Raw genomic sequence first — 144,179 nt, 5'->3', positions numbered from 1 at the left:
ATAAATTCCGGACAAAAGGCTGCTCCGGACAGCTCGTATTCAAATTAGGGGCGTTTCGGCGAGTGAGACCCGCCTCATTCCGGGTATTGCCCGGTAGTGGAAACAGCCCTATTATGAAGGACAGTAAAAAAAAAAAAAGGTCAAACAAGTGCATGTAATTGCTGGAAGTGAAGTTGGTGATGTAAAAACATTGTACAAATCACACAGAAACTGTGTTAATTTGATACAAAAGCTGTGTTGATGTTTGGTTTCAGCACAGATATGCAAATAAATATTAATAAAAATAAAATAAATAAAAAGTACTGTATGGTCACTATCAGTCAATTGTTGACCATTTAAATAGTTAAATTTCCATCAGTAGTATTTGTTCTGTAACAGTCAGCTGTTGACCATATAAATTATTATATATATATATATATATATATATATATTTTTTTTATCCAACCTTGTCTCAATCACCCCAAACATCAGTATCTGCATTTATGTTTATGCAATATATTTGGGATGATTTTATTTATTTTTATGTATTCGTGTGGTCAACAACTGACATACATAACATACCTTTGCGTCTGTGCAAAACCTGCATAGAAAAGTTTTATTTTATTTTATTCCATCTCAGAAATTCACTACATTGGCTGCCGATCAGTCAATAAGCATGGAGTTTTTTTGCCCTCTAGAGTCAGTAACGGTCTCAAAAATCCCATATTGTCCGAGCCGTAGCTGTGTGTTTTCCACCTTTAGACACAGTTCATGTTGAGCTATCAGAGATATTAACAGACCGGAGTCAGACGCAGCCGCAGCATCGAAGCAGTTAACCTGCAGAATGTCTATTCCAGCGTGCTGCACATCAAAGTGTTTGTTTTGGGCCGAAGCCACGAGTGTAACTGTGATATTCTGCTCTCCAAACCCAGGTGCCGCGGAGCTGAGCTGCAGGGAGCTGCGATCCACCCGTTACATCACCGACGGATCTTGCCGCAGCGCCAAACCGGTGAAGGAGCTGGTGTGCTCGGGCCAGTGCATGCCCGCACACCTCATGCCCAACTCCATCGGCCGCGGGAAGTGGTGGCGGGGCAGCGCCTCGGACTACCGCTGCATCCCGGCCCACTCCCGGACGAGGAGGGTGCAGCTGCAGTGTCCCAACGGCAACACTCGGACTTATAAAATCCGCGTGGTCACCTCCTGCAAGTGCAAACGCTTCAGGCCCCACCACAACCAGTCGGAGGCCAAGGAGGTCCCGAAGACGCCACGCAACAAGAAACGTTTGTCTCAAGACCGGAGCAAGAACAACACGCCGACAATGATGGGCAACTCGTACTGATGCTGCTCCTCAGCATCCAGAGGACAGACACCAAAGCACACACATACACACACACATTACACACCAGATTCTCCTCCAAATAGGGAGGAAAAGAAATTTCAAAGAAAGCGAATTCATAAGCTAATTGCTGGGCTGGTTTTTAAGTCATCAGTCTTTATTTTTCAGCATATTTGTGAACTCTGCTGCTTTTATTTGCATGACGATGAGACGAGTCAGTGGAGCTCAGGAGCTCGCCAGCACCACGTTGGATCATATAAAAAGTATCTGATCGCCCCAACAGCTCCGAGCTCGGTTCCTGTCCTCCACTCACACAGATTTCATTTAATGAGAAGTCCTCCTCCCCGAGGCTTCCCGTCCATCTGTACAAACATCCAGCGGATGCAGAGCTACGCCGCTCCACCAACGCGTCGGCCGCTGTTTAAAGCTGAAAAGGTGTATCTCCGCTCCAGAGTGGTTGTAATCCATCTCCTTTTGGCTGTGTGTGTGTGTGAGGGGGAGATGGTGGCAGCTCTGGGGGCTCTGGCGGTGAGATGTTGACAGGTTCTGAGAGGCCCTGGGCTGCGCGGCGGTCCAGGCAGCTCTCTAACAGCACCACTAAAGGCCTCACTCATCAGGACAGCCCCACGGCTCTCTCCCCGACCGGCCTGTCAGTTACAGCAGTTCCCACGACCAGAAACAAACCGAGCTTTTCACATTTCTCTACTTTGTGCCTCCTTGTCTCCTCGCTCCTGCAGGTTTTGACCCATAAATCAATCTCGACTCTCCACTTTGAAGGGCGTCCCAATTCTAAAATGGGAGGTTTGCTGGAGGAGCTATAAGCCAAGATACACTTATATGTCCTTTGAATACTTTTTGACACCCATCATAGTCTTTTTTTATACTTTACAAAGTTTAAAACACATCAGGGGGACTCCAGGTTGTCATAAAAACGATATAGAAGCAAATAAAAAGTCACATAAATATCTTAAAGCTTCCAGTTGTTGTAACAGCTGTTTGTTTGTGCAAATATATAGGTAATGTACTGTTTTTGAGATCAGCTTTGAAATGTTTTAATTCAGATTTTTGCATGTATCAAATAGAACTGCAAAAAAAAAGACACCTGTGAAGAGTGGCGTAATGGTTTGACAGCTGATGCAGCTTTTTTAAGGGACAATGTGTAAAATATGGACCAAAACAACAGGCAATAATTCATCTTGTGCAAGATTTAAATAGCTCACTAATTGCAGTGCGATTGCGTAACTGAACCTGATGTAGAACAAACCTTACAATGTCCTCCAAAATATGCAGAGTACTTTCCAAACAAAAATTATGTCTCCCTAAAGAGATTACTTGTTCAGCGGTGCAGGTTTGTGTGCAGCTTTTGACTCTGATATCACCCCAACACTGCTGTCCATGAGGTGTTTGGTAGGAGACCTTTTTCATTGCAGATATTGTGTAGAGAAATCACAGGAGCGATAACAATAGCTGCAGTCTGTTAAGTGTTCCAGCTCCATCAGCTGATTGGGACTCTTAATGTAATGAAGCCAATGTTAATATATACACCTGAGTTTATTACTACTTTTACAAGTCGAAATGTTAAAAAAGATGCTGGCTCTGGCAAGTTTTTACCGGGCCGCTTGTAGCCTCGCCGCCTCGCTTCTGCTTCCTCTTGCATCACCTTCGCTGTGCAAGTAATCCATGGCAGAACAAAACTAGATTCTAGATCTGTCCATTGCAACAGTCTGCTCCATGCAGGATATTATTTTGGATGTTTAAGTTTTACTGTAACGCTAATTGTAGTAGCTGCGTTTCCTTCTTCGTCCTCTCTGAGGACATTACAGTGACTCACTATCAGATAAGATAAGATAAGATAAGATAAGAAGCCTTTATTGTCATTGAACATACACCTATATAGGGCTGGGCGATATGGACCAAAAGTCATATCCCGATATATTTAGTCTGAATATCGATATACGATATATATCCCAATATTTTATCGCAAAGATGGAACAAATGTTCACAAGTAGTTTTATTGAAACAGTCTATTTAAGTGAACATAAATACTGTATAACAACAGGACTACCTTTTTAGTTTTTTAAATCAAAGCTCCATAAAGTGCACATTTAAATAAATAAAAAAATCTTAAATAAAATAGTCTTAAATAAAATAAGCCAATTTTTTTCTGAAATAAATATATTAATATGAGGAAAGAATAACGGACATTACAAAATAACAAAATCTGACAAACCCTAGTAAGGGCAGCATTTATATATAAAGCAGCTTGCCTGGAGCAAGGATCACAGAGCAAAATTGAACTATATCGATATATGTGATATGGTCTAATTCCATATCACATAAAAATATATCTATATTTTTTATATCGATATATTTTTAAAAATATTTTTCAATATATTTTTTATATCGATATATCGCCCAGCCCTACACCTTAACAACCAAAATTGGGAGTGCCACAACTGAAGATGTATTAGGGGTTAAATAAGAATAAAAACGAAGACACAACAAGTATGGCTGATAAAAATAAGGAGGATAAGGCAATAAGTATTAGAGGTGTGGAAAAAATCGATACAACATAGTATTGTGATATTTTGCGTGGCAATATTATATCGATTCATGGTCGCCAAGTATTGATATTTGGCGTTTTGGCCGGCCGTCAGTATTTTCGCTGGGTTTTTTTTTCTCCCAGAAGCCGTATCGGCTCACTTTTATGAATATCCTGTAGTTACTGGTATCATATGAAACTAGAAGATCTAAAGAATCTATAGGCACCATGTTGTTGAAATTGCGCTGCAGAGTTGGGCTATTTTTTGATGTTTCATTGTGATATTCAAAGTGGTCATGTGACGTCTGCCGTAGTGCTATCTAAATGAAAATAGGCTCTCTGGGTTCCCACAAGTCTCCTCTTTACATACATGGCTGCCTTCCCAATTCAGAACTGAGATTGTTTTCTTATTTGACAAAACAATTCTTGATTGAATTTAATTTTGTGGACACAAAATGCAGTTAAACAGTTGCAATATAATGTATCAATACTCACCATATCGCAAAATGCTTAAAATCACAGTACGCAGTAATATCGTATAGTGACTCAAGTAACGGGATAAAATCGTATCGTGAGGCCGATATGCTGATTCACACCTCTACTGGTTAGCAGGCAAATTTCAGTGAACATCTCTAGAGATCGACATATTGTCCAAACTGTTTTAAACTAAAAGCAATTTTTACGCATTGCATCTTTAAAATGAAAAGGACTTCTTCTCTGCAGGGATGTCTCATTTTTCTCTCCTCCTGTCGCCTCCTCGGCGGGGACGTAAGGAGAAGTGAAGGATGCACAAAGTGAGAAATGTGAAAGTCGGACAGGAGAGTCTGAGAGACGGAGGGAAGAGAAAGCAGCTCTGACACCACGGGGGCACTGGGCACTCCTCTTAATGACTAAATGAGCTCATTCCTGTGTTATTTGAGTCATAAAAAGCCATTTCCTTTAGCCAGTTCCTGTTTGCTGGAATCACACACACAGGAGAAGAAAAAAAAGAGAAAGAAGAGAAAAATGCACATGTGTGGAGGAGGCATCAGAAGACTGAGCGTGGTCGTGTTGTTACCTAAGGGTAGAGCCTTCTTCAGCTCGCCCACTCCAGAAGACAGCCAAACAGAGCCGCGATCCGCCGCCCGACAGCCAAGATCCATCCGCTCTCTGTAAATAGCTCAAACAGGAAAGATAGGGACAAAATGGAAACAATAATTCAGTTTGTATCCAGACAACACAACCTGCTTCCTCAGACTGAACCTCATGAAGAAAACTCACCATGTTTCCACTTATTGTCCGGTGTTTTCCGCTCATATTGCTTCCGTCTAAACTGTACTGACAATGTTTGCTTCTTTTCCTGATTGTATGTTTTGAAATAGCAACTGGAAAGGGTTTTTTTCTTGAGCTGTGATTGTACATATCATCATACCTGTGTGGTCCGGAGGAAGGGAGGGAGGGAGGGAGGCTGTTTTTACTACAGACACAAAAGAAGGACTGTTATAAAAGAATGAACTGCATATTTATTTTTTATTTCCACATTTAAATTATTTATGCAACCTTTTTTGTAGTTAAATGATAGCCATTATTGTCATATAGTATGATAGAGACTTTGGAAAGTGAAATACTGTACAGAACATGAATAAAGTAAAGGCAGATATATTTGAAAGAGCTTCTTCATTTGTTGTCATTGAGCTCGTTTGGGTTCGTTTGTCTGCAGGATTACGGAAAAACTACTGCGCAGATTTTCATGAAACTTGGTGGAAGGATGTAGCATGAGCTGAGGAAGAACCCATTACAATTTCACTAACACTGTGAGATTGGTGCTGCATTTATGTGGCGTTGTAGCCTCGAAACAAAACAAATCTGCCAAGCACATTTATACAGTCATGGAAAAAAATATTAGACCACCCTTGTTTTCTTCAATTTCTTGTTCATTTTAATGCCTGGTACAATTAAAGGCACATTTGTTTGGACAAATATAATGATAACAACAAACATAGCTGATAAGAGTTTAATCTAAGAGATGATATCTAGACATTTTGCATGGTTTTCTTGATCATGATTTTGGTTATTATCCAGAAGTTTTTAATGGATTTAGCCACCCAGCAATATTAGTATATAAGTAATTAAATTCGCTCCTCTTTATCAGCTGCAACATTTAAGTGACATACACAATGTTGCATCAGTAATAATCCAATAATATAAAATATATTGTGCTATAAAGGGCTAGTTTGCATAGTAAGTACTTTTCTTTTGGCACTTTTAATTGCAAATACTTTTGTACTTGAGTAACGCTTTGAGTATTTCTGTGGTGTCACTACTTTACTTTAAGATACGAGTATGTCTTCCACTACTGCATGACATTATACTTTAATAAAACAGTTGTAATAGCATAAAACGTGACTTCATAGGATAAGTTATAATAGAACTATATATTAGTAAGCCTATCTGCTGAAAGTACATGCTTTTAGATGTTTTTATGGTGCTTTTAAATGCTAAATATGGGCCTAAAATCAAGTGTAAACTTGTATTTGTATGTGCATTCTTGGTAAAACTGTTTGTTTGCACAGCTTTGCAGAAGAAGAAGAAGAATCTGCAGCATTTCTTTGTTTATGACGATGGATACGAGCCACAGTCATCATTCAGCATCGCTCCTCTCCGCCTCTCCTCCCTCACTGATCCGCCGCGAGTCTGAGGCTTCACAGCTCGATCGCTCTGTGGATGCTCCACCAAAAACTCTGCACTGACATTCATGCAGGAGTGATGCAATCCAGGCCCAGAAAAAGACCAAATGAGGTGTTTATGCATGAGTTTTATCTGCAAATGTTATTTTTTAATTACAGGGACACAAGCTCCCTCACAGCGCCACATAAACTCCCTAAACACAAAACAGAAGAATCACTTGTGGGGGACTGTGGCTCGTCTTTTGTCGTGCCAGCGGAGATATTACATTTCACTACATCATCCATATTGTGCAGTCATCATGTTATTTTCAGGCCAAGAGTGAACAGACATACTTAGAACAGAATGTAACTAAGTACATTTACTCAAGTACTGTACTTAAGTGCAATTTTGAGGTCTTTATACTTCGACTTAACTACATTTTGAGGCACATATTGAACTTTTAACTTACACTACATTTAGCTGACAGCTTTAGTTGTTTTTCAGGTCGAGATTTAACATAAAAAACATGATCAGTTTAAAGTGATTAGGCTCATCACAGCATATTAAGTAGTAGTGTTACGTCCCCTCTTAAAAATAATGAGGACAGCAACACAACAACCAAAAAGTGCAGGAGTCAAAGTGAGGTGTAAATTAAGTGAGTTTTATTCAACAGTTCTTCAACCAAAAAAGGTGCAAATAACGTTCACAAGAGGGAGGGAGGAATGGGACGAGGTGGTGGTGCCAAATATTATTGAAATTAGTAAAACAAAACCTGACTAAACTAGTATGAAACAAAACAATCTTCTAAAGAAAAAATACCTAACTGACTTATCTAAAAAATATTGTTTAGCAATAAATACATGTGTGGCACCAACCAATAACCCTGGTGTGTCTAACAGCAATGATGCAATGTAGGGTGACCAACTTACCTACGCCCCAATATTACCACCACAAAATTGCACCAACAAATCACATTCAAGTTTCACAGCACACAAAACACGAGTCTCACGGGTAGAGACAAAAATTCAAATGAGCCCTTAAAGCACTGTTTACACAAATGCATCAATAATAATAATAATAATAATAATAATAATACAATGATATATTTGGAATATATAAATAACAATCTGAGTGGGTCCATTCTGCACTAAACTACCTTTACTTTTGATACTGTAAGTACATTTTGATGCTGACACTTTTGTACTTTTACTTCAGTAAGTTTTGAATGCAGGACTTTTACTGAAGTAAAGGATCTGAATACTTCTTCCACCACTGTACATTTTAGTTACTTTGCCCATTATAAATTCTCACACAACTTCCTGTCCAGAAAATACCCAAATTCCCCTCCTTTTTAAGCTTTAATAAACTACTTGCATGCATTTTAACAGAACAGACATGCCATACTTTTCGGTTTCCCAAGAAAGTCAGGAACAAATAGAGAAGATCGGCGTGTGAACCAAACCGTAACATATCAATGCTGACTGAAGCATCTGCGTGCACACACACAGCGACCTGCAGGTGACCCGCACAGACCCGGGGAGGTGCACTGAGAAAGTCAGGCATGATCTATTCCCAACAAATGTAACAAGTCTACGACACTTTGCTCAGAGTGTCATCGGTGGAGGTTTGGAGTCCAGGTGCAGGCGTCCCCGCGGGTCCCGCACTGAAAGAAACACGACGCGATGAGGTACACAGCACGCCAAGAGCTCCCAAACACATCCCGCCTGACTCACGGCCTCTATAAGGAATATTTATAGAACTGACATACTGACCACTAAATGATGAAGTCCAAATGTGGGAGAAGAAATCATCAGGCTGCACTTTAGGAACAGAGACGTGCTGTTGATCCTGTGAACCAGGGCTGAAATTCAAGGTTCTTGTTCTTTACTTTCCGTTTTATGGAATGTAACTAAGTACATTTACTCAAGTATTGTACTTTAGTGCAATTTTGAGGACTTTATACTTCTACTTCACTACATTTTGAGGCACATATTGACCTTTTTGCTCCACTACATTTAGCTGACAGCTTTAGTTACTATTCAGGTCGAGATTTAACATAAAAAAACATGATAATTTTAAAGTGATTAGACTCAAAACAGTATCTTAAGTAGTTAAAATGAGCCCCTTAAATGCTGATTACCGAAAAATGCATCAATAATAATAATCCAATAATATATTTACAAAATATAAAACATTCTGCATAACGAGTAGTTTTACTTTTGATACTTAATGTACATTCTCTGATAACTTCTTGTCCAGAAAAAAAACAAATTCCCCTCCTTTTTAAGCTTTAATAAACTATTTGGAAATCCTCGAAAATGCATCAATGCCACAAAAGCTGAAAACAATTTACATGTTTGCACAATCTACAGGTGCATCCCCAAAAATTATACACGATCCCTTCAATAGAGACACAAAAATACGGCCACAACGATGTTTCCACATTGCATTTAAGAAGTGGGAGTGGAATGGAGTGGGGAATGGAAGGTGTTTTGTTGATGCAAACTTTTACTTAAGTTAGGTTTAAAATGCAGGACTTTTAATTCTCCTGCAGTAATTTCACCATTTAAAATGCAGGACTGCAGTTTGGTATTAGTACTTTTACTTTAGTACAGGATCTGAATACTTCTTCCACCACAGTGGCTGATAACACCATTATTAACTTAATCTTTCAGCAGACAGTTTCTGAACATAATCACTGTTTCCAGACACTTTATTGAGGAGAAGATTACTTTATTACTTTCCCATTTCAAGAAGAAAGGGAGAAAAATGTTTCTCACAAGTGCACGTTTCTGTTTCCTCCTTTGAATTCCCATAACGGAGCGGTGAAAATATCTAATTTCAGCTTTGTGCAGTGCGAAGCTCATTGTTTAGCGCGCAGCCTGAGAAATGCAGCCACTTGCCTGGCTCAGACTGAGTCAACACAGAGATCACTGTGATGTTCTGCCAGATGCAGAGGAGACAGTCGAATAAAATAGTTTGTATATCATCTGCAAATAAAGAGCTTGACTCGACTCGTGTGTGTTTGTGCCAGTGGTGTCTCTGTTGACGGTGAAAAACCACCAGTGGAAACTGACTGGAGGTGACATTCATAGCATGTGAAGCACTTTCCCCTTACAAGCCAAGAAACTAACCTCTATAAAAGTCTTTTAGAGTCTTGTGTTTCTGGTCCGGTTGCCTCACACTGTTGCAGTCTGTCCAGGACGTTTATTGAGATGGAATATATTTTCTGAACTTACAAGAACGCATAATTTCTCCAAACCTTCGTCAAAGATTACATAAATGCCTCTACACCCGGGCAGTTTCACCTCCGGGGGCCTCGAGTCAAACCTTTCCAGGAGCGGATATTATTGCTCAAGTCAAACACATGTGGACAATGACGGATGTAGTCGGAGACGGATGTTTGCGCTCCTCCAACCACTCCCTTATCAGGTCATGAGCGCTAATAGCCTAAAACAAATGGAAACCAGAAGAGATGTCTGGCTTGGCCCTGAAGGAGGGAGAAACACGGAAAAAGTTCAACTAATTTTGTGCTCTTCAAACGACACAGATCTTTTGGAAGGTGGATAGAGTTTCCTGTGAGCTGAGAGTGTAAGTCTCAGCAGGGGAAGGGAGAAGCCGGGGTCAGGAGACCAGAGATGTCTCTACGTGTTAAATCCAGCATCCAGACTGTGGTTTACATTCTGGGTGAATCTAAACGAGGCGGACTCTCTCTGCAACTGCATGAAGATCTAAAAGCAGGTGACACTTTCTCAGGAGGACAGTAGCTCCACACGGGTCACGGGGCTCCAACTGAGCCATGTAAGCCTCCGTCTCCCAGCCGAGGCCAGGCATGCGGAGCGGCGAGCCAACCACATGTGCTCGGGACAACAGGAGGTGCAGAGGATAGGAAACAGGGCTGTCAACAAACAATTCTAAACAACCACAGCCAGCCCCAAGGTTGTGGAGGCAGAGAGCATTTCCCCTCCGCTTAATCGTCCCCTTATGGACCTTGTGTCTCGCTGAAACATATAAGATATTTCACTTCTGGAATAAAACTTGTGTGTGCTTTTGCTTGTTGATATTCAGCGTACACCTCCCAACTTTTCCAGACCTTTAAAAGAGAAGATGAATGAGTGGAAGTGCTGCTCAGTGTGTGTGTAAAGTCAACAAGGTCTCCAACCTGAATGACAGAATAGACCATCAGTATCACCCATAACGACACATATGAGTGTTTCAGTGTTCTAAAAATAGCACACGTGTCATTATACATACACTTACGGTTCAGGGTTGTAAAAAATAAAAAGCTGCAGTTTCTGTGGATTTGGACAAACCACTGACCTAGGTTTAGGGCAAAAAGCTTCCCGGTTAGGCGTTATAAAAGACAGTTTAATTAGTAAATAAATGTATGTAAATGCCGGTGAAGTGAAGTAGTTACGAGGGTCACGTGAGCCACGGGAGTTACATGAAAAATCGTGATACACAACCTGCAAGAAATGTAAGTTTTTTGGGGTTTTTTAAACGTAAGTTATTGATAAAGAAAAATGTGATACACAAACCATGAGCAAAGGAAGGTACAGAAATAAAGCGTAAGTTACGGAAAAATAAAAAAAATATTGGATTCACAAACCCTGAGCCAAGGAAAGAAAAAATGTGATTCATAACCTGTGTGAAACATAATTTACGTAAAAAATTGTGTGTGTGTGTGTGTGTGTGAGAGAGAGAGAGAGATATGTGATTCACAAACCGTAAGCCGCGGAAGTTACTTTAATAAAAAAACATTATTCACAACCCATGAGCAAAGTTAGTTACGTTAAAAAAAGTAAATTACATTAAAAAAATCACAACCTGTGACAAGCGTAAGTTAAGTAAATAAAAACCTAAGTTATGTTAAAAAAAACAAAAAAATTGTGATACATAAAACATAAATATGAGTTGTATTTTGCTGTCTATACAAATGCCATATATTGTTAATTTTGAAGGGAGACCAGTCCCTCTCGTCCCTTCAGTCACACTCTAAGTGTGTGTGTGTGTGTGTGTGTGTGTGTGTGTGTGTGTGATCTAACACATGTAGCGTCCAGAGTTTACCCAACCTGTCAGTCAGTAATTACCCTGAGGTCGACTGAAGGAGCGCTGACATCAGCAGGTCAACTCCTGCACACACACAAGCAATTAAAACGTCTGTTTACATGCTGTAAAAACTATGAAACTGCAAATCCTCATTTTAAAAAGCACAAATAAGGTTATACAGCAAAGATATTTCCTCCTGCCAATGCACAGAGCCTTCTGGGTTCTGTTCCAGTAATAAGAAAACCTCATTCAAAAATCCCTTTGACGTCTATAACAACGCTAATAACTGAAAATCCAGAACTGGAGCGCAGCCTGTCCCAACATTATGTCATGTGGCTCGCTTTGTGTGTCTAGATAAGGCCGGTAGTTCTTTTTTTTATAGTAGTTTGTTTATTTAATATTGTATGTGTTTTAGGGGCTATTAACAGTATTTCCCATAAGCTCATAGGCTAAATGTTACAGCTTGAGGGAAAAAGAGGCGAGTCGAGGGGTCAGAGTTAGTTCAGATGTTTCTGTTATTACATCAGGACACAGAGGAGAGAAAAAGTTTTTAGATAGCACAGATTACAGCTAGAAAACTTTAGAAATGTCTGAGAATTTTGGCGATTTTTATGGATATTGACAAAAACATGCTGTAGTTTTTGTTTCACTGATCGCAGAAGCATCGATAACTTTGTTCTTTTATTGTTTTCTTTATGTACGAATTGTTTTTGGCCTTATGGCATCATTCTCCTTTATTATTAGCTGCTCTCTGTCAAAGCACTTTGAAAGCTGTTGTTTTTAAAAGGTGCAATATAAATAAAGTTACAATTTCTTGTACTTAAGTGGATGCAATTTTGTTTTATAATATTAAACTTAAACTAAAAAATGATGCTTAGTTTTCTATCTTTTAGAAAGAAAAATAATAGAAATACAGAATGAAAAACTGCATTAAACAGAAGCTTGTGCACACTGTTTTTGATTAAATGTTGCATGAGTACACAGTGATTTTATTGTCCAAATAGAAGAAACAAATGAAAAATGTGCAGCTAAAATTTTGTATATTTGCAGCTGCTAGACAATAGACATGAACGGCAAGAAGTCTGCGTAAGTAAGTAACTAAGGAAGGTACGTTGTAACTTAACGTAGCATGCAGAATACTCAGTTAATATTGGTTACTTTTTTGGTAACAAAATACTTTATTACATTCAAGAAACAAGAGTACATGGTTAGGCTCAGGAAAAGATACTTTGGAGCAAAATTAACTTATAAAAAAAAACGTGATTCACAAACTGTGAGCCAAGGAAGTAACGGGAAAAAAGCAAGTTACGTTTAAAAAAAAAAAGTGATTCACAACCCGTGACAAATGTAAGTTATTTTAAAAACACAACTTATGTATTTAAAAAAATGTGATACACAAACCATGACCCAAGGAGGTAAACGTGATTCACAGCCCGTAAGTTCTTTTATTGTTTTCTCTATGTAAGAATTGTTTTTGGCCTCATGGCATCATTCTCCTGTGATTAGCTGCTCTCTGTCAAATTTCATCACTTTGTAAGTTGTTGTTTTTAAAAAGTGCTATATAAATAAAGTTATTATTAAATTATTATTATTAAAATCACAAAAGTTCCAATTTCTAGTAGCAAGTACTTAAGTGGATGCAGTTTTGTCTTATAATATTAGACTTCCATACGTACACTTTTTTTCACCTACATATTTGATATTTTTAAGCAAACAGCCTTTATCAACAGAGAAAACAAGTCAAAGAAAATGCAGTGGACGCTGATATGATTGATAGAAAATATGCTCAACAACCCTAATCTGATTTACAGAAATAATTGGTTGACATGTGATTGAACACAGAGTGTTGACTACAGTGCTGCATGCAAACAAAGAGGAGATTAATCAGTTTGTGTTGATGATGAGCCGCTGGTCGCGCCCTAAAAGAAAAAGAAAAAGAAAAGGACTACCATGCATGCAAGTGAGGAAGAACAGACACGTGCAGACATCTGTGTTTATTTTAGCTCCACGACACACAAACATAACTTGAAAAATACTTCTAGAGCTGAATCTTTACTGACTTTGTCGCAGAGGAAAACTTGCAATGAGAAGTTAGAGCTGTAACATGCTATAAGTAAGGTGATTCTTGAATTTTTTATTTGAATTTTGAAAAGAAAGAAAATGTGAATTAGTGAGTTTCCATCAGCTGATTTAGAGCGAATAAACAAAGCTGCAGTAACGTACTTTGGTCAGCAGGTGGCAGTGTAATGTGTTGCTGTTAGCTAATTCGTCAGTAAACAGGAGAAGAAGAGAGAAAACAGCAACAAAAAGAGAGAAAATAGAGAGAAGTCTTTCAGAACGTCAAAAACGTCATTCAGAAAAAGTGTTTCCATCTCCTGTTTGGTGCAATTACTATTTTAGAAAAAAGACAAAAACACCTCAAGCTAGCGTAAAAACTAAAGACTCAACTGTGGTCGCCTTCGCTAACTTTGCACAACATCAGCAGCTGATCATAAACAAAGCAGCATGGCTAATTTACACATCATCTCCGCTGATCATAAACATAGTGATTGTGATTAACCGGCATCGCTAACTGCGCACAGAGTGTCCGGTGCTTGTTGTAAACAAACAGAGATCGCTAAGTGAACACCTCCTGCAGCAGCAGCACATACACACTGTACTGCTACAGAGCTAACTGTTAGCATGTTAGTAATTTGCAGACTGAACGCTAAGGGGTTAACATCCCCTCCGGCTCTGTGAGAGACTGCTGCAGCAGGACTGTGCCGCTTCCAGTCGTTGTTACTCTTCTTAACGAGACAACGGCCCCCGTGGCTCGTTAAGAAGAGTGAGAAGGAGCTTTCAAAAGTCTCCAATAACACCAGAAAAAGTCGCAGGAATTTGATGGTTTTTTGAAAAATAGCTAAGGGGGTCTGAAAAGTCACTAAATATAGCAACATAAAGTCGCTAAGTTGGCAACACTGCTTCGCCAGCTTTTACAAATGGCGCGTGTTGAGTACTACGTCACATCCTGCCTAGCGTTCTATCTGATCAGCAACCAGGCTTTTTTCAGGGGAGAAAAACGGCCCTAAACTCTAGGCACAACATATACAAATTGTTATAGCTATTTTTTGTTTGTTTTTTCCAAGCATTCTGTATATCTCCTATAAATTTCCCTTTTTATTTTATTTATTTATTTAGCATTATTATTATTTGTTTGGTTTTATGTGTATGTATATATATATATATATATTTTTTTTTTGTTTTTTATTATTGTTTATTTGGCTACTGTTCACCCCTCCTGTTTTTCTTTGAGGGGGAGAGAGTTGTATTTTCTCATTATTATTACTATTTATTGTTTTTTGCTTATTTTATGTGAATGTAACTCTCTGGTTCGGGGGGGCGGGGGGTTGTTCTAAAAGGGGGGAAAATGGGTGAATTGTATCTTTTCTGATTGAATATGTATTATGTCCTGACAACCCAATAAAGATATATATGAGAAAAAACAGCCCTGCTCTTTGACACGGCCAAAAAAAGTCCCGTCAAAAGATCGCTCATATTCAAATTAAGGGCATTTTGGCGAGTGAGACCCGCCTCATTCCGGGTATTGAGCTGTAGTGGAAACACCCTTATAATCGCACTTAAGTTAGTTTTACAATCAAAAGGAAGTCTCTTTTCGTCTTTTCAAAATAAAAGCATCCATTATCAAAACAAGCTTTTGCATAGTACTGTATATATATCTTTATCTCTATTTTGCCCATGTATGCATGATCGTTAACATTATAGACGCTACAGTTGGCAGGTTTCCTCCAAACAACCATCACCATCAGCAGCTGTTCAGAAAATAACATGACATTTGAAATTAAACTGCAATAAGCTGGTTTAAAAAAAAGGTTTTCAGATGAAGGCTGACAGAAGCAAACACAGCTCAAGAATTTTTAATAGTTCCGACAAATTCCCATCTTGCCGTTTTGACGTGCACACATGTAATCAGTTTGCTTAAATCCATAAGAAATGAGCTGACTCACTCCGCTCCTCCTGGCCGTCAGCTGGTCATTTTCCCACAAGACGGTGACCCCGGTCCTGACAGGCCCGGCCCGGCCAAGCCTCCCTCCCTCCCTCCCTCCCTCTCAGGGTGGAGCGCAAAAACGGCTCAGAAAAGTACCATAATTTGCTGCTTCTCATCATGTGTAAAATATGTCTGTTCCATTATGTGGCATTCAGGGGGTTCCTATCAGAGGCCAGATGGTGTTTTTCGAGCAAACCGGATCCATTTATTGAGTAATGGACGGAGATGTCTTTTCAATTTGGGCTGCATATTGTACATGCATGCATGCTGGCACACAGGCAGAAACACACCCATGGAAACTCACAGTCGCATGAAGCTGGTGGTCGTCCAAAGCACTTGAGCTGCAGCATGTTTTCAATAAGGCCAGTTAAAAAATGCATTTCTGAAAAATAAAAAACGGAGGAGGAGGAGGGAATCGTTAAAGCTCGCCTTCTCCTTTAAGAGCGCACAGCAACAATTAAATCTGCCGCGGATGATTTTTAAACAGGAGCAAAGTATTTGTGTGGGTGGTAGACATGGCAAGTCTACGGGATTATGAAGCCCATGAGAAACAGATTTATGACAGGCAGTAGTCAGCCTCAAACCAGAAACCTCCCCTGGCATTCTGAAAGCTACACAGAGAGTGAATCAAACCAATTTTCTTGATGTCATCGTTGCTAACCACAATGATGCTGATTGTATTAATGTGGCGGTGCCAGCCAGACCGTGACTGGTGATCCGTCCCCGCCTCTGCCCACCCTTCTCTTCCACTCGTAAATTTGTTTTATTCTCATCATGACAAAGCTCTCTGGACAGGGGAGAGCTGATGACAACAGCATCTTTGTTTGATTTAAGGCCCTGTCTACACTCAGTACACAGATATTTTTAAGAACAGATATTTTCCTCTAAATTACGACCTCTCGTCCACACGCACACGGAGCCTCAGCTCACAGAAAATGCGATTTTTGCATCTTTTTTTTTAAAGGAAAAGATGACGTCATCGGCTTAATCTGTGCATGCCTTTTTTGACATGTGTGATGAGCAGAAACAAGAACAAGTCTGATGCTGAGCAGAAACTCAACATTGTCAAGAACTGTAACACCTTGAGCCAGAAAGATGTTAAAGGAATAGGTCTACATATAAAGAAAGAATTAGCTGCTATTGTTTTACTTTGTAAACGCCACCAAATGAAAAATAAACTCCCTACGCAAAGTATTCTCATGATCTGCATGATGTCCTGTTTTAAACACTTGATAGATGTTGGTTCTCTTTTCTCCTTGGTTAGGTGTAGGCATTAAAATGCGAGTGGTTAATGTTAGGAAGACAGAACAAGGCGTGAGTCCGCATCAGGCAGCAACCTCTCGGTCTGAGCAGTGAGACAAACCCTGAAGTGCCTTCACTTTTCAGGTCGAGATTTAACATAAAAAAACATAACTTTTTTTAAATTAAACCTCATAACAGTATATTAAATAGTTCAAATGAGCCATTTCTTTACAGTATTAAAATGCTGCTTACATAAATGCATCAATAATAAAAATCTTATAATGTATTTAGGATATATAAAACAATCTGAGTGATGCCGATTATTTTAACTTTTGATACTTTAAGTACATTTTGATGCTGATACTTTTGTACTTTTGCTTAAGTAAGTTTTGAATTGACTTTTTACTTGTAGTGAAGTAATTCTGCAATACTTTTACTGCAGTAAAGGATCTGAATACTTCTTCCACTTCTGTACATTTTAATTACTTTGCCCATTATAAATTCAAGAAAAATCTCAATTCTGCTCTATTTAAACTTTAATAAACTACTTTGAAACCCTTGAAAATGCATAAATTCCACAAAGCTGAAAACATCTGACAAAAACAAACGATACCTGCTTCTCTTTACGTTTGATACTTCTACTACTACGTACTTTTGATACTCTAAGTACATTTTTGATGCTGATACTTTTGTACTTCAGTAAGTTTTGCATGCAGGCCTTTTACTTGTAGTGGAGTCATTCTGCAGTGTGGTGTTAGTACTTTTACTGCAGTAAGAGATCTTAATACTGATGTAGACGGGCCTAAATTAATTTTCCTCCATTTAATCACCTCTCTGCTCACTGGTTGGCTCAGCTGCTCCTCTCAGCTGGTGGCTCTGCCTCCCTGGAGGAGGATATCGTATCCAGTGTATCTAGAAGAAACCACAGACACCACGCTCAGTTCACTGGCATTGCAAAACTGACTGTGCAGGATGGAGAAGTAAACAGTGGCGTATTCTCCTTCCCAGAACAACAAACTGGAGTTTTTTCCCTGAGGGGTCATGGCTACTTCCACAGACAGCCCGGTGCCTTTGTGCTTGTTTGCATGTTTATGTCACAGTTCCTCAGCTGAGGTTATTTTAGGGCAGCAGCGTAGCGTTACAGAACAGCACATCACAATCTTTCACCCTGAACTTGATAATACTCTAATACATACACGGATATAAACAGCCAGTGAATTCAGATTTCTCCCCACATGGAAGCTGTTTTATTTCTGAGCCCCGCTGGTAATTAATCAGGCGTCAGGTTTTTTCTCCCTCTCTCTTTTTCATTCTGACCTTCTTGGACCAGCTCGGCGCAATCAGCTCCAAGTGCAGAGGAAATTGCTTCCTATCCGTGTGGCCGTGGGTGCTCGACCCAGGAGAGGCCGAGGCAGATATCTCCACAATCTCCCCCAGCTTAGGAGAGTTTAAGATCGGGATCAATTCAGCTCTGCAGCCCTTATCAGATGTCAAAGAGCCTCTGGAACTGAACGTGTCCCAGTCTTGACCCAGGCCTGTGAGAGTACATTTGTTTCCAGTGGTGGAGTGTAGCTAAGTACATTCACTTTAGTACTGTACTTAAGTACAATTTTGAGCTACTTGTATTTTACTTGAGTATTTCCATTTTATGTAACTTTATACTCCACCTCATTTTGAGGCAAATATTGTACTTTTTACACCACTACATTTAACCATGCGCACAGATGGCACTAGGGACGGGGGGGATATGTCCCCCTCAGATTCATAGTGATTCCGTCCCCCCCACTTTCCTTTCATAAGGCGACAAACATCGCTGGTAAAACAGAGGATTAATGCCCATTAGTTAGACTTATTTACATTGCAGCGCACATAGAGAGTCCAGCGTTTGTGAGCTACGGCTAATTATGCATTCAAGGTCTAAACAAATGTCAGATTTTTCAACGTTGTTCCGAGCAACAAGTTCCGACTTTCAGTGTAAATTAAACACACCATAAGGCGTTTTGAATGCAGGGCTTTTACTTGTAGTGGAGTAATTTTAAAGTGTGGTATTAGTACGTAGAGGATCTGAATACTTTTTCCACCACTGTTTGTTTCTGTGTGTTGTCATAAACAGAAAGTCTGTCGTTCTTTTTCTGTGAAACAGATGATTCTGGGAGGAGCCGTTAACCCCCTTATGCAAGAATAAAGTAATATTTTCCTAAGAAAGGATATAATTTGTGCTTGTCAGTGCTCACTCTGCTCGACAAACAACAGTATAATTGATTGCTGGGCACGACCGTCGAGCTGTATTCTTCTTTCTCAGGGAAATGTGTGGTGTGAGAGTCCGATTACTGGGGCGTGGGCAGGATATTAATGTTATGACAGCTACAAATAATTGTTCATAAAATACTTCTCTGAGAAAGTGTCTCTTTTTATGACTCACAGTCTGCCATGTGTCTATTTGTGGAAAACTTTTTCCATTTAAGTGTTTGCATCATCCATAAAAGACATAATAATAATGATGATATATAGCTCTCATCTATCGCTTTAAAAAGAAACACTGAGGGCGAAAGTTTCTTCCTCCGGTTTCCGAGTTTTGTTCAGCTGAGTTCACATGCCTGAGTTTCACTGCAGCTCGGAGAGGCCTCGCTCCGTTTCATGCCGTTATCACAGCGTCTTAGTCAGCACATCTGACCCAGCAGGAAGGAACGCGGGGCAAACATTATGTTTTCTACCTCCGACGAGCAGAGAGTTGATTCACGCAGCAGATGCCTCGGGGCTCTTCTGCGGACGAGGAAGAATATAGATAATTAAATGCATTACGAAACCGTCTCATGCTTCTGTGTGTGGTGCCTCAAATCACTGCATGTCAGTAAAACAACATTATAAAGGAAAACTCACAGCGTATCATTGACTTTGGAGGGAAACTTGCATGTCCGTGCACTATTTTGCTTACAGAAATCAAGCTTTTTTTCCATCAAATTTGAAGAACACACTGCTCAACGCCAAATGAAATACGAGTGCCAGGCAGCGAGGCCAAACACCTTCTTGAAAAATGGCTGCATCAATCGTGGATGAGGTTTTTATGACATGATCGATCAGGGTTTGGTGGGAACAAAGCACATTCAGAAATGCATACAATAAATAAAACCTGATTGCTGTTGTGTCAACAGTTAATCACCCGGCCAGACTCTGTGTTTTCCCTCCAATCTCTACGATATAAATGATGTGTTCAGTGTCTGCTTCTGACTCCGTCTGGACGCTGATGAAACGCTGATTCTGTTGAACTGAAGCTAAAAGAAAAAAAACACATAACCGAGTGCTGTAAAAATTCCTATGATACTTTTCTGAAGTGTTTTGTAATCCTGAACCCGACCAAGTAAAAAACAAAACTTGTTTTCCTGTGAGAGGAATTCCAGGAGTGGAGAGCCCACTTTAAAAAACGCAGACCCTCTTGTAAAGCGTCTCAAGAGTCCAGACCTCCATCAGACTCTGTGACCAGACTTCAGGTCTGAACTGGCTCAGGTCACAGTTTGAGGCACCGGCGGCCCACCCAGGACCAGCAGGCCCCACCCCATACATAAACTGCTTTAGCTGGATCCTTTAGCTCCAAATCTAGCGCACATTTCTATCAGCTCAGGATTGACAAAGTAGTTTCATCAGAAGTTGGAGGTCATTTTTAGAAGTGGGGCTGTGTGAGGTTCTTACCCACAGTCAGTAGATGATGGTCTGTGTGGTCCCAGTTTGGAGAACCAGACAAACGCTCCAGGCAGGAAACAGACAGCACACAGGGACACAAAACATACAATCATCGAAAAAGTTATCAGACCACACATTTTGTCTTCATTTTCTTGTTCATTCTAATACCTGGTACAACGAAAGGTACATTTGTTTGGACAAATATAACGATAACAACAAAAATAGCTCATAAGAGTTTAATTTAAGAGCTGATATCTAGATATTTTCCATAGTTTTCTTGATAATGATTTTGGTTATTATTGGGTGGTCTAATAATTTTTCCATGACTGTATTTTAACCACCTAAACAAATGTTTATGTGTACGCTAAATTAACGATATATCCATTGATTTTTGTTGCAATCCACAGCCGTTTCATTTGGCACTACTTTTTGTCAACTGTAGAACTTCCATGTTCCTACACATTCATAGGTCGGTTGCAGAAGGGATCAGAAGTTTAATGGCAAGAAAAATTTTATCACAGGAAGAGTGGTAATCTGTTCTCTTTCTTATCGTTTGTTTCAATGTCTCAATATGTGAATACCTGAGGGGGAAGAAGATAGTTTAGTCACTCATGCTACTCAGAGAACCAGGGTTACGGAAGTAACCTGAAGTTTTGAACATGTCGTGTTGTGCCAAAACCAATTACATGTTTAGATGCATTACATTATTATTTGATACATTTACATGTTTTATACTTGCCTATCCCTGAGTGACGAGTTGTTATAATATCAAGTATATAATATCATACATACATATATACATATACATATAATATATAATTGATAATATAATATAATATCAATCGCCAGTTTTCTTCGCGCACAGTTGTTCGTTGTTGTCGGTCCTGTTTGGCTGGCATGTGCACATGTGCAAATATTTGTAAACAAATAATTGTTCTATTGCCGCGTTTCCATTCAATTGTCAAGGGAGTTTTAAGCAAAGATTACGCAAAACGGAAGAGCGAATTCAGGCATGTTTCCATCAGCTTGGAACAGGTCCAAAACATCTGATTATTTTTGTTTCACAGAATGCAATACTTCTTCAGTTGCACAGCATTTTCAAAGAAAATTTTTAACATTTTAGTCAACTAAAATGTGCATTATAGCTCCCAAAAGTCTACCGCCCGATGCCTTAACCTCTAAATTTTACCAACTTATAGTCTCGTTTTCAGTTTCCCTAACTAGACGAGCTTTTGATTACAAATCTCCTGAGATTTCTTGTGTCCAGCCTCTCATTTGCACTTGGGTCCTCGTAGAATTCTGACAAAATTGTATGAAGAGATGCTCATTTAATCCTATTAGTAATGTTGGTAGGCTAATTTAGACATCAATTTAGAGTGTTTTATCTTCATTGTAAGGCTTAAAATAAAATGTGTGGCTCCATTCCACCAGTTTTTCTCTTTTTTGGCCAACAACAGCTCTTTTGTTAGCAGTGGCGGTTCTAGACCAATTTTACTGTGGGGGCCAAGGAGGGGCCAGTGTTTAACAGGGCTGCACATCTCTCATTGATAAACGATCCGATTCAAATCTAGATACACAGGTTACGATTTGATTCAAAAATGATATACTTTTATTACAAACTGATACATTTCGAATCAATACAGCGTGAGAACGATTCAATTTGATTTGATTCTACGGTTAATATTTGTTTTAGGTATTTTATAGTGTGTCACTCACAAGTTATATATTTTATTCATCTTCTGATTCGCCATGGAGTTAAAAATCTGTTTTATTGTTCGTATAAACACCAAAAAGACCACAAACATCTTCCTACATTTATAATAATATAAAGAAAAATCATTCTAGAAGCTTTTTTTCTTCTCATGATCTGTTATTTCCCCCATTGAGATTTATTATGGATACTATTAAACTGAAAAAAAAAAACAGTAGAGAGAGTCTGTCAGAAAGAAACACTTTTACATAGTTTACTTCCATTCAGTCTCACGTGAGGCTGATCATTCCTGAGTGTAGGTATGATCTGAGTGGCAACATTTACATTTTCCCTTAATAATCTTACCTAATAAAACATTGGCCAGTGTTCAGCGGACAACCGTATCATGTTCCGGGATATTAAATAATGAATTTATCACCAGGATAGTCTATATACAGATGCTAATAATAATAATAAAAAATAATAATAATATAAAGGCATTCCCGTGTCCCTGAGCAGGACACAGTTCACTGTATAAATACAGAATGCAGGTTGTTATTCATGCGCAGCTGTTTGTTAAACTGAGAAAACACTTATTATTATTAGTGCATGTCTACAGCTGTTAAAGTGACTGACAGCTGATCCAGCTGCCGCCGTCATTAGAAACGGATGCCGCTTCACGTGACGCTTTGGAGGAAAGGATTTCTCATGTCTCTTAAAATGTTTCACAAGTGACGCAAGTGAATGGCACAAGTGAGGGAAGCGGGGATGCAAAAACTGACGCAAACTGTAGGTGTGTGAAGCTGCTAACCAATTCCAAGTCTTGCGATACCTGATCCATGACTCTACAACCGATTATTCTAGGAACTCATGGCTGATTAGTATTGATTGGGGAGGCTGCTACCGATGCAGCCGAATCTCTCACTTGTTAAACCGTGAGATAAATATCCAGTCGCATCGGTTTATCGTTCACAACCCTAGTGTTTAATCAGATACATATTTGGAAGCTACAAATACATTGATTGAAACAATGAGACTTACCAACAATAACAATGACAATGACATTTCTAATTTTTGTGCACAATTACTTTTTTTTATTCAAAAGTGCAGAACAGTGAGAATGATCTTTTTATGTATATACACAAGCTTTTATTGCACAATTCAACTATTATACAATGTACACATTCTGGCCTTTTGTGTACAATGAGATATTGTTTGAACAAAAAATAGGTAAGAATTGTTCCATCGTTCAATGTTATAAATTGATCATTTTATTATTAATTAGACACAGGGGCCACAGCAGGGGCCAAGGGCTTCTTCACAGGGGCAGTGGATCTCTGTAGGCCCCTGTGTGGAACCGGCACTGTTTGTTAGTAAAGGTTGCCGACCCCTGGCTTAAACCAAGCAATTCTGATTAGTTAATTGTCACATACAGCACATACAGCAAAATCTATGACTAGGAGGAGAAAGATAGGAAGGGGAGCTGTCTGATCAGGGCAAAAGTTGTGCAAATATTTGCAAAATCACAACGTTGTGTAAAGGCTTTTAGTTCTGATTTCTGTTGTGCGCCCCCTCCAGTGAAAACCTCCAGAGAAGAATGTGAACAGTTGGGAGTACACGTACAGTAAAGGTCTTTCTCCGGCCTCAGTACCACTCTGCAGGTCGACAGCTCTTCCGGGGCTCTGGATCAGGAACCCGTGAACCAACAAACATGATTTGAACAGCAGACGGGCTCAGGATACTTCTGGTAGTCTGCCTCACTTCCACCTCTGGAATGCCCATATTACAAACTGCAATCACTTCCCATCTCCAGAAGAACTGTTACAAGGGTGTAGTTCATTTCAATGTCAGATGTCTTTTTTTTTTTCTTCCCTCCGCATTCACTGCTGCTCCGTGTGCGGACAGACGGGGAGAGAGCGCCTTCTGCTCCCATAAATTAGGCCGAGGTAGGCTCCGGCCTGTTTCATCCATCACAGGGCTGAAGCTGTGTTTGTAGAGCAGGAGGGAGCAAGGGGGGCAGGTTCATCCATGTTCCCAGCAGCCGTCCCCCCCTGTGGGAAACTCACGCAGCCATTAAACACCTCATGGCAGCCCGTGAGCTCTCGGGCCAGCTGAGCCGAGGAGAGAGCGGCGGTCCCACCAGCTCCCCGCGCGTCCCCGTGGACGTGTCAACAGGTTTTTCATTTAAAGTTTTAGTGCACATCTCGGCCACATAAGTCTGCTGATATAGGAGGATAATGGAGGCACATAGATCTTCGAGAGTCACAGAGAGTCACACGGGTGTTAATGTAGGACGTGAGATAAGGTCAGTGCACCTCTGATTCATTCGCAGTAACAGGAATAATTGTTGGCATGCTGCACATTTGATTCATTTTTAAGGGACAGTTATTACAGCTGAGAATCAGCCTGCAGCCTGGTGGAGTCGGACTAATCGGAAAAAATCTGATTTTGGCTGTAAAAGTTCACATTAATGCCCCCAATTGGCGTCGTATTACACAAAAACATGGAGGACAAAAGTACATTTTTGGGAAGATGGTCAGAAACTTTCTGTGCATTATTAATACTCGGTAAATTGATAGTTAAATAAACTTTAGTTAATAGGTGTTTCACTATAAAAAACAAAGAAATGATAATTAATAAAGTTTGTTGGTAATGTTATGGTTTATGTTGTTTAACGCACATTATCATATTTGATATATTATATAAAGTATTTGTTAATAGCTACCTAATTATTTGTTTTTAAGAAAAATTAATCTATAAACATTATAAAACAGGTATTTATAATGTTTACTTATTGGCTTTTAAAGCATCTATAAACATTATTTGGATGCTATTGTAAAAAAGCAATTATTATAAGCATAACTTAATGATTAATAGGTGGTTTTCGAAGCTTAAAGAAACATTAACATTACTTTGGCTTAACTTTTATTAGTTATCTAGAATTTGTTTAACTTATGATATCTATTTAATGCTTATAGATCCTCTACAAAGTGTTTATTTATCACTTAACAACGTATTTAAATCATCAGTTTAAAAAAATAAATGATCCAAATTATGGTGGTTTGTTAACAGTAAAATAACTGTAACTAAAGTTTCAATTATCAATTACTGATGGTTATTATAGGGTGTTACCAAACCTTTATGTATTCACATTTTGTGTACAGTAATTTTACTATGTTACGCAATTACGTAACAACATCATGATGTCTTTTCATGAACCTAACCAAGTAGTTTTCTTGCCTAACCATAACCAAGTACTTCCAAAAACCTGCGACTGTGCGACTGTTTCACATCGTTAAATTATCATTTATGTCGTTTTGAGAATATTCTGTTACTCTGCAGGTATGAAGGTGTGTTGTTTCTCACATTAACCCTGAAAACAAGCCACACAAACACTGGATACCACTCTCAACATGTTGTTAAAACCCTCAGAGCAATAAAATGTCTTTGTTGTTTTTATACTAAGACTTGAATAGTTGAAGAACAACTTCCCGCTCGGTTAATGGGCCCATCTGACCAACATGTGACTCCAGCACAGCTGATGTGACTTTGGTGATCAAAATTATCTTAAATCATCTCTGATGGCTGCTCAAACTTTATTATGCATTTAATGCGAATCGACAGCTTTTAACAAGATCAATGTGGAATCACTTTTGAGGCAATTTCAGACGATTTATCAAATTTAATCAAAATGTCCTTGATAAAGCTTTTACGTGAACTCCTTTTTTCTCCATCGGTAATCCCCGGGGTCATGTCAGGGTCCATGACGACAGCGATGCTGTGATAAACACAGATGACTTCTGGGACGTCAGCGGCCGGTGGAACCTGCAGAGGGAGTCTGAGGGGATTCCATATCGTCTGACGTGACCTGAAGTCACCCCCAGGAGAGAAACGAGGTAGTTTTTATGAGTGAGTGGAGCGCAGGTGTTGAAACTGACAGACTGTAGCGCTGCAGATTCCCAAGCTTTTTAAATGCATGCATCTGGACTAATAAATCCCTCTGTTTATTAAGAGAGGGTGTGTTTGGTTATCATCACTTATCACTTTACTAAATGAAAAACATAATCATAAGCACCAGAAACAAACATTTTCTGTCCCAACAACTGGTGGATTCCAGAGCTGGAGTGTTCCTCCCCGCCCTGCTGTGGGAGTGGTGCCGGCCGTTTGATCTCACCTCGCCCCCGATTAATTAAAGGAGAAACTCTCAGTGTCTCCATGGGTTTCACGCAGCCATCCCAGAAGAGTGGAGTCGGATCAGCCGGGGAGTCAACGGCATTGTGTTTGTTGAGTAAGACTGAAGAGGTGGCTGCTTCCAGCACTCCTTAAAACCACACTCCACATGCCAGGGATTCCTCCTGACCGCACCGCTGGGCAGAAGCAGATGCTTGATTGATGAATAGACTCTGTTAAGTGTGTTTTCTCCATCAAACGACGCGCAGTGTCTTTGAACTTTGTGACATTTATTATGTTGCTGATTTTACTTTTCAGCGTCGGGGCTCGTACAGTTTGTAAAAAAGAAGCTCAGATTTACGGCAGTGAGGAGTGAGTTTACCTCCACTGGTTTTTATCTTTGTCGATGTAAAATCTCTCTAGCTTTGGAGCCATAAATAAAGTGAGGTCAAATTTATTTGTAGAGCTTAACCTTCCACAGGAGTAATTCAAATGTCTTTACAGAGTGATGAAAGAGTAAAAACTAGTAAAGAAAATATAAGAAAATTAAAGTCAAGGATAGAGGGATTCTCTCTTTGAAACAAGTCAGATATAAATGTATAAAAAAAGGCTAATAAACATAGTAATAGGGTTGTGAATAACAAAAAATCTGCAGATAAAATGTTAAAAAGCCATTAATAAGTCTGTAAATAACAAGTCTGCAGTTATAAATGTAAATAAATAATAATTAAAATGATTAAGTCAGATATTAATGTTAATAAAGGCCAATAAACATCAAGTCTAAAGTCAGAAATGTTAGTAGTAACTCTGTAAATAACATCAATAAGTCCGTAAATAACAAGTCTGCAGTTATAAATGTCCCTTAGTCACTGATTAAGAGTAATAAACATCAAATATGCAGTTGTAAATATCAACAAGTAAATTATTTAAATTACTAAATCAGATATCAATCTTAATAAAGGCCAATAAACTTCAAGTCTGAAGTCAGAAATGCTAATAAGGCTTTAAATAACAACAAAAAAGCAGATGAAATGGTAAAAAGTCAAATATGTATGCAAATTGTTAAATCTGTAGTTGTAAATATCAGTGAGCAATTATTTAAAGTTAATACAACACAAGTTTGCAGTTATAAATGTTAGAAAGTCATTGATGAAGGGAAATAAACATGAAATCTGCATTCATATTATATTATGTTAATTCATCAAGAAAGGGTCATAATCATTAAGTCTGCTGTTATAAATGTCAATGAGTCAATAATACAGGGTAAAAGTCATTGCAGTTGTAAGTATAAATAAATTAAAAATACATGTTAATAAACAACAAGTCCGCTGTTATAAATGTTAATACATCAATAACATCACATCTGCAACTGTAACTATCAATTAGTAATTAAGAAAAAATTGAAAAACAGGTAAGTAAATCAATAATAAAGGGTTGATAAAAGGGAAATTAACATTGAGTCTGCATTTATTGATATTAATAACGCTTCTAATAAAGAGAATATAAAAAAAAAAAAAGAAATCCAGCAAAAAAAAATCATGAGATGGTAATAAGTTAATCAGATATTCAATATAATAATCCAAGTAACTAACAATAGTTCTTATCAAATTAATTTGTCCTTTAATGAACTAAAGAGCTCACAAACTATCTAACAAACTTATATTTTTCTTATCTTCTATCCCGCTCTGTATTTCCATCTTGTCTTCCTTTATAATCCTTCACTGAGGCAAAACTAAAAAACAACCCTCTGCCTGCTCTGTGAGGGAGTGTGCCTGTCTGTGGGATTATAAACCATCTCTCTGGGCTCCATCATGCAGCGTGACACTAAGGACGCGGCCCTGGACCGGTGACAGCGCCCATAAGTCTCCGTCGGGGCCCCTGTCAGCCCGTCTCATGACTCTGTGCAGGTGCCTCCTGTTCCGGAGTCGCCAGCCAGTCAAAAAAGCCCCTTAAATGGCTCTTCTCCTCCTCCGTCTCGTATCGTCTCTAAGCTCGGCTCCATCACGTCACTCAGTAAGATGTTCCACAGCCGCAGAGGGGGCTTAGCGTACGACGCCATGTTTAGTCATTAGTGAGCAGGAGATCCTGCAAGCCGGGCTGTGTGCCGTATCGGATGTCACATCTGACAGCGACTATAGAGAGGAGCAGCATGTGTGTGTGCAGGATCAAAGAGTCAGTGCAACATCAAGAGAACGTTGCTTAAATGGTCTCCAGTAAGATGCATCCACTTTTATTGTCATGAAACTAATCAAAGGAATAGTTTGTCATGTTGGGAAGTGAGTGTTTCAGCTTTGTCGGCCAGAGTGAGACGAGTAGATCGATGCCACGCATCCCACGCGTCTGAAAAGTAAAGTCTTAAACCTGCATTCTTTCCACTGGCCAGCAGGGGGCGACTACTGGCTTTAAAAAGAAGTCAGATTGCACACTTGATTTATTACCTCAGTGAACATTCTCATAATGAGTTCATGGTCTCAATCGTTAGTTTCAAGTCTTCTTTAACACAGCGCGATGATCATTTTGTAAATAATGGTCGAATTTAGAGTAAAATAAATGAATAAACCTGGTATTCAGGGACATAGCAATGCTGTGTCAGATACACCCGCTTTAATTATCATGAAACTAATTAAAGGAATAGTTTGTCATGTTGGAAGTTAGCTTTTTAGCTTTGTCGGGCAGAGTTAGACGAGAAGATCAATGCCACATATCCCACATGTCTGAAAAGTAAAGTCTTAAAACTTGCGTTCTTTTCACCGGCCAGCAGGACTCTACTGGCTGCAAAAAGAAGTCAGATTGTACAGAAGTCTATGAGGAAATGAGCCTACTCCCACTTGATTTGTTACCTCAGTAAACATTCTCATAATGAGTTTATGGTCTCAATCATTTGTTTCAAGTCTTCTTTTTGATACATCGGCTTTTAATATCATAAAATGAATTAAAGGAATAGTTTGTCATTTTGGGAAGTGAGTATTTTAGTTTTGCCGGCCTGAGTTAGACGAGAAGGTCGATGCCACACATCCCACTTGTCTAAAAAGTAAAGTCCTAAACCTGCATTCTTTCCACTGGGCAGCAGGGGGCGACTCTACTGGCTGCAAAAGAGTCGGATTACACAGAAGTCTATGACAAAATGAGTCGACTTCACACTTGAATGTAGGAATTCTCATAAGTTTATGGTCTCAATCGTTAGTTTCAAGTCGTCTTTAACACAGTGCGGTGATCATTTAGTAAATTATGGTCCCATTTAGAGTAAAAATGATGATAAAGCCTGTTATGCAGGGACATAGCAATGCTGTGCACAACCAAGATTCCTCCCAAATTTGGGACACTGTGTAAAACATAAATAGAATATGAATGCATCAAATTCAGAACACAAAATATATGTTCTTTACAGTACAGATTTCAATTGAATAAGCAAGCGTCTGTATTCTATACATCTTAGACAACGTCCCATCTTATTCAGAATTAGGAGTTTTTTACATTTAATGTCCCAATGAATGATTGAAGATTTCCATTTTCTATCTATTGTGATAGATTGATGACAGTAATTGCAGAAAGACATACAGGTGAGTTGAATCAGTTGAGTAAGCTCCGCCCTCTTTTCTGGTGGGAAACACCCACTAACTGTGAAAACACTGAACGGAATGATAATAATTCAAATGCACAGGCTTTTACCAGTGGCACATACCCTCGATTTACATTGTGTTTTAAATGAAAATCTTTGAGATTATTACATTAAACAGATGTTCAAGTGCTGACTGTGTTCTTGTCTTGGAGTATTGTTGTTCCACAGTGAGTTTTCAGTTCATCAAAGTTGATTATAACATATTTATTGCCTGAAGGCACTCTAAGGAGATGGCTGTTCACTTTTTCTGGTAAGTTCATTTTGCTTTTTTGCTAGCCAAATTAGCTTCCCAATTCCTTATGTTTACATGAAATACTGATGCATCTTGCTAACCAAAGTTTGCCAGCATTAGCCTCAGCAGATGACCTATCTTCACCCTTTCCTACAAATATGCTTACTCCTGGCTCCGAAAAACAGGATGGCAACGGCCAAAATGCCTTTAACTCAAGCCTTCAAAGCGTCCACAGACCAGTGGATGATGTTACGTTGGCTGCGTTCACTTCTTTTATACAGTCATGCATCTGAGATTCAGCAAGACACTTGTTTAGACTTATTTTGTTCCCTTAAAACCAAAACTATGATGGTGATACTGTTTTTAGAAACACTGACGCAAATAATGGCAATGAAAAAAAGATGCTTCTTCTAAGTATTTTTTCCTTCTCCCTTCATGCGTGTGGCCTGGGAGCCATCCGTCATCTCGCCCTCCATGATCTGATCGGTATTTGATCACCTGGCATGGACGAATCAGACTGATGAGGACTGGGTGTCCTCTTTCTTTATTGCAGTCAAGCTGCTGTCAACAGATAAATGATCTCTCTTTCACTTGATGCTCCCACAGCTGCGATTTGTCAAAAGCAGGAGGGTTGTGATCTGAAAGGAAATAACTTGACAAACAATTAGTTCATTTCATGGCTTTCCAAACATCAGATATACTTTTGTATAAACACACACACACACACACACACACACACACACACACACACACACACAGTTACACTTATAAAAGCACTGGCATGTGTCTGTGTGAGTCAGTTGGGCTCAGGTTGTAAAATTTGGTTTGTTAGGAAACAGCCCAAACACTCAAAAACACAAACGTCCCACTGAGTCTGTAAAGACCTGCTCAGAATGTTAACAGAAAGTCACAGCTTTTCCAAAAAATACTAAAAACACAAAGGGGGCCTGGGTGCATAAAACAGTGCAGAGAGCGAACACCGCTAATTACCATAACCTATAACCTTGACATCCTGACAGCGTGTTGATGTCCTGAGTGGCTGGAAATGCTTGACATTTTGGAGTTTGATAGGTCAGACTATCACAGGGCAGACACATAGAGACAGACAACCATGCACCTTCTCATTCACTCCTATGGGCAATTTAGAGACACCAATTAAACCTAAGCTACATGAATTTCGGAGAAAGCTGGAGGACCCAGAGAGAACCCACACTGACATGGGGAGAACATGCAACTCCACACAGAAGAGCCACAACCAGGATTCAAACCTGTGACTCTCTAACCAATTATAGTTTCATTCAGCAGACGCTCTTATCCAAGGTGACGTACATCTGGGAATTCATACAACACAAGCATAGATCTAGTCAGAAAACTACACATTAGTAAGTGCCATGGGGTTAAGTTTGAGTCCAGTCCGTCAGGTAGGTGCTGTCAGGCAGTGTACAATGATTTTTTTCTCCTTTTTTAGGGTGAAATTGTCGCTAGATGCAATCTTACTTGTAATACCCTCGTAAATGGCCCAGTTATGACATTAGTCCTCAGGTTTTCTTTGGACTGAATCTTCTGCTCAAATCGAGATCAGAGATCGTCCTGCATTGATGCATTGGCATTTACACTACAAAATATTTGTGGTCAAATACGTCCTAGACAATTGGTTTTAGCAATCTGATCACATTGCTTCTTGGACCCGTTTGTTGACTTGTTTTTAGTGCTCACCACTTGTGATCCAACCGCCCAAGATGCATTTCAAAACCAAGTGTAAACAGGGTCTTAAAGACTGAGAGGACGCAGTTTTGTAGGTTGTTCTGCCACCAGTGAAGAAGAGTCCAGCTTGTGACTTAGGGCCCTGTAGCAGTGGAAGAGCCAGACAACTTTCAGAGTCTGCAGAGGCCATGGCTGCAAGACGAGAGAAAAGCATTAATTCTCTTATGTTTTCTACAACCTAACATCTCTGGTCTTTCTTTCTTTATCTCCCCCACTCAATAGCATTTAACACTGTGTACATAATGCACTACTAAATATGCCCTGTAGATCTCGAGAGCTCGCACACAACACAACCACTTCAATGGGTCCTCAGAAACACACCCGCCAAGTGTGATTGAATGAACGATTGTCAAGAAAATCTAAGGACACACCGAGACAGAGACTCTTTCCACTTTACTTAGATGTAATGGGGTAAAGTTTACAGTATTTGCCCCTGAAAAATTACTCTACCTACAGCGAAAAGTGCAGTAAATCTATCTTCTCAGCCTCTTTGCACCACTGCCTAACATATTACTGTTGGTATAATATGTTATATATATGTGTGTGTGTTTGTGTTTTTGTGTGTGTGTGTGTGTGTGTGTGTGTGTGTGTAACCTATGTGCATGTTTTTATCCATGCATGTGGGTATACAGTATGTGTGTGTTGACAAGTAGAATGCATGCATATACTGTCTGTGTATATGTCCAACTACAGTTTATTTATCGTCTGGACTGTGCGGCTTGTTAATGTTTGTGTTGTTAGAATGATAAGCATGATATTGTAAATTAATCTGCTTTCAACTCCGATTTATTGTTTTGTGGCTGTGTAAAAATATCATGGAAACTTGTGTTTTCAGTCTTAATTATTTAACTGGAAGACCAAAAATAAAGAGTGATGTTGTTCACCAGTTATTCTTGAGCTCGCTCTGCATTTGAAATGTCTGATTCCGCTCTGTTGGGAGGATATTTTGCTTTCAGGCCAGCTGCAATCCAAATATTTTCTGAGAGATTTCATTGCCCCGAGGCATATTTCTGCTAAATCACAAACACCCAGGGGACTGAATTAGCACAATTTAACAAATCTTAGCTGTAATTGCACATTTTTTTGCATTACGTATTGCCCTGAATTGTACAAAAACCATAGATCTAGTTGAAAGAATACGTAAGATTGTATATATCTTACATATATACGGCAAACATTTGACTTCATGTTACAAGTTCAACAAGTGAGGAGAAGGAGGGGGGGAGAGTAAAATGCTGTACTGATGTTTGCGCCATTAAAAACATGCATCCTCTTGTGAATAACAACAGAACACCGTCCAAATTGGCTGTTGTGTCGAAACCTTAGATCACCAAAGGGAGAAAGAAAAGCTTTTTGCAAGTTAATGTCTTCCTTTTGGAACTACTATTACACTTGCATCTTGAGAAACACAGTGCCATCTGACTCCTCTTGTATCTACAGTGCAGGTTATAGAGTAGAGCCGGATGAACTCAGGATGGGTCAGAAAAGTGTGTAAAGAGTCCTTTTTTTTCTAACGATGATCATTGAAAGGTACTGCGATATCCATTAGGAGCAATGGTTCTGTGGACAGATAGAGCGGGGTGTCTCTGAGGTGCTGATTGAGCCGGCAGATGGAGTATAAATTATGATGAAAAGGCATCAGCAAGGTTGACCCCCCTCCATCTATGCTTAATCTGCAGCCAAGGAGAGATTTTATTTTCCTTGCAAGATCAGGGGAAAAAAACGGCCGGGGAATCATTCTGCTAAACCCTCGGTTGGCAGGCTTCGTCTCGGAGTGGTTCAGCATCTGTTGCTTTATTTTCCAATGGAACTCTCTGCTTTTTTTTTTGTTACCTAAATGATTTCTTGCACCATGTGAAGTTGATTAATCTTTCATTATAGCAGAACTAGCCTTAATTCTGATAAAGAAAAAAACATCTTGAGTCCAGTTTTGGTCTTTAAAAGCAAAAAGCACCATCAGTTTAATAGAGGTCGGCACCTATCAAATGGAATGAGTTGGTGTAAATAAACATGGATATAATAGCTGGTTCTGATCTGTTCCTGCCATGTTTTGGTAGTAAAGTTTAGTTTAGTATCATAGCAATTAAACACATGAGTCATAAAACAGAAAGTGATACAACCCAGTAATGAAATACCAACTGTAGAGACACTTTTACTGAGGGCATTAATATAATACAGCTGGCTGCAAGATCCAGCAAAAAGCAAATACTGCTACCAAGGCTGCGCAATCCTCTCAATGTGTTACTTTAATAACGCTTTTTTTCAATAACTGTTAGAAGATAAAAAGACTAAAAGGAAAAACACAACCTCCCAGGCCATGGTAACAGTATCTAAGTACATTTACTCAAGTTTTTTTCTTCCACCTATTCTACTTCACTACATTTCAGAAGGATTTATTGCACCTTTTACTCTAATATATTTATCTGACAGCCTCAGTTATTAGTTACTTTAAAATTAAGATGTTTGCATACAAAATATATGAAGTTGATATATTATGATGGTTTATGAAAAACAAATCCACCCAACATTATGTATGCCTACACAAACCAAGCGGCAGAATAAATGTTGGTATTGTCAGTTTCACAACATTTCTGAACCTCTGCAACCTGTTATAATTATTCGAGATGGTATTAAAGCTTTGGTCACATGTGGTTAACATTGTTTACAAAATCAAAATCTACTTGGTTTAGATTAGGCAACAAAACTACATTGTCAAAGTTTGGAAATAAATCAGGGTTTGGGTTAAAAAACATGCTTAGCTGACCAGGGTTTGAATCCAGCCCGAGGTCCCTTTTCTGCATGTCTCTCCCTGCTCTATCGCTATCAAATAAAGCCCCCAAACAACAATCTTTTAAAAAATAAACATATCAATTCTGGTCTAATCTGGCACTTTTCATGTAAAAAATAAACAGTTTGAGGATTTTTTTTCTACATTTAGTACTTTACAAACTTTACTTAATCTCATTATTGTGACAAATGTCATCAATGCGGGACTTTGACTTGTAACAGAGTATTGCCACAATGTGATTTTAGTACTTTTACTGAAGTAAAGAATCTGAATATTTCTTCCACCACTGTCGGTCAACTGGGGATGACATAATTCATTTCACTTCCACAACCTGACTCAGAAAAAAGAAAAGAAAAGGGAAAACCATTTCCAATCCTGCACAGTCAGTTGCAGTGAAGCCTGACCTCTTTCCCTGTGACTCCATCATGCACCTGTGCAGCCGAGGACCTCAGGGACAGTCCCTGTTCAAACCATGCATGGGGCCTCAGGCCTCCCTGTCGCGCCTGATGTATGTCGGCGTGTCCTGGGGTCCTCTCCCCGTAGGTGTGGGTCTCCCTCCAGAGGCCCGATTAAAACGGCCTGCTCTCTCAGCTGTGTTTGCCGCTTGTCAAACAGTCTGGTTTACGGGCTTCATTAGTGGAGGAGGTGGGTTACATATGGGGAGTGTGTTTTACTGCCACTGGCTGTCTGTAAAGTCCAGAGATCACGACTTGTCTGACACTCAGTAAATCAGCCGAGCTTTTGCACATTTCGGGACAGTCATGGAGCACAAACCGGATGAGAAAGAGAAAGAAAAGGAAGACTGTTTTCATTACAGTTTCAAGAATGCTTAAAAGTACTGCCAGTACAAAATGCAACACCACAAGATTTTATGATATGTAATCAATGTATAGACAGTTTTTATGGGAACCATCTTTTTTGTGTTTTCTGTGTGCATGCAGTCAATAATTAGTTCAGTCTGATTTTTCTCTTTCTGTAGCTCTGCAGCTGAGTCCTCAGGGTGTATGTCCTGTTGAATGTATGTGGCTTAGGTTAAGCTCTGTGTTGACATCATGCTATAACCGGACGTACGCAAATGTGTGACAACCAATTGGATGCTTTCACAGCAACATTGTTATATATATATAGTCATACAAGAAAAGTTGTGTCTGCACAATTCTGCAGACAGTTGCACAGAATACAAGAGGAGAATATAAAAGTAACAAATTAGTAAAAAGGAATCCAAATCAGCCCCTTCCTTATTCTGAATTGACTGAGGCAGTTGTTCACATTTTTCTTAAATATCCCATCCAGACATGTTTAAATAAAAATGAAAAAAATACTGTGTTTGGAATTAAAAATATGTGTTTAATATGGTTTTATGGTCTTAAAAATGAGACCAAATTTATGAATGAGTCAAAACTCCAATAATACTTGTAGAATAAAGAACTTTATTGTTAAACCATCACATATCAGCTCGAGGCCTTTGTTAGGATCACATATTAAGTAGTACATATTAAGATAGGTAGGGAATAAAGACAACCAACAATAAACATACAAAGAACCTGTGACTGTCTGCAAACACCAGTATATGTGTTTAACACATTAAATAAAAGTGATAATGGTTTTACAGGGTGTTTAGAGCACTGAGACATTACTGCTGACAATACTAATGATACTAAGAAACAAAGACAAAGTGCTGACATCTGTTAAGTTATGGCTGCAAAAGATATCAGCAGTATTTGCTCTAAAACCACGGCTACACACTAAAGAAACATTCGGATTAACACTGTACAAACTTGGGATACAGTTAAGGCTGGTGAGAGGAGGTAGTACTGTACATAAGTGCAATTTTGAGATACCTGTACTTTACTTGAGTATTTCCGCATATGCTACTTTATGCTTCTACTTCACTACATTTTAGAGGCGAATATTGTACTTTTTGCTCCACTACATTTTTCTGTGAGCTTAAGTTAATTTCAGGTGAAGATTTAACAAAAAAAACATGATCAATTAAAAAGTATTAAGCATGTTTATAAATTAGACTATATAATAGTTCATCAGGTAGGCTAGTTAAAATTAGTGCTGCCTATATAAAGGCATCAATAATAAGAATCCAATAATATATTTGGTGCTGACACTTTCACTTGTATGATTCTGCAGTGTGGTATGAGGACTTTTACTTAAGAATATTTATTTATAGAGTATTTTTACACTTTAAATAAAATATATTTGCCACCACTTTAAGGGACTAAAATGAATAGTTTTTTTTTTTTAAATATGTTAAATTTCAAATTAATATAACTTCAAGTTTTAAACAATTACAGATGTGACTCGTTAGGTATAGAAATAATAAGTAAAACAACAAAAACAAAATTTTCCCCTTATTTATGGTTGTGTTGGTCACTGTCAGTGGTCTGCTGTAACTTCCGGTGAAGAAAAGGAACAAAGATGGCGGAAGGTCTCTGAGTAGCCGTTAGCCGTTAGCGAAGGGAAATGCCGTTTAGTCATGTAAATCTCCCCACCTGATGTCAGTTAAGGTAGCAGCACTGTTGGATATTAATGGTTGTTTATTATTAATGCGTGTTTATTTGTTAGCTGTTAAGTGAGTTAGCTGAATTTAGCATGCTAATCGCGAAGCTACGATGCTAATCGAGTATATTGCTAATAATGGCTGGCGTTAGCTAGATAACCTCTCCAGTTTGCCAGTGCGGCTATTGAAGAAGTAAACCGCCGAGGAGTGTGAGCTTTGACCGGTGCAGACAGACTCTGCAGGGACCGGGTCCTCTCAGGAAGATGTTGGACTATGTAGAGGGTCTCAAACTCAAATTACATGGGGGCCGCTGGAGGCAGTATCAAAAATGACCAAGAAAAGACACACAATTACTAAAAAACGACACAAAATGACATTAAAAAAAACTAAATTACTTAAAAAAGACACAAAATGACCAAAAGAGACACAAAATGACAGAAAAAAAGACACTGAATTACCAAAAAAGCCACAAAATTATTTTAAAAAAGACGCATAATGACCCAAAAAAGACACAAAATTACTAAAAAAGACACAAAATTACCAAAAAAAGACACAGAATTTCCAAAAAAGACACAAAATTACTAAAAAAGACACAAAATTACCAAAAAAAGACACAGAATTTCCAAAAAAGACACAATTATTTAAAAAAAAAATAAAAAATTAAAGGGACCTTCATACAAGTTTGAGACCCATGATGTAGATACCACTGGTGGACAAACGTTTGTGTTCGTTTGTTGGAGATTTCAGCCTCCACGGCGACCTGATAAAGCCCTTTTTCCGACACCCAGCCGGTTCGTCCAGGACTGACAGAGAAATGTAAGTTGTACATTTTATTTATTTACTTTCTTTGAATGAAGAGGTATTTATTTTTAGTGTGTGCATGTGTGACAGAGACTGTGTCTGGGTATGTTTAGTATAAAGTAAACTGCAGTGAGATACTTTGTGTATGAATGTTTTGCCAAAGCAAGTAAATTGTTGTCTTTGACATACTATACTCTATTTATTTACAACGGTGGTATATTATTAAGTTACTGCACTTAAGTATGAATTTGAGGTACTTTTGCTTTACTAGAATATTTTATTTCCATGCCTTTTTATATTGCAAAGCCACAACAATTCAGAGAAGACTAAATGTAATTTTCAACATAACATCAACATGACAGCTATAGTTGCATTCAAAACATGTACAGAGCTTATAAAATATGATGAATTGTTATAGCTGAAACTATCGAACTGTATATAAAATGAAGTGGAAATGATTTGCAGCTTTTACTAAAACTGCCTTGATCATGGAAGTTGTTTTTAATGCAAAAATGCTGTTTCATACTTTCATACTTTCCAACTTCTCAAATGTGAGAATGTGCTGCTTCTCCTTGTCTTGAAATACAGTAAACTAAAACATTTTTAGGTTTGACTGTTGACCGTCAGGAGAAAAAAATAAGCATTTTGAAAATGTCACTTTGGCTCTTGGTAATTGTGATACAGATTATTCATATTGGAAAGGAAATTGCCTGCTTACACATTCAGTCATGATAATCATGATACAACACTTTTAGTGGCATTTTTCTACATTGACATTTACAATGCAGGACTTGTAATTTTACAGTATGATATTAGTACTTTTACTTTCTCAAGTAATAGGTTTGCAGGCCGGAATAGGGTTTGGATTTTTCTTAGTCGGTCAACTGGGTTGGGATGGCGTTAAACCGGATTGGACTTGGAAAAATTTAAATCAATTCAACCCTTAAGGTCCTCAGTCTTCTCAAATTTAAGTATTGGACTTTAACCAGAGTGCTTATTATATATAGCCCCACTGCCACAAATCTAATATTTGGAATTATTTGGACTTATTGGGCAGAAATCTGTGCTCTTACTAAATATCTCTCCTAATGCAGTGAGACATAAGGGCACCTAATGTCAGTGAGTGAATACATATGGGAGCAAATTTGTTCCATCTCTTGGAGATTAAGTCAGTGGTAACCGTATATTTTCTCAGTATTTCTTGTGGGGAGTTGACTGACTGAGTAGACGGGACTGAGGAGTCACAACAGAAACCCTCATCTGTTCTACTTAATGCAGACTGACTATTGGCTGTGACTGCCATTTTAATTCGCACCCAATCAGGCCACTTTCACTATAGAAGTGCTGGAAAATAGTGATGCACGCTTTAAGGCCCGTGCCAGACATGGCAGACGTGCTGCTCTGTGGTAGCAAAAGCAGTTATGTTTCCCAAGACGTATTTCAATTTAATGATGCAAGGAAAACGAGGGCTTTCCCTTGAGCTTACTTTTTGACTATTCCTATTTTTCAAGCAATTTCACCTGTCCACAGCTGGCCTCAGATGGCTAAATGATGTTGTGTTGAAGCATGACATCGATGTCTTTTAGAGTTTTTTAAACTTTGTTGTGGAAAACCGGGAAACAAATGCCTTCAGTCTCAACTGAGGCATTGAAATACAGTACCTGTATGTGGGTTTGCTGTCACTAAGGGGTTTTTAGTGCTTTGGCACAGAGCTGACAGGCCAGCAAATCTGGCAACTTTTTCGCTTCTTTGGCGGTTTTCATCATCCACTTTCCTGGTGGTCTTCAACGTACCAAGTCAATGCATTCAGCCGTCTAAGTACTCTGAGAAAGACCTGGCAGGGAGGCAAACCTGGCAAAGTGGCTTTTCATGCAGAGAAAGAGGAGTGTGTGGCACATTTCAGACTGGTACGTGAGTGTGTGCTTGGTGGTGGAGGGGAGAGCGTCTATTGTGGGAGCAGGCAGCTCTGCCGTGAATTTAAACAGCTCACTGAGGACTAAGTACTGGCAGCCGAACGTACATCTGAGGTGACGCGTCATATAAAAAAGGCAGCGAGCGTTTAATCTCCTTCTCCTTGAAAAAGAGCAGCTCCCTCTTTCACAGAGTTCCCGAAAAAACACTGCATTCTCCAACAACGCAGATGGGGGTTGAATAATTCATGGCAACACAGGCAAAGTGTCCTCATGCTGCAGTTCTATAAAAATAATCCCATAACATCATCACACTCACCCCATTGCTCGCTGCGCTCAAACAAGCCAGCTGGGAGAGGTCGACTGGCCTTAAAGCCTCATGACTCAGACTTCATTCACTGGGCCTCCTCCATTCTTTGTGAAGAAAATTTTGCAAGAAAGAGAGGCATTTTTTATAAAAAAGAGAAACAGATTTTGGATTATTCTAACAACTGAAATGTGTATTTGTCGCTGCAGCCTGCAAACAATTATGAGAACACTTTACCTAAAACAGAAATGATCTAGACTAAAAGTATACAGGCGTGCTTGTGGCTCCTTGGGGCTGTACTTAGACACAGCATTGTTTTTTATCTAAATGCTGATCTCAGCATGCTACCACGCTCACAATGACATTTACTAACATCCAAATGGCTGGTATGATGTTCCCCATGTTTACAACTTAGATTTGTGTGTCAGCATGCTTTGATATTGCTGCAATCAGTGATTGTGGTGTTCAAACCAACACAGATGTTTAGAAGTCAAAAGCTTGACCTGTGCCAGATAAAAAGGTATTTGGCATTTTCAGGTTTAGAGGTCAATAGGAGAAAATGCTCCAGCAAAAATGGGTATTATTCAGGATTATGATACCCTGTGATGTACCCCTGCATACTTGCGTATTGGTTTCTTGAGGCTTTTTAACACTGAGCAGGTAGCACAACGAATTGGCAGTAATGGCAATAAAACTGAAAATTAGATAATCAGACCAAATTTGCACCAGGCTCATGCACATGTTCATAACTGGTGGCGCCCCCATTGAGCAATTTAAAAATGTACACACTTGGTTTAGCATTGTTATGAAACATACCCTGCTGGTTTTGTAATAATTGGACAAAAATTCTGATTTACAGTTGGATTTGTGTTAAGCCATGCCCTCTTTTTGCATTTGTGGTGCCCCCTAGTGGCCGATTTGAGTGGAACATGTAGGATGTTTCAGAAACTTATGTTGACAGGTTGTGAAGTTAGGTCAATTTATGTGTTGAGCACTTTTGAAGTTCAATGGTTTATATCTTCAAAATGCAATGAGGTATCAATAAGCTTTTGATGGCATTTGATATGCTTGGCCTAGTAATGATCAACAGAAAATCTGGTACAAACTTAAAGTTTAGGAGGAGCTGTCAAAGTATATTTAAAAAAAAAATAGAAATGGCAGAAAATCTAGACAGGCAGACTTCAGTGGTTCTTGAGACAAATATGTATTGTAAAGAGATGAGTGTCTGTACCAAGTTTTGTGTAAATTAGAATTAACACAAATAATTTTGGGAAAAAAGAAGACAAATAATAAATCAGCACAAGAAACAATAGTGTTTTTGCTCTCAAACCACTAATCACCACTAAGCAGAAAGTGCAACTGAAGCTGATGGGAATGTCATTAGTTCTGCAGGTATTTGATCATAAACCAAAATATTGAACAAATTAAATTCGACATAATGGTGGTACTAGATGTAAAGTCATGGAATCAGCAAATTCACTGAGATTTGTTGTCTGGGAAACATTTATATTTCTTCAAAATTACATGGCAATCCATCCAGTAGTTTCAACACACGACATTCCCAGATCCACAGCACTAGCATGTCTAAAAATGTTGGAATGAAACTATAAAAACAAGAAGAAAAGAAAGATAAATGCAATGTGTCGGCAGAGAGGAGATGGACTATGTGTTTCCTGAAGCGAATGTGTCTGAGCTCAGTTTCCAAGGGGGCAGAATACTTATTTTGGCCGTTTTTGTTCGTCTTGGCAGAAGCAACATTAACAGTTGTCCACCCCTTCCTTTAATGTTCTTCCAAAGTCAAGTTGAACAATTTCATTAGTACAGCACTTTGCCCTCCTGGGAGACAGATAGGGAGACAGCTGACAGGGATGAAAAAAGCAGGAACTGATGATAAAGGACGAAAAAGCAGCCAAGGGGAGAAAAGAAGAAAAGGAGGTGAAGACTGAATTGGTGCGATATTTCACCCAACTTGACAGCAGTGTTGTGTTAAATGCAGTGAGTACAGCTAACTTGGCTTTGAATTTTTTCCTCACATCTCCTTTCTTTGTAAAAGTGAACTGAGAGGTGAAACAATGACAAACTGACACCTTGGCTCTTTTCCAAACTTTCCCCCTCTGGAGTGATGTGATCTCCCCCACAGAGGATATTAACGGTGATCCCTCGTGTTCATAATGTGACCCATGGACAACCTCGCTGCTCTATTTGCTCAGTTTGTTCAAACTCTGTACACTCTTGTCAATTTATTCAAGGTTTCCCAATGTGGTTATGATAACACGCGCCCCAGAAAGACATTTACATTGTGATAATGTTGCAGGCCAACTGCCTGGGAGCGACACTGCAGTCCAAAAAGCATACGCATGGAATCATAGGCTAAATCCAAGTCTAATCCTGTTTATTATTGTTTCTAATTACCGTGGAAATATCAGTGTAATGGTCATGACTCTGTGTTAACCTAAAGCATAATGTAAGAAATAGCTTTTAGCTGCATTTGTCATCTGTAAAAGAGTCTAAAAGGCTTACATCACCACAAAAAGTTACCAGAATTCTTGAAACAAATGATTATTTCTCCAGACATGCATTACTGTAACTTACACTTGTAATTAAACCCTGCATCTATTGATAAAAATACTTCAAAAGGTCTGCTGTTGCCAGTGTTTTCACAAACAGGCAGCGCAGTGGTGTGAAAAAGTGACTTTACGAGCACATAAAAGTGGATACTGTTACACTACACTGGCTTGTGGTCAAAATCTCTTAAATGGTTAAAACAACAGTTGGGTTCTGTGGGTTCTTTTAAATCACCCCTTTCTCTCGCTTGAACTCGGGTCAAAGGAAAACCATGGCACACTATGGTTGAACTTCAGGCCATAAAAGGAGTTCAGCTCAGAGAGGAGCAATTTATGCAAAATGGCTGTGGTTGAACATGATATTTTCTATTTCATTAGGGCAGTTTAGTAATGTAAACCTGCAGAGAGGTCCTTATGGACAACTAAACAACAACCGTGACCATGATATTAAGTCATACTTAAAGTGAAATCTGCAGTTAGTTAATAAAGACCATACTTATCCTCAGAATGGTAATTATTGTTAGGAATAATAGGGACACACTGGGGAGTAATGTTGTATATCTGTGCAAGTACAGTGATTGAACTAATGTTCTTTATTTCAGTAAGGGACTGGGGCTCATCCAGATTTCAAGTGCGTGTAACACACACATACCCGTGGCCACATCCGTGCGCTCTAGCCCCATGGGCCAGGGTGAGTCTCTTTCTCTTTGTTCTAGCCGAGTGCCTGATTAGAAACATCAAGCATAATTTCCTAATTGGGCTGTCCTAACCACTTTCATCTGGAGGATACAAGGCGAGCAGGTACAGGCGTAATCTAATAACCATGAACGTGCGGCCCACTGCAACAGACACATGTAAGGGAGGATGTTCACCCTGTGACTCAGGCTTTTCCATGGAAGAACTGAGCTATCATCACTGGGATCATCCCTCCCCTCCAGCACAGCATGGCCTGCAGCAGATCCACTGGTGTGTGCGGTACCTGCTGCAGGCACCTGCATCATTGGCGTGTGAGGCTGTTTCTCTGGAAGCTCATTTGGGATGTTGTGCAGAAACGTCAAGCTGCACTAATCAAATTTTTTTTTCACAATTTCAATTCTAAATAGAAAATCTGTGGAAATGGGGGTACTTCGATTCTGGAGAGTAAAAAGAAAAGAAACACTTAAAAGATAACACATCGTTGTGTAAACAATAAATACGCCATTGACTGGAAAAAGTACAATTAGTAGGTTATGCTATACGTTGCTACCATATGCCACCTCGTTTGACACAACAAATATGGCATCAAAATTTTCAGGCATCATTAACAAATATATTTAACTTTGAAAAACATTGATGCAGGCATCTCGTAAGTCCTCCTTGTTGTAGAGTTTGTCTTCTCTTGAATATAATGTGACTTGGCTTGGAGTTCAAATATGCAGTTTTGATTTTAGGGTGGACTGTTCCTTTTAAGCTGTGTTCAACAGAAAGTGAATAATTGCAAAATTATTTTCCCCTGCTGATCACACACTGTAATATTAGTGAGTGATTTGCTCATTCACTATTTGTAAGCATTTTCTGTGGTTGTGAGAAGATTGTGTAAGATTTTAGGAAGTATAACAAAACTAATATATCGACCGCAAAGTGCCCAAGATTGGGGAAATTGCTTAATCAAAGCCAGGACTAAACCACACATGACAAAATGCTTTGTTAATTACCTTGATTTAAACATTTTTCTCATTAAAACATGAAAGAGACACAGTTTTGTAGTATATTCTTTGTTGTGTCTTTGAAGAATGTTTCTTTTCATGGTTATGTTGATCTGAAAGTGCGTATTTATTCAACAAACACCACTTTTTATTTCAATATTTAACAGGTTAGAAAAGTCATAACTTATCAATGTTGAAAAACAGTTCAGAAAAAAATCCCCTTTAAAAGCTTTTTAGATTAATGTCACTGACAAGCCAGCACAGTACTTTCTATCAGACTCTGTGGACATCTCATATAAATGTTGCTTGGCTTACGTATTTGTTCATGAAACTCCAAACTTTCAGTTGAAAAACTCCTCCGGGACAAACAAAAATGTTCATGCAAATAAATCAGGCTACATCAAATGCTTTGATAAATGAATGTAAACAAATGCAAGTCAGATGTGAGGAAATGCATCATGGCCGTCCGCAGAGGGCCCTAACCTCATCACTGCAGTAAAAAGCTGATAGCTGTTCTAAATGGACAGCGACTTTAGAACTGTCAGTATATACTCAAGAAGTGATTGAGTCATCTCTCTTTGGGGCCGTAGCTTCATATGGCACACATGTTATACACTTACAGAGGGCCTCATACATCTATCAAATCTGAGATCAGAGTGTGATTGTGCCTGTGTCTGTGTTTGTTCGTGTGTCAAGGTGTCTCTGTGTACTGAGCTATGTAGCATACATGTGCAAAACATACGCAACCATATGAGAAAAAGGACCAAACTTATCCCATGGGCATTAGAGGAATGCAGATGGTGTAGGAAGGGGAGGTGGGGGAGTGGAGTATGTGCCCCTTTTTACCCCCCTCGTGGTGGTTATAGATGAAGATAGTGGGAAAGGGTGGAGTCTTAAAGGCCTTATCAAAGGGCTCCATCTCTGCATTTTGCAGTGCTGACATCCCTAGGGACAGTCTTACGACCTGGGAAAACCCTGGGGTCATGTCCAAACCAATAAACCTTTACTATCTATACCTCCCTCATACCCCTGTTGCACTATTCACCATCCCTCCATCACCTAGTCCCTCACACTCATCATTCCTTGGCTCTCTAAATAAGGGCATGTTGAGTCTATCAGCACTTGGGAGCACAGAGGAGTTTTACAAATCAGGAGGGAGTAAAGAAAGTTTCCCCCGCAACTTTTCATCTGATAAAAGCAGCAATAATAGCAAATTCCTGGATTGGTTGTTTTTAGATTTGGGTTCTGGGCAGAACATGAAACTCCTCAATGTTTTGCTGATCATGTGTCAAATAAAGCCATACAAAGTGGGTAAAATCATACTTTCATAGTCAACCACCCTTGTGCTCGTTATTGTTTTTGGCAGAATTTGTTCACATCTGGCTCCCTACTTATATTCTAATTGCCATAATACATTGCCTGATCTCCTTTTTACTTGCAAAACCCTTGTAGTTGTCGCAAATATTTCCACTACTTATTAATCTGTTGCTCACTCTTTTAATTAACTTGTTAATCATTTAGCCCATTGTATAAATATTGCGAGAAATGTACCTGGAGCCCAAGGTGACATCTTCACATCTGTTGCCTGATAATTAACTGAGGGCCTCTTCAGACCTGAAAGTCCAAACCAATTTTGTTAATTGTATACATTGAACTTGACATACCTACATCCTGTCATCATCACGTACGGGGGCTTCGCCTCGGGTTACATGTAATTGATTGGTTTTGTTGATGTGCTCTCCTGCCTTCTTATACCTCCTCTGTAGTGTTTGATTTTTTTCTGATGTTTCTCCAACTGACACTCGTGCTACGCGGCTCTTTTTGTTTTGGAACTTTTGGGTCTTGAGGAGCTGTAGCATTTATTCAGAGACAAATGGGCAGCTGTGGCTCCGTTGGTAGAGCGGTTGACCACTGATCGGACGGTTGGTGGTTCGATCCCCGACCATGGCAACATATATGTCGAAGTATCCTTGGGCAAGATACTGAACCCCAAATAGCTCACCGATGCTGCGTTCATCGGGGTGTGAATGAACTCCCAATGGTGCCAGGTGGCACCAGTGAGCCCAGTAGCCTCGGCCACCAGTATGAATGTGTGTGTGAACAGGTGAATGAGCACAGTCTGTAGAGTAAAGCGCTTTGGGCTTGAAGACCTTTTTTTCAAATCATGTTTAAAAAAAAAAAAAAAAAAACACACCAAAAACCCCTAGTTAGCTAAAACCTGATACGACCGACCGAGGGCAGCTTTATGCTGGATAGCCTACAGCCTGCCGGAGAAGAAGAACAAGACACATCAGCGAGCGTAATTTAGACTCAGGTCATTACTATTTTTTCAAGAAAGCGACTGGAGAAAAATCCAGCGACTTCGTCTTACTCTTCTTAATGAGCCGCTAACGAGTCGGAGGCCGGCTCCTTAAGAAGAACCCCGCAGTTAGCTACAGTTAGCTCTGTAGCAGTACAGTGTGTATGTGCTGCTGCTACAGGAGGTGTTCACTTAGCGATCTCTGTTTGTTTACAGCAAGCACCAGACACTCACTGTGCACAGTTAGCGATGCCGTTAATTCACGATCACTATGTTTATGATCAGCGGAGACGCTGTGCATAATTAGCCATGCTGCTTTTTAGCTGCTGACATTGTTCACAGTTAGCCACGGCGAAAACCATACATCACCTCTGGAGTCACCAAATCCCTCTAGGGGGCTAACTTGTAATGGAGACACACAGAGTGAGCGTACATTTGAGAGGGTGTTGTCAGAGACTTTCCCGGTGGCCACTCTTCCCCCTATTGATTGCTGATCTGGTGCCCCCGGTCAAGACATAATGTTGATGTGAAGTAGTTTTAGGCTGCATGAACTACGTATTGTGTTTAATTTTGAAAGGGGGCAGAAGTGTATTACGTTGATTCTGTGTCGGATTTCCTGTCTGGTGCAATCTGCTCTGTTGAGCTTGGCGCTAAAATAGAAATGCTACGGATTGATAGCGCCCCAGAGCGGAGAGCGCAGCGCTCCCGGTGGAAATGGTCTCATTAATTAGAGTGGCAGCAATCTAAATTGCTAATTTAACTGCCCCAATAACTGACAATTGTCAATCTCACTGGCACACACAACCAAACACCCAATAGGAGCTTATATTATAGGAGCTTCCCTACGCATATAACATGACAATGGCTGCCACAACTTCTTGTAACTGGACCAAAGTGCTCAAAATGCTAGAAATTAACTGGATATTGGTTCAATTTGATCTGGGCCTTTTTTTCGTTAGACCGAGGTCAGACTGTTTTGCCCGGACCCTGGTCTGGAGTAGGTTTCACATCTGTAATTTTTGCACATTTAAATAGTTTTCCTGGCAATTGACTAAGAGCTGGAGAATGTTTCTCAGCCTTTAGGCAAGAGATTGTGCAAAGTTCATACATTTTTGGTGTAAGATTACTGCGTTCAATTTGCTGAAATATCTTTGCTGAAATATAATTCCAAATAACCCATTTTATTATTTTTAGAGGAACAATAGCATACAGACATCTCTCGCGTTGTGGACAGTAGCACAGGAGGTGTGCATGGGGGAGAGCTTGGGAGTGGTAGTTTTGAGGTTTGTAGTTCTGACAGTTGATTGATGGAGAGAGAGAGAAAGACGAGAGAGAGCAAGTGAGGCAGATAAATGTTGTGGCCAAATTCACCCTAAATTCTTCAGCTGCCACCCTGAGCTCACATAGCAACAAGGGAGTGACCCACATAGACCTACGAGCATGAAACACTCACAGGCACAAGCAGATTTTACATGCATAGAAGCATAGAATTATTACATACATTTACTGACAGTAGATTACAGTGTATAGACATTTAGCCTAAATATTTGGGGTTGCTGTCACCTGGGTCAGTGGCTCATATGTACCTGCAGGGTTTATGTGTGCTGAGAATTATTCTGCTCTGACAGATGGAGCTTTTAGTTCCGTTTTTAAGGTGCTCTGGGTTAATAAATTCAAGCTGTGTTACGAAGCTTTACCGTCTGTCCCTTGTGCATGCCAGTATACACTCTTGTCCTCCTCCATGCAACTACTAAATGCAGTGCTTTATGTCTGAATGAGTATGATGCATAGTCCCTTGCTTCAACATAGGGGCTTTAGGTTGATTCCGTGTTGTTCTGAGACTTAATGGCAGAAAATGTAGTAAATGCAGGTCCAAATGAAAACCAGGGCCCATTGTCAGTGTGCATTACATGTCAGCCTTATGCTTCACCTCTCCCATTGGTCACAGAGAGCCAAACTGCCCAGAGACCAAGGGCCCTTCCTAGAAATGCTGTTGAACCATCACAATCCTCCCAAAGTGTTTGCATTCAAAGTATTACTGGTCAGCCCCCATCAATTACATTCTTGGCAGTCGCCGGCAGTGGAGCCAAATTTATTTAAGGGTGGTGCCCAGTTGAGATGCTTGCATGGGCTTTGAGGAGGGCTTTAAAATATTTCAAGGTACAAGGGGGTGTTGTGCTTTGAACTAGGCCCTTTATCATTTCAGCTTAACATCCATTAGAATGCCGCAGACATCAATTGTGATAGATACTCTGCCCAAAAAGGCTGTGCTCTTTTTTGACATCTTAAAATGATTACCAGGGTTAAAGAGGCCCTTTAACATTAGAAGAAGGACTGGTGGAGTGGGGGGGTGGGGGGGAGCCCTCCCAGGAAAATGGCACATGGCTTCACGTTGTGAGAGTCTGGCACATCAGTTGACGCTGCTCATGCTTTGCATTAATTTCTGTAATCAGGGCTGCAGAAAGCCAGCTTTTACAGACACAGCTGATGTCATGCCACACAACACTGCACATAAACAATGTCACTTCACACTCACTGATGTCAAATAAATACCCTAACAACGCCTCTGGTCTCTGCAAAAAAGCTCTCAGAGACGGACTTTTATAGTTCATTGAAATGGACAATAGCAGCCATTTCTGAGGATCTGTTGACTGTGGAGGATGACCTTGTTGCCTCTTGACTGTTTAAATGCCACTTGATCCTCTTCTATTCTGTTTCTCTTCATTCTGCAAGACAACACCCAAGACAGGATGCCTGATTTGTGTCTTTCTCACCCACTCACAGAATTAGAAATGTTTCCACAGCCCAGTTCATATGCCTGTTGTGCTGCACTTTGTATGCCTCCACTTCCAGCACACCTGAATCACATTTTCCTGTGTTTGAGGCTGTGTTTGTTCTCCTTGACCCGCCCCAGTGACGAATAAACAGTCTACCGTCCCTGCCCTGGGTTAGGCGTCCTTGCCTGGATTTTGCTTCTCTCTCCATGTGTGTGTTTACTTTCACCTTTGTGTGAACACATGTTCGTGTGTGTGTGTGTGTGTGTGTGTGTGTGTGTGTGCTGTTCTGTGACTGCTGAGTAGCTTTGGAAATGCAAGTTTCTTTCTGTGTGTGTTCTGAGGTCTTGGCACAACATAGTAGAGATCAATTGCAACTTTGTGGAAAGTGTAGTTTCAGGGTGATTGTGAAAAGTTATTATTGGTGTTGTATAACATCCCATAACCTGAATTCTTAAGACCCTTATGAGACTTTCATTCTAGGTTCCTTCTTGTATTTCAACTGTATTTTACAAACTGGGATGTTTTCGACATATGTTATTAAAAAGGCGCTAGAGGCATGGAGTACTTATTCTGGTTCAATCTCAGCCCTGCTGGGTGGGTGTAAGCCGTACAGTGACCTGTAACTGTGTCTAGCTCTTCAAACCCCTTAGTAGTTTATCAGTTCGCTCCACTGTGTGCATTGTTACCTTTTATTTTTCCATAATAAGACATTTTAATTTTTTCTTTGTACACTTTGACTATGCTAAATGCCAATTTCTGCAAGACACTAACAAATCTTCTGGTCCACCTTTGGTTTTAAGCTGTAGATGCTTAGGCTGCTTCAGACCAAACCTGGCAGTTCGGCAAAAATGCCAGATATCCCATTGATTTTAATGGGGGTATTGCGTTTGGGCTGCAGCATTGAGTGCTGCAGGGGTTGTGGAAAATCAAAACACAGTAGCCTGTGGTGGAAATTTTTTAAAAATCCTCAACTTTCAGAGAAAGGCAGCCCACTATCACACTGCAACTGCTAGTCCCAGTAAATATCCCTGCCTCTATCACAGCCAGAAAAAAATGAAAAAAACTTTGGTACAACAAAGTTTAAAAACTTCCAGGGTTAAAAAACAAAACACAAGCTCTTACCAACAGCTGCCCAGGAGCAAGCTCCAGCACAAGGCAAAGTCCATCCATCTTTTCTTGTCTCACTGCTGTGACCTGAAACTGCAGTTGGAAATGTCTAGATCATAAAAAAATCAGATGGGAAAACAAAATTGTACATTCTGCTTGTGCTACATTGGGGGGTTAATGGGACATTTAATGTGTACAGGCATGTGTACATGCCTTTGTGCGCATGTAGATACAGGAAGTGCTAATGGTCTGTATAAAGTTTAATGAGAAAGACGATTCACAGTGCTTTTGAGTGCCAACTAGCCAAGATCATTGGCCAAAACAAACCCATATGCTGGTCACACACTAGAAGTTCTTTTGTCAAGAATCTGTGATCACTTTTTCATCAAGCCAGTGTTTACATTGGTGCAGCTCCAGCCTCTAATTGAGTAAATGGTACAATAGTTTTCACCTTACCTTTTCAGTCGTTCAGTAGATCCCTGGTGATGTTTCGCCTCATTTGAGAAACTGGATGAGAGCATTACTAAATCTTTATCCCCTTTCCATCTTATACAAAAGTCCCACACCTGCAGTTTCACCTTTGGACCAGACCTCTCAAGTGATTTCCCATGAAATGTGTGTGGTGGCAGATGCCAAGAAAAAGCTTTTTAATTTGTATGCAAATGATCACAAATCATGTCTGGCTTTGGCACTTGTTTTTTTTCTAAGTGGATTTAATTGATGACCATGTCATCATTTTATACACATACACACATTGTTAAAATTGTTTTCAAGAACAAATTATCTCTAAAATAATGAAATGATTTGAATTCCCCCAAAAATGACTTTTTTATTGCACCACAGAGGAGTCATTATTCTCAACATCACAGAGGGCTTGGTCTGAGAAGAGAAAGTATCTCTTAGTTTTATTTTCTACTGACAGATCTCTCTGTTGGCTCACTTAAGAGGTCATCCAAAGCTTCATGTCCATAAATCTTAATTGAAAGCTGCGTCTCTCAGAAGCTCAGCAATGTCAAGACATTTAGCCCCTGTTAAAGCAAGATTAAAGGATAAAACCAGCCCCCTCTCATTGTGTTTATTAACCAAACAAACCACATGGCTTGAGTCAGCCTTGCTCTGCTTTCAGATACATGGCCAAATTAAGGAATTCAGATTATTAATGATTCAACAACACTGCGACCCCAGTAGATAATAGTCCTGCCCACGCTTTGGAAGACTTGTAAATATTGTGTTTGCCCACGTAAAGATGGAATCGCCTTCAACACTTTCTGTGGGAAAACTAACTCAAAAGGATGGATTTGGTTCTCCGTAATGCTCCCTCTATTCCAGCACTATCCCAGCTAAAGGAATGTGATTCTGTTTAATTAGGGACCACGAGCGGGCTCATGGGAAGCCCTCCATTTTTAATTACTGGTCCCCATGGCTCCCTGGGCTGTCTCTAGCCGGTTGGGGGTCAATGCTACAAGGCCCAAGTCATAGTGCCATGCTGCCAGAGGTTACCAGGGCCAGCTGGTTCTCAGACAGGGTGTGTGCGTATGTGTATGTGTGTTTTTGTGCCAAGTCCAATATTCTCCTTCCCCTGTCAAGAGTCTTTTCAGTAGATGACTTGCTACAGGCCGGTTCAAAAACATTTTCAAAATATTTGTAAACCTAAATGGCTTCAAATATTTGAAGAAGCAGACATGAAAGGTTGATTCGCAAATCAGTCAAGGAGCCGTAAAGCCTTATGAGCCCCTGCAAGATTAGTTAAATGAGCGATTCCACATGAATTTCCAAAAATATTTTCAAATGTGTTTTTCTAATAAGGTCCAGCTCTCTGTAATGTATGTTTATGCCACCGCCCAAGTAAACACCAGAAACTATTTGGCTATGTCAAAGATTAGAAGTCATTCCTCGGATTGAAACACTAACTTTGATCTAATTGAAGAGAAAGACTTTGGTTTTGTGTGGTTTGTAATGCAAGAGTTATATGTACATGAACGGCTTATTTCACAAGAACAGATAGAACCACAAAGACATATGGTGAGGAAGTGCCCATTTTGTAAGAGGAGTTCCCATGTTTTTGTTTTTGACATGGTTTTTTTTGCTAGTTACTTATAATGATGTTGAAGTGGGAAAATAAAAAAATTGACCATTTCACAAAAGTCAAAAGCTTATTCTAGCTATTTTAACACCACTGCAGCTGTTTAAAGTTCAGTAAAGCAGGTCTGCAACACAGAAATATACAATTAAGAACTCCCATTGATGAATATTTAGGAGGAACACATTAGTCAGTATCCCTCTTTCCTGCAAAGCACATAAACCCAATTCACTCCAAACGTTTAGCTCTGGGGTAATCAGCAGAAATTTCTAGTTGCACTATTGAGAGCATTGGCATGACAATCAATTAAATGTATATACGGAAAAGTTTTCCTTATATCAGAGAACCATTTTATATGCGATTGATTTCATGTGATTGATTGATTAGGCATTAATCCAAATGGACCATTTAGCATTCTGTTTTATGCATGCATTAGAAAATTACCCAACCTTTTTGGGTATTGTAGTTATAGATACAGAGCAACATTAGCATTCATTTGTCGTCATTTTTCTTCCTTTAGCTCTTGTTCGGTCTCCACCAACTCTTGATGAGTGAAAAACCTGGCTGTTTGGTTGCTAAATGCTCCACAGATTTCACCAGCTAGTTGCTAACTTTGTCCGTCTGCTGCCTGGTGCTGGGTTAGTAGTGTAAAGTGGATTAATCAGAAATATTTCTACTGCTGGAAACAGGGTTTATAAGAGTGGTGAGCCAAAACCGTGTAGTTGCAAGCTATTAAATCAAAGTCATGAGCTGAAAGACACTGGAAACAGTGTTTCACATTCCATGTAGTTGTTTGATGCATTGTTTATACAAACATCTTTAATGTATAGAAGGGTGTTAATGGACTAATTCAATCAAAATGGTCAAACTTCTGTGAAATATCTTTTGAATGTTCTCTCAGATACATGACTTGGTGCGTTTTAGGCCATTTAAGTATAACGTGAGTGACACCCATAGCAGTAGGTTGGTGGGAACAGATGACCAGAGGTCAGAGGGTCTGAGTGTTCAAACATATTGGCGATGCAGCTGTTTGACCTGACAATTCACCCATCAATCACCTCCTTACTGGCGAACAAGCCCTTTGTCAAAGACTTTTAGTGACATGGTGACACTTAATGAACCTTCTCAAAATTAAGTTCACATACACTCACAATGGAAGCTTGATTGATTGCTATGTAATGAGGTGCAAGTATTTTAAACTAGTGGGGTAAACACTTCATTTCAAACATCAAATTTAACAAATATTCTAATTATTCCTGCAAAGTTTTACTTTTACTTCCCTGGCTGTGTTTATTCTGTTTATTGGTCAATAGAATTACAGGGGAAGTTAGCCCTTAAAGTTTCTGCCTTGCAAACAAAAATGTTATCTTCCAACAGGCAGACAGGAAAAACAAAGGGGGTGTAAGAGAAATGAGCAAAAGGATAAAGGTGAAAAGCTGACTACATCCTATGTTTCTGTAGAATTTCCTCCCTAGACACATTCTCACATACAAACACTATACACACGGGACAACCTGTTCCAAGAGAACCATTGACCTTCTCCATGAAAGCCTCCAATAACAAAACGAGACATCAATAAGCTGAAAAAGGATACTTTGCAAGCGGAAATCACCTCGGCACATGGAATAGCCGCAGAATGGCTGTTTAGAGCACAATTGCCATAATAATGTGAAGGAGGGGATGTGCTTCTGTATTGTGTTGGCCAACAATAGCTGACTGTAAACTCACAGCCACACCACCCTATGGATTTAGCAGCTCTTCATAGGGCAAGGTATTGTCCTGGTCCCAAAAGCACTGCTTTATGGCTGAGGGCCAGTGAGTGTCAGGTAACAGGTGGTGAAGATCAGTGGAGATAGAGAGATATGAGAAACAGAAAGAGAAGGATAGAGAATGAAAGGCAGAGAGAAAGAGAGAGTGAGGAGCAGACAGAGGTGTAAACCTGTTTCCTTTTTTTTTTTTACAGAATAATATTTTCATTGCTTTTCAACTTGGCCGGAGCAGGATTTAATATGTTCCATTGGCTCACAAAAGGGCTGTCACAGTGGTATGATACCTCCATACACTGGGCTGCAATGAAGCATTCACAAGCTCTGGAACCAGTCCCACAATACCCAGAGACACCACCACACCAAGGGCCCAGCACACAACCACAACAACCTCCTTTCTTCCTCTACTTCAGCTCCTTTTAAATAAATTGTGTGTCCTTACTACATATGTTCAATTCACACTACTCTTCTTAACTAAAGCTGCACTGTAGGATTGGATGGTATTATAGTATACCAGGATATTTTTACATCCTGACTTTAATACCATCATATACAGGATACCTTGCTCTAATGACGGTTTGAGAAAACACATACCACCCAAGCCTACTGCATTGCTATTATTTTTTGTTATATTAAAAATGGATCAAAGGACTGTGTGTAATGTAAAAAGGTGTTGCAGACTGTGACAAACCCACAGAGATTTAGCAGAGCTTTATAGCAATTTTAAGCTTGCCTGGCCAGCACCAAATGTCAAACACGAAAGTGGGAAATTTAGATGCTTAAAAGCCAGATATTTTTCCTTTGTGTTAGCTGAGATGAAAAACAACTACTAGACGTTCAAACAACTGCCAAATTACTGGCATTCATCTAGAGGCCAAAAGGCACAACTCCAAATTATTATACTATTGCTCCATATCCTCTGGATGAGTACTTATGTAATTTTTTGCTAACAAACATGGCATAAGAACTAACAAGGTGATAACATTTTGATTGATTCATTGAGTTTTTAGCTTGTTGTGTACTCCACTGACCCTGATGTGAAACAATTCAACCAAACCAATGGCAGCTTCAGCCTTGAGAATCAACAGAAACTTCAGAAATTCCCACACGTGGAGCCAGCATTGATCTCTTGGGACCCTCCACCAAACCACCTGGCCTAAAACAGATCTCTCACCCAGGGACAGAAGAGAGCCTGGTCTGGTCCAGCATGGTCATGTCTGGCTTGCACTGAACTAGAAAGAATAAGGTGCAGGTAACATGGTTAATGGACCCTGTCTCCAGAAAAATGATGTGCAAAACATTCAAAAATCTGCCCATTCAGATCACACCCTATCACTCAGCCCTGCGTGGTTGAACAGCGTCCAAGAGGGTACGTCCAATGGGATGCCCTGGAGGAAATGAGGTCATTGGAACAGATCGTGTGGAGTAAATGAAGTAAACCATGCCGATCCAACTCTTTCGCCCCTGCATTTGACCTGTTATTCCTTTCAACTGGAACTCAATTTTTACTGTCAGAGATGACTTCATTGATATACCTCCTGGTTGTCTTTGAACGCCTACGCCACCACGGGCGCACCCTGCCAGAGGTCCCATGCTCAAACAAAGCTCCTACACATATGTCCTTTTAAAGACGCTCTGAGGGCTGGTGAGCACGCTCCCATCATCCTTTCCAGCTTCCAGACAACAAGCTCCATGAAGAGGGTTTGGCTGGGAGTAAAGAAGAACAAGTGAAGTTTATATGCTCTTTGTTTTATTTATTGCTCAGTATACAGCGGAGAACATCGGGGAAGATGATTGAGAAAGAGAAAAATAAGAACAAAAGTTCATGAGCCAGTATTCTAACATTTTACATCACAGAAAACAGTTTGCACCTTTGCCTGTTGATCCTCCAGCACACCCCATAGTGAGGGAATTTAGAGGAAGGGTAAAAGAGCTTGTGTCTTCATGCCAAGCATTACATCTTGCCTTAGTCACCAACCCCTGAGCCTTCACTCTTGGCTACACTTGGCCACATGGCCCAAAAGGAGGACGGCCACTTAAACAGATGATTTTTGTTTTCAACACAAACGGAGAAACTGGAGGGGAAAAAGAACTTTATAAATGGCATGAGGATGTCGATTTCCAGATCAAAAACTGCTGAAAGATCACACATGCACACGGATTTCCTGTTTCATCATTTATTTGTGTGTTTGTTTTCCAAGTCAACATCAACAGTATTCTTTCACTATCAATGGACTTTGATGTCTCTGCCAGTTTTTTCAATATGCATTATGATCTGGCAATGAGGAAGGCTGCATTACAATGGCAATGAAAGCATTTTGGAGACAGAAATCGTTTTCTTTAATTAGAACTGGCAGTGAAACTTGGTTTGTTTTGTCTCTGAAAGGAAAAAGTTAAACACAAATGTCCCTCATTTAAGGACAAGGGTCACTTATGCTTTGGTCTCCATCTGCATGTTGAAGAGACAGCATAAATCAAAAACATGAAAGACAATATTTTTGAACATTGTTGGTGCATGTTTTTATACTCTTATGTCATTTTATTGCACTTATTTAAAGCTGTAAAGGGTCAGATAAGACCCTGGTATACAATGGGCTTATCAAAGCATCCCATTGAAGTTTAGTCTTTTTTTTAAAAGTTATTTTATGGTTGTACTGATAGTGGGAGGGGAAGACATGCAGGAAAAGGCTACAAGCCGGATTCAAACCCAGGCCGTCTGCTTGCAAAGACAAAGCCAAAAATAATAAATTAAAGTGTTAAAGACTGGAAAACTGAAAAGCTGCAGAGTTGGTTGTGGATTCGCAGTGGAATTGGCAGTGTTAGAAAACCATTGACATTGCATGGAGTAGTTAGATAAAAAAAACAAAAAACAATATTTGACCACCTGGGTTGGCAGGGCTTAAACCAACAGAGCCTCCATATAAAATCCGCTTATCAAGTTCTTACCAGTCCGTTACTTACATTCTCAGATCCAAAACAACATGGCTATCCCACCTTTCTCATATTTTGAAGTTTGTAATAGCCAATCAGTGCTTGGCAAAATATAATGGCTAAAAACTGTAAAAAGCTGCAGAGTGGAGTTTTCATTCCCGGTGGCATTGGTTAGAAAATCAATTCAAACTGCAGGGACTAATTCAATAAAAAAAATATAGCTTTTTTAAACAATGCACACAAACGATTAAAATGTCCAGAAATGATCAATGTAGATAAAATGCAGATACACTGTATGATGTAGATAGAAGGCTGAAAAAGCTTGTGGTTAAGAAAGTATTACAGGCTGTTCATCACATATGTTTTGCAGAGTCCTTCATTGGCTTTGTAGAAGCAACAAAGCAAAATTGCTCTTGACATAGATAGGGCCCACTTTGGAGTGCGTTCAAAACATGCTATATCTAACAAATATGTTTGCTTGCGGTATGTGAGTGAGTGGTATGGGAACAATTGCTCTAAGAAAAAAAAAAAGCAATATGCTTACTGTCATGTGAGGCAAGCTACATTGAGATAACAAAATGCTCTAAATTACAGTAACTCCAGCATGTAAGGTTTAAGTTTTTTGGAGCAAATGACAAACCCAAGTAATGTGATAATAGCAGGGCACATACTTTAAAAGTACTTTTGCTTCAAGCTAGGATAGCAGTTTAGACACAATGTGACTGCTTCAAGTAAAACATATATAGAGTTTCTTTAAAGGGTTCTCTGTCTGTATGAAAGATTATACTCCAGCTCCTTTATATGCACAGGCACAAAGAAAACCATCGCTTCGACAAAATGTGTCATGAAACGGAAGGTCCCACCCATGCTTTACCTGAGTTATATTGAAAGAAAGTGTGCAGAACAGGATATAATAACTATTAAAGAGGAAACAAGGCTTAACCAGTGCCAACAACCTGCTATTAAAATGTGAATACCTCATTGTGTAGGTGGTCTAAGGCTGAATCTTAAAATAACAGGGTTTTACATGGTTCTTACTCCCCCAGGCAGTGAATTGTAGCCACACTTGTCTTTCAAATGTTTTCACTTTCCTTGTAATCGACGCCCTCATTCACATGCTTCCTCATAGAAAACCCTAAAAAAAGAGGGTTGGCCCGCTCCTCAATTAGTATTCTGAGAGGCAGACAAAGAGGGCCACAGCAGAATTAATAGTCTTTGACATTTTCAACTTCCTTTCCAGAATCCAGTTTGATTGGTGGGGAGGTTTTGTGTGGGTGATGATAAGAATGCCGGAAGGCAGGCTGACATTGCAAGTCCCCAGACATTGGGTTCATTAGTAATGTCTGGTGAGATAGGTCTTAACCTGAGTCCTCTTCTCTTAACGTCCCTTTCTTTTGCTCTCATGGCCAGAAGAGTGCAAATTCCAATGCATTTATCACTTAAATGTAAAAGCCAAGAAAAGAAATTGGGGGAAAAGTGATTTTGGTGAAGAGGGCCAAGCTTGATGAATCAAACACTTTTTGTGTTCGCAATGCATCAGGTTGGTTATTCCTCCAGGCCGTCTGAACTTTGAACATGATCTTGTCCCTGCGGATGTTGTATGTGACTTGCAGTATTTCATCACAGTCGGCTCTGCGAAATGATCGAGGCTGATCAGTAGTGATGTATGAGAAAGATACGCAGGAAAGATAACTTGTTTTACTCCCATCCACTGATAAATAACAGCTGCGGAGAAAAACAAATACTCCATCTGTTAAAGAGTTGTCTCAGGCATTTCTACTGTCACAAGAAAGTTTTTTGGGAAATAGTTTGACTGTGGATACATATCAACGAGTGTTTTGTTGGCTGATTCCACATTTTACACACACAATATATTCAGATTTGGCTACTTTTGGGCCAACAACTGGTATCTGATTTTTGAGAGTGATACTCATTTTAGAGGGTAAAAAATTCACAGATATGGCAGCCATTGTGATGAAAGACTAGTAAGTCAAGGAATTAATGGTTTACCCTTAATGAATCTCAACAAGTTTTCCTACAGAAAAAGAGTTTACTTAAACTTTGACTCCTGTGACTTTTCACTGACCTTGTGCATAGGAAAAACATGCAACTGCATCATTTTATCCAATTTTTTCCCCTGCAGAAATATGTTTGGTATATGTGCCTTATCTCATCCCCCAGCCCTGACATATTTCAGCTATTGTAAAGAAAATATGTCAAATTCAATCATTTAAAAAGAAGTACTTTTGATGTCTGATCTTCATTTTTCTGAGGAGCTTGGACTCATGACCTAAGTTTTTCCATGGCCCTGCATATTAAGGTTGTTGATGGAAACATTTCAATTCATTTTACCCAAATTTCAAACATTTGCTTTAACCTTGAGCAACATTTTACTGGAAACCTAAGCCTTTGTCTGCCTAGGTGGCCTTGCCTGGTGCAGACCTTTCCAGCTCCCAGTCTCCTCTACTGTTTGTAAACCTTACACCGTGCCCGTCAACCTGCTATTCTTTTCATCTCTGTACTGCTGTCACAGCACAGACACCCTTTACCCTCACAGTCAAATCTCAGCAATTGAAATTACCTAGCAAAGTTTGTCCCCTCTCCTCCAGACTTCTCACACCCTTCCCTCTCCTCTCTTCCAGTCAGCCATTTATAAACACCCACCCTGTTCAACCGCTAAACGCAGCCTAAGACGAATCACACCACATATAAACAGGAAAGTCAGTGAATAGACCTGACCTCCCTCCGTTTAACATGCCAACCAGCATGCTGTCTGTCAGTCAAGAGCTGCTGGCCCATAAAGAGCCCCTTCGTATGCGTGTGATGTTTATAGTGTTTATTCCTGTGTTTGATCTTCACATGTCCTGGCTTTTAGTTTTTTTTTTGCTTGTGAGTTTTTTCTCTCGCCGCATTTGAGAGTCGAGGAGGCTGAGAGAATGACTGTGGGAGAGTGTAATACATCTTGACAGAGGAATATCTGTCACAAGGGAATAACAGCTCTGTGGTCAGATTCACTGTGAGAGGAAAGTTCTCTGTGTTAGATGGAAGGATTTGCATGGGAGTTTGAAGTTTCCACCAAAGATGCTGACTTCGATGCTACACATGCAGCACAGTTTGATCCATCCTTTAATTCCAGGCATTATTTCAGTGCCAAACACTGTGGCCAAACAAAGATTCATTATTTTTTATCAGAATTTCCAGACTTCTACTGAAGACACAACAAAGATTAACAGTGTCTTCAACTGCAGACATTATTATTTAGAATTTAAAACAGCATTGCTGAATTTTGAATCAGTCTCACAACATAATGATTTTCCAAAGGAATGTGGATTGCACTAATGTAACGGGCGGATCCTTTTAATGGTGCACATAAATCTGAGGTAATGTTCACCATACAGGGTGTGTGCAGACAAATCTTCATCATATCCACAAAACACAATCGTTTGACGTTCGTTTGCTTATTTTTAATTTTCATGTGATTAGTCGCATTTCTGTGGTGGCAAGGAAATGGAATATTATTATTTGGGCCAAATATTTAATGTTCCCATTATTTGAGTGAGCGCATAAACAAATGCGTCATCAGCAATTCATTGCGCGTACAATAACACAGGGGCTGTTTCCCACAGTGGGGCCAGGCCTGGCAGCGGGGCTCGCCCCTGCCTCACAGCTGCTGGGAGGGAGCCAGCTCAGGGTTCAGACCACCACTGCAGAGTCATACTCTACTGCAATACATTACCACAGAGTTTTACAGGTTCCTAGCCACTGTTAAATTACTTTTTGTCTGGGTAGAATGTGTGCTGCTTACACCTACATCATGGGGAAAAACAATAATGAAACAAGTGTGTTCACAATTACTAGTACATGAGGTACATTGAAATGTAAGTTTTTAAATGTATTTGTTATGTTATAAAAGTTCCAACTATTAAACATGAGGCATGGGGTCCTGGCTACAGAAGTTAAGTGAAGCGTTTTGAGATTGATGTGCCGTTTAATACTTTATTAGCTTTTCAATCTCTAACAATAACTCACATTAATAATGATAAAGTTTATCCCTTCCGGCACAATTGTGCTGCGAAACTTACCTCACACCTTGCTGCTCCAAAAACCCATTACAGTTTTACAATCACATCCACACAAATGCACAGTAAAGACCTAATTTATTGCTACAGAGTGACAAAAAGTGATTAGAAAAAAAGGAAATACCTTTATGATGTAATGCTCTGCAATATAGTATAATCTGTCTGCTTGGAACTACTACTTTAGATGCTTCAGTTCTGTGGTAATCGGTATAGAACTTTATATTAGATCACTAGACACTTTTAAGTCACTAACTTGAGGATATTTTTGATTACTATCCTGATAATTGAAATTCACAACAATCTACTTGTTGTGAGTGTTTTCTCTAACTTTCATCTTATCTTTCTTCGGCTGTACTATCCAATAAAGGCAAAAAAGCACCAAAAATTTTTTTTTTAATTATAGTCAATTACTTTGGTTTATGAGTACTTTTTTGCAAAAGTAATGACTTTACTAAGATGGGGAACATTGTAAACATTATACCTTCTAAGCATGTAAGTATGCTGAGATTAGCATTTATCCCGAAGCCCAACCTCACAGATATGTGGACATCTGTGAGATGTGAGATCTGAAACATCTAGTTAGCAGATATTTGTGTCACTGGTGTTTGATCAGGAAACCACCTTTAGATTGTTGATTTTCTGCACTTTGGGAAACATGTTTTTTCACTTCCAAAGTTAAAACTAACAGCATCATTATGTCTTTGAGCTCTTCACCGACAGACCACAAGGTCATGACCACAAGGCTTGGTCGTGGTCATCATTACAGCTCCAGGGAGTCGTTGAGAAGATGGTGATGTCACCTTATGGGGCCCCCTCCTACACATTCCTGGATCTGTCCAAAACCTCCAGCAAAGAAAAATGACATATGACTGCACTTTTAATGCACACAAATGTCACTGGCTACATTTACACACTCAATCGCATCAACCTGACATGTTACCCATAGGACTGAGGCTGAATTGACATTATAACACACATCTGTTTTTAAGCAGTTTGTGGCACAAATGCGGTGTCTTAATAACATCATTTTCATGTGGTTTCCCCTTTATTTTCTCAGTAAGTAGAAGCTCACATTCATGCCATATCTTTACATTTTATGTTAAATTTAAACAATCTTGCAGCCTTGGTGCCCATCTGATATGACCATGAACAAAAAAAGCATGAAATCTAATGTTTAGCCATTTAGACAACCTAATTTCTAAAGTATAACAACTTTGAATTTGACATTTCCTTCTCTGTACCACAAAGTGATAAAGATCTGAAAGTTCGGACCTACATAAATATACTCTAGTTAGGGCAACAAATAAAGTATCAGATGCGAGTCACATAAATGGAGGGGAAATAGAGATTTGAGTCAACAGTGCAGCCATAGCGGAGCCATTGTATCCTGTATCATCAAGATTAACAGCTCCACTGTAGCCTGAATGTAGCCTCTGGGACTGGGGAAGTGTGTTGTGAAGTTATTGTAGTATCTCAATTCATTTCGTGGGAGCCTTTCCAGAGGAGACCCCGCTGATCACTTCTTCATTCTTATACTCTGACATGCTGCGCTCACGTAGAGGAAAATGTGTAATCTGAGCGAAACATATCGACCGCAGGGGAACACTGAGCAGTGCCACAGCGCTGGTCATCTGGTGCACAATCTAAATCAAAAGTGTGAATAGGGCACGTCAACAGAGGCCGCCGTGATTCTCCTTCAAATGGAAATAAAGCGGTGTGGCAAAAATTGGATAAGATGTTATTTGTCACTTGTTAACGTGATCCGACCAGGTTGTGGTTGCATCATCTCAGCAGCCCATAAAGCCTCAGAAGACAAGGCATGGTGCATCTACATGTGTGCATGTGGAGTATTCACATGGTTATTTCTGTGTGTGTGTCTTTGTCTGGTTTGGGAAGTCATTAAGGAGAAATACTTGTGTTCTGTTCTGATCTGAATGTTTCCTTTAGGTGGGTTGCTATTTGCAGAACTACTGTAATGACTCAGAGTGCAAGCATGCCGATACCCATCGCCAGAGCCTGGCACACGGCCAAGTCTGAGCTTTTGACTGGGTGCACAGACATGCAGCGTGACCTCCAAATAACAGTAGTATTGTCTGGATTACAAGGAAGTAGGGTGGAAGAAGAGTTTTTGCAGCCTTTGAAGCATTTCTGTGTCTGTGTCCCTTTTGCAGTGTACAATACTTATGGGCATGAAGTAGCAATGCATAAGGATCCAGTAGTACAATTAAAGATGCTGCTGTCTTATTTTTATACTTGAGGAAATAGTAAAATATTTTGGGAAACACTTGCTGAGAGGTTAATGAGAAGATCGATACCACTTTTAAAGGAGTACTTCGCCCTTAAAATGACTATGAATATCAATTACTCACTACACATAACCTTAAATTTGTTAGGAAACTTTGTTTTTCTTGCACGGTGGACAGAAATTCTAAAAAATTGCCGAAGTCAATGAGGGACAGGTTTAACAAAATCAAAAGTTATGTTTCAAGCTTTTATAGTATAATACAAGTCTCATTTATTCAGTCTGTGGAAGTACTGAGTATACAACTGGATAAACAAGACTTGGATATTACTGCTTGACATGAGAGTTTGAAACAGGTGTTGTGTCAGATGTGGCACCTTTACTTAAATTAATCAGAGTTTTCTTTTTCGTTTCTCTTCACAAATTTTTAGGTAACATAGGGATCTGATAAGCAAATGGTCATTTTAAAGATGAAGTATTCCTTTAAAGCAATGTCAACGTTTCCTTTAATGTGCGGCCAACCCACAACTAGAGTTAGTTTTTGGCATCTTCTCGAAGCAACAATGTGCTACCACTGCACTTTTCAGTGCACAGAAGGAGCTTGAAGATCAATTGTTACCTTCTTGAAAATGGCATCCAACTGTCCAGCTGACTTCACACAGTGACACACATTTCATACATGCACACACACCTTACTTTGCACTCATCAATCATCCTTTTTCCACGGGAGTGTCCTCCAGGATTGAGTCTTAATGTCTGTTATGAAATCTGGACCATGTGTTGTAAACCAATATTAGTTTACAGTCCCTGGGCCTTTCAGCCTAGTTTGGTCCTGTGCCTAAGTACTTCTCAAAATCAAATCCATTTATAATGCAGTGGTGCATGAACATTTGCTTTCCCTTAAAGGCCCAAGCTGGAATCGAAACGGCATCATTAAAATCACCCTGCCGGCTTTGTTATAGCATACGTCATTGTGCTGAAGACATTCTTTGACTGACTGACCCAGACTTTGCTGTTAAAGTGCATTTTGGAGCTATTTACAAACAGGAATAAAAAATATCTTTGTTTTCAGTTACCACTGACAGTTTCTGAGAGCTCTTTTCCCACCGTAAAATCCTCCATCATAAAATGTTTGTGGGTTTCTACCACTCAAGAGGTGAAAAAACATAGAGAAATATTTATATGAAGATGCAATGCATTTTTCTCACCCCTCCCTTCATCTTTTTGATTTTTCTTAACCGCAGTGGAAGGACTGATTGTTGCAAACCAAAATCCTGAAATTGTGACAGTGATGAGGAAGAAGGTGTGGGAGCCATCAGGGCCTCCGTTGGGTGTGAAGTTGTGGTCGACTGGGCTGACAGAAGGGAGACTTTTTCCTCTAATTTGCATTATTTAGTAGGATGTCTTCATCGTTAACACATGTTTTAGCAGCTGTCTTTTTGTGTAACAAGTTCTTTTAGTTTCACATGGAGGATTAGATGAGTTGGACAGCTAGATCCTCTGTGATACCATGATTTTGCAACCTGTATTTGATAGAAATCAGACAAATGCATCATTTTGAAAACCTGCCAGGGGTTTCTTTATCACACGTGCAGTGGTGGTAATCACAACAACGGGTGTCGTCATGTTTTTGCATTCAGTTATGTAAGAGTGAGCGTATGCACTGTTTGTTTGTGAGCTTTTCTACCACACTTCAATGACACATTCGTATCCACCCTGTGGGGTTTGACTGCACAGACCCCTCCCTGACACCGCACCCAGGAGAGCAAAGGAGGGTCCCTGCCTGACAGCACCAGGGAATGACTCCCTCCAAATGCTATGCAGGGTGACATCTGCAAACCATAACAACCCCTTAAAACCCCCCGAAAATGTGATACAAAGAACAGGGCCACGGCCTTTTCATGCTCACATAATGAGGCCACGGGATAAGCATCTTCATAGAGAGAGGAGAAAGAGGAGAGGCTCCTTGAAGTTCAACCCGAGTGTCAGCTTTGTTTTACGCAGATGAATTAATAAGATGTCACTTTTTTGCTAAACATTTATATTACACCTCAGTGGATGTAATTACAACGCATGACATACACCATACGCATCATGGTGTTGAGCGATTCAGTATGTTCGTCCTGAGTTATCCCAATTGTCACCTTTAGCCGGGATGTTATTTATCAAAATTATTTCAAACTGTTGCTCTTTTGCTCTCTTCCTGAGCTCCACTCCACTTGGACAAATACAGGCTATTATTACACTCAAGTATTCGATACAGTCTGTCCAAATGAGTAGTGGGCTTGGAGGAATTTCCCTCTGCTGCATGATGGCATGGCCTCTACAATTCCACATCCCCCTCCCTCATTTGTTCCCATTGTGTGGGTGCGTCGAGTCATGGCAGATTTGGGGCCGGGGCAGTCCTTAAATAGAGGCTGGCTCCTTCAAGGATCAACTCCATCAGACGCCAAAGCAGCCTGAGGACTTACTGGTTCACAGCCACAGCATTTGAACATGGAGACCAGTTTACCCCAGTTGTCTGTTAACTATAAAACAGCTGATCAAGTCCAGTGGACCTGGTTTTGTCAGGCTATCTTGAAATCTATAATTATTTGAGAAATTTTAGAAGTGTGACAGATAGTCAGAGCTGCTGGGACATTTGGTGTCAACTTGCACAAAGTGTCCAACAGTTCATAAAAGATCTAGAATATCTGATATTAAAGGAGAAAAAAAGAGCCTGCAGACCTCAAATCTGTGCAAACCAACCCTGCATATCAAGGCTTATAAAAGCATACGAGCAGTCATCCACTGTCAAAGACAAAGTGATATTCAATCAGACTGAACTTGGATAAAGTTTGCTCATATGACCCAGAGAGGGAGTCGACCAGATGTCTTATCTCTGTTAAGGCAGTTGAGGATCAGTGTCAGAAATGCCAGCACGCTCCACCAAAGCCCCCTGGCAAGTCCCGATGCAACCCTACCTCGATGGCCGACTTACAGACAGCTGAGGAGAAGCTCCGTTGCTCAGACTGCACCTTGGCTTCCTCTCTCATTTCCTCCTCTGTTGCCATTTTTGTTGAACACGTGTAATTGCGGTGTACTTTTCCCCTTTTGCCTCTCTGGCGAACAGGGAAAGCCCTGTGGATTCATAGGCATTGAACCCTAATTGGGCTAATGGCGGTGGTATATCTAAATTACCTCCCTCCATCCGTGAGGGTTGCTGTGTTTATGTCTGCTGCCCAGGGTAAACCCCCACCCGTCCTGTCATTTATCGGGGCACTTGTTTGTTGTAGAATGCAGCTCCTGCAGATCTTTATCAGCATGGCCAACTGACCTGTCTAGCCCATGCAGACAGTAAAATACAGTACTTATTTTTAAAGCCTGCTTTTTGTAACCACTGTTTAACCGGAAAGGTCTTTCCCTGAAAAGTAAAGTTTTGAAAGATCTGCAAATAACATTGTTTGGACTGAGGATGTTATATATTATTGAAAAACCCAACCTGGAACAGTCCACACTAAGAATATGCAGTCATGGAGAAAAATATTAGACCATTGTTTTCTTCAATTTCTTGTTCTTTTTAATGCCTGGTACAGCTAAAGGTACATTTGATTGAACATATATAACGATAACAACAAAAATAGCTCATAAGAGTTTTATTCAAAGTGCTGAAATCTTTAATAATCTCTTGATAATAACCAAAATCGCTATCAAGAAAACCATGGAAAATGTCAATTTCAGCTCTTAAATTAAACTCTTATGAACTATTTTTGTTGTTATCATTATATATGTTCAAACAAATGTATCTACTGAAATTGGTTTAGTAACCAGCACGCCTCGGCCTGTCCTGTATTGTAATATTACTTGAGCCTCGAGAGGCGATAGTGAGTCAATGGAGTGTCTCGTCTGTGCTCAGATAGGACGAAGAAGTAGACACATCTACGACAATAGCTGTACGGCAGCTTCATTTAAAGCTTAAACTAAAATGAATAACTAACGTCACACACAAACTAAGATTCTGCATTTTGAGAGAATTTTGCAATGGTTAAGTACTCGTAGTCCTCCTACCTGATGGTTATTAGTTCAGCAGAGCGTACAGAGAACAACAGCTTGCAGGGAGGAATTACAGATGACACAGAATAACACTTCTGGTATAGGCCTAAATTTAAAAAGTTTGCTATACATTTTGAGGACCTTGCAAGGTGTATTGCATTTCTAATTGTACACAATCTTGACAAGTTTCATCCCTGAATGTCATTAATCATGCATCACATGCTCAAAGTGAAATCCTGACCCATATTTTTTTTGCAGTATATGGTCATTAACTACAAATTGCATCTTTGTAAATGTACCACTCAGGCATATTTAACCAAAACTGCTACTAGGTTTTAGCATTGTTGCTGCATTCCCAGATCACAGCGATTATCTTGGCAAGTACAGTGTTATTATTAGCAACAGACACAACGGCCAAAACTATGAGAATAAGATCCAACTTGTAATAAACTGCAACTCTCCTTTAAAGTGAACTTACATGGTTCTTTGTCTTGAGGCGAATATATTAAAAATTTTAACACCTGGCAAGAAAGACGGCAGTTTATGTGATGTGTTATTTCTTTAATGCAGAGCTGCTTTTCCCAAGTGTGATTAGATCATATTTGTTAAACTGAAAGCCAAATGACAAAGCCAAACTAAATGCCAAGACTTTTTTCTTTCTGTTTCTTAAAAGGCAGAACAGGCTGTCATGGTATGGTATTTATCTACTTTGACATGCATGAACGTTTCATGACATGTTATTGTTCTCTTCCACATTGAATTAAGAAGAAAAAACAAAGAGGGCAAAAATGTGTCTCACAGACTCCGGGTTCCCATCGAACAGAAGTCATGTTTATAAACCGGCACTCTGAATACTAACCCAAATAACACTTCCGACCCCGACGAGAATGAAAACAAAACTAGGAGAAGATTTCACAGCGCTGTTCCTCGTTGGCCATCGAATCGTTTTCTTCTCTCAGGAAACCGCCGTCGCCTCTCCCTCATAACATCACTGTTGCATGTAGCTTAGTCGTACCTGTGAGGAGGAATACTTGCACTGACAGATGGGATGTGTAGGCCCGCATCAGCAGACCCTCGTTAGGCTGCACAGTCACATCCTCCTGCAGTGCTTGCCAGTGACCTGAGGTGACCCCTGGCTGCCCCTCCTCTCCACAGGATCCATGTGAACACACTCTGCCTCCATGAATCCTGCTGTTGACACCAAGAGGGGTGCTGATGGAAATCCTTCGTAATAGAGCATGTTCCAGCAAATTGACAAGAGAAAAAAAAGGCCTTTTTGTTCAATTTAGTCTCAGATGCATTCAGTGCTTTTCTCAACAGCAGAAGCCGACTTCCTCTTTTCGTTGCTACTTTGGGAAGACAAAGACAACACACAAGGGCTGGCGTCCCTTTTCCTGCCCTTGTCCCGTCTATAGTGAGACCACTACAATACAGATTCTGCATGACGGTGAACGTCACTCGCTGTCCTCTACAACAATGAAAGAGTGAAAGCAGACGCTTCAGCAGATGAGTCAGCAAGTCGTCATAACCTGATAAAGTGGTAGAGGATATGACGTAAAAGAAAATGAGATAAGACAACAGACAAGATGAGAGGATAGGAGAGAGGAGTGGTGATGAAATGAGACAAAGGGAGCGAAGATGAAAGGGTTAGAGAAACATAAGACAATATAGAAATCAGAAGAGAAAAGAGGAGAGATGAGGAAATGAGAAGACTGGCGAGAGGAGGAGAATAGAGGATGGATTATAGGAGACAAGAGGAATGGAGGTGAGATGAGAGAGGGAAAATGGGACAAGAGGAGAGGAAAACAGAAGGAAAGAAAACAAGGAAACAAGGGGAGATGAGACAAAAGGATACAAAAGAGCAAATCTGTGCGTGAGATAGGGCTGGGCGATATGGACCAAAAGTCATATCCTGATATATTTAGGCTGAATATTGATATACGATATAAATTCCAATATTTTTATAACAAAGTGAGAGCAAATGTTGAATCAAAGTCAAAGCCAAATATGACATGTCGCAAGTAGTTTAATTGAAACCATTTATGTAAGTAAAAATGAATACTGTTTAACAACAGGAGTACCTTTTTTTCCAAATCAAAGCTCCATAAAATCGCACATTTAAATAAAAATATGAATATGAAATATGAAAGAATGAATATGAAAAAAGAATAACGAACATTACAAAAGAACTATATATAACAAACCCTAGTAAGGGCAGTATTTATATATAAAGAAATTTAAAAAATTGAACTATATCGATATATGCAATATGGTCTAATTCCATATCACATTTATAAATATATCGATATGTCTTTTATATCGCCCAGCCCTAGTGTGAGGCAAGACAGGACTACAGAAAAGGAGATGAAAATGGACAAAGTGACACTAGACGAAATGAGAGAGAAAAGGACACAAAAGGAAAGAAGAGGAGAAGAGACATGACAAGGAAAGAGAATAAAATATGAGACGAGACAAAAAAAAGACAAGATAAGAGGAGATGAGGACATGTTACGGGAAGAGCACAGATGAGAGGAAACAATAGGAGACAAGACTGAAGAAAAAGAGACTACATCATAAGAAAGAAAAGGAGCACAGAGGTGTGGGAATGTCATTTTTGTCCTTTTGCTTCCTCCTTTGCCTTCTTTTTCGTCATTCCCCTTCATTTCTTTGCTCCCCAGTGCCCGTCCTGGTCCAGGTCGAGGAGTCCTGGAGCGAAGGTCTGCCTCAGAACCTGCGAGGTCTGCAGGAAAAGGTGATTGAAACCATGTGAGATGAAGCAAGCTCTGGAATCAGCTTTCCATATGAGCTAACCTCCGAAACCTTAGCTGACAAAAATCTGGAGAGGATGAAGAGGTCCCAGTGCCCCGTCTGAGCATAAATAGAGATGCAAATATAGAAAAAAGGAAAAACAATAACCCTATACACTGCTGGAGTAAATTTGCTTGTATACTGAACGCAGGTGCCAATACACAAATGATATACACATACACTTGACACAAACAATGAAAGAAATTTGATCAAAGTGACATTACAAACAGACTCTGGTATCAATTTTACACCCTCGTGAAAACACACCCTTCCCTTGTTGACTTTTATACCTGCGTTTCCAAAACATTACAGACTCACGTCACATGCTATATTTGAATCACAGCCACTGGAAGCTATGACACATGATGTGAAGTGTTAGGAATGTGATGGACGCGTTTCCATGAGATTCCCAATGAACTGAAACGCCGCAAGAGTTCTCTAAGCCCTGTGTCATTTTTACCTTCGAGTGTGTGTGCACGCGTGTGCCACAGTGAGATTCACGGAGGTTGAAAATCTCTCAAACACACGCTGCGCACAATCCTTTGTTTATTTGTTTTGGGTGTAACTCTGAAACCATGGTGCCGGGCCACACAACGCTTCAGTTTCAAATGGCAGTCAGACATACCACTCCTGTACAGTTGTCTTACAGCATCCACCTCGTCCTTTTCTGTGGTCATATTGTTTCTGAGTCTGTTGCTTTATTCGACACACACACATCTAAATACATATACAAACACACACACATGCTGACAGATGAGAGCTGGCTTCACTGGAGCTGGCGAAGCATCACTGCAGCTCCGCTAATCACACTCAGGCACCGTTCTCTCTGAACTCAAGTGTTCCAGTCGCGAGGCCAAACTCACATCTCCATTGCCACCTTCTTTCTTCTCCCGTGTCATGCAAAAAAAACGCCCTGTCATCAATACCAGGAGTTGAGGCGAAGCAGGGAGTAATTGTATCATCTCTAGCAAATTAGCTGAGCCTTTAAAGTTCCTCTCTGGGTGGCCCGTGCTTGTCACAAAGCCTGTGACAGTGTTTGGTAACTTACTTAAAACGTAATCAATTACACATTCCTTATTCATCATTGAAAAAGTAAATACATTACAAATGACTCAACAGTGGAAGTATTTTTAGGATTTTTTTTCATAGGTTGGGGACAGTGCAACAAGCTGTAAACAACAAAAACAATTGACATATTGTGAGCCTATAAAGTTGATATGGTAAACATGTTGGCAAACCATTCCTGTTTCACTCATCCAGCCCCCCAGTCCAATATTCATTGTGTCTTCAACTTGTTCAAAGGTGAGTTATGCAGCTTCATAGCCTCTTAGTGCTCCACCATGTTCACCAGTTCGGGCGGCTGTGGCTCAATTGGTAGAGCAGTCGCCCACTGATCGTGAAGGTCGGTGGTTCGAGCCCTGACCATGGCAAGATACTGAACCCCAAATGGCTCTCGATGCTGCGTTCATCAGTGTGTTAATGAATTCCCAATGGTGGCAGGTGTTTAAGGTAGCCTCCGGAAACAGCATGAATGTGTTTGTGAACGGGTGAATGAGCGCAGTCTGTAGTGTAAATCGCTTTGGATAAAATCGTTATATAAGTGCAGTCCATCATTCCTTTTACCAGTTAGTTGCTAACTTTGTGTATCTGTAATTTGGTGCTAAGCAAGTGATTGGCAGAAATACAAAACGATGAACTCAACAAATACCAGAATGCTTCGAGCTTATTGAAACAGCAGCTGTAGGTGAGGAATACTTGAGGGTTCATCATCAAGAGCAACTCGGTTCACGTTAATCATAGCCACACCATTGTTATATAAATGTTTTGATAAGTCTACCATTAACAGATATAGAAGAAGAAAATGAGAAATTTGGTTTACCATGCCTACAGTTTGGCGGTACTAACTGACAGCTAGCTTAGCAATAGAGACTGCATACATCACTGCAAAGTCCAGATGTGTATAGCGTGCACAACTTTTTGCATGAACACACTAACTTGTATTCATAAAGGAAGAATGCTTTTTGACCAGGTGTGTGCATGGTGTTAGCTGAGATAGCTGCAGGTGACACGATGAGGAGGAAACTGAACACCACTTGAGAGATGGGGAACATTGTTTTTTAGGTTGTATTGCTGACCAAATTCAAATTTTTGCCTAGCTTAAAAACTCTTCTGAAAACACCCAGGTACAGTACTTCCTCTGGCCCTCCCTCGGATGAGGGAAAGATTGAAACACATAGGGAGAAAGGACAGATTCACTGCTGGTCTTTGTGGCCAGCAGTAGGAAGTTATCTTCCACTGTTGATGTTCTTCAGCGCTGCGTGTGACGGTTGGTTTTTGTGGTATTTGTTCTCCCCTTTCCACTGTGATTGAACCGTCTGGGTGACAATGATGAGCGACATCAGCAGCATTTTCACATCCAAAAATTTTGTCCAAAAACTTAACGTGCAGTGCTGACTGCAGAACAGACAGACAGTCTGGTGGTGTTTGTCGTGTATGTAGAGTGTAAATGTGCAACACTCTGATTGCAAAGGATTAACAAACATCTAACCATGCACATTGTCATATTTCTTCATTTTCATGTGGGTCTGTTTGACCTTCAATGCCAGGCCTGTTTTCTAACAGAACAAAGTTGTCAGAAACCAAACCACTTCCAACAGATACCAACAGATTCATAAGTTTGATCATTGTGGTCAACCGCCATGTAACCAGCCCAGGTTACACACACCATATCTGTGGTGAAGTGCTTAATCCACCAGGTTATCCCCATTCTCTCATCCTCAACCAGAGGGATTAGTTCAAGATGGTTTGCATCAATTTAGACTCTTTTAAAGTGGTCGGCCCTCGGTTAACCGCGACACAACATGTGGTGCAGTCCCCCTTCAGCACAGGGAAGCCAGGGACCGCAGGGCTGTGGCTGTGTGTTCCTGGGAGAACAAGAAGGAACAGAAACGCTGACACATTAGCTGATGTTTCACAGAGGGTGTATATATGGTGTTTTCTGTATCAAGGTCATAGTTGGCAGACAATGTGATGTACTTGTACACAAGGCAAGAACAAGTTTCTATTTTTAAAGATGAGGAAATATGCTGATAAAGAGCCACATATAAATATACGCTTGTATTCCAGTTAAGAACACATCAGTGCTATTTGTTTGCCTTTAACCAATGATGAAGCAGAACCAGATTATTTCCCCTTAATGATGCCTTTTATGAAATAAATTCAAGCCTGCAGTTATGTTTAAGGGCATAATATTTTTCACATACAGTACAAAATATAATGAGCACCCTGCAGTCGCTGTGGGACAGACTGTGTCCGGTAATGGGTCCAGTAGAAGTGATTTCCACCTCAGTCTTGGCATGAACAGAGGGCATACGGTAATGTGTCTGTCTCTGTCTTTGCGTGTGCTTGTATTCCTGTGGGCATTTCTTGTGTGTCAATGTGGAGGTGGGGCTGGCTCTGACTTTGGAAGGGAAGTCAAAGCAAACTCGGTGCTCAGAAGGAAAAGTCCTTATATCAGAGGGAAAATAAGCGTGATTGGAAGTCAGCAATTACCATGTTGAAGATAACAAAACGGGAGAGATAAGAGTGCCACGATTTAGCTCAATAGGCAAATCCCCCGTAGGCTTCTGTGAATGCAGCTCCACACGCACAGCACACGCAGACCACATAAATAGACCAAGTCCTGTCTCTGTAACATTCTTTTACTCTGAGAGAGATCAAGCTGGATTAACATATTCCCTAATTAGCATGCCTTGTTCAGCAGGAACTCTTGTTAAAATGACCTCAGACTAAGTAAGGACTAAAAACAGCAACTTTCAATCTGGTCTAACAAACTGTATTTGTGTGCTGCTGGGAAGCCGGTGAGGGGTCAGGGTCTTGTTGTAGCACTACTTACTCATGCTGGTTTGTGCAGCATGATGGATGAGGTTTGGGATCAACAACAGGTATAAAAGTGATTGGCAATGGTTCAAAAGTGTGCAAAAAGTCTAAAAATGTCTATTTCCTGAAAAAATTCCAAGAAAAGTTTGCCTTGGGAATTTTTTTCTCTCACAATTTCAATACAATGATTGTACCTTTTTACTAGTGAACTAACTGGGGGGAAAACACATTGTTTTCAAATTTTCCATTCACATTTGGATAGTCATATTGTATGTATTTGACATACTACAGGCTGTATTACAGTAGGATCCCACCAGCCACGGACACTAGGGATGGGTGTTTGGAAGAAACCTGTCAACTCGATTATCTATAATGTTAACGATCAATTAATCGATTAATCTCTGCATGCATACATGGGCAAAATAAGATACTATGCAAAAGCCTGTTTTGATGCTTTTATTTTGAAAGGACGAAAAGAGACTTGATCTAAACTAACTCAACTGAGATTAAACTGTAAATATAATGTCAAGTAGTTCAATGTCTTATGTTTTAGCCCCTGAAGAGGCATGAGGTTAGTTTTCACAGTAATCTTGCATATTCAAGTATTTTTTGTGTTTAAATAAGTTTTGGATAAAATTAAACTCAGTAATTCATGCTAGCAAGGTTTGATACAGTAAGCTAGTTTTGCTCCAATTGTTTTATAATTGTTATTGCAACTTTCAGTTTGCAAAATGTAGCTCTATCCAGCTTAATTCTCAGCTCATTGGCTTATTGACGTACGGCCGCAGAACTGAACGCTCGGCCGTGTTTCAGTTCAGTGAGTACTGATACGCAGTCAGAGATCAAATTAAAACAAAAAAAATACACAAATCGATTAAAAATTCCACGTGATCGACTAAATTCTTAACGACCATCGATTAATTATTCCCATCCGTACAGGATACCAAAATATATTTCCATTTTATTCCCATTATTTCTTGTTGTTTTCCCCCATATATACTGTTAAACCCCATGGAAAGTTTCCACCTTGATTAGTCCCAGAACTTTGTCTTGACACAGTATCTTGGAATAACGGTTATCCACACTGATAGAAATACATGTTCTTTAAATAAGCCGATATTCATTTAATTTAAACTCCCAACAATGACATAAGTTTATAGAATACAATGAATAACAATGTTTCTTTCACTTTTACAGAATTAATTTGTGTGATAAGTCTTAAATTTTGTTTTTATTACAATTTTCACCGCATCTTTATAATCACGGTTGTACCTTCTAATTTTATTTGCCAGCTGTTCGGTAGCTTACACTCATCAACCAAAATATTGTATATTATTGTACTGTGGTCTACAGTGAGGTCATTAAAACGCTACCATAATGATGCTGTTGTGGGTCAGAAAGTAACTCTTCTGTGAAATACCATGTTTCTCTGTAATTGTGTTTGCTGTACAAATACAGACGTAGTCAGGAAGGGCTGTTTATGGGTGTTTCAATAGCAGACCTAACTCTACTGTGAAATCTGATTAAAATATTGAAGCTTGTTTTAAATGCCTCCTCAATTGTTTAAACATTATTTTTGATATTAATCGCTTCTTAGCATAATATTGTTAAGCCTGGTGAAACGACCTCACCTATTGTGAAACACTGTTGCTTTTGAAAAGGTGCCCATATTGATTTTTCCAAATATTTAAGCTTGTGTATTAAATTGTTTTTATTAAGTTGTCTATTATTTAATAAGATATGTCTATGAACAAACAGTTATACAATTGGAAAGCAGTGTGTGTGTGTGTGTGTGTGTGTGTGACCATAAACAGAGTTGTGCAGAACTTTGTGTATCTGTGTCACAAAAACAGAGTTTCTGTTGGCATGCTGCCTCTGCTCTCTGCCAGAATATCCACACACTTAATCTCTCACTCTTCTTCTTCTTCTGTAGCTCCCCCTCTCTCCTTTCTTCTTTTTTTTTCTCTCTCTCTTCCTTGAATGCCAGCCCCTTCATCAAAGTAAAGAATGTCTCCGAGCCCCATGTAAAAGAAGACTCTTCAACAGCACGCAAACAAACAGGAGTTGTTGTCATTATATTTTCTTTCTGGCCCCAGAATCAGAAAGTTGCTTCTTTACTAATCCATGGTTTTTATTTGTTTCTCATCATGTTTACGTCTTCACCGAGGTCAAATTTTTGGTGAAGGTTCTGATCGGCTTTTTTATGATGAGCTCTGTTCTTGCATTTTGGCCTGCAAGTGTGCAAGAGAGGAACGCAGACAAGCTTTGAAACAGTTTGCCATTTTCCTCCGAGCAATGACATAGCCGACAAGCAAAGCATAATTCAAAACACAATAAATCAGGGCGGATTTCAATGGGATTACGATAAGAGGAAAAAAAAACTACTAAAAGCTTGATTCTCAGGCCCCGTGAGTTATGGACTGTCTGGTTTCACCAAGAGCAGCGGGCCCGATCCCGAATCTGTATAAATAATCATCGGGAAAATTAGGACTACTTGAGTATATAAGGTATCGGTCAAGGCTGTGAGCACCATATGTTTTCAAGCGATGCTGAATAGCAGCAGTGTTACGACCTGAGTAAAAATGTAAAGAAGTGTTCTTTTGACATGACGCAGCTGCAACAGATTCACAAAACAGACAAACACCTGTTAATATCTTCCGCGAGCCAGCGGAGGCTTTTCATTGCACACAAATAGCAATAAAGGGATTCACAGCCTCGCAAAATCATGACGCATGTCAGGCTGACATCTGAGCATCTGAAACATGATTTGGCCATAATTTCTTTATAGCCAGCAGAGGCTGTTACTATGTTCAGGCACCTCCTGATTCTTTTCTGCAGAGCCATGTGGGCTTTGTTGCGTTTCCATCACTGTGAGGGATTTGAGTTTGAACTCTTATCATGGCTATAAACGCTGATCGTGCTGTGAAGTCAAACCTCTCTCAAAATGATGAATTTTTACGAGATTTTACTGGATAAATATGTAGAAATTATAACCGGGCCGTAAAATTTAGATCAGTGGTGTGTTCCCAGCTGTTTCTTTTTTCCATCTTATCTCTGTCTTTACATCTATGAGCAATGGGTTATATGAGGGCCAACATCAGGGATCAGAAGCTCCAGTCTTTCCAAACACTGCAAAACTAAACAAACACATCATAGCGGCAAAACAGTTTTGATATGAGGACTCATTCTATGCACAAACATCAATAAATAGCAACTAAGAGCCATAAGTTTCCACATCAAAACAGCTTTCAGAGAGTGTAAAAAACAACTTGTGTGTGCACAGAACATACATAATAGATAAGATCTTCACATTTAATGTTCAAATTCAAATCACAAAGTAAAACTATGTTTGGGACATGCATGAAATCTCCATTTACTTTTTTATATTTTCCTAAGCCTCATTAGTGGATCCTATATGATCACCCCATATTTGACTCCTCTCTTTATTATTCTCGTGATTACATAAACAAGCAACAATATAAACACCCCAACACACACAGGAAGTACAGGGCATCCGTCTGACAACTAATCACCCTTAATTGTGTTCTAATAGTGAAAGCAATGCATGTGGAGGGGAAAGGAGGAGCACAGCGCGAGTGGGGAAAAAGAAAATAAACAACTGCAATAGGAAGGGGAAATGGGCAATTTCAACCAAAAAAAAAATATTAATGTAATCAAGGCAAATTAGTAAGTTTAGGATAACATTCTTGTGGCGTGGTGTGTTTATTTTGCAAGCAAGTAATGGAAAGTAGGCAGAATAGAGAGAAGGAGAGGGCATAGCTGGAGCCACCTACCAAACAACAAATATTTTACCCTTCTCTGTTAATTGGAGTGGAGTAATAGATAGAATATATTATAATATGGCAACAAAATCATAATGCATACGCAGGTTTGAGGCTCCTGAAAAATAAAGTTGGTCGGTCTCAGGCTCTTAAATCGTGCTTCTAAAATAAATGCAATAGTTCTTTTTCTATCAGTCTTATCAGGCAGGGTTTTTTTTCCAAATGACTAGTTTGCAGTAATGTTGACACCTCTATAAAACATCCAGTCATTTTAATATATCTTGTCTCTAAAATTTCTTATTGTTTTCTAGCCCCACACGTTCCTACTAGGTGCTTGTTTTCTTTGGAATTTGACTGGATTAGCTGCACGATATGACACTTCAGAGCGGGTTTAACACTTGCCAAAGCGGAACGGGAAAAGCTTCTTTTTCCTTTCGGCTCCTATGTCAGCTGTTCACACCAGACATGGAGCTGAACAGACTGGCAGCAATCTTTTTGGCATTGAGGCTTTTATTCCACAGAGCTGCGAGCGTAAAACTCAGTGAAGTTCAGTGGAAACTAGCCAGCTTGCTAGCTAGCTGACTAACGTTACGCTGGTGGGTTTTCATTTTAAAATACCTTACTGAAGTTGGGTTTATGGTACTACTGTGTGACTAACTGACAATAGGCAGTGGAAGGAGATAAAAGTGGCAGCCAGCATTGTCTACATAAAGTAGCCATTGTGACCACGCAAGCCTTTTAATGATTTAATGTTTGGGTGTATACACCGGATCGTTTGACCTAAAAATACAGTTTAAGTTCATCCGTCTCATCTCTAGTTGGCTACCACAGCTGTCCAAGGCACAATAGACACTTCAATATAACAAAAAAAATTCCCTAATATATTACTATGTTCTTTCACATAACATAGGTGTAACTTGGATAGATGTGGGTTTTTAGAAGAGCAGGCCAGACGACCTTATAGTAAAGTTGGCAGTTATGGGTGTAGTTATCACTTGTAATGAATCCGAGACACTTCATCTCAAACCCTGCAACATTAAAAAAGGAGGAACAAAACTGGGGTTAAGTGCGTCAATACTAGGCCTACCGGTAAATTACATTACCGTTTGTGAGCAAGTGCAGTCTTGGAAAGGTCTTGGAAAAAAGAGTGGGAACCACGTTGGGGCGGAGTGTCTGCAGGACAAACAGTCGACAGGCTTCATTGACAATTGTTTAGTCATTCTGACTGCCATGCTCATTCAAATTCAATGGCGTAGAGGATGGTGATTTAGCCGGGGGAGCTGTCATGATAGACTGTGAGCACATCCTGTTTGTGTGTGTGCACACGCATAACTTTCTCAGACTGTGTGTACAAACTAAGAACAGTATGGCTGTGTGTGACTGGTGTATGTGGGTGTGGGCGTCTCAGTCATTTTTATGTCTCCCCTGCTAGCAGCGGCTGAGTGATGAGCATCAGGGAGGGAGGGTTAAGACAGCAGCACAGAAACACTGTGATGCTTAACTAAACAAGATGTGCTTTAGGGGTTGAACTGTGCACCGTCCCTCATCTGACACAAGTGCACAAAACTGTCAAAGTCACACATAACGCACACTTCCCACTCCTCAATTGCATATGCACTTCTACGCACACGTGCAAACACACCAGTGACTCCTGTTTATTGAGTCGGATGTTAAATTGTCCTCCAGCAAGGAGCGCAGAGGTTCCCAAGTGTTGAAACAGACTGTGTCTTGTGTGAAACGTATCCAAACACACGTCCAAGTTTGCTCTGGAGATGGTCCTGTAAGAGTTTGACCAGGCCACTTCACAGTCCTTTCTCCAGATCAATTTAAGTGTTTTCTTGTCCAAAAGCTACAACAATCCATCTGTGTACTGTATGATGTAAAAAAAGACCCGCTGAACTTCTCTATGAAATTCAGCGGATTTATATTTGTACAGAAGTCCAAGGGGCACCTGTGGAGCAAGTTTGTTTCCCCAACAATGAAATATATTCATTCTGTGTCTTTTACATGGCAGGATTCTGTGAATACACTTAGTTATCTATGACATCCGTGGAAATTCATGATTAATGAGCTGGATTTCAGCAGAAAACCATTTCTGTTTTTTCTTCTCTGTAGACATGAGTGAAGGTGGTTCAGGTTAGATGGCTGAACATGAAGTGGAGTACGCAGTCACACAGCTCCCACTTGTGGTTACACACAACACAACCTTCACTGTGCAGATAATAACACAGGCCTTCACTGGACAGATGCAGTAAAACCTCTGTTGCCCCTCATCACAACAAACTCCAAAACATCTTAACAGTGATCTAACAGAATCACACTGACCATTACTCTTTGTAAATCAGGACGACCTAACTCAACAGGGAGCCCATTTTGGGAAATAAACCTCAATAAATGTTTCACAATGTGGCCTTTCCAGTCGACGGAGGCTCGTTGTCAAACAGCATAAACAAATATGACGTAACCGGACTGGTGTAAAGCACGAAAGTAACTCGTTTATGAATAATGAGTGGTCATGGTCTCGGTTGGTTTACTGTCGATTGGAGACAGATGTGGGAGAGAAAGCAATGCATGGGTGGCGTAATCTGGGTCAACCTCACATGGGGAGAGACAAGTGAATGCAAACAGAGGGGTCCTCTCTGAGCATCGCGTGACCTTGTTCTGGTGGTCTTTGAGTCATGGTTCTACACTGTGACTGCTCTCAATGACAACAACAGAAAATATCAGGTGTCGTACGGATCATATCGAGGTCAAGATGGAGACTATATTTAGACAGTTTCTTTCTTTTCAATGAAACACTTCAGAAAGTTACACATTCATATGTTGTATGTCAGATTAGTTGGAACTTTTCTGGTGTGCACTTTGAGCAATCAGTACATCTATACATACCACATAAAGTGACTCATGTTAATTAATACTCCACCACTACTGTGTAGGAGCATTAAACATAAAAAAATATATGTAATTTTGCGCTAGAATACTAATTTGACACTAATTTGAATCTTTAGCTGAATTCATACTATACTGACATTTTAAATCCCATAAAACAGCTTCACATAAAGTCACAATATCTTTTATGGAGGAAAAGGTCAAATTAATCAATACAAGTTCTCACTTGCTGAAACCATACATCATATTATAAACTCGAAGGGCACTCAGAGTACAGACCTCTGCCAATGCCCCATTTTGCCGTCCCAACTGGATGGGGTGGTAACGTGAATTTTCCCAGTTAAAAACTAATTTCTGTGATTATTCTGACATCACATGAATGTAGCAGTGTTAATTGTGATTTGAATTTGCTCCAGAATCAAATGGGTTCTTCCATAGCCCATGCTACACCCTTTGCCCAAGTTTAATGAAAATCATCACTAGTTTTTCCGTAATCCTGCTCACACACAGAAAACAAACAAACAGGACCTCTTTGGCAGAGTTAATAAATGTAGGGATGTTGTATATAATAAGGTATTTTTGGCCCAATTTTGACTCTTGGATAGGCTTTGCGTCGGGCCAAACAACGCCCCTTACCGGTGGTATAATCCCAACATACCACGGCCTGTCGTGAGCTATTGCTTAAATATACTGGCCGAGGGTGATTGACTTACTAATAAAGTTTCCCCATGGTTTCAGCCAGTTTAAAATAACTGCTTGTACTCAGATTCTTTATGAATAAGAAACCAGGCAGTTGTTGTACTAATAATAGCTTTTAACATGCCAACACCTGCCGAACAGATGTGGGTGTGGTTAATAAGGCTGCAGGGTGAGTGTAAACATATGGAATGATAATGATAGGTGATAAATGATATCTGTACGCCATAAACCTTTATGTGTTCTGTTACCACATCGCCTGTGTTCCTTTGACTCTGAACGTTACAGCATGACTTCATGTTCTCACAATGTGGTGAACGTCATCACGAGGGAGCTTATCTTGTCTGGCGTGTCTGGAACAATTTGTGTTGTCAGTTACTAAACTTTGACGTTATTTATTAGAACAAATTACTTGAAAGACAGATTTCTCTCAACATCTTGCTACAGTCAGCCATTAAGAACACTTAAAACCTTGACAACATGACAAAAATATTCAATAATTAGATACTAATTAGACTCTTACAATCCAGAAACAAGTTTTAGCTTGTATGAAGATATGAGTTATCCTACCTAAAGTTGCATAAATCAATCTTTTTATGTTAATAATGGATCAAATGACTAATGTTGAAAGGTGTCACTTATGGTGAAAAACCTAGGGAATTAAAACCAAACTCTTTGGATTGTTTTAGCATCTTTCAGCTTTCTGTTTTTGCTTTACTGCCCACAACTTTACTGTTTTCATTTTTCAGCCTTGTTTTAGGATGCATCAACCAGCTGTTTTTAATGAAAAAGCTCAGATAAACCCACTTTATGCTACCTGTCCTGCATCTAAAACCTGCAAACCTAAAAAGGCAACTAGCTCTGCATTCAGCAGTTAACAAGCCGGATATTCTTCTTGGATCGGTAGGGACCCAAAAAGAGCTGAAAGCAAATTGAATATTGAACGTTAATAAAAGCTGTTGGTCATAACAGCTTTAACTTTGTGAGGCAATATGTAAGCCAGTGCTGTGTTAACGACTTGTTTGAGGTATTGAGCCATTTGGCCTCTTGAATAAAAGATTCAATAATATGAAGGTGTTGCTGCAGTTTCAAATGTCTCGTACTATTAAATGTTTGCCTTTATAGTACAAAGGTTAAGTTTTGACTTTTATGAGGATATGTTTCACTGTGCTGTAAACTGTAATTCATTCAGTCTTACTAATCTATCATTTATATCCCATACTACACAAAGGCATTATTTTCTTCCAGAAAGTTTCAAGCCCTATTCATATTGAAGAGTTTCTCAAGTATTGATGCATGATTACATCTGCCAGTTTCAATTACCATCAGAGCGAGGTTTGAGCATCCAGCTGCGGAACAAGTGTTGGAGATCCACAGTACAGCTCATTTCACTTGGCCGGAAAGAATTGTCGGTTGCTTTTCCTTTTTCCGTTTACTCCATGCTTTGCCTGAAATGCTTTTTCGGAAAAATGTTCACGGGTCACTGATCATGGGGTCAGTAGAAGGAGCCTTAAATGTTTCTATTGGCATGGACAAGCATGTCAACAGGAGTTTGGCAGAACAAGAATCCTCCGCACAAGTCAGACTCAACCTATGAATCTACATACCCCAGGCCCCACAGTGCACCTGACCTGCAGGAGTTGGAAACGGAGAATGAGTTCTAGGTTTAACTACTCATTTTTTCTCTTCTTGACATCCAGCCATCACTCTTGCTCCCTGCGGGGAGCAGAAAGGTCACAGCGAAGCCTTTATTCTGGCTCAGGTTTAGCAACACGCAGTTCTGGCCTCCAGAAGAACTCCTATTCTCTCTGGCACATGTTAAGGCGCTCTATCATCTCTCTCTTTCTTATACTCTCCCATGCTCTCTCGTCCCCATTCTCTCCTGTCAGATCTGTCTTCACAGGGGCTTGTAAAATTACCTGGCAAGAACAACTCAAAGCACTGGACAGGACCAGTGTCCCCAGTGTCCCACAAACTTTTACAAACTTTTTTTGTTTCATTAAAATGAAGAGTTCACTGAAAAGAGGTCCACGTTTTGTGCCAAAGGGTCAATTATTACTGAATTTGCTGCAAAGTTGCAAGGTTATTCAATATAATTTATCCAATTCGAAACCTTTATGAACAATGGGTATTAAATTTAATTTACTAGACATGTTGAAGCCATTGCGGCCAAATGGGTGTGTGCTTTTATTTTGTGTTCTTGGACAGGACTGCCTCTTAACCACGAATTCTGACAAACAAGATGAGGTCAAAAACTAGCATAAGCCTGTCAATGTGTGTAATTGTGGCCAAACGGTTACAGGGGTAGCCAGCTTCTAGGATATTAAATGTTATATGTAATATTTGTTACTAAAGTGTACTGAAGTAGCATATCACATGACCTGTTCTAGCTATAGGCTTGAGACAAATTATTGAGGACAATTGGCAGTCGCCAGTAGCTGAGCCCCAGTAAGCCTGTGCATGAAAACACTTGCACATGTACATGCATTTGTTATGATTACATTACATTTGGTGAAAACTAGCGAGTTAACAATGTTGCTAACACAACCACACAGCAAGCAAGTGCAGCAACGTAAAACATAGCAGGGCAGCTAATATTACTCACTAGTCTAAAAGCAAGAAGTCCAGCTTTCCCCAGGCCTGAATACCTCCTCCCACCAGTTGACAGTTCCTTTGCCACCTGCTGACACTTCCCCAGTGCTCTGTGTAGTGGACCAGAACAATAAAGTTGGTATAATGAGCTGAAACTTGCAATAAAACACCACAAAGCTAAGGAGAGGGGATAAAATATGATACCTGTTACGCAGCAGATTTGACATAAAGGAAGAAACATTGTTATTTCTTTTACATTTAATTTGATTGGTTGAATTCACACTACTACATTTAAACCTGGTTAGTTTCCTACACATTTGGTCTTTTTTTTTGCCACACACAAGCTTTGATACTCACAGTACTATGGTGTGAAAATGGCCGTGTTTAATTTTGTTTCGATGGAGAAATAATTATTAATAGATCTTTTCATTTTGCTCATATGTTTTAAGGTTCGGATGCCGCTCGGGGAAGATCACACCATGTTCACACCAGCTGCTGAAGTGCCAGGATGCCATGACTAGATTTCTCTGCTCAACTCATCGTGGGTAAGTCATAATGCAAACATGGATAAAGCTTCTCATGTTGTCCAAGATAACTTACTGTACATGTTTGTCACTTCTGGAGATTGTATATTGAGTTTTTATCAGCGTAAACACAAAATGAGTGTCCACAGTATAGACAAGTGTTTGTTACTCATTCTGAAGCTTGAAAGACGTACAGTTTACATATTTGATCATTTATATTACATAAAGTATATACATTTAAATCAAAGAAAATATGTAATTTCCATGATTCGTAATTGATTCTCAATATGCATCCCATGGAAAAAAAATCTTTGTCCATGAAAACAGTCTCCATTTGGATCCCTGTAGCATATAAAGAAACGTTTTGTACCTAAATTATCTCTCCAGCTGAACATTACACTACAATGATCTTTTGTTCTATTTGTGGCACGGATCAGATGTGACCTTATTGACAAAGTTAAACTTCATTATACTTGTAAAAAACTGTATTTCATCACCAGACCTTTTAATTAAAAGTCAGCCGTTGTCAAAACTAGAGAGAAACCACATTGTGCTGAGTGAGCGCAAAGCCAAAGAGGCTGTCCCACATTCCCCTGAAGCTCCTTCAGTGAGAGCTAGAGGGCAGTGTTGCATCAAGCTCTTGTTAAACATGATGAGGCAGCCGTCTGTGGGAATGTATTGGCATTGTTGTTTACTGGTCCTTGAGCTGTCATCAGGTGCAAACAGGCCTTAAGCAGGTTTAGATTTACATACAACAAAGTGAGTAAAGAATTGGCCATTCAATACTTCCTAATAATGTCCTATCAATGGAGGGGAACACAGCAATGCATGTGTTGTAAATCTGCAACAAGTCATCTGAAATGCATATTTAATTGCAATAACCAATTTCCCCATATTTCTCAGGGTTGCAAGTTAAATGTTGACAGTAATCTGTTGATTAAATAAGCTAATTTAAGGCATTTCTGCCACAGGAATAATCAGAGACTAGACAATCTGTTGCATTTTTCACTCTTTACTTTACTGCATGTTCTGCACCTAAAAAGATTAAATTCCCATGGTGTCTTGAACACTTTCTCCCCTTAAATAACAGTAACATAGAAGGGAGTGACCAGTCATGATTTTAGCAGAAACTATAAAATGCTTCACAGCCAACAGACAGCAGAATATATCAGCATGTTTAATGTCTCTTTTGTTATATAGGCTTTCCTATTTAAAATGCACTTTTCAAAAGGTGAAAACAGTTTAGTTTCATGACCATCATTTGATTGTTGTAACATTTTATTGCCACATTCATTCATCAGTTTAAAAAAAGTGGCGACATTAGGTTATATTTTTATATGCGAGCACTTTTTAAAAATGTGAGGTTTTATTTAAGAGGCAACATTACTATGTCATAAAAAGCAGAAGTGATTTAAACTTCTTTTGCACTGTAAAATTCTCACATTTCTGCTGTAAAAATGTAAACGATGAATGATTTAAGAGACCTTCTTGTCATTAAGTAACATCTTGAATGCCATGCTCAAGAGAAACAAAAACAGTGAGGATGATTAGGGCTAATGTCTTTGGCAGTCGCTGCTGTAACAAGCCGTGTGTGCAGCATCATATTTCCACCGACTTGTTTGGCAGTTGTCTCTCATTTCGTGGTTGCAAAACATCTCTGAGAAAGCCCCTGAGGGAGCCAACGGTTGGATTAGATACATGAGAGAGCCACCCAGGCTTCATCATCACATTATACAACACTCAGCGAACAGCGTCTGGTTCGGCTCAATCCAAAGTGAAAGTGATGGGGAACAGGAGGGATGTTGTACGGAGGAGTCGGGGTGCTGGTGGTGCTGGTGGTGGTAGAGGTAGAGGGGGGGTTGGATGTGGTTAAAGCGCGGCCATGGGAAGAAGAACATGGAATGATTTTTGGAAATGAAGCATGTCCATCCACAAGGTGACGAGCAAACTGAGCAGGGCTTTGGAAGACAGGATGATGGTTTTGGAAACCACAATCTGAACCCCCTAATCTTTAATGTATGACACCCACACAAAGAACAATAACAGGATACAAACTCACACACATGCAGAAAAAACTACTACCACTACTACTACTACTACTACTACTACTACTACTACTACTACTGCCATTGCTACTACTTTTACTGTAGTAAAAGGTGAAAGTCTACTTTTAAAGGGAGATTTTACAAGTATTTTATACTCTTGTTAACACAGGAGTGGAAAGAATGATCCTTTCTTTATGCAAATCTATGTAGATTTATTACTGGAAATGAGGGCTGAACCCGTGGCCTAGAGGTTAGGAATCAGGCTTGTAACTGAAGGGTTGCCAGTTTGAATCCCAGGACTGATGGGTCGAGGACTGAAGTACCCTTGAGCAAGGTACCTAACCCCCCCACACAGCCCCACAGCAGCACAGAAATATGCTGCCCACTGCTCCTAAGCATGGTGTGTTCACTAGTGTGGGTTAAATGCAGAGGGTGAATTTCCCCATTGTGGGACTAATAAGGGAATCTTAATTTAATATATTCAAAGAACTGGAATTGTGTCCATTAACTAGTATTTCCCAAAGCTGGTGGGTAGCTGTGATTGTCCCAACTCCTTCAGTACTTGTGCAGTCTTCATATGAGTTGTGTACCTTTTTAATATCGCAGTGGTTATTTTTCACAATAACCCTCTTCCTCCACGATGTCACTGGCCTGTCGCTAACTAGATGTTTCAGGGCCAAATGGTATCAAATACCAAATGGTATTTAAGACGAGATGTACTCCGTTAGTAACTCAAATCAACAGTAACTGCAAATAACTAACTTGGTTTAAGCTTCGTAACTGAACTTACCCTTCAAAGTACCTTTTATTTATCTTTGATTGTTGCAGTCTGACTTTGGGCAAAGGGTTATCATAACACAACTAAATTTTGAATAAGATGTTCAGCAATCAAGTTTTGGCATGTTTGTGTGTCTGTATACCGTACCTTTGTCCATAAAATGTAGACGATAAATTCATCATAATCTTAATCAAGTAATTTGATGCTAAAATAAATGATTGTAGTTAAGCAAAAAGCACAATGTTGTCTTTGAAATGTAGTGGTGTACAAAACCTTTTTTTGAAAAGTTCAATGTAGGAACTACGTTGCATACAAGAAAGAAAATAGTCCCCACATCAGAAGGTCTGTGGAGTATCTTGAATAACAGGGTCATGATTTCTGAAAAGAGAAATTGCTGTTGAGCTTTAAAAAATGTGTTTTTTGGCACTTTTAGCACCACAAGCCGAGTGCCATTTAGTTCCATTATATTCGAAAGAAGGCAGACATTTTTACAGCGGATGTTTCCAACACTTGGCAAATCACATCAAAATAATCAAGCCTGATAAACAGAACAACAGGTAAAAGGAAAAATGTGTATATTTAATTTTGGAACTCTTTTAAAGTTTTATAAAAATGGAAATACTCCACACGAAGTCTGTTCTACAGTAGAATATGCAGGAAACACACACTCTACTTATCAAAGGAGGTACTTTAGGGACACGCTCAGTCATTACACAATACGGCAGGATCAGGGCACACACCTTCATCATCCTCCTCCTTTCCACCCTGGCAAATTAACAGTGTGTTCTTGGGAGAGGGAGCAGTGTCGGGACGATGTTGGAGAGCTTGATTGAAGGGCTTCCGAGAATTCTCTGGCTTTGTTGTGCAGCTTCCCCGGCGCTGCAGCCGGAGGTAATGGCTTTAGCAGGGGCAGGTACACAAAGCTCCAGTGGCCACAAACCGGAGCTGGACAAACTTTACTGTTGACATCTGGAATTTCTTTCCTCCCCTTCCTTTTTTATTTTCTTCCTCCTCCTCTTCTTCCTTTTTTCCCCGTTTTGATTGAGGGCTGACTCACTCGGTACAGTATCCATCATCGTAAAAGCGTCAGCCAGCTAAATATAGACATTTGTTTTCTTGTGCCTGTTCTGGCACTGCATATTTTACCACACATGATATCATGCCCTCCTCTGCTGCCGGCTTGACCGCACCCTGAACCCTATAGGGTTTCACTTTTATATGTATACACAGGGTAATTATCATAATGGAGGCTGTCACTGGCAATTTATCTCGCATCAGAGATACTTTGCGTCTTGTCATACCCTGTGCTGCTGTGGCTTTGACAGGGCAAACTGTGCATTAACCCTCACATTACTCACACTGAAAACCTCAGAGAAATGTAGCGCTTGCACATCGTCATTATAGAGAGGATAATGTCAGCAGCAATCCATAACATGCTTTGGCTTGTCTTAGATAAATATGCTAAATATACTTTATTTTTTCCACTCCCAGTGATCATGCCTGTAATTCAGAACTTGAATATATATATTATGTCTCAGAAACTGTAGGTGTCTGTTTTCACCTATTTTGCTGAAGTGGATTGGAGTTCAACTTTAAGCCTTTAAGGTCTGTTGTTTGCGGTCTCTTTCTATTTATTGTCAGAAATACTGGTTGTTTGGTCGTCACGCTTGGTGAGAAAATTATGCATAAAAATCTGAAAGAAAGCAGTAAGCTGACTCTTGACCATGTCCAGGATCCTATTTATTCCTAGATGATGCTACATTATGAAAAACAAATCTTTGCAGAAATCATAGAAATAAACACAAGAAACCCTGCTGTGTAAAGAAATGTGTTGTTTAAAACATGTGTGTGTGTGTTTTACATGTATTTTTTCTTGCACAAGAAGAGATATATTTTGTATATAGTCTTAATGAGTGAAAGGAAAACAAACAACTCCTCAGGAAAAAAATAGATTTGGTATATTTCTGAAAATGTATTTTCACTTTAAATTCATGCAGTAGTTTATTTAAATCTTTTATGGATTGAATCCCACTTTTAAATGTTCTTTTTACAAATTTTATTGGTTGGCCAATTTCACAACTATGGTGAATACATTTTGTGACTCCAAATGATATAAATTATATAATATACAAATAACTAAAACAGATACAACACTGCACTTGACTGGATTATTCTCAAAGTCAATAATCAGGAAAATTATTTAATTTGTTAAAATCACAGCACAATAAAGTTATACTTTCAATATTTTTTTAAAAGACTAACTGTATTCAGAATACCACCAATTTAAACTATAACTTAATACAATTACTCCTTCTTTTTCATTTGTTTAATAATACATTTTGTATTCTGTTACTCCCCAGCCCTGGTGGTTGGAGTGCGGCTCCTTTGTGTGTGTGTGTGTGTGTGTGTGTGTGTGTGCGTGTGTGCGTGTGCTTGTGCGTGTGTGTTGCATACATGTAAGATAAAATGTTCTTTATCCATGCTGCAGGGTGTAGTAGTGTTTGTGTTTACACATACTCGCGTGTGAACAGCTCCGTCCATCCTGACAGATAAAACTCTTCACTGAGCATTAGGGAGTTGGTGCCCCTCTGCCCTGGGAGTGTAAACCCCCAAAGAGTCTGCTCAGTGATTGAGGAAATGTTTGGCTCAGTGCGTTTGCTCCCTTTTGAGGTGTTTGTTGGCCAAGGCTGATCCTGACAACCCTCCGGGGAGCGCGCTCAGTAGGCCTCTTCAAAGAGCCCGAGCTCCCAAAGCAGGAAGTCCAGCCCTGCGCTGCTTGGAAACAAGATGAGGCAGACAGGAAGGAAGGTAATCCATGAACACGCAATAGTGCTACTGTCCACACAGCAACACACACACACATACACACACACATACACAGGCATATCCGATCAGTGCCTCCTGACACCCACAAAAACATGGGTATTCCTTGGACCGCACAGGCATTTAGCTTGATTTATTTTGTGTTTAGTGCTCTTAAATAGCCAAGGTGATCACCAGCAGCTCGGGGTAGATGATTCTGGTTTCCTGTGGTGCAGCTTCCTGTGTGTGCGTGCGTGCAAATACTCTTAAAGGTCACATCTGAAATCACCCTCGCTATAATACCAGCACGCAACCCTGTGGTCTAGATTCTTACCTTCTAAAATAACCTGAAATTTGAATGAAATTTGGTATGCACTATCAAAAATGATTGATGGGAGGTTAGTGTTTGGAGCCGGATTGATTTATTTGTCTATGGCCAAAGTACAAAAGCACATCAGTTGCACATTATTGGAAGCAAGTGAATGTATCTGATTGTTCTTCATGGCCGTTATGCTACATCCTGCTGCTAAGCTGTTGCACACAACACCTACCCTTCAGCAGAAGATTGATGACTACCTTTTTATGGACTTCTTGAGTAAGACACAGGATTTAAGGTGCTCCTGTTTTGAATACATTTGGAAATTATGAAAGCCACTAATCCAATCACTGCCTGACAGTTTGTCCTTGAGGAGATGGACTGACTCTTCAGTGAGGAGCCTTATTTCAGCTGTTCCAACTGAAAACCACTAGAGAGCAGTCTTCAATTGATTTTCCATGAATAAAGTATTAACTCATGCTGTGGCCCACAGCTGAGTGAGAATGTGGCTGGAACTAAAGTCTGATGTTGTTGCCAATGAAATCAGTAGCCTGGCTTCCACAGTGAGACCCAGCCTGGTCCGGCTCATATTATACAGTATGCGGTAATATTGTGGCAGTGGGGAAATTAGTTTTCGTGGTGTGGTGTCGGTGAGGTAAAGATTAGCTGTTTTCGTTGTTGTAACATGACTCAAAATGGAAGCTGGAGACCTATGAGACAACATGTTTGGGCTCGGTTCACTGAGAATTTAGAAATTTCACTTATTCAATGTCAGTACAAGAAGAACAATTCATTCTTAAACCCACCACAGTCTGTCAGAGTTCACTCTCAATTCAAGTATTTCATATATTTTTGTTGCTTTTTAAAACTTTTGCCCTTAATAAAGTTAATAACTTTAATAATGTTAATAACTTAACCAGCTATTCTAGGAGAAATGTTGGTGTTGAATCCATTTTTTAACCATTGGTGTCCCAATGAAGCACAAATTAACTTTAGTAAATTTAATTGAAATTTAACAGTCTTCAGTGTGTTTCGCACCTTTACCCAATGGTTCAAGGGACAGTTGCTTTTGAAATTTTCAAATTTTATTTTTTGGCATATCAAGCAACGCAAACTAAGTGCCATATAGTCCCATTATATTTGAGAGAAGGCAGAGGTTTCCTCAGCCAATATCTCCAACACTTGGCAACTAACACCAAAGATAAATGGCACGACAGGTAAAAGCGAAAATTTGTATTTTTAAATTTTGGGGTGAACTGTTTATTTCAGCCTGAAAGTAGGCTGCAAAACTGTCTATAAAGACAGTGTGGGACTATGAACAAGGGGAAAAAATGCATAGCATGACTACCTTTATATGATAGGTGTTGCTCAAAGTTATTTGAGTTTATTTATTACTCTGCTCAGATCGATTCAGCACTACAATGTCATTTAGCAGACGCTTTTATCCAAATCGACGTACATTTGAGAGATCATACATCACAAGCAAGGATGAAGTCAAGAAACAACACAAGAATAAGTGGCATATATAATGTTGAGTCCTGTTAGGACATAAGTGCTTTTAGTACGTAAGTGTTTCTGGGACGCAAGTGCAGGTTTTTTTTTTGTTTTTGTTTTTTCGTGTGTCCGTGCTGTGTGTTGATTATGTTTGTAGGTGATCAGTAAAGAGCTGGGTCTTCATCCTCTTTTTGAAAATTAAGAGGGGTTTAGCAGATCGTATGGAGTTTGGAAGGTTGTTCCACCACCGGGGCACTACAGAGGAGAAGAGTCCGGGTTGGGACGAAGAGCCTTTCAGCGGCGGAGGAGCCACACGTCTTTCACTGGAAGAGTGTAGTGTGGACCTGAACAAAGAGTTCAGATATGTAGGAGCTGCTCCTGCTGCTGTCTTGTAAAGCAAGAGACAAGGCTTTGAATTTGATGCGGGCTGCGACTGGGAGCCAGAGAGATGAAGAGATGTAGTGGAGTGATGTGCTCTCCTGGGCTGGTTAAAGACTAGACGCGCCGCCGCGTTCTGGATCATCTGCAGAGGCTTGGTGGTGCAGCAGGGAGACCTGCCAGTAGAGAGTTGCAGTAGTCTAAGCGAGATGTCAAGTTGTGTGGATTGTTCGGTAAGGTAGGGTCTGATCTTCCTGATGTTGTACAGGGCGAATCGACACAATCTGGCAGTTGAAGACACATGATCTTTCAGCTCATGGTTTTTGTTTTAAGGCATCTTCACTGTTTAAGTTCACTCTAGTCGCTTGGTATTGTTTTCTGCTGCAGCAGGCAACAATTTTCAGCCAAAAGGCCCTAAAAACACACAGTATACTACCAAACAGAAGATAAAAATGTTACTCTGTTGATTTGTTCTGTACAACATCTATTGCAAGTCTGTCCGATGTGAGGGTCAAAGGACAGAGGGTGTCGTACCATGTACAGTCTGTAAAGCCCTTTGAGGCAAATCTGTGATTTGTGATTCTGGGCTATATAAATAAAATTGACTTGAGTTGACTTAACTGTTGCTCACAGTGAAGCATTTAGAGGCTAAAGAGCCAAATATGTCCTTCAGGAGTTGGTGGAGAGCAGAAAGAAGAGTAGACTTACAGTACATTTATTAGGTGGACACAAACACAACTCCAAATTAATACTAATGTTGCACCATGTCTTCCAGATGTGTCTGTACGCAGCTGTTTGCTAACAGGTGATAATATGTTTACAGCTTGTTTCTACTTCATCCAAGTGAAGTCCAAAGAAAATCTGTTACATTAAGCTAAGATTAGGATACATTTATTACTTTAATGTCATAAGGAGAGAGCCATTAGTAGCTAAGATAGCATCAGCTATCTTAGCTACAGTTAAGTTTAGCAAATATGCATTTAAAATATATATGTTTCATTGGTCAACCTGGTTAGCAACTACATATAAAATTGGTTGACGCTTCACCCACGTCATTGCGGTGCTTAAAAAAATTCCTTGTCTGTTAGTGGCTTTATATCATCGGCTTCCACTGAAAATGACTCGTAGCTCGTTGCTCGGTCACAGCTGTTGCGAACGCAGCATTAGACCTCCATGCTCTCGCTAGCATTTACTTTTAAAAATGATCCAAAGCCTAGAATCTGAGACAGTCATATTGTGGTATAAACTGGCTTTAACCTTGTAGGATAGTCTCAGAAAATCTGACTGTGGAAAAATGGTAAACAGCCTCACAATGGGAGATGATGAGGGGCCAGAGCCTGAGAGAGCTATAATATTCCCTCACAATAGCAAGAAACTGTTGCCAACACCTGATTCCAATCATATGTGATCATATGTGATTATTAGCACCTGTGCCCCCCCCCCCCCCCCCCCCCCCCCTTCCCCCCTCACACACACATACACACATGTATAAATGCTGTAATACTAGCAGACAATATGATTTCAAGCACAATCAGCAGATATTTTGCAGATTATTCCTATTATTGGGATAATATTGGAACAGAAATAGTTCCAGTGATGGATCGGTCAGTCAGTCAGACATCCGGAGATTTTATATTAATATCTGAGCCAAGTCTTTGCAACGGAACCATTAATAAAAATGCTGAGAGCTGCATTATTGTGGCCAGGCATTACATTGCTTTAGAGAATGCTCATTATTATGAGCTATTTGTTTTTATTTCCACCATTTGCTGATCAATTAACACCAATTCCATTAGTTGGCTTGTCCAACATGATGGCTGACTTTTTCATGCAGAGGACGTAAACACCTTTCTGCTTTTATTTTGACAAGTTTTCACAGTCAGGAGCTGGCAGCATCCTTCTCTGTTGGCTCAGCAGACTCAGAATCCAGTCCATTTTTCAGACCAGCCAACACTGCTAATGACTTTAGGTAATACTGTTGGCAAAGTAAATAATACAGTACACACCATCCATTTCACCGACATCTCTCACTGCCTGAAGCTCTTTTTACACTCTATTGTGTGTTATAAATTGTGATTGAAACAAGTTGTCTATTAATAACCACTTCCAGCTCTAACCCAGTGTTCTGTGTTTACAGTTGACCTCCTGAAAGATGCAGAAAACAAGGACTATAGTTCACATAAACATAACACATTTCACTGTACAATATTATTACAGGTTGTACATGATGCTTATTAGTTTAATTAGTTTAGGTTTAATTAGTACCGTTTTAACAAAAATGCATGTTTGGGAAGTAGTGAGCAAACGACTGGATAAATGAGACTTAAATTCTGCTTTGAGTTGCGTCAGAGTTCGTAAATGCATCTTTTAATTTACTTAAATTCACTGAGAACTACCCTGGAGGCATGCAAGAAAAACAGTGATCTTTGAGGAATTCAACATAACACTGTAGTATTTGATTTACAAATTTAAGGGTATTTCAAGTATACTTTAAGCTTATAAACAGTGTGTTAATTGAGAGCAAATGAGGCAGGTGTCAAACACAACATGAGCTAGAGCATGTGACTCAAACTCGCGGCCCACGGGACGATATTTTGTGGCCCCCACCTTGAGTGAGTTTTATATGAATGGCACTTTACCGTGTTGTGTGTGGAAGGTCCCTTTAATTACTTTTTTTGGTAATTTTGTGTCTTTTTTAAATAATTTTGTTTCTTTTTTAAAGTAATTTAGTTTTTTTCTGTCTTTTTTGGTCATTTTGTGTCTTTTTTGTCATTTTGTGTTATTTTTAAAGTCATTTAGTTTTTTTCTGTAATTTTGTGTCTTTTTTTCTGTAATTTTGTGTCTTTTTTTTTTTTTGTCTTTTTTTTGGCCATTTTCATACTGCCTGCAGCGGCCCCCGGGTAATTTGTGTTTGAGACCCCTGAGCTAGAGACTGAAGCTTGAACCATCTATGGACATTATTATTATTGTAAAGTGGATGCAATGCACATTAATATCATTTTGAACCCAGCTCTCTCTGCACTCTCTTGACTGTTTGCTTCTTATCTCAGTTGATGCCGTTCTTACATTACTTCGTAGTATTAAAAATAGTTTTAAATCCATATTTTAAAGATGATAGCTAAAATATTTTCATGCTCCTGAGCCGCCCTAAAGGATTCCCATTATTCCCCCGTTTTTCACCACTGATGAGTTTTCCTCCCTGAGAGTAAATACTTTAATGCATCAGTATTTTACTGCAAGTACAGGTTTTTTTTTAAGTTAACAAAAGATTGAAAGCTGTGGCTTTACTATTGATGATGGTAATCATTTATCTATCTGTACTCAAGTAAAAGAGCTGAGTTGTACTCTTTCATGCCCTGGTTGCACAGAAGCTGCTCCGATTTGGTTCTTGGCGGCACCAGCAGGGGGGAAAGGAACCAGTAGTCTTGTTTATTTGTCTGTCAGCTGGGCAGCAGATACTGTCTCAGTGGCAATAATGGGTACAAAATGTGGAGTGAATTAACCAAAGGCCACAGACACTCTAGAAGGAAGGATTACCATTTGCTTATTATGTTGCATTAAACTAAATATCTTTGCTTCTCTGTCATACTTCTTCTTCTCACCGCTCTTTTTTTCCCACCCCTCCTTCTCACATCCATCCCCCGCTCAGATCCAGGACAGTAGCAGAGATAAGGGGGCTCCCACAGTCCAGTAAGACCCAGGTGAACAGGGGGTCACAGGGGGTCACGCTGTCAGACTCAAGAGACTGATGGAGGGCCCTAATCCTGCCAGTGTCACGAAGATGGATCAGATGAAAACACACACACGCACCTACACACACGAACACACACACACATTCATACACAAATTATTTATATTTCAAAGGACATGAGAACATGCACATTTAACAACAGAGAAACAGCTTGCAAAACGTTCACATATGCACATAAAAACAATCTCTTACTCCCTTTTCCCTCCTTTTATTCTCCCACTTTCTCGAACACACAAACACACACTTACACACACACACTTACACACACTCGGGGCTAGACTGACAGAAACAGGTTGTGGGCAGGGTGAGGGGAGATGTGACTCATGTCCAGCTCATTTATCTGCAATCCTCGGTGTGTATGACTGAGTGAGAGTTCACACAGCTCAGAGTTACTCATGCAAACAGTTTGCACAGTTTTACAAACACAGAAATGCTCCCATTCTACCATTGTGTGAAACATTGTGCATTATTATAAGATCTGATTCTTAATTTAAAAAAATATATTTAAGCAGAAGCACAAGGCTGGTGTTATTCTATAGTTTTCCTATTTTCAACAAACCCCATGAGAAGACCAAAACCAACAGTGTTGTACTCTGTCTTTCAATGCTTTCAATGGTGTGTGGCTCTCAGCCAGAAGACCATTTGTTACCCTTGATAACAAAATTCTTTATATACAGACCACAAATACACAGTTTCATTTCTGCTAAAGGCTCGGTCATCTATTTAACCAGCTGACTACTGCAGTTTTTAGCAAAAGTTACTCAAACCATAGCAAGCATTGTCTTTTTTAAGGACTATTTTCTGCTGTGGATGAATACATGTTTGGTGGATCAGTGAGCATTCACAGCAGTAGGATGGTGCATGTGGGATTAAGTCAAAACACATACTGCAGTCTGTATTCATGGTAATGAAGGGATGTATTCCCAGTGGAACAGTGGGGCTTACTGTTTGAGTTTTGAGTATGTTTTGGACAATATTGGAGCTCTTAGGCACAGAGGAATACCATATACAGTCATGGAAAAAAATATTAGATCATTGTTTTCTTCAATTTATTGTTCATTTTAATGCCTGGTACAACTAAAGGTACATTTGTTTGGACAAATATAATGATAACAACAAAAATAACTCTTAAGAGTTTAATTTAAGAGCTGATATCTAGACATTTCCAATGTTTTTTCTCGATAATAACCAAAATCGTTATCAAGAAAACCATGATTGGCTAGATATCAGCTTTGGATGCTCAGAAATTACTTACTGTGGGAAAAAACTATCAGCGACCATAAGGCATGGTCAGAATTTCAATAGTACATTGTTAAAGTCAAGTTCCACTTTGACCTGACAATTTGTGCCAGTGAATTTTTCCCACAGAGTCCTAAACAGAGGACAGGAGGGTTAGCTTTTAGATTTAGACTCAACTTTACTCTCATGAGTGAGTATAGGTAAGCACAAGAAATGAAACCATAAAATAGAGCGTACTACGTTACCAGAAGTGCGAAAAGCAGTGAAGTGCAGAATAAAATATATGAAAAAAATAGAATGTGGAATAAGTAAGAAGTATTTCTTAAACTGATAGTTTCAGTCCTTGATTGGATAATACTCAACATACACCTATGAACGCATTACTTTAGTATTAATGTGTCAGTTGGTCACCTATTGCAGCTGCATTGCTCTGGACGCTCAACTAGAGATTTAATGCCACCGGAAGCCTCTTTCATGTATTATCCTCCAGGATTATAAAGGTCACAGGTTCTCTTCACTGTCATTCAATGAATGCACATGACAGCAAATATGCCAGCAGAAGAAACAAAAACATCCTACAGGGATTTATATCTGGGCAGCCAGGGAACCTGCTGAGTTCTGTCAACCCTCCGGCATTTTATCTCCATCCAACGCTGACAAACTACACCAACAGTCTATGGTGAATTACAGTGTAACTTGAGCTAACTTGCTTTTTTTTTAAAATATTCGTAGCCTATTCTGCTCACTTTTCACTAGCAATGGTGTCAACTGCCAGCAATATTATTTCTACTATAGCTTAGTTACTCGGCCAGTCACTGGGCTACACTGTAACAGAAACAATATCACCAGAAAAGGACAGCTAGGGGAACTTCAACTAAATAGTATGTGGTTATAATATAATGGCAAAGTGATAAGTTGTTTTTTTACTTTCTCCAATACATATAATAGTTACATATAATTAAGAGCTCATGGCACCAAGACAATCTACACCAACCATGTGTATCAAGATTAGACATTAGCTTTTTTAAAAATGATTACATATGAGCATAGGCAGTGCAGGTAAAGTATAGAAAGTAAAACAGTTATTGTTGCACCATCAACTCTTCTTTAACCTCCTCGGCTGCGGTTGCTCCACTAAAGAGGTTTGTATAAAGGTACAAGATAAGTAGATGGTGCAGACACATATTTAAAATTCACTTAGTAAACTTGTATATGTGTTTGGGAACAAGCTAGTTTGCTAACTTTTTGAATATTTGAAGAAAAGAAGGTCCGACAACTGTTGTGACGAGTGTTATCCAGTCAGCTGTACGAATACTAAGAATTTAAGTATTAGTATAAGAAGTAGTAGTAGTAGTAGTAGTAGTATAGTAGTATGAGTCCAGAACCATTTATTTTGTTGCAGATACATTTTTCTGTGCCTTTTTATCCTTTATTAATGTCAAAAACTTGTTGGAAATTTCTTTCACAGTCACAGAAATAAACATAATCTCCCTTTTCTCTTTCAGCGAAAGACACACACATACATTCACTGACGTATATTTTCACAACACACACACACTCACACTGACGTATATTTTCACAGCACACACACACAGTCTAATTTATACTGACACACAGATGGCCCCTGCTCTGACCACAAATGCAGTGTAACCTCTGCTCCCTGCGGTGCGGCCGGAGCTCAGACTGCCAGTAAAAGCGAGGGATGCTTCATGGCTCAACAATTCGCTGGGTAAATGGAAAGGTTTGGTGTGTGACCTCAAACACTCTCCTTTCTGACTATAGCTCTCTCTATCTGACTTTCTCTTATTTCTTTCATTTCCACTCCTAGTTTTGTTGGCTTTGACTTAATCAGAATTTTCCCCTCGCTTCTTTTTTAACTTTCTGTCTTGAATTCACCGTCGGGCCAGTGGATATTTCTCTCTGTCTCAAAGTTTTTCCCTCTTTCCTTTTTCTTGAATGACTTTGTAGTAAGTGTGTACAAAAGAGAGCCAGATTATTTTTGCATCATTCAGAGAGCCATACATGGTACTTTTATCTATATCTGACCCCTTTTTATCTCTTTCTGGCTACAAAATGAGTTCTCCCTTATTGAAGGCTTACTCTTTATCTCAGTTTTTTCTTCTATCTTTAAATCTTGCCTTCTCTCTCCTCTCGCTGAAGGTCTGATCCACGTCCCCTCCTGCCTGAGAGGGTCAGGAGCAAAGTGAGGACAAACGAGGAAGGAAAACCTCACTTCACAAATATGAGCAGCACGAAGAGAAACTGTGCATTTCTGTAAAGTGTGGTTCAGTTGGTTTATTGGGTAACGGATACGCTGAAATCCAGTCCGAATTTTGGTTTAGCCCAAAAAGGTTTTAATGGTATTAGAGACATTACTTCATGAGGAAGTGGCTTTTCTCAAGAGAGGCCTGCACAGATTAAAAATCAGTGATCAGAAAATTGAATAATCACATCTCAGTTGTGGTTAATCCACATGTGATGGCTGTCACACACTATTGCTGCTGCTGCTTAATGTCTCAGACGATATAAACAAGAAGGGCCATACAAAAAAAAAGGAAAAAGAGGAAATATAGCTTGTGTTTTTTGAAATATGGCTCTGAAATTTCATATTGTGTTTAGCTAAAGTGAGAAAACCTCAAGAGGTGTGAGAGCCTGCGCAGCCAATATCAAATCCAGTCCTATCACCTCGAAGTTTAAAAAAAGTACAGCCAGGTGGATTTGGGTGTGTAGCATTAATGTGCACCCCACTCACACACACACAGTCATAAAAACAGGGAAAGAAAAAAAAAAGAGCTTTCAGATTGGACAGGACAGGCGGGGATCAGGGGTGCAGAGGGAAAGGGTTAGGGTTAACTTTCCTCTAAAGGGTGTCAAAAAGGAACTAAATTGGGTGTCAGAAAGCGCTAAGGAGCTGGAATAAGTCGTGGTCCCCGGCTCTCATGTGGGTGGGTGCTCGCTTTATATTTTACAGACAATGTCCCTTTAAAAAGCCTCACGTCTGGAAAGCCCATTAGATGTGCATATAAAATTTCCCCCGTGATTAATAGTTGATGAGGCAGGGTTGGTTGGAGGGTACTACCAACATGTGGCCGGCAGGGCTCCTCCTCTGCAATCTCACGTTACACTCCATAAACTTGCCACTCTTTCCCACCTATATGTTTAAAAAGGAGGAGGGCTCACTTGTCAAGAATGCCTTAGAAGAGTTGTGAAAACAGCCAGCCCGAGAAGGGGAGTCGTGCAGTTGCGGATGCAGCTCTCCCGCCGAGCCACAAGCCAGTCAGATCAGTGAGGGAGAGAAGAGGGTGTGTGAGAGCAGCAAGACCGAGGGGAAAGTGTGTGAGAGTGTGTCAGGACTAGAGGCTCCGAAGGACGTCACACACACTCCCCGAGAGAGAGGGAAACACGCTGTCACAGGAAGGCGTCTATCCTCACGCGTTTTGGGCTGTGGAAGAGTCAACAGCCTCTGACAGAAGTAAGTATTCCTGAGGTGGAAGAAGTGAGACGATGGTGTGCATTTAGTCAGCTGAAGTGGATGTTTCTCTGACAGAGATACACATTTCCAGTCCTTACTTACTTACTTTCTGAAGGGGGGGTTTCCCTTCTCCTCAAAGGAAAAGACTTGTAATAAGACATTAATCAAGATTGTGTGAAGTGTTTTTTGCATCACCATGGATCAGCCGGCCAGCAGCTGCATGCGGAGCGCCCATCCCAGCAGCCCGATCTGGGGCTGCATGAGGAACCCTCACTCAGGGGTCCCGGGAGCCAACCTGCAGTCGCCCTACCAGCAGGCCCCTTTCTCCCTGCACCAGAAGCCCGACTTCTTGGCCTACACAGACTTCTCCAGCTCCTGCCTGGTGCCGACCGCGCCGCACGCTGCCTACCCGCGCGACGACAGACTGTACCAAGAGAGCCAGGGGGGGTACCAGAGGGCCGACTGGCAGTTCAACCCCTGCGAGACGCGGGTGAGAGCGCCAGAGCCCTGCCCGCCCGTCGTCGCCCCCGTAGCGGTAGGTGGCGCCGGGAGTGGAGGGCCCGAGCTGGACAGTTCGGGGGGAGACAGGCTCCCAGGGGCCGTGCCCGGGTGCCTGGAGGGAGAATACTCACCGCAGAGCGTGGCGTCGGCCGACTCCGACAAGAAGAGCTCCAATAAGAGGAAGAGAGATGTCACAGGTGAGTCAGTGGGATAGATGGGAGTCAGCTGGGTTTCATTGGGAAAGAAGAGCGTCCAGAAACTAATCACAGGAGGCTTAGAAAAGGAAAACACAAGGTAATAAAATGCACATTTGGGAGTATTAAAAATGATAGTGCACATTCTTCTTTTTCTACTGCACACTAAAAAGAAAAGATGAGTAGGAAACATGGAAATGTGCCAGGGAGGCAGTCAAGAATACAAATTGATAGTAGTTCCCCGTTTTTTCTCCCCTAACCTCTGCACACAGGTGTTGAGAATGCCATGGCTTCAAGTTAGCAAAATGTTGAGTAATGAGTAGGTCAAGGTTAGGAATTTCTCCCCTGCCCAGTATCACAGCTGGCAGGGACACACTTTATTTCCTCAACAAATCGGCCTGAACGCAACTCTCTCACCACATCACTATGTGAAAGGTGAGTAGGTGACGAGACTTTTGTGTACAAGACACACACTTTAAGTAGCAGTTGCATCCTCTTATTGTTCAAAAGGCCGAAATGATTAATGGGATGTGAACGTTTCATTGGGCTCCTGTATCCGTTGGAAATAGACCATTGTTTTATAACAGTATGGCCACTTTAAGATGGTGGTAAAAAGCGACTTCAAGTTTCTTTGGAGGAAAACACATCACAAGTGCTTCAGACTGTTTACTATAAATTTATACACCTCAAAAGTAATAATAAGTAATAATAAATCAAAATACAATCCTGCTGTGCTTTTTTGTGAATCAGGACGGAAAAAATAGATGATTTACTTTTCAGCGATTATTTTCATCTGCTTCACCAAACTCCAGCGAGCCAAAATATAAATATACATTGCACGCTTTTTCCAGCAATGCCATCTGCTAAAAACAACTTTTTGCCACAAAAGAGTGAGTTAGTGGATCCATAAATATCTTTATATACGCTCAGAGTTGTGTTGCAAACATTGAAATAGTATCATTGTATGCTTTTGGATTACTGTGCAATTTATTCCCCCCTATCACGTTTCACACTTGCTAATAGGAAGCAAAAAGTAACCGATACCCATGACGAACTAATTCCTAAAAGTTTCACACGTAACATTAACAAAGAGCATGACAGGCTCTAAAGTAAATGTTTATATTTAAACTGAATCTTAAAAAGTGCAAAAAGTTTTAATGTGTCACCCTGGCAGAATGAAAACAAAGCCACGTCCAGCACATCTGGAGCGTTCACATTTCATCTGTGAAAAGCTAAACTGAAGAAGAATTTCAGCACTTTCCTTTGTTTCCTTCACAAAGATGATGATTTATGCGTTTGATCCTCTACACCTCATAATGAGAAGAAACCATAAAGACCGGACATCTGCACTTTGGAGAGATGCACGTAGGCTTAAGTGAAACTTTGCTTGAAGACGGTGTATTGTACATATTTTAAAGGAGATTCGGCTTTACGGTGGCTCAGTATTTACAACTATTTATTCCTTGACTTACTGTATAAGTAGAGTTTCTCCATCATACAGTAACTTTGTCATCAAGTGTTTCATTGTGATTATCTTTTACGTCCAAACTTAACAAACCATATCTGATTATAAAGAGCATGAATAATTATTTGGAAAAAAAACGACATGACCAAGTCTGCAGCAGCCTAATTGAAGGGGTTGATGGGGGAGAACAGACCCCCACACGCCCCCACACCCCCTCCCTTTCTTACCTTATTGTAACCTCCACTCACTACACTGAAAACATGCCAGACCACGTCTGGTAAAATCACTTTCCCTGTGAGCCCACTTTTTACATTCTTATCCATTGACATTTTCCTGTCGTTAAGCCGTAACACAATCTCCCACTGAGTGCATGCAACATGTCTGACCACTACATCAGTTCTGGCTTTCAGAAAAGAGCCATTCAGTCGTGTATTGACGAGCTGGTAGAAGAGCATATATTAGGAAAATGCCCTGAAGGCTTCCACATTACAGACAGAGCTGCTATACAGTCACTGATATGGAAATGTGGTGCACTGGAAGTTTTTCCAAACCCTTAAACTCACACTGCTATCTGATATGACTTTAATCCAAAGTATGACTTATAATTATGTGTATAATACAGCTCAATAGGGAACCGGAACATTTATATAAACACTCTAAATCAAGCTACTTTGACCAAACCTAACATTATTATTATAACTATTTAATAAGGTAAATGTTTCAGGACAAAAAACATCTATAAATACATTATATAAAAAATAAAATACTTAAATATAATCAAATAAAAAAAAATATAATAATGAACAGTAAAACTTTTACAAACTACTTAACATTTACCAATATATTTAAATACCAAATAAAAAAGTGGTTTGCAAAACACTATAATACTATGATAAATATAGAAATTAAAAGGAGAATAATCAGGCAACTTAAACAATAATATACAACAATATTAATATATATTAATATTGTTTCTTTTAGATTGGCAAATAATTTAAAGACAGCAACATTTTGGAATAAAAGGTAAATGGCAAATAAAATCAAAATCAGACACTTATTTGCTGGATATAAATACAACTGTTTATGAATGTATTTGTCACTAATTTCAACAATATTTAATACATAGAAACATAGATGCATAGTCACGCATAAACGAATCCTTACAGTATGTTAAAAAGCATTAATTAATTACTTAATTAAATACCAATAAATGTGCTTAAAACTCGCTCAACTCATTAATAAGCATTCAAAACATATTCAAAAATCTGCTTTAAAATACATTATAATACATTATAAAGTGTTAAAACCATTTATTCATAAAGTTTCACCAATAAAACTTAGTTGTGAAATCCTGGCTCCTACTTTTATTCCCACTAATTCAGGGCTCAGTCCCACCTGTAATTTTCACCTTAAAGCAATCACTCACTCACAGCAGCTTTAATTCAGTCCTGATGAAGACAAACTACTTTTGCACCATCCACCCAAAAAAGCACCAAATGCTGTTTGTCTGTGGGACCCTGCTGGGCGCAGAAGCCTTCTCCCTGCAAGTTTACGGTCTCTGGCTGTGCAGGATATTTATTGGGGGCCTGTTTAGTGGGAACCAGTATGTGCCCTGCCAGGTGTTCGGTCTAACGAAACCTGCTTGACACGGCTCCAGACCAGACCTGACGTGGCCAGGCTGCTCCGGCACGCTCGGGCTCTGCGCGTCATTACTGACACTTCAACAAAGAGAAGACGCATGGCACACATCAGGCGTTTGCACACAAACGCACAAACTACACATGTGCTCCCACACACACATGTCCTGGTCTTCTCTTCTGGCCCAGGTACAGCAGCCTTTTTCACATCCTGGCCCGCAGCTCTGGCAAGCACCGAGCAAAACTTCTCACTTTGACAAATTAGAACCATTTTCAAGAGATTACATCAGCTGCTTGTGTTGCTACCAAATGCACAATTATTACTCTTTCCCCTTAATACACAAGAGAGGTTTTACTGAAAGTTAAATCAACCAGCTTTCATTTATATTTATCCTGGTAAATGAGGTTTAAAATTCAACCATTTCCTCGGAAATATAAAGGCTCTCGCCTATAAATCTTACCAATAAACTGTTTTGAGAGCTAGGATAATCACTGACGCTGATGTCAGTGTAGTCCAGGACACATTTACTGCTCACCCCTTACATCTGACCGCCACATTCATAGAGATATCTGCCGCCTTTTCCTTGTGCCTTTGCTGTCATGTGGAGATGAGTTAATGTGAATCTCCCCCCGAGTGCTCCGGAGGGAAATCTCCACACACACACACCCACGTAGCCGTCAGACCTGGACACATTCGCACCTTTGTTCTTTTGTTAGAGGCTTTAACGATGTTCCGCTGCATTCCTCGCCTAACTCAGTCCCTCTGTGGCTGGTTTGGTGGGCCCTGCCCTGTGCCAATATGCTCTCTCTCTCTCTCTCTCTCTCTCTCTCTCACACACACACACACACACACACACACACACACACACACACACACCATGAATGAATGTTCAAGTGCAATGGATTTGTGCTTCAGTGTATAAACAGACAAATAAAGGCAGAAATGTGTGCATGCATTCTTGCTGCACACATGCTGCAGGTGAACAGGACTCATAAGCTCAGGTCAGGGTGGTCTCTTTTTAAAGTGCTGGTTTTGGTGTTTACTATATGAGGGGCCTCCCACTAAAGGGTCTTTGGAGTTGTGGTTTGTTGGTTGGAAAGGTCCTTAAGGTCTGTTTAATAGTCAACTAGAGGCTGCTCACAAAAAGGACTGGAGGGCTAATTCACATCAGATTAGCTGTGAGCTAAATGAGAATAGAAAGGTGTGTCGGCCAAGTGGTAGAAGCAGCATGAGGGACAAACCTGACCCTGACCTGGTTAAGTAGGATGAAAATGTATCTTATGTACCTTTTAAAAAATAATCTTATTATCCTTTATATGTATTATATTATATATATTAGACCACCCTTGCTTATTGTTAATTTTAATGCCTGGTACAACTAAAGGTGCATTTGTTTGGACAAATATAATGATAACAACAAAAATAGCTGATAAGAGTTTAATTTTTTAAGAGCTGATATCTAGACATTTTCCATGGTTTTGTTGAAAATTATTTTGTTTTTTATCAAGAAAATCATGGAAAATATCTAGATATCAGCTGTTTAATTAAACTCTTATCTGCTATTTTTTGTTGTTATCATTATATTTGTCCAAACAAATGTACCTTTAGTTGTACCAGGCATTAAAATAAAAAAGAAATTGAAGAAGAAGGGTGGTCTAACAATTTTTTCCATGACTGTATATATGCAAAGAATATGTCAATGTTTGTCAGCAAACAGATGAGAATAAAGGGGACAAACATCCAAACAAACACACGCCTCAAACTACATTAACTGCATTTCTTAAATGCCTCTCCCTGCAGATATCCAGGAGTCCAGTTTTAAGGTTGACTCCAGCTGCAAGGCCCGTAAAGAGCGCACAGCGTTCACCAAGGAACAGCTGAGGGAGCTGGAGGCCGAGTTCACCTGCCACAACTACCTGACCAGGCTCCGCCGCTACGAGATCGCAGTCAACCTGGACCTCACAGAGAGACAGGTACGCCCCCTCTAACTCACATAGCAGATCACTATTATAATAATGCGTTAACATCATGATTTTCAGATATGTTACTGCAGAGTAACAGAAACAATTTGACTCATTTATGTAAAAACAAATCTCTGTTTTTGGGCTTTTTGTTAAATACAAGACTCCTCTGAAGCACCATCAAGTTATAAAAGGTTTCATATTCAGTGGTGGACTCATTCAATTAAAGGTGTAGATTTTTTTTTTTTATGCAACTTTTATGCTTTCCTCGACCTCATCTCACATGCAAATATTGTACTTTTTACTCCTTTACATTTGTCTGGCAGCATGTTCTGTCTAGTATACAGTCATGGAAAAAATGATTAGATCACTCTTGTTTTCTTCAATTTCTTGTTCATTTTAATACCTGGTACAACTAAAGGTACATTTGTTTGGACAAATATAATGATAACAACAAAAATAGTTTTTTTTTAAGAGCTGATATCTAGACATTTTCCATGGGTTTTCTTGTAATGATTTTGGTTATTATCAAGAAAACCATGGAAAATGGCTTTTTTCCATAATTGTAGATGGATTAAAAAATGTTTTCCTGATAAGCTGAAGGGATGAAGCGTTCCTTTATATATATATGAGAAAATTCTCCTCCTTATTAATAATAATAATAATAACAATAACTTCAATTTATATGGCGCCTTTCAAGAATCCCAAGGATGCTAAAAGTTAAATAAACTCTCTTGAACCAGCTAGAAAATGCATGCTGTTGAAAAGTTGACTTTTTTTTTTACAGCTACGTGGTTTTCAGTGGACAGCAACGGTACAAACATAATTATAGAATATGATGCATTCAGCACATCTCATTCTCCAGGTTGTCAAATATTGAAACTTTGAGTCAGTGATCCGTGACTGGACACCGACCCAAAGCATCTGCATTTGAAGACCTGGGAACGAGACTCCAGAAACATACACTGCACAGTTAAGAAAAGGATCAAATTTGTTCCTGAAAGTAAATATTTCAGTGCAGAAAAATTGCTCTTTTTCAATTCCGTCTGTCATACTTTTCCAGCTGCAACATTCACAAAAGCTTTTAACCAAAAACAGAAAAATAAATCAAGTGGCTTTATTTACTGGGGGCGTAAAACACAAAAATGTCACTATAAAATAAATAAGACGAATAAATCTTGCAAGAAGGTAATCATCACTTATTAGCAATGGATGGTATCCACAGTATCTAAATGTTTCTCCTTCCACTTTGAAATAATAGTAATGCATGCACATACATGCATATAGATTATTATGAACCATTTTTTCCGCAATATTTTTCCGTGCTGTGGTCGCAGCAGAATGACATGCAGCTTTAATGAGTGGGCGGCAGCTCCAGACTCGATGAAATCGGGCGAACATGTGTCGATGCTGCTGGATGAAGCCCCAGTCTGCCTGTCAGGCCCAGTGTCCCAGCTCCAACTAATGAGGCCACGGTGCCACAGTGACCACACATACTGCCGTCTGCTGCTCAAATCTATTTACCAGACCTCTGGATCACACACACACACACACACACACACACACTTGTACAGACAGACACACACTGCACAGCCGGGTTCCATCTTCACTCAGAGCTCCCACTGCAACTCAGCGGCTTTTTCCAACTCATCCTACATGCTCTGGCGTTTGGCCGTCCCTTCAATCAGCCACAATGAGCAGAGGAACCCGGAGACGGAGAGGCTGCAGAATGTGGGAACAGATTCATTTGAATCCCAGAGTTGCAGGGGGGGAATACTGAGTGGGATGTGCAGAGGTCACACAAAACCGCCTTGACCTGAGATTCTCACTCCCTGAGCTGCTACAGGCATTTCAAGATTAGAATTTAGTTTAACACTTGACATTCGGGGTGTCGAGATCCAAGTAGACTTTTGATTCAAACATTCTTTTTTCTCAGTGCTGACCAGAGGAGGAAAAAGTATTCAGATCCCTTAGTTAAGTAAAAGTACTAATACCACGCTGTGAATTTACTCCACTACAAGTAAAAGTCCTGCATTCAAAACTTATTTGAGTAAATGTACGAAAGTATCAGCATCAAAATGTATCAAAAGTAAAAGTATATGTAATGCAGAATGGCCCCACTCAGATTGTTTTATATGCTCCAAATATAATGTTGGATTATTATCATTAATGCATTTATGTAAACAGCATTTTAAACTGTAAACTGTAAACTTTGAGCTACCTAATATGCTGTTATGAGGTTTAATTAAAAATATATCTTATAACTTTAAATTGATCACATTTTTTATGTTAAATCTCAACCTGAAAAGTAACTAAAGCTTTCAGCTAAATGTAGTGGAGTAAAAAGTGCAATATTTGCCTCAAGATGTAGTGAAGTAGAAGTATAAAGTTACATAAAATGGAAATATTAAAGTAAAGTACAAGTACCTCAAAATTGTAATTAAGTACAGTACTTGAGTAAAGTTACTTAATTACATCCCATCACTGCTTTAAAGCTTGTTCCATGTAGCTAAAACAATCAAAAAATACAACAGTATCAGCATCAAAATGTACTTAAAGTATCAAAAGTAAAAATACTCTTTAAGCAGAATGAACCCACTCAGATTTTATGTATTCCAAATATTTGATTAGATTATTATTATTGATGCATTTATGTAAGCAGTGTTTTATTTGTGTAAAGATAGAGCTCATTTTAACTACTTAATATACTGTTATGAGGCTTAATTTTTTTTTTTTTAAGTCTGAATACTTTAAATTTATCATGTTTTTATGTTAATTTTTGACCTGAAAAGTAATTAAAGCTGACAGCTAAATGTAGTGGAGTAAAAAGTACAATATTTGCCTCAAAATGTAGTGAAGTAGAAGTATTAAGTTCCATGAAATACTAGAGTAAAGTACCTCAATATTGAACTTAAATACAGTACTTGAGTAAATGTACTTAGTTACTTTCCACCAATAGTACTGACAACTATTTATGTTTCTCTTGTTAGTCTTTCATCAGTTTCAGAATCAGAATCATTTTTACTGCCAAGTAGGTTTTCGCGTACAAGGGATTTGCTGTATGGTGTGTTGGTGCATAAGAACAAACAAACTAAAAAAGACAGCAGCTTAAATAGAAAATATGAATGTATGTATCTAGTGTTGACTGCCCTTTTTGTCCTTGGAATGTATCAATATTCTGATTTCAAAAAGCTTATTTTGATACATTTTTGCTTGAGAATTGAAATGGGGACTCCTTTTCTCGACAAGATCTTAGTTTTGCATTTTGACATAATCCAGCTTGTTTTAATGGGTTGTAATAGTTTAAATTCTATATTTTTCCTTTTGCTGAGACCAAAACCAAAAACAAATTAATCATTCTAGCAACTGATTTACAACCTGTGTGACGAAAGCCTGATCTCTCTTCTACTAGAGCTACATTGTTGCTTATTAAAAACATTGTTGCAGGTCCCTCATTACAAAGAACACACACACTGTAGTTTATTTTGACTGGATCCCACACACACTGTCCTGCTGCCCCCAAAAAATCACCAGAGCACCAAATGTGGATTAATCCACTGTTGAAAATAATCCCCAACTGATGCACCATTTCCTCCTGTTTGAGTAACGTTTGATGGAAGTTAAGTCACTGCTGCCTTTAAAAACAATGAAAACATGTATAAGTGACAATTTACCAAAGACACAAATATTAACCCTCCTCTTAAATTGCTGGTCAAATTGACCAATTTAGAAATAGAAATAGTACATAAAAAATAGTTTAAACATGCATTTTTTAATGAAAAACAAGTGAATTATCCTGATTGAACCATGATCTGTGAGCGGTAAAGAACACCATTGCACTAAATATTGATTGAAATGGACAGTAAAGTGGTTATTAATGAAATATAAACAATGTTTATTGGGATTCTTTAGTTTCTGACACTTTTGGATCATTAAACTTGCCCCGGGTTATTGCTGTTCCTGAAAAACGAGCATAACAGGAGGGTTAAGTAATAAGTAATGTTAAAACAACCTGAATTGACCAAAACAATAGCATGTAAATAATAATCAACAAAAACAACAAAATAACAACAAATTGAAATGAGAAAATAAGGCAATACCCTCATTTGTGCACAACTTAAGAACTGAAAAAACTTATAAAATGAGTTAAAAAAAGAAATATAAAATATTTTTAAATACAAAAAATATGAATAAAAAATACATAAAGCCACAAAGAACAGAAGAAGTAAACTTGTAAAATTAGTTTAAAATAAATATAAAAGATTTTAAAATACAAAAAAAACATTTATTTTTAAAAACACATAAAGCCACAAATCTAGAACAGAAAAAAAACAACTTTAATTACTTTAAAACAAGGAAACATAGAAGACGTAAAGCCAGTTTTGTCTTTCAAGTTTATGCCACAGAAGGGTTTTGTTGGATTCGTTGAAAATCAGAAAATAAAGAATAACATCAGCTAATTTTTCTTGCCCAAATTAATTCTCAGTTAATAAAACACACCGATCACTTCATCTGCTACACCAACGATGGCCAAAGTACAACACAAGCACCAGCTTTAATTTGACATTGTATCAGTGTTGAATGAACGTATCGTATTTATTTGGACTGGCTTCTCTGGGTGTTATAAATTACACTTCAGGCCTCTGTCACCATATTTTATGAGCTTATAAAGTCTTTAGTGAACGTTCTCAATCACAGGCTTAACAAGTGTTCACGCCTCACTCGTTTCTCTACCGTATTTTCCCTGTAATTTCAGGAAGTGTATGTTTTTGTTGCTATTCTTGGCGCGGACAGTTGAAGCATGATATCACTCTCGTTTCAGAGCAGAGCAGTGATACAGATGAGCAGCGTTCACACTGTAAACTCACATCCTGTGTAGGCCGACATCCTGATAGTTGACTCCTCTGACCCTGCCGTCTATACGATACTCTCCGCCTGCATTTGCGCAGATTCCCGAGCCAGAACTGAGAGCTTTGTACTGACAATTCATGCTCCTTTGCAAGGCCAACACAAACTGAGCCAACTTATGCACCGCTCTGGGAGATTTGTGGGGGATTATTTGTCTATTTTTTTGCTGACCGCATTGTAAATTTTGCTAAAAATTGCAAAACCGAGAGAAAAACCACAATGATCCTGTTACAAGATCAGATTCTGTGAGGGAAAAATGACATTATGCACTGAGTCCCTAGTATAGATACTTATTGCTTTAACTTCTTATGTTAAGTACCTGTTGTTTTATACTATAGGGGCTTCAACTAATGATTAGTGTCATTTAAGGATGAATTGGACAATTTTCTCATTTATAGTCATTTAATGGTTTAGTTCACAGACAAACAGTATCATTATTTAATCACATTATATATTGTCATGAGAAAATTATTAGACCCTTTTTTCAATTTCTTGTTCATTTTAATGCATGTTACAACTAAATTACATTTGTTTGGATAAATGTAATGATACCAACAAAAATAGCTGATACGAGTTTAATTTAAGAGCTGATATCTAGACATTTTCCATGGTTTTCTTGATAATAACCAAAATCATTATCAATAAAACCATGGAAAATGTCTAGATATCAGTAGTTATATACATATAGTTATAGTAGTATCGTTTTACTTATTTTCGTCATTATTTGCCTTTCCTACCAACTTCTCTGCACCTTTTCTGCCTTTGTGCTGCTGCAACAACTGACCTTCCACTCTGAGGATCAGTAAACTCTAAATGTCCTCAATATGCTTCTTTTCTCCAACCATGATATATAATTTACTATCATAAAAAACCTGCAGATATGAATATCTGACAGGATATAATCAGTGGTGTTTTTTTTTTTGTTTTGCCATTTTTATTTTTTATTAGTTTATTAGTTATATTTTCTATTTTATTGTATGTCTTATACCACTTATACTATACTGTGTATATCCTCTGCATATATTTAAATATATTTATTCATTGATGTTCATATAATACTATGACATGCATCAACCTATTTAACCTTTTTAAAAATATATTTTCTCTAATGTGGAATATCTGAAAAAAGCAATGTAATTTCAGGAAAACAAACAAACACAAAAAATACATATTAATAATAAATTAATTAATTTAATTCAGTTTTTTATAACTATGTGTCTGTATCTAAATAAAGTCATATCTTATCTTATCTCAATAGGACATGTCTGTTGTTGTCCATGTATGCTGATAATATTAGGATCTTTAAATGAAAATGAAAGGTCTTAGATAAATTCAAGAATACACTTTTAATCCAATGCATATTCTAATGAAGCATTTGCTTTGTTTCAGGTGAAAGTTTGGTTTCAGAATCGGAGGATGAAGTGGAAGAGAGTGAAGGGAGGACAGTCGTCTTCGCCCAACGACCTGGAAAACGACGACATAGACTCGGCGGCCTCGCCCAGCTCTGAATGAACAAAAAAGGAGAGTAACTGGGGTTCAACTGGACACCGATGCAGCTTAATGCAACCTCGTTCTAATGGAAAGCTGCAGGGTTCAAACAAGACTCTTTTTTTAAATTCCCAGGAAGCATCTACTTTGCTGTAAATAGTTGATTTCTGTCCATAATGAACTGCATTTTCATACACTATTGATAACTTCTCTGTACAGGAGCTGCCACCTCTTGTTGCATTGACAGTGTTTAAATATTGGAGGTGATGCTTATGGTCATTGTAGATCAGTGACAAAGTCCAGACAGAAGCTTTAAGGCCAGTGGTGACATATGGGAGCGTGATGTGATTGTGGTTGAGTGCATCTCTTCTGCTTCCAGTATTGTAATCACGGCCTTTTGACGCTTGACTACAACCACCTGGGAGAACTCAGACTGCACACGTGTTGCCAAGCCATAAGTGCCTCCGAATCAGAATTTTTTTTTTTTTTTTTGTCAGTTTCTTTTTCCTAGAATATAGTGTTTTTTAAATCTGTCAAGCATTTTTTTTACTATTCTTTTTTTTATACATGTTGAATGTTATTGATAAAACACAGATGTTGCCTGTTTCTGCAAATAGAATAAATCATCTGCTGCAAAATGGAAAAAATATCTTGATAATTTCTTCCACCCGTAACAATTGAGTTATGATTGGACAGTAGAAACTTTGTTTGTGTTGTTGGCTGATGGTTTCATCACGTAGAGCTTTCGGTCAGACGTTATAACTTCTGAGAAACTGAGGAGAAGTTTGTTCCCAATTACTTTTGATGTTGGCAGCTGGCATCAAAGGTTCTTGTGTCTAGTGTTGCAAAGGGGGCGGAAATTTACGATAGATTTCCAGAATCTTTCCATGGGAAGTTAAGCTTGGGAATTTTGGAAAAATCCTAAATAAAATAAACGAGACATTTCAACAGATATATTTGTAAGTAGAACTTTATCAAGTTTTAATTATTTTATTGAACCATCAATAATTTCATTGAACAATAAAAACATAAAAGTTGAGTTAATTAATCGTCTTCCCCGACGAAACCCGTTCAAAAATTAAGTAATATTACCCAAAAATACGCCAAAAGTCCCATTCAACATGTAAATTAATTGAACATGTGATGGAGGAATGTGCAGTGCATTTAGGGGGCGTGGCCTCCGTAGGGGGTGTGGCCTCTGCAGCCCTGCAGTAAGCACTGTGCTATGTACATATGATTGATGAATAGCAGATATTCAAGTCTACTCGCATGAAATCTGGTTGTCAAGATTGTGCTAAAATAGATAATAATTTGGTAAATTCCCGGTTTATTCCCACCAATTCCCTTTAATTTCCATAAATTCCCATTTATTCCCATAGAAAGCTTCCAACCTTGAAAATCCCCAGAATTTTGTAACCTTACTTGTGCCACCCATATGTCAGATTTATTTGGAACAATCTAGTGTTTGTACCCAAAAATATGTATTTTTGTGCCAGTAAGGAATTTGTTGCATGCGTGTCGTTTATTCACTCATTTTATGCTTGAAAGTAAACAAGCGGCACAACAAATTCCATCAGGAGGATCATCCGGAAGTCTTTGTTTAGCTGTAGTTCAATGAAAATAGTTGTGTTTGTGTTTCCATGAGCCTATGAATGGATACAAGAAACTCAGATGATGCTGGAGAGGAATTTTCTAAGTGTTTATTTGGACATTTTATAGAAAAAATTTGCAGTCTGCACTCCACTCCTCTAAACACCAGTCCATAGAATTATTTTCTTGGGCGATAGAAAGCCCAGAGAGCTGAGTGATATATACAGTTATATTGTTTTTGGATGACCTATTTCTTAAAGAATGGTGACATCATCTTGGTGTCATGCCACAGTCAGAAAAATGGTTAAAACATTTTTTTTGGTTAACACAGCAATCCAGAGTGTCGTAAGTCAACATTCAGAAATAACAAAAGATTCAAATTATTTGATCAACATGGCAAACATTAAAGCTGCATGTTAATTTTTCTCACAACAATGGATCAAATGACTGTGTGTAACGTGAAAGAGGTCATTTAGAGAACTAAAACAGCACCCAGCGAGCACAGTCCTGTCGAGGTCGTGCACTATAAGTAAGAAATGTTTGTGTATTCAGCCGTGATTCGGATCCACTCCAAACTTTAATGGGTTCTTTCTTGGCCCGTGTCGTCAAATGGGCTTCATCATCATTCTTTCTGTTGGCATTCTCTCTAAGCGTTGAACGGTCTCCTCCTCTTCTTCTTCATCTCTCAAATCCATTTCGTCATCCTGTCTCTGTTTTTCAAGCGAAAAACGCAAAAAAAAAAAAAGTAAACCGAGTATATAGAAAAGATAGATCTAGAATCAGAATCAAATTACTTTGTTGTCCATTTGATTTGCATAAAGTGGAACGTTTTCTACAAGAACACACACCCTGTACCACAATACACAACAATACACACAAAAACAACACAATTGCTTCCTAAAACAAATCTGACCAAGTGGCAGGAATAAAAGTGATCGGTGGATTGTTTTTCTACTGGCCTTTAAGTCCATGAAAACATCACACAGTGCATGAAGCTCAGCAATAAACAATAGATACATGTGCATTAAAATAAGTGATTGAATAAAGCCTGATGCGTGTGCTGGATGTGTAAATAGGCCACTGTTTGCTAAAATGTTTGCAGTGATAAAATGCCAATGGTGGAAAAATTATTAAAATCCCTTACTGCAGTAAAAGTACGAATACCTAATACCACTGCAGAATTACTCCACTACAGTAAAAGTCCTGCCTTCAAAACTTACTGAAGTAAAAGTACAAAAGTATCAGCATCAAAATGTGTCAAAAGTGAAAGTATTTGTTTTGCAGAATGGCCCCACTCAAATGGTTTTACACAGTCATGAAAAAAATTCTTAGACCACCCTTTTTCTTCAATTTCGTGTTAATATTTAATGCCTGGTACAACTAAAGGTACATTTGTTTGGACAAACATAATGATAACAACAAAAATAGCTGATAAGAGTTTCATTTAAGAGCTGATATCTAGACAGTTTCCATGGTTTTCTTGATAATAATTTTGGTTATTATCAGGAAACAAACAAATGGACCTTTAGTTGTACCAGGCATTAAAATGAACAAGAAATTGAATAAATATGGTGGTCTAATATTTTTTTTCCATGACTGTATGTTCCAAATATAATATTGTATTATTATTATTGATGCATTTATGTAAGCAGTGTTTTAATTTTTGTAAAGATCATTTTAACTACTTAATATAGTGCTACGAGGTTGAATTAAATATGTCTAATCACTTTAAATTGATCATGTTTTTATGTTCATTCTCAACCTAAAAAAATAACTACAGCTGTCAGCTAAATATAGTGCAGTAAAAAGTCCAATATTTGCCTCAAAATGTAGTGAAGTCGAAGTATAAAGTTACATAAAATGGACCTCATACATTCCACCACTACTTTTATAGCTTGTTACAACAAAACAATCAGATAATACTACTTTATGTTCGACACAACAACCTTTTCCTAACAACTAGACATCATAATAATGTCAAAAGAAAATGGACACTGTCTGGTCAGGCTAAGAGCATGTGTGTGTGTGTGTGTGTGTGTGTGTGTGTGTGCACCTCAGGGGCATCAGTCATGTTGTCTCAGGTCACACACTTCAGTGAAATCTTCCTGTCTGCAGGCTGCAGCGACAAAAATCTTATCATGCAGGATTACGCAGCCCTAATGTGTAATATGGGTGTTCCTGCGACAAAGCATTACACCAAATCCCTTCCGATGATGCCTTGATTATCTTCATTAATATCTCACATGGAGGTCGGATATCCCTGAGGTCAGATCAGAATCAGCTCTCATCAACGGCCAACTAGATCCTGTCTGTAGCTCCATAATCCTGAAGAATGTTTTCATAGTGGCAAGTGGTCTCCAGCAGACCCACGCAGGTTGCTGTGATCGGTCTGAAGTGACCTGACGAGCACTGACAGAGCTATAAGTAGATTTGTGTGTCTTTTGAATAGGAACATTCATTTTTGCACACCATTCGAGCTCACAAAGGGCCATTAACCTGACAAGGTGGAGTCAGGCTCCAAAAAGCTCGAATATTTGGCCCCCGCTTACTATTTTCAACGGAAGCATCTGGATGGGGCCAATTTGATCTCAACCTGAGTGGAACCTAGACAAACCCACGCACGGGGCCCCTAGGACTAGAAGAAGAAGAAGTAGAGAGAAAAAATAAAAAGCTTGCTGGCTGACCACTTGCGTATGATGGAAAAGGGAAATAATAGGTGGGTATGGGTGAAAAGACGGCTTCTCAAGTACAGGATGTTGTTGTAGCAGGTAGCCAGTCATCCAATTTCCTGCTTCCCAAAGAAAACAAGAGCTCGAGCATAGGAGTCCCCAGACTTACAATGGTGGGCCTATGCTCAGACTCCGGCCAACCAAACAAAGCCTTCAGAGGTTACTGCCCTTTCTGCTGGTCTGCAGGGACCGGAGCAGGCGGGAGGGTGGGATGCTTGCTCCACGCACACACACGGAGTCGGGGTCAAGTGTTACTGTACGTCTGACCTCTCTGGGCCCCCGCTGCAGCTGCTGGGGGTGGAATAACTCCAAGTCGGTCCTGTGCCCGTTTCCCCCCTCGCTCAGCCTCTATTAGGCTCTATTATTGTATTAGTGGTAATAGTAGTCAAAATAAACCATGTCCAACTGTAATGATAGTATTAATATCAGCAGTGTAAACTAATGAAACTGGAATGTTGTTCTTCCACCATAGAGGTTCCTTTTAAAGGCACCAGGGGTGGCCAAATTTATGGATTAGATTTAATTGGTGGTGTTGTGATTGTGGGATGTTCGACCATGCCAAAACACCCAGAGAGAGTGTAGATTTCCCTTTTTTTTACCCCACCAAAAGCTGCGAACACCTCGTACTGTTTTTGTTAATTCAGGATAAATAGATTTAGAAAGTTGAGGCAACAGATTTCTGCGGCAGCCACTAAAAATAACGATGGATGCAGTCCCAGTAATATCTCCTGAGCTGTGATTATAAACGCAGATTCAGCTGCAGGAAACATTCTTGAAATAACTGCTCTTCTTTGAGTACAAGCTTCTCTGTGGGCAAAGAGAAATAAGAAAACATTTGTCAGGGTTGGAAGCAGCCGGTGACTTCACCCTCAGCACTCAACAGGAATATTCTGTCAGCATACGGAAGGCATTGCCTCTAAAAGCAAAGATTACAAGAGAATTCAGCCAAATCCTGGATTTAGGCACCACGTCACCAGCACCACGCTAAAAATGTTGCATTTGTGGACATCACATGGAGCAGCTGTGCTAAACTGTTTCCATTTTAAAACATTTCCAGTTGAGAGAACAGTATTAAAGAAAAATGTGGTTTGTCTACAGTTAACCTCAAAGCATTCAGACATATTGTAGTTGACACCACGGTCTATATACAAGTCCTTACTATGATTCATTTCTTTATATATAATCCCACATCCACATGTGCCATTAACACCAAAGGGTTTAGTGAGTTTTTAAACTTTAAATGTATTTTTAACATGTATTTGTAGTCACAGTTACTCCAAACAAAAGTTATAATTTTCTGCATGGTATGAGGGGGTTGAGACAAGATTTTTACCCTAGATTCGCAAAACTTTTGCGAGATGATTAAGGTTAGGATAGGTTGTAGGGTAGTAAGTCTAGACTGAAGTCTACCATTAACATCTATACACAGCCGTATTAGGGGCTGAGTTCATACTGAATTTCCCCTTGGGGGTAAATAAAGTAATTTTGATTTTGATTTGATTGATTGATTGAGAAAATGTCTGCTCCCCCACCCAGGGTCAACCAACAAATAACAACCTCTTACCTGTAATCATAACTATTGCAACATATTTCCCCTATGGAATCTTGTAATACTGTTTCAGACACCCCTAAATTGGACTGTACCATTTTTAAACCTTGTTAGTTGAACATCCTTCAGTGGTTCGCGTCACAATCAGTAAAGTCTATGATTGTGTGCGTTGATATCCCAACATTTTCAAGTTATATGCCCCTTTTGTATAGTACTGTGAAGAAAAAAATTAAATCACATCAAAGGCACCTTTTGCCTTCAAACCAGCATCAATTCTTCTAGGCATTTTTTCCACACCTGCCTAAGACTTTTGCACAGTACTGTATATATTTTTTTTACAGTTTAACTACTTTACTTGTATGAGTTTAATTAACAGTCCTGGAAAAATTTTCAAACCATTTATCAAGTTTTCTTTCAAGATGCAGTCTGCGATTCTAAACAAGTAGGCTTTTTGTCAAATTCAGCAAATATCTCCACACAGTCTGCTTGCTGTCCACGCTGTGAGTGCACAGCCCTGGTTCTGTAAACTGGAAAGAAAAAAAAGTGTCTCAGACAAAGCTTGTGCTCGTGCACATGACGGGTTAAAGGTAACGGCCATGGATGTTGAAGTGAGAGGGACTGTAAATTTGGCATCTGAAGGTTCACAGGGAGGGGTTTGTTTGTTTGGGTGTTGAGTTCAAATATCATCTGTTTTTCTCCGGAATCCTAGATTTAAACAAAAGATTATTAGTTGGCATAATATTTTTACTTTAAATAAAACTAATTAAGTACTTGTTGTGCACCTTCACCTGCTCTGCAACCGCACATTTATTTTGAAAACCCAGTTCTCTGCTTCAGGCTCCAGCTGCTCTTGGCGGGAAAAGATCTTGATGGATCGCCGGAGGTGTGAAGGTCAGCTCTACAAGAGGAGAGCGTAGAAATTAAAGCATGTCCTTCTCCCACTGGGGGCCCTTTTGCTCCGCTAGCTCCATCTGCACACTGTTATTGTGTTTGGAGACGGCAGCTCGTTGGCCACATCAAAGCCTCTGACAGGCTGATATGGAAGGACACCGCTGTGAAAATGTGAGATAGTGAGAGTTAAGATAACATCATTATGGGATAATATTGTGGGGCGTTCTGGAGGAGGAAGGGGAGGGTTGGTTTATGGTTTTATCTAACTTTTATGACTTTCAAACCTTTTCCTTTTACTCCTCTGACACGACCTTGGGAATGTTCAGCAGGAAAGTCTTTAGACTCTGCCTCTTGTTAATTCTCATCTTTTTTAATGTGACAGTCCATCCTGAGAATATCTGTCTCACCTTGCTGTCGGCTGCCAGAGACAAACGTACGCTGGGTTTTGTCAAGTGAAACGGACCCAGGAGCAACTTAATGCAACAAGACTGTTCCCTTGTCTTCCTGGCCCTCTGCTCTCTCTCTCTCTCTGATCCTTCATCCAGTGACTGGGAGCAGAGGACACACACATCCTCTCTTTCTTTTCATCCTTATTGTTGTTTTAGCCCACCTGCAAATCTATTTCTCTGTTTTGGCCGCTCGGTTCTGTGTGTCTGTTTTCGGCCTCTCACACATGCAAGACAGAAACAGCAAAGAAAAGGGAGAGGAGGAAATATGCAATGTCTTCCGCACATCCTCCCTAGACGGCCGTTGTGTTGAAGGAGGCATACAAGGAGCGTGTGTTTGCATGTGTGCCATGTCAGAGCGAGCATGCTTGCATGTGTGTGAGCTTGTGTGTCAGTCTGTGTGGGTGAGTGAACAAGCCCGGCGAGTAAGCCAGTCAGAGGTAGTCAGCGCTGGACACTCATGCAGCCCGCCTCTGCTCGTCCCCCCACCCCCACCCCCCACCCCAAGCCTCTCGTCTCCGGTGATTAGCGACTCCTGCAGGAGTTATAAATCTTCAATTTCCATTGCACAATCAGTCAAGATGGGCCAAAGTTGTGGAGCTGCACAACATTAAATTATCGGAGACTTCCTGCAAAGGCTCCTTTGGATGTTGTGTCCTGAGCGAAGTGGATACCAGAACCTGAGGCCATGGGAGTCTGGTCTATGGCTCCCTCTGGTTGGTACTTCTGACCTGCTGTGTCCTGCCTGGTGTGGAGCCAGGAAATCCAGCAGCAGTTTGACTCTGCAAATCATCACACAGAGGACCACTCAATCACACTGTTTGCTGAGTAAAGTGAACATAGACGGCCTTGTTCGCCAAAAAGCACGCAGCAAGTATACACAGCGTGAAAGCTGGAGAGGTAGGCTTCACTGTCTGGTTCAAAGACACCAACAAAACCAAGAGAAAAACAATCATGCATCACGATGTGTCCAAGTAATAAGTCCTCCTGCTTTAATAACATAGGTGAGTGATGGTGCCTTCCAAAATAGGGCCAAAAGATCTTCATAAAGGCTATTTGTATAGATGTTTTTTGTTCTGCCACTTCAAAGTTTGGGCAATTAAAACTACTCGTACACAAGAACCATTCTGAGGTCTTTAGTGCCCCATCCATCCTCCCATAACTTGTGTTCAGACTGAATAAAAAGCACATTTTAAAAGCAACTGGGCACTAACAGACAGATTTCCTGTGGGTGGCATCCATTACTTCGAAAATGTACAGAGACAAGAAAAAAGCAGACTGCAAGGATTAGAAAGACCTTGAGTTCCTTGTGGGTCCGAGCTGTCAGGTAAACACTCCATCCATTGGCTGTTTGGGGTTAGTTTTGCATTAAGAAAACTGGATGCTGCATTCCAGGATGGCACCCAAATAATTCCCATAAAAGTGGCTCACTTAGTACATATGTCAGAAAGGTTTTTTTGGCCTGGAGGCAGAAGTCGGAGCATTTTGAAAGGAATAAATGACGTGCCATCTTGGAATGTGGCAGAGCTTTGTGCGGTTGAGAGCATGCATGTTAGAGACTTCTCTGGCCAGCTCCCTGCACATATGAGGGGAGTGAGGTAATTTACTTATCTTCTAGACTTTTTATTGCAGTGGATCAATTTCTTATAATATAAATGGTCATCTTGGGGCTGTTTCTGATGATTCATTCCTTCATTGATCCACAGCTGTTCCTTTTGTAATGATTATGAGTCAGTGTTTTTCATGTAATGCTGCAATACCAAGAGTGACCATCATGTCATGGCTGTCTCACAGCCCAGAGCTGTTCCTGGGGACTTTGTTTGAGGCAAATAAAAATACCCCATTAGTCAAATTAGCAAAAATGGCACTGATGCACTACTTCATCTTTCGCTACGGAGAGAGCACAGTTTTTATTCACACAACCCCAAGAAGCTGCTTGTCAGGAAAGTGAAAGTTCAGGTTGTTTTCAGGGTTTGAATGAATGGCCAATCTGATGGCAGCCTCTTTGGGAAGTTTGAAAGCCAAAGCATGGCCCCCTGGAACAGTACTTGGCCCAGTTGTGTAGGTACAATATTGGGGCAATCATGTGACACCATCGGGCCTTTTTCCTTTAACTTACATTTGGAAAGAGATATCTGTAAACTAGCAGATATGTTTTTCTTAAGGCAATGTCCCTGTATGAATACTTTATACACCCAAATACTTCAAAACTTGTAAAATTCTCTTATAGTTACTTTCCTCCCTCTGTTCATGTCACTGACCTTGAGATCAAGCAGTTGAGATGTTGGACTTATGGAGACAGCAGGGGGCTTGCTCTATGTGCCCAAACATGGGGACAATGCAGTTAATATGAATGAATGGGACATTGCCTCCAACATTGTATCTCTTTAACCCATCTGTTGTCTTTCTTTATATACCACTTGTCCTTAGGGGAAAAAATGATCCACCTTCACTGAACCCCTTAATTCAAGAAACTTGATTGAATTTTAAAACCCAAATCTATTTTGCAAAAAGACACAACCTGTCACTCATCACAAACTTTGTGAATATCCAAGATTTCCCTCTAACATTGCAGAAAAACTGGGTTTAATCAATGGAATCCACTTGTTTTTATTACAGCACACCTATCATAATTGGTTTACTGTTTTACTAAAGTAGGGGTTTATTTTTATTATTTCTATTACAAAAGGTACTGCATAGGTGTCAACATAATTGTTTAGTAAGTGTGCATGCGTATGTGCTTGCATGCATGCATGCATGGTTTTTATGTTTTTTTGTGGTATAAAAATGATTTTATAGCTGCCTAAGACAAGATTTGTACCCCGTTGGTGTGCAGCTTTCATAGGAATATAAACAAAGGCAATATTTTACTTTTTTGTTGGGGTCTTTCTAGGAAAAGTTGAAAAAAGATAATTTAGGGTTTCCTCTTCTGTAAAACATAGTGGCGGGTCAATTCTGACCCCTAAGACAACACAAGGGTTAAACATGCATTGCCAGAGCCGGATTATTCTTATTCACCAAGACCAGATAATAAAACAGGATAATGGCACTAGTGCTGTTTGAAGAATCTTTCCATCACATACTGTATCACGGCCACCCTCATATTAAAGCACTACACCCCTATTGCACCATTCTGCCAAGTAAAGGTGTCCATCCATCTGAAATGACCCCAAAAATTTGAATTGATAGCATGCAATGTTTATATATAAGGGATTCAGATTTCTCAGAGCAAACTAGCTTCCCAGAACTTGGACTGAAGAGCGAGAGACGGTTATGTTTCAGAATATTTCAGAACTGCTGCTTTATCAAATGACATAGAAGGATCATGAACCTGATCTCCAATTTAGTCTTATTTATGTCTCAGCATTGCGACAAAGCCCTTACCCCGAGTGTACATGTCAGGAAATTATGTCTATAGAAAACATATCAATCAAACACATCAGCGGCTTCTCACTCTCTCTGTTGAACAGTAGACTTTGTCCTCATGGTAAACCAATCCCACATCTAGAACCTCGAACCCTCTGGTGCAACCGGCGAGCCTTTCCATCACACACAGAAGCTCATTCAGCCATTGTGACCAGCTCTTCATTCACCCTCCTACCTCGCAGGTCTCCTGTCCAAACAGCCCTGGCTTCGGGAAATGGTCCTGGAGGCACTGGCATCAGGCAGCAGAGGAATCATCCATCAACACAGGAGCTCCCAGAGAGCACCAGGATCAGACTTCTGTCTTAAAGCTGCCAGACACTCAAATCTGTAGGACAACAAAGACACCCATGTCTCTTTGCTTGGATCTAACGCAAGTCTGGGTTCTGGGGTCTGGTTGCACAGAGGCATCTGAAGAATACAACTATTGTGAGGCCAAAATGCAGATCCAAGACCCAAGGTTTTTTAAGTGCCTCTAGATCATTCAAAATCTAGTTCCCAAGCACGTTGATCCAGTTGTACTGATAAGACACTCACAGTACTTTGAGTAATTAAAGTATTGGGACTATTTAATGTCTTTCAGCTCATTGTTGTTGTTTTTTTCCTGGCCTGTAACTTTCTAGTGAATATTTTTTTTTTGTTGAGTGTACAGAACCATGACTCTCTCTGTTGGGGCACTTTCACAACCCAAACTTTAGTCCGTTTTAATCGATTTCACCATCGAACGCTCCAATTGTACTCTGTTGGGGACCAGAACAACCGGTTGTTCTGGGTCTTGGCCCTTTTCCAAACGGTCTCTAGTGTGGTTCGATTGCACTGTGAACGTAATTCGACCAGAATCCGACCCATTTAAAGGAAATGCTACTTTGTCATTGCAGAATTATCAACATATTGCTCAAAATAACTTAATATTTCCCTTGGTGGTAGAAGCAGATGGTGGTAGGAGAATCAAGGCTCTCCTTCTCTGATTCTACAGCTGTCTGATCGCAGCACATCGTCTGTGGAAATAATGGGTCGACACATTACGGACGACCCGGAGCATCAACAGGAGCTCGTTCTGACCGTTTCTCTCCACATTAGTTTGGTGAACACCAGAGCAGATTACTGCCGGTAGAATCAAACGTACTCGGTTTGCGGTCGGTTCCATGTTGCTTTGTTTATTTCCATGTTTACATTTTTCACCGCCAACTTTTCAACCAATAAGAAATAATAGATAGATTTCCAGCCCTCCACCTTCATACATGCCGCTTACATTTCTGCTCTGTGAAAGCAACTAGACTAAATTCAAAACCAACCAAATATATCAATTTCACTCTGATCCGGACGAACCAAACAGAACTATGTTGTGAAAGCGACCTTAGACAGATAAACCGTTTGCTAACACCTTCATCATGTCAAAGTTATTCGGTCTAAGTATACAGTTGCTGTTTCTGCTTGGTCCATAGCCCCCTAATGGCAAAAAAAAAGTTTTAAAAAAGTCAAATAATGCAGCATTAATGGACATTTGGAAACTTCATCCCAATGTGTACTGGACTAGTATTACCTGGGGGCCTTTAGTAATTTGTAATAATTGGGGTTTTCTGTTATCTTAATATCACGTCCGAATCTGCCATAATGTGTTCCGAAAATCCATCATTTCTCAAGCAAAACTTCCACTGTAAATGATCTACCATATTTCAGCAAATGGGAGTCGTGTGACGTTACCATCAGTTTTTAATTTTTCAGTGTTTTCATAAATTAAAACTTTGGCAGCATTTGGAGTGCAAATTCAGGAGGCCCATTTTCGAAAGGTGCAAGGTCAAATCCATTAGAAGAGAGAAATTTGAATTTCAGTTATGTTCTATACTCAGCATACGTGCATGAGCAATAAGAGGCTGTAGGGTTTTTATCTATAATTTGAATGATGAAATGTGATTTTTCACATTCTTTGTGGACTATGTCAGAAGCAGGACTTGGTGTCCAAAGAGTCTTTTGTGTTAGCATGTAAGAATAGAAGTTTAACACCCACTGGCTGATCAATAAATTGCAGGGTTATTGAGCATCAGCACTACCTTTACTGCACCCAGTAAATTCCAGGGATTTGGGTTTCCATACAAAGTTTTAGGCGCAAGATGGCAGAGGTTTTTTAAGTACAGGTGTTGTCATAAAAAAAGATGACCAAGATCCAACAATGAGGAGCCTGTATGAGGTATGGCCATCAGAAAAGGCGGCATGGAAGCAGCAACACCAGAAGGTCACAGTTTGTGTTTGAACAAGGTGTTATTCTGAAGTGTTTGAGGTTGAAATTTAAAAGGCTGCACTTCTGAGTTCCCATGTATAGTAAACACAGTTTAGTCATGGGAACAATTTTGGAAAAAACAGCTTCACACATGACTGCTTTATAATGTACTAAACTATATTCACATTGTGAGCTGTTTCATAACAAACGACATCGCTGTGAAAATGTTCAAATGTAAATAAAAGTTAAGGCTGAACTTTGGTTTTAAGTCGCAGAAAACATCTGTTAAGTTGGCGACCACATGTTAATGCTAAATTCATTTTGAAATAGTGTAAAATTTCCCAGCCATCTGGTACCGAGGCGGAAAAAAATCTACACAAATATTTTGCAAATAGTATTTCATTCAGGTCTGCAGACGATTTCAGTGAATGCAGATGCAACCACACAATGAGCCCAGCTCCACTTGAAAATATACAGACTCCCAAGCTCTGTCCTCTCTGTGTTTTAATGATCTGTGGGGCGACTCTGAGCCAAGAGTGTGACTGCGTTCACCTGTGCCAGCACACACAGCCTGGCCCGTGTCCAAACCAGCTTTGAGCAGAACCAGAAATGGGCTCAGACCATCGTGAACCAGGATTCTTTAAATCTCCTCATCCATCCAGTCCACCACCATCCATCCATCTATCCCATCCCTCCACCCACCCCCACCAACTCCCACTGGCCCTGAAGTCTGGGCTGTACGAGCCTGTGGCGTGACAATGTGTGCATGTGTTTGTCTACTAAGTCTGTGTGTGTGTGTGTGTGTGTGTGTGTGTGTACCTGCATAGATATGTGTGTGGGTGTGTGTGTCTGCAGGTACGTGTGTGTGTGTGTGTGTGTGTGTGTAGTGTACGGTGTCAAGGAGCCTGGTGTTTGTTATTCTCTCTACAGTCACACTGTCTTTCATCAGGCCCCGTCCTGCAGCCCACAGACTCTCAGTATACAGTTTCATAGTCTAGGGCCCCCGTCTGCTGTAGCACGTGGGTGGATGATTTCTAACACATGGGAACCTTGGGAGCCCACGCAACGCTGGAACAATAGAGGACCTGTCAGTATCAGGGCACTGGAAGAGGACGAGACGGCAGGCGGTGATGATGTCAGAATCATTCACACCCACCCACGCTTCATCCGCCCCTTCTTGGCTCGTGGTTGCAGCGCATGCACACATACAGAAGCATCCAGAAGAGCAAAAATAAGACTTATTGCATGATAGCACGTACAAATCTCCCTTAATCCCATCCTTGGCTCCCGCTGTAAATGTGCATGAGAATGCAACTATAATATACCCATGAACCTCATCCCAAGTACCAGGAGTTTTTAACTGATTTTGAGACCGTTTTATTAATTTATTACTGATGCCTCCACACCGCCATTACCTGCATAAGCATCAGACCATCGGCAAGAGTATTTGCTATTCTAGTTAGTCTTAATGCCTTAAAGATGTCGTATGCGATTCTGGAGAAAGATATGTGATTGCTGAGTCTCATTGGGTTGGTGTTCCATCTCTGCTACCAAGCCAAAGCATCAGTATTTGATGACTTTGGAATTAGATTTCACAATGCAATCTCCAGAACTTCTGACTAAATCAGATAAAATGCTGATTTAAAACAAACTCATCCAGCTCAGACTCCAACATGGCCTACAGCAGCAACCAGCCCGCAATGGACAAACCCAGATCTGGCTTTGTTGCTTCGCCTCGCTATTCTACTGCTGACTCAGATGGGACCCTCCAAAGACAAGGTGGAGGTTTCAAAGGGTCTTCCACATGGTCCAGGACAAGCCTATACATCAATTTCAACAGGAAATACAACACTCTGTGCTTTCAGACGGAAAGAAGCTGCAGCAGGATCCATCTGCTGCTGCTGGATCTGGAGCTCATTGACCTCTTCCTGGGAACCGACACAGACACCAGGCAGAACCAGGACTGAGCTGGGTAAACTGCCTATCCCTGCTACAGTGCAGTGAGAGGTTTTCAAAGGAATTCTGGTTCTCATGGCAACAGTACCGTTTTTGTCCACAGGGGTCACCAAAACCAACACAAAATGAGAATACCTTGTAGTTGGTTTGCATGAAAATCAAATGAAAAATGTATTATTGGGATGGGATCACAATGTTGGCCGTTTGCCCTGTGATTTGAATCTGCTCCAAAGTTAAATCTTACTGACAAACAACCAAAATCATCCTTGGCGGAGGTAATAAGACCCAGACTGTATGATGCCAGAATTTCCTTTTAAATCCAGCCTTCCAACTCTGCCAGCAAAATTTTATTTATGTCTGTATACAGACCTAACTCATATGTGTGGGGGTATGTGTGTGCACCCTGTATGTCCAAAATCCCACTCAAAGCTCAGAGGATTAGCCCTCTCAGAGCAGCCGTTCTCCAGCTGCAGACCTCTTGCACGCCCAGTGGATAGCAATCTGACTTCCTGTGACACCTCCGCCTCCCTGAAAGTGAGAACCAGAACCCCAGCTTTATGTGGGTTGGTGGATAGTCTGCATGTTAGCAAGTTGGCAGAATGTCCACAGGATTATATTGGTTTTATGTTGAACATTATTTGTCAAGTCTTGCTGGGCTGCACTTGTGTTTGTTCAGAGTGCAGGCACACATGTGTGCGGTGTATCTGCAGAACACGAGAAGGTTTTTGTTGGACACAGGCAAGACGATAGCCAGTTACTGTACACTCCTCTTGTTACTTTCTGCTTCTTTCATCACCTCTTGAACCAAAGAACAGGCTTAATTTCTCTTTATTGTCTGGAAGCAGAAGCAACAGCAGAATCCATAGTGCTCTTCGGCCAGCATTGGAAAAATAACAGGCAACACAATATGGTAGAAAGGCAAGAAGGGAATGCGGGCAGCTTGGGTAATGAGTGGAGTTGCTGACTGTTTGGAGGTTTAGAGTCAGCGAGAGGGAAAACAGGGCAGTTCCCAACGGCCTGCTGGAGTCCGGCGAGGCCACAGCACACGCCAAGCACCGAGAGTGAGGAAAGCAATCCATCAGAGGAGGTCCACAGGAGGAAAAGAGGGTGGGGGGGCGCAACACCAGGCCAAACCATAACAGTGTGTGTGTGTGTGTGTGTGTGTGTGTGTGTGTGTGTGTGTGTGTGTGTGTGTGTGTGTGTGGCCATTGTTAGCTAGTCAGGGTCATTGTGTGTCGTTGGTTGCCTCCACACCCTCTGATTTCAGTGGGAGTCAATGTCTTCAGACACTCCCATGAGGGGAGTAGGGGCGACCTGTGGGAATTTTTCAACTTTCCATTCTGCACAAACAAACAGGCCAAAATTAGGAATGCAAAATTTAAAGTGAAAGAAAAAACATGTAGTTAAAGCAGTAGGCCCCATATTGTTTTCAAACTGTTCTGGTTGTTAATACCATAATTTTAATAGCGTTTCCTATAATTGTCTTTTAGAAGTTCCTGTGCTGCCTTGAACTCCACTGACTGTCTTGAAAAGTGCACTGGGTTCTGGTTTCCCAGTAAGTTAAATTATTAATGAGCTTTCTTCATCTGCCCATGCTCTCTGTTGATTAATAACCCACATGAATGTACAATGGAGTTCCCCAGGGCAGCATGCTGGCCCCCCTCTGGTTTCTCCCTTATACGTTTTAACTCTTATATATTGACCAATACATTGATTACTATTTTCTAATCTAGTAGCTTTATATCTAATCCTACCCTAACAATCTTAAATAGCTTTGTCTGCTTCAGACATTGATACAAAAGAGACAATGGCCCTCATTTATCAAACGAGCGTAGAAACCAGCTCAGATCTGAGCATGTATTTCATCTTACGTCAGGGTTCACGTGTGATTTATCAAACAATCGTATCTCTCCAATCACAGTGTGAGAATGATCGGCTGTTGATAAATGTGGTGGGTCGAAACAATCGTAATTATATATATACCTGATTCAGAAGGCTCGCCTCAAGAGTTTACAACACCGAAGGGCACAATACGGCCAAAAAGAGGATTTTTCCCCCATAAAGTCAGCTTTTTTAGCAAAGTGCACCGTTACAAATAACAACAGGAGCAATATAGACATATTACAGAAATACACAGCGACGGAGGTTTATGAAGTCAAAGTACTTATAGTTATAAACTCAAACAAGTTTGGTGAATATTTTACATTTGGAGCACAGACTTAAAAGTTACAGCTTTTTGGTTGAAGGAGGTAAACAATGTTTTAAAGTAAGTTTTAATTCCATGCCTTCGCAGAGTCAGAAAGTGAAATGCTGACGTCCAACAGCTGCAACACAACAAACTGGTTTTGTTTGGCAGCATAAAAAGTGAAAAGGAAGGAAATCAGTGGTGCTGTCAGCAGAGTAGCGGATCATTAAACTCCCGGCGAGGTTTGAGTAATTAATTTATACATTGTGATATATAAAGCCTAATAATCTATAAAATATCCAAATATTGTTATTATTATGATGGAGATATATTATTCACCTCTTTACATTTACTAATAATGATGTCCTAGTCAGAGGAGCGTGTGGCAGAGCTGATTGGAAATGTTTCTATTCTAAGATCAGTTGTCCGACTAAGACGTGTGGACTTCACGTTGACTCAAATTTGCGTACATGATAAATGAGGGCCAATGTGTTATTGAAAATGCTTGATTGTTTTTGTTGAAATTGTGGAAGAAACGAAATTGAAAGTTTTCTTGATAATTATTTTCTCTTAATGACAGTAAATACGCTATGATGCAGTATTTACTTGTATATTCTCCCACATTTGCGTAATTTAAAAAAATGCTTAAATTCGATGATTTGGTCAAGTCTATTTATATAGCACATTTCATATGACAGGCAGAAACTCAATGTGCTTCAACAAATAAAAAACAAAACAAACAAAAGAAAATAGGCAAATATCATATATGACAGAAGAAACAAAAAATACAAACATAAAAGCATATGTATAAGTTTAGATAACATGAAATAGATTATTACTGATATAAAACATAAAAATTAACAAACTTATATGATGCAAATGTATTACAATTAAAGGGTAATACAATTTAAATAATCATGGATTGAAAGGTGTGGGAACCCTGACAGAAGTTTACTTTGAGTGCTTTGTATGGAAAACACCGATGGGGATGGTGGTGTTTGTTATGATTATTATGATTATTAGAGCTGGATCAGTAAGGTAAAGCCACAGAAGGTGAATTTACTAGTCAGGACAATCTCTGACACATCATGTGATAATAAACTGGCAGGTTGTTATGCAGACTGCAGGCTATCCGGCCTAACCTAAACAGCGGTGGGATTAGCTCTGTGTTTGTTTGACTGTTTACTCTGGGCCAGGTTGGCCCCCCTCACACTGACAGCAACACGAGCCATTACTGCAGACCATCTGTGGACACGGGTCAGTGTTGACCTACCGCTCTCCAAACACCATTCAGCTCCATCCAGAGGGAATCAGTCGGAGCAGCAGCAGAACAAATACGGCCAATAAGAAAACACAGAGCCTGCCTGCACTGTTTAGACCTGAGAAGCCTTTTATCAAGACACATTTGGACGTTTCATGGCATATTTTCATGATTTATACAAGTTATATAATGATAATCTCTCAGAAAAACAACGTATTACTCTAAAAACATGATATCATCAAGAAATAGCAACCAAAATCATGATTATTTTATGAGGAAAAACCTTAAAAGCTAACCCTTCCCTTCTGTAAGTTATAAATCTTTACTATCCGTTAGAATTATTTTGTTGAGAATTTAAATTATTCATACCAGAGATTCCTTTTTTTCAGTCTACTACTTTTTCTGCAGAGAAGATAACTTTCCGAGATTGTTTACTGATATACAGATACGTAATAACAGGTTTATTAAATAAACTTTATGTTGCCTTTTAGTTGAAGGTTTACCATTTATATTGCATGCTTCCTTTTTTTGTTCTGTGGTGTCAGGACACTACTACTTCAAGAGGTCGGAGTAGATGAATTTGGACCAAGTTTACAAGTAGAAACTCCAACTTATAGTGGCTTTCCATTTGACTTTTTCTCATAGGAAGTCAGTTCAATTTAGAGTTAACGTTTAGAATATGCACGTGGACATAAAACCAGAGGTGTTACATTGCTTTGTGGCATAAATTGATCCAGGTTAAACTTTTTTCTGCATATTTTTGTCAAATCACACAGAGTTTTTGTCTGTCTGACTGCAGCCTAAAATCCACTGAGACTCTCTGGCTCCTTGTCCATTTTTTTTTTTTAAGAAACCACGCACTACACCATCATAGCTTTGATGGAAATCTGTAGGGGACGTGAGCACTGTAAAATATGAAATGTATCTGAGGAAGTCTTCAGGAAAAGCATGTCGATTTTGAAGCTACAGCTTGGAATTAATCTCTTTAGGCCTCAACACTTCCTACTGTCAGACTGCGCGATTTTTATGGCCATTTAACACCACATCAAAAAGAGTGCTAGATAAACCAAATACACGATACGACCCCGAGAACCAGCTGGTGCGAAACCAACCGCCTGTATTCCTATTCCCTAATCCCATCCCACAGAGCACAGGAACTCTCTCAGAGACTGCCTCGAAACTCTCCAAAACACCAACGGCCAGAAATACCCCCTCGCTGCTATACATCATCATCACCAGCTTTCATAACACCACAACCAGTCTTCATCACTCTGTCCTCTTCCATCAGCTAGTTTCCATTGCCCGACTCGCAGCAGGTCTGCGCACACAAACATTGGTAGACAGGAAAGCTACCCTTACACCGATTACATTTAAGCTTGCCTCTGTCTGAAGGGGAAGTCTCAGCATCCACAAGTGCCGGCTGCCTTGGCTGTAAACCAATTCCTGCCAGGCTATCACCTTTCAGCCCCCCAGTCCCTGAGTTATTACAGCGCGGCTGTTTACAGCAGCGCTAGCCCAGCGTGGTCTGGTCTGGTCCGGCCCAGCACTGAGCCCCCCCCCCCTTTCGTCTCCTTACAAACAGTGTGCTGAGGGCTTCCGCCACAGGTGTCTGAAACTTTCTTCTCCTCCTCCTGTCAATCCCTGTCGTCTTTGACGAGAGCTTTAATTCCCTGTCCTCTCGCGGCTTCGCTCCCTCCCACGCTCCTTCTCTCTCCCTGTCCGGCTCACATCGGCAGTCCAGATTGTTCTCATTTAGTCTGGCGAGTTCAGGGCTCTCTATCTCGCTGCAGACCCCAGAGCTTGCATGTCACACACACACACCTTTCTTCATCAATCCCTCTGTTGGTTTTACAAGTCTGAGCAGCTGGTTTGGCCACTAAATCTGCAGGGATTTGGGATAGTTAAAAAAGATAAAGCTCCAGGAGGAAGGTGACAGAGGGAAAGTTCAAGGCTCAGCACTAAAGACACATTACAAAGGTTGGGTTTGGTGTTGGGTGCATGTGTGTGGTGTTGGGTGGAGGGTGGAGGGTTTGAAGAAAAGTGAGACTTGTTCCCACCTCCTCTGCCCTAAGAGACTCTCTCCTCCTTTTTTACACTAATGCCATGTTTCCACTAGGGATGGGGCCCAAAACCCGGAATTAACAGGCCCTGGGGCTAAATTATTAAGGACCAGAGTATTGATTAGCTCCACACATGCAGCCACTACTTTATCATCACTGTGAAAGTAGCTACAAAAGATTAAATGTTGCCATCCAGAGTTGTAAAATCCTGTCTCAGCATACTTTCAGTCAGCAGTATTCATAGTGCAGGATGTGACACACAGAAACCAGTCTGCTGCTTTTTAGTCAGTTTGTGGTTGTTTTTCTGCTTTTGGTTAGACGCAGTCTGTCATCTCTTTTGTGGGGCAGTTTGTGATTTTCACAGCCAATATGATACAGTAACTGGCTGGTTAGATGCAGCAACAATCAGTGTCTCCTCCGTCTCTGCTCACTAAGAAAACTACAACCAGTGACAGCTGTGTGGGGTCAACAACACACACTCCTTTGTGACGGGTTGGAGGCTGCGACTCAGGGTTCATCAAAGTTAAACTCAAAACAAATCTGCTTTGCCTCTGGAAGCAAATGTTTTATTCAACCCTCACACAGAACAGAGTGGAGTGGAAGTGAACTGGAGGTTAATAAACTTTACAGGTATGACTTTGCCCAAATTGTCTCAGAGAGTCTGATAAGCCTTAAGAATCATGGATTTATTCCTCAAACTGGCCTTCTTGGATCACATTTCAGTGTTTCATCCATGCAGTTTTTTAATGCAGCGCTGTTTACACTTGATAATTCTCTGTTCTGTTCGCTCCTGCCCTCTGTTAGCACCTGTACTGGGTTTTCATGCCAAATTCATGTTTAAGTTGTATGATAAATTATTTGATCATGACTTATAGATGCTAGTTGTTTTTCTGCAAAACCTTTTAATTAAGTAATTACCTCTCTATTGAGTAGTTTTTGACATAATGTTTCTATTTTGAACTTTTGAACTTTAACTACAATCTTTTCCTGACTTAAATAAGTGTGTCACTCAACCGTGTCACCAGAATAAATGTTGTGTTGTACATTTCTACAAGTAACGGATATGTTATGAATCTTTACATGGTAAATATATGAACAGTATTAACTTTCTGCACTAGTGCAACCCTTTCTTATTGCATGGAGATCACAAAAAGTTGTGAAGGCATGAAGATCACTGTTTTTAAACACTTTAAAAACACATAAGAACACTTATTGTGCACCAAAACCACTTGGTTGGGTTCGGCTTAAAAAAACACACATCCAACAACGGGATGCAAACATCAGTTAGTTTAAAGTCGTGGGTTGGTTGGGGCCGTCCATCTACCATCTGCGTCCTTTCTCTCCCTAAGCTGCTCTTAACATCATTTTGCTTCGTCGCTGGACAAAAAAAACGTTTGAAGAAACATAGAATGGCAAAAAGTTTTGCTGGCGACTGGACTGGTTTTACCTGCTAACCATAAAGATACTGTTATGTGCAGATAATATAGAATTAATATTTATATATTTTTTAACTCTTCTAACTTAAAAAGTGATTTTGCATGTAAAGATCCCTGTTTTTAACTCTTTAAAACACTTAAGAACACTCAGGTTGTGCACAAAAACCACTTGGTTGGGTAAATAATAACAGGGTTAGGCTTAAAAAACACTCACTCTGGACAAAACTTCCAACAATGGGATGCAAACATCAGTCTCCTAGTTTAAAGTCGTGGCTTGGTGCCATCCATCTACCCTCTGCTTGCTTTCTCTCCCTTCGACAGACTTTAAGCTGCTCTTAACATCATTTTGCTTCGTCACAGGACAAAAAAACCTTTTAATAGATGTAAAATGACAAAAAATGTTGCTGGTAACTGGGCTGTTTCTACTTGCCCAACCTTAAAGATACTGACTTAATCAAATTATAGTTTGCAGTGTAATTTAGCAATAAGGAAATACTCGTTGTTTTAGCCCAGAATCACCACATTATCACAAGTATCTGGACTTTGAAGAGACATTGCCCTGAATTGGGCCAATTCAGAAGAAAACGCTGTACTAATTTGGATGAGGTGAGAGCTCTGCATCAAGAACTACAAGACAATGGACAGATGCAAGGATATCGCTGGTTACATCTATGACACGTTTTTCTTATAAATAAAGCGTCTTTTTTTCCAATGTAGATTTGCCACTTTTAATCTCATAAATCTGCAACTTTTTCCTTCTAGATTTGCCGCTTTAATCTCATATCTGCAACTTTTTTCTCGTAGATTTGCCACTTTTAATCTTATAAATCTGCAACTTTTTTCTTAGTAGATTTGCAACTTTAATCTCATAAATCTGCAAAAAAAATTCTCGTAGATTTTTCCACTTTTAATCTCATAAATTTACAACTTTTTCCCAAAATATTACCCCCCTCTCCCAGATCCATGTTTTTATTTATTTTGTCATACTTGGCCCTAATATGCCGTCATAGTTATGTGCAGATATTATAGAAAGAAATATATTTATTAACTTCTTAAACTTAAAGAGGGATTTTGCATGTAAAGTTTTGGCAAATTTGTCCCAAACGTTTTGTCCAATGTCAGGATTCTGACTTTTTTTCAGTGGTTTCTAGGTCATGCCAGAGTTACGGAAAGGTCAATAATATACCTAAAAATGTCACATAACTTTTATGTGTGTGCAGTTTTCTCTATTTTCTAAACACCAGCTGCTGTGGCACCGAAAACGACCATAAAGTCACTTAAGCTCTGTGTAATTTCCCTCCGAACACAATCCACCGAAAGTGAGAAAGTGAGAAGCCGTCCAACACGGTAGCACCACCTCTCCCTCAGCTGTCCCGCTGAGTGGGAGGCCATGTTGTTTGTGTTGTGTAACTACCACTGGTGAACCGAAGCTCCAGCGGTAATAAAGCCCCAAAAATCACAGCCATCGGTTGAGTATTTACCTTAGACTAATCTGACCATGGTTTATATCATCCCAGCTCTAAGAGGAGGATGAGGGGGAGGGGAAGGGGGGAGGGGGGAGACCTGGTCTTGACCCTTTGTGAAAACCGGTCGACACTTTTGAGGAAACTTGATCAGCAACGAAAACAAGTATGAAGTCAGATCTTTATTTAAGGTAGTCAGCAGGAGCACAGATCTGTGATATCCAGAGGAGAGGAGACACACACTCCCCCCTCCCCCCCCTCCCCTCCTCCCCTCCTCCATCCTTCTCTCCTCTGAGTTGTTTTCTGAATTCCTGCCAGGAAAGTTTAATGGCTGTGGAATTTGGACAGGAAAAAAGCGGCGCTGGAAGTTTCAGAGGAAGTGGGGATTTGTGCCTCACGAAGGCAGCACCTCTGTTTGTGTTCAGACGGACGGACAGACAGAGAGAATGAGAGACAGAGGAAGAGCGTCAGAGAGCGTTTCCAACAAACGCCTCGGCCTCGAGGGGGCCGAGGAGGAGGGAGGCCTCAGACGGGCTGCGATCATTTAACCTCACGTATACATGACCACGCACAGAACAATACAGAGACACACTGCCAGACACACAAATATTTTCACAAACCAAGATGCAGAACACACACACACACACACACACCGCTGCAACCGCAAACGTCCACATTACACACGGCCGCATACACCTTCACACACCATTTACATCTTCTCCTGAGCTGAAACAAGATCTGCAGCTCAACACACACTCATGTCGAACCTCGGCCCAGCTGGTTCTCACTGCCACTTCAGACAGTAGGAGACAAATGCTGCACCCACAGATACGCTTTATTCTCAGGGTTGTAGATTCACAAAGAAACAGCAGAAAGGGTTAAATGTGATGCTGCTTGATTTCTTTTAGGAGGATGATTGGATTGGAAGAGTGCTATTATTCAAATATTTTTATTGGCTTTTTATGCTGAAAACACATACAACTCAATCAACAAGACCGCAAACAGCAGTCACAAAATATATGGAAAATAAAGCCACAACAATAACATAAACATATACGTATAAAACAGAAAATGTATAATAATGATAATAATAACAATAATAAGATTGGAAGAGTGCTGACACCTACAGTAGTTTATGACAAGATATCACGGCCGTTGTAGGTAAAAATGGGCTTCATATTAGGGCTGGGCGAGATATCGATATATTTTTTAATGTGATATGGAATTATACCATATCACATATATCGATATAGTTCCATTTTTTTCTTTCTTTATACGTATATAAATGCTGCCCTTACTAGGGTTTGTCATATTTAGTTCTTTTGTAATGTTCATTATTCTTTTTTCATCTAAATATATTTATTTCAGAAAAAAGATTTACCTATTTTATTTCATAGGCAATTTTTATTTAAGATATTTTTTATTTAAATGTGCTCTTTATGGAGCTTTGTATTTTTTAAAAAAGGTACTCCTGTTGTTATACAGTGTTTATATTCACTTAAATAAACGGTTTCAGTGACATGTCATATTTGGCTTTGACTTTGACTGTACATTTGCTCTCACTTTGCGGTAAAAATATCTGGATATATATTGTATATCAATATTCAACCTAAATATATCGGGATTTGACTTTTGGTCCATATCCCCCAACCCTACTTAATATTCAGAGAAAGAACTCTCAGAATAAAGATGAAGATTTATGAGTAAAGAAGATTATTCTATGAGATGATAAAGTAATTGAATTACAAGAAAAAAACTTGCCACTTGCCACATATTCTACCTGCAGTTGAAGAGGCACTGAAATTCCCCTTTTTCTACTTTTTTATCTATTATTTTAGCCCAGAATCACCATATTATCCTAAGCATTCAGAGTTCAGAAGAGACAATGCCGCAAATTTGAGCTATTCAGAAACTTTTTTTTTTTTTTTACACAATATGCAAAACTGTTCCTTGCCTAAAATAATAATTATCTATTGGATTTTTCCCCCCCAGATAGCATTAATACCACAACTAATAATGTTTTAAGAAGATATAAGTTTTCATTTCATTTATCCTTTATTTATTCCTCGAAGAATCATTTAGGGCAGCCCCTCATTTACAATGATGTCAAGAGCACAGAGAAAACACAATCAATGACAAACAACAACGGACAAAACACTTGAAAAACATTAGAAACAGTTACAGTGAAAGGCAGAGTTATTGATTATCATAGTTTTAAACTGACCCATAGTTATAATTGTGTTGAGTTTGAGTGAATGTTGTAAGATGTTCCAGGTAGATGCAGCAGAAAAACTGAAAGCAGCTTTTCCAAATTCAGTATTAGTCCGGGGAACACTGATCATTAAGCAATCACTAGAGTGTTTTGGATAATTACTGTGTGACCAGTTTAATAAAGTGCTGAGGTATGGTGGCATGTCGCCCATCAAGACTTTATAAATGAAACGGAACCAGTGCATGCAGCATTTTATGGACTCCTACAGTAGTTTATTCTTCAGTTTGTTGAATAAGATTGAAAGTAGAGGACTCAACCCTCACTGACTGACCTCAACATTTGCTTTTTAATGACTATAGAAATATAAATATATTAAGATATATACAGTACTGAGCAAAAGTCTTAGGCAGGTGTGAAGAATTGATGCTGGTTTGAATTCAAAGGTTAGATTCTTCTTCTGTTTACTCACTTTGAATTTTGTTCATTGATAAGAAATAAACTATTAATATTTCTGTTTCTGGAAGCATTCTTATTTTACAGCATTTTTTAAAAGGCTTCAGGCTTTTGCACAGAACTGTATATACAGTCATGGATACTGAACAAAATCATTGTAAAGAAAACCATGTAAAATGTCTAGATATCAGCTCTTAAATTAAACTCTCATGAGCTATTTTTGATGTTATCATTATATTTGTCCAGACAAATGTACCTTTAGTTGTACCAGGCATTAAAATTAACAATAAATTGAAGAAAACAAGGGTGGTCTAATACTTTTTCTATGACTGTATAATATGCATACTGTAAAGAATTTGTGGATCTCTGTGTCTGTTTTCTGCCCTCCAGGTTTGAGTCTATCTCTGATCCCGGGTTCTGCTTCTTTCCCACAGGTTCACAGACCCGTGTCACCGCTTAATGGCTGCACATCTGCCTGGCTCCCCATCCTTCAGCCCACACCTCCGCCAGCAGAGCCCAGAGACAGATGGGTAGACATGGGGACAGACAGGCCAGGCGCCCCCTGGCTGGGCCCACCAGCTAACCCTCCAGCCAGAGTGAGTCCTGCAGAGAAGGTGATGATGCTGGAGCCACTGTATCTATTACACACACATGCATACATGAAACCAGCTCCTGCAGCCTGCACCGTGGCCCATGAGCTACCAGGGGATTCCTTAACACACACACACACACACACATTTTTGTACTTCTATCTTTGTGAGGGCCCTCATTGGAACAGTGGATTCCCTTACAATGTTATAATAGTTTTGAATTTTTCATTAGTTTTAATTGGTAATATGATTAATTAATATGATGCACCCACCATGGGTCCCACCTCAGGTGAAGGTCAACCTGCTATGTTTTGATCCACCTAGGAAACAACTTTGAGTTCAGAACAATGTCATAATACTTTGGAATTTTTCATTTGTTTTAGTTTCAATTTCGTTGTGAATTTTTGTTTTCAAATTCAGTTAGTTTTAATTAATTTTTAAAGTGTGTTTGCTAGTTTTGGTTTAGAATTTATTTTTTTGAAATGATTTAGTTTTAGTTTAGTTTTTATGAGTTTTAGTTTTTGTAATGGGGTATTTGTTGGGTGGGAGATTTAAAGAGGTCACAGTAAATTTAGCCTTTATTTCCTTTGCCTGATCCATCTTCATTATGTATGAAAAAAGTTGACAAAGACAAAAATGAAGGATATTTTCACTATAATTTTAGTTAGTTTTGTAACCACACAATACAGTTTCAGTTAATTATCATTATCATGTAACCTTAATCCTTAAAAAAAAGTCTGAAATCTCAAAAAAGCCTTTAAAGAAGTGAGGACTGGCCGAAATGTCCTCACTTTGCAAAAATGCCCTCACTCTGTTGGTTAAAAACGTGTTCTGGTCCTCACTATGTAGGAAGTACAAGAACACACACACACACACACACACACACACACACACACACACTCACATGTGTGCATCCACTGTGCTCACCCTGAGACCTGATGGGAACACATCCAGCTCTCATCACTCTGAGATGTTTGCATTTAAAGAGCTTTTATCAGAGGACGAACTGCAGCACACGTGTGTTATAAAGGTGGTTTAATGAGCGGGATGTTTAAAGTATTTAAAGGACCTCTCCGACAATTTAACACCTAAAGTAAAGTTTACTCATCATGGCGGAGCAGCACCGAGTCTGAGAAAACAGTTACATGTCTCCTCTCTCTCTCTGAAGGGAACTTCATGAAAGCTGAGAAAATAAATGTCATCAGAGTTTAAAGAGCAGGCAGCTGAGTTCTTCCACATTATGTAACTTTATACTTCTACTTCACTACATTTAAGAGGCAAATATTGTACTTTTTACTCTCAACTGCGAGCTTTAGTTACTTTTCAGGCCAAGATTTAACATAAAACATGGTAAATTTAACTGAATAACACTATACCTATTAGTTAAAATAAGCCCTACTTGAACAACAGTGAAATGCTGCCTACATAAATGCATCAATACAAATAATCTAATAATATATTTGGAATACATAAAACAACCTGAGTGGGTCCATTCTGCATAAAGAGTGCTGATAGTTTAAATGCTTTAAGTACATTTTCTGATACTTTTGTACTTTTACTTCAGTAAGTTTTGAATGCAGGACTTTTACTGTAGTGGAGTAATTCTGCAGTGTGGTATTAGTACTTTTACTGAAGTAAAGGATCTGGATACTTCTTCCACTACCCTTTTCTGGAGACTGAAAACTTGTCTTCTAGTATAAACTCTGAACAGTGAGCAGAGAATCAGGACATTGACCTTTCAGGTGATTGTCCATGTCAGACGGGTTCTTGTCCTTCTGGAAATTCTCCATTTAATTTAGGCTACTTAAACTACTTGGTTTTGGGAGAAGATACATGCCAAAGGAACCATATGTGTAAAATCTGCAACATGGGCCACAGAACTGGTTTTAGGATTTTGCGAACATCAACAAGCGTGATTACAGGTTTTTTGACAAAACTTATTTTCGGCCGATTTCTCCTGGCGAAAGATCTTGTAGAGTAAAAACTTCAAGACTTCTTATGACCAGACAGCAAGTTGTGTAAACAGTACAGTGACTTGGCGACTTTGAAAATGTTATAATGTGAACCAGCCATTACCAGAAGTTCTTAAATCTCATCATCTCTACAGTTTAGACCTTTTTCTTGCTTTCTTTGCATAAATGAAGCTTCTTCTTCTTCTTCACCCAGAGATGTTTGTGTTCATACAGTTTTGCTCCAGCTCCACTCAGTGACCTGCTCCATTCACACAGGGGCTCAATCAGACATTACACAAACTTTGTACAAGGGAGGATAAAGTCACTTTAATGTCCTTTTTCCAACATGTCGGAGGTTCTCAGACTCTTTCAGGACTCTGACAAGATAAAGAATATACTTGGGTTTTTAGCACACATCTCAAGAGAAACCGTTCACTCAAATCAGTAAAAACACAAAAAATATAATATGTCTAGCCTGGAACTAGAAGATGACAGGCCTAGGAAATAATCTGTGATTGATACAAGTCAAACAATAAATTAAATGCAGGCTATAACAAGCTTTACATTCATAAATCATCGTTCAAACATTTGATCTAAAAGCTTTTCTGCCTCTAGACCCCTGGTGTAGATTCTGTAGGTTCTGGGTTGTAGTGCGTGTGTCAAATTGCACACATAAAAAAAAAGTCTCTGAACTTGCTGTAAGTGCAATACTATATCGCTGCACTACTCCTTTAAACGACAAGCCTTATTTCTGCAGTACTTTCTTACTAGTAATTACTTAACAATGTATTACAATTCCATCATAAGATATAAGATAAGATAAGACTTTATTTATATATTTAAAAAACTGAATAAGGAATATATAAAATATGACATATACATACATTCTATGCATCTTATATACATAAATTACTTATATGGCATTTTTCAGATCTTGCACATTAGAGAAAATATATTTTAGCATATTAAAATAGGTTAAATAGGTTGTTGCATGTAGTAGTATTAACATCAATGAATAAATATATTTGAATATATGCAGAGGATATACACAGTAGAGTATAAGTGGTATATGACATATAATATAGAAAAAATACAGAACGCCTAATATGGTCGAATGTAAATAGTTAATAATTTGTGAATGATAAAGTCAAATGATAAAATAAATGCAGTCTATGACAAACTTTTTTATCCAGACATTTGATCCAAAAGCTTTTCTGCCCCCAGACTTCTGGTTTAGATTAGATGGAGGTTCTGGGTTGTAGTGCATGTCTCAGGTTGCACAGATAAAAAAAACAAAAAAAAAACAGGTATAACAAGTCTCTGAACTTGCTGTCAGTGCAATACAAGCCTTATTTCTGCACTACTTTCTTACTAGTAATTCCTTCAGTACAATTTCATAAGAACCAATAGAAATGATGGCCAAGAAAGCTTCAAAACTCTAAAAGGGATTTAATTGCTCTCTCTTTTCCCACAGGAAAATAATAAAGTGAATATTCAAATTATGCAAATAAGAGAATTAGATGTCAAAAGGTGTCGTAAAGCTGTTTGCTGCACACAGCGTGGTGTTGGGGCTGCAGGGTGTTACATGCAACACTCTCAAAGACAAACACACCCAGAAGAGGAAATGCCTATCAACAAATGGCCCCAAAAGTGAAGTTTATAGTGGCTTCACCTGTGAAGACCGTTGTGGACGATGTTGGGCGTCAGGGCTGTTAAACTCGGTGCAGCGTTGTTAGGGGGGAGATCGCTCCCCTGCCGGGTCTGGAACATAACATTTGACACCGCAGCCTGACATGAGAAACAAACTTTTGGCACCAGCGTTTGTCCTAAACAAACTGGGAGCTCGGCTGGACGCAAGTGGAGGCAATTCTTGATAAGTAACAGAAACGGTACACAAGTCAGGGGGAATTTGTCATGATTACAGATTGTTTTTGACACATGGTATTCCTAGACGTGGAAAATATTTTTTTTGTCCTGGTGGTTCTGGGAGCAGCTAAATAAAGCTGTTCTGAATTCCATATGCTGCTGGCAATTATGTTGTTTTCTACCCGCAAGTAATGCCTTTGTCGTCTAGGTATCTGTTTTGATTAGCCGTCCTGTCAGTGCACGGGGATCAACAGATCAATCTGCAAACCTGCTGCCAAGAGAAAATCTTTGCGAGAATCTGGATTTGCTCACGGTGGATGTCTTTGCAAATAAGCAGACAATATTCATCCCCCAAAAATTCATATGGTTTACATAAAACCTCCACATGAATTTTATGAGATTTAAAGAATATTTTTAAGAGAAACTG

General features: G+C 39.6%; 2 protein-coding genes and 1 long non-coding RNA gene across 3 annotated transcripts in view; all 3 read left to right on the top strand.

Moving 5' to 3' along the window:
• sost (sclerostin) overlaps positions 1 to 3,626 on the top strand; it is a 7,285-nt gene extending 3,659 nt beyond the window's left edge. Inside the window, exon 2 of the mRNA XM_059324189.1 lies at positions 912 to 3,626. Coding sequence (XP_059180172.1) covers positions 912 to 1,318 — 407 coding nt within the window. The 3' untranslated portion in view covers positions 1,319 to 3,626. The remainder of the gene's footprint in view (positions 1 to 911) is intronic.
• A 34,331-nt stretch (positions 3,627 to 37,957) lies between these two features.
• LOC131959086 (uncharacterized) lies at positions 37,958 to 124,987 on the top strand. Its single transcript, XR_009389382.1, has 3 exons — positions 37,958 to 38,108; positions 84,968 to 85,063; positions 124,286 to 124,987. It is a non-coding gene; the product is annotated as an uncharacterized LOC131959086 (long non-coding RNA).
• Positions 100,845 to 114,119, top strand: meox1 (mesenchyme homeobox 1). Its single transcript, XM_059324185.1, has 3 exons — positions 100,845 to 102,015; positions 106,916 to 107,088; positions 113,374 to 114,119. The coding sequence occupies exons 1-3, from the start codon at positions 101,514 to 101,516 to the stop codon at positions 113,494 to 113,496; spliced, it is 798 nt and encodes a 265-aa protein (XP_059180168.1). The 5' UTR covers positions 100,845 to 101,513; the 3' UTR covers positions 113,497 to 114,119.
• Positions 124,988 to 144,179: the final 19,192 nt, after the last annotated feature.

Source organism: Centropristis striata, chromosome 21 (genome assembly GCF_030273125.1).
Source record: "Centropristis striata isolate RG_2023a ecotype Rhode Island chromosome 21, C.striata_1.0, whole genome shotgun sequence".
Lineage (NCBI taxonomy): Eukaryota > Metazoa > Chordata > Actinopteri > Perciformes > Serranidae > Centropristis > Centropristis striata.
This window is presented reverse-complemented; position numbering and strand designations above follow the sequence as displayed.

Bases quoted from the DNA above. Each gene is read 5' to 3' on its own strand.
- meox1 (XM_059324185.1), top strand. From the start codon at position 101,514: ATGGATCAGCCGGCCAGCAGCTGCATGCGGAGCGCCCATCCCAGCAGC. The intron at 102,016-106,915 runs GTGAGTCAGTGG...CTCTCCCTGCAG, and splicing joins GAGGAAGAGAGATGTCACAG to ATATCCAGGAGTCCAGTTTT. The intron at 107,089-113,373 runs GTACGCCCCCTC...GCTTTGTTTCAG, and splicing joins TGGACCTCACAGAGAGACAG to GTGAAAGTTTGGTTTCAGAA.